This window comes from Semicossyphus pulcher, unplaced genomic scaffold (assembly GCF_022749685.1).
Source record: "Semicossyphus pulcher isolate SPU_LCO1_2020_fin unplaced genomic scaffold, fSemPul1.0.p SCAF_25, whole genome shotgun sequence".
Taxonomy (NCBI): Eukaryota; Metazoa; Chordata; class Actinopteri; order Labriformes; family Labridae; genus Semicossyphus; species Semicossyphus pulcher.
The window spans coordinates 4,748,339-4,869,070 of record NW_027211699.1 but is presented as its reverse complement, the minus strand read 5'-3'; the positions used below and the strand labels follow the sequence as shown (position 1 = coordinate 4,869,070).

The following is a 120,732-nucleotide window of genomic DNA, read 5'->3' as shown; positions in this document are numbered from 1 at the left end:
CCAGCGAGGCTTCCACACAAGGCGGTCTGCGCTTCACAGTTCACTTAACACGCAGGAGTGCGCGTGTGTGTGCACGCGGATGCACGAGTGTGTGTGCACGTTAGGCGTTCATGTCTGTGTTCACGTGACATTGTTGTGTTTAAGTGCGTGCACAGATGAACATGTGTAAGTGTCTTCGCGAGGTGTTTTGCGTGTGCGTGCGTGTGTGTGTGTGCCCCGCAGGCGGCTGAGCAGATCTGACTGTTTTAAAGCTCATTGTATTGCCTGTTTAAAGAGCAATGAATGGAAGCGTGCCTTCCTCACTGGAGACCAATACAAATGATTGTATGAGGGGGCTGCAGGGATGAATAAATGCATGCATCCCCCTCTCTAATCATTGTCTTGATATGTTTATTTACTGGTAGCTTTATACTTCTTTCTTCATTTGATGAGCAAACAAATAATCATTAATCAATGAGGATCAATGAGTGAGTGTTGGACACACCCACACCCATGTAAGGGTACAGGAAACACTTCCTCAGGTGCTTCTTTAAACAGTGATGTGTTGGTATTTTGAGGATCTGCAGCTTTATGGAATTAGCAGGGTTTAAATCTGGATTAATGCAGCGGCATAACTGCCTTACTGACTGATTCGCTGACTGACTATCAGGCTGCAAGTGGCTTAAAGATGGAGTGTGTGATGCGCTGATTGACAGAGCGGCGAGCTGTTTGAAATCGGTGGTTGTGGGACAAAATAAAGAGAGGAGGAATAAAAGTGATAAAAACAAAGAGAGGGGGAGAAAAGTAAAGAGAGAGGGGGGGAGAAGGATTACAGTTTATAATTAAATAATTGCATGAACAGATCAACAGAGAAAGCAGTGACAGGTCCTATCATCCTTCTCAGTTGCTCTGCCAGTGTGCGTGTGTGTGTGTGTGTGTGTGTGTGTCCGAGGCCTTTGCTGCCTGCGTTATCTCACAAGGAGACTCATTAACATAGAAATGACTTCAGGAAGAGAAGTACAGCGTTTCACCTCTGCTGAGAGACAGGAGGCAGGGAGGGAGGCTGGAGATGGGAGGGAGGCGGAGTGACAGCACAGGCGGAGAGGAGGGAGGAAGAAGAGAGGGGAGAGGTATAGAGTTTAGAGATAAGGAAGGAAAGGATGAGGAGTGGGAGAGACGGGGGAGAGGAAGGTGTTGATGGAGGCAACAAATTAAAAAAAGGTGGTGAAGAGGAGAAGGGTGAGTGGTGGGGGAAAGGATGGAGAGGAGTAAGAGGGAAGAGAGGCAGGGAAACCCTGTCTCCAAGAATTTTACATTTTAAGAGCACAAACGCGTCAAATAAAATCTGGATTATTTTCAAAGGCAACATTTACCAGTGAAGTTGGTTTTCTGTTTGTTGTCTCCATCTACTCTCATTGTACAAAAGTGAAGCCTAAATACCCCCGATGCAGGCGCTGCCATCTTGTGCTGGTGATGTCATTTGGAGCCAGAGGCTGCGCAGTAGAGATCGGTGGGTGCAGTCTCGGTAACGATGTCCCGCCCCCTCCGCTAACCAAAACACACACTTAACTCACCCAGAAAAATGGCAAAGACGCAAGTCAGCATGTTTAACAGCAGAACAGCTTCTTGTGTTGGTCTGAAGCAGACGTTCACAGGTATGGAAACTTCAATGACACTTGTAGTGTTAGCGTTAGCTACGTCTTCGTCTACTCTGCTAATCTGGAGCAAATCGGCTGCAGGAGGCGGATTTGTCAACAGAGCTGTCAATCATCCTTTTTACAGCATCAAATAACTAATTAAAAATAAACTTGTCAGAAAAATGAACACTTGGATGTAAATCAGCATGATAAGAACTAACTATAATGACAGAAACCATGTTTGAGAAACATTTATTTGGCGTGTATTTTGATTTTATAGTTTGACTCATGTCCCATCTGTTAACATGGAGGAGGCGGGCCTTATGGCCTATACTGCAGCCAGTCAGCAGGGGGTGCTAGAGAGGGTTTGGCTTCAGTTTTACGGAGCTGTTGTGTCGTCCATCTTTTTATACAGTCTATGGTCATTACTAAGTACCCCTCCGATATTGTTGCAAAAAAAATATTGACATATTGTTGATAAAAAAGGTTGCTGACATTTTGCAAGCTTTGACTAACATTACATAAGATGCATTGACTATCTTACATTCATGATACCGCATTATAGGCAGTATCGGAGGCCGGTATCGGAACAATGAAACCCTTCTTTGGTGTACAACCCCGATGTAACTACGCAGCAGTGAGGTCAGAGGCTCCTGTGCTGAAAAGCTACATGGGAAATGAAGTTTCAAGTCACTAAATCGTCTTGCGTTTGCCCTTTCTTTCTCTCTCGTTTCACAATTCTCACTGTCCTCTCTCTTCATCCTCTTTGGCTGTACAACAAGAGGATGAGGAGAGAGGGACAGGGTGGTTCTTGAAGAGAGGAGGAGGAGGAGGAGGACTGCAGGGCTTCTGCTCAGTGAGCTGGAACCTTCTCATGCCTCTGGCCAGTTCTCAGAGACTGTGGAGGAAGAGGAGGAGGAGAAGGAGGAGGGGAAAGCAAGAGAAGAGGAAGTAGTGAGAGGAAACCACATAGAAATTAGAGGGTGAAAGATGAACTGCTTGTAAGGAAGAGCAAAATGATTGACACGTACATGCTGCAGAGTGAGGGAGCTGGATACATTCACACATACAGAGACAAGTGTTTCTACCATTTAAATGCATGTGTGCATTTGTGAGGGTTACAGTATGTTTCTGTGTATGTATAAATGCCTTTGTGTGCGTCTGTGTTTATATTTGTTTCTGTTTTTGTGTGTTTTACCAGATGGGAATGTCTCCCGGGCAGAGAGAGGACATATGGTGATGAGGCATGAATCTGGCATGATGATAATATGTCAAAAATGTGATTTATAGCTTCAACGTCCTCAGATACAGCCCCGGGGTTTTCTCTATGAAAGACTGTGAGAGTTATTGGACGAGTGTGTTAAATCCTTTTGCAGCAGCAGGGCCGTGTCTAGGATTTTTCAACTGGGGGGGCCCAACTGGGGCATTGGGGGGGCATTAAGTATGTAAATATGTCTTATCATGCAGTCGTTACATTTCTGTGTTTAGTTTTTTTTATTTAAAAAGAGTGGCAACATATAAATCCTACTTGATTCTTTAAGGATTCTTAAAGAGGAAACGTCTCCAAAAGTCACATTAAGGGCCTGTGTCCACTTACGGTGTTTGTTGCGCTGGCAGCGCCCACAACCTCAAATTCAGAGCGCTTTGCACCGGCACTTACTGTTGCTAGGTTACAAAAGGTGTCTAGCAGCACTTCCGCTTCCCTTGGTGGTGACCCTTAAGTCTGTTTTAAATTGCTCTGTTTGCTTAATATTTGCGTTTTTTCAAGGAAATGTAACAAAGAAAACATAAAAACAATGGAAAGGAATCGTGTCCTCGCATTTGCAGCAGCTCTACACCTGGAAATTTGACCCTCAAAAAAATGAGAGGATTAGCTTCTCCCCCACCATTACTGTTAAAAGTTGATATTGTAAGACCCGCCCCTTCTTGATTTTGATTGGTCGGTGAGGGAGAGGTGACATTGACAAGCGCTGCGGTGTTCTAAAAGTTGAACTATTTTCAACAGAGAAAACATCTGACACCGAGGGTGTTTTTGCACTGAGGACGCTGAACTGCATTGATTTTGAATAAAATAGGCACTGCCAGTGCAAAAAACGCCGTTAGTGGACACAGGCCCTTAATAGTAAAAACAAAAGAAAAATGTGCTACATTGAAATGCCACAATAGCTGCTAGCAGCCTGCTGCAACAAAGCAAAATATTACAGTAAGTCCCGCATCTGACAGGGCAGATTACCAATCATAGGTTGTGGATTGGCACCTGGGTAGGCCAATCAAATATCAGGGGGTCCATGCCACCCCAGGCCACCCCCTGTAAACGCCCATATGCAGCAGAAAAAATAAGATTTCTAGCCACATTTAGATTCCAAAATTTCCAGTTTTTGAACAGTTAGTTGAAGTTAAAGAATCTGAAGGGAGGTAATAATGTGTTTGTGGGAGTGTAATGTGAATAAGAGAGGACACTTAAGTGTTTTGGGTTGGGCAAAGGCCTGACAGCTGGATTGATTAAGAGAGAGAGGAAGCAGAAAGTGAATGAAGGCGAGACACAGAGAAAGGAATGTATCTTAATTGTGAGGGCATATCTGTGATGGTGTGAAAGTGTGTCTAATATGTTTGCCTAATGAAAATGTGTGTAGGGCTGCATCAGAGAGAGAGAGAGGGAGAGAGAGAGGGAGATAGTGTGAAATAAATCCAATAAGCTCCTCCGTCATGCTCCCCTCTTTAGCGTTTTAAAGATCCACTGAATGAAATAAATAGGAGATTCTTTTGCTTTTGTCACTTTCTCCCTCTCCAGTGTGCTGCAGTGCCCTTCTGTCGTTCTCTTCAGCTCCCGCCGTCCCTTCATCTTTTTCTCTTCATCAGCAACAGCAAGCTAGCTTCTTTCTCTCGCAAGTTTACCACAGAATCAGAGCGGAGCCGCATAAACACGAAGACATAGATAACACGGCTAATTGACCGTTCACTTTAACCCGCCCCTGAGCGATAATTGTCCAATCAAAGCTGTGAAACAATGCCCAACGTTTAGCTCACTATCTTTGTCTCAGCACTTGAAATATAGTATTGCTTTTAAGGCCCCGGCGCATGTGTTACTAAATTATGTTCAGTTACATAAAAACCAAGTCCAGGATAATAATGGCTAGCTAGCTTCTGTGAAAAGGTGGACCAAAAATTATTATGTGAAGAAAATATGAACATTTGACTGAAATGAGACAATATGTGATCTTTCAGAATGATTTATTATTATACAATCAGAAACATCACAAATACACATTTTCTTATCGGTAAACTATCTCACAAGACACATTCTTACTCGTCTTTTGCAGTACGTTTTTGTTCTCTGCATGTAGAAACTCAAAACTATCTTCAGGTTATTGTTAAACTATTTGTTTTTAGCACAAAAGCCCAGCTGAAGTCAAAGCAGAAATAAGTTCAAGAGCGAAGCATCAAATATGAAGCACTAACAGCTCAACAGATTCAAGTTTAATGTCAAGTAGCCTTAACATGGCTACATATTGTTAGAGAGGAAGGCCTAAATGTTACCGGAAGCAGTGAGGGACAAATCAAGGACAATGATGAGGATTAGGACCAGCAGGTAGCAACAGAATGAAAACAAAGAGAAGGAAAATGGACCTTAAAGAGAAAAGAGAATAAACGCAGAAAGTGGTGGAGAGGATGGGTTGTGCTTACAGAGAGGGGTAAAGGTCAAGAGAAAAGAAAATGAGGTGAGAAAAAGACAATGAGGGAGCTGAATGAGAGAGGAGGGAGGGGAGGGAAAGGTCAGAGAACAAAATAAAATGACAGATGAAAAGGCGCGATCATAGAAAAGGTCGGAAGAAAGAAAGGAGTGAATGAAAGAGGACACCACTTAGTCAAACACTGTTTGAACCTGCAAAAAATGATTAATTCATATATCAGTCCTCAGATATTTTTTGACCCTTTTTGCATTTTTTCTATTGCACCCATATATTTATAATTTTACCCTTTAGCACATAAACTTGTCTGTGTATAAATGTCATATGGAAATGGAAGACTCACTTCTACAGACTGAAAAATATCTTATATGTACAAATGAAGCAAAACATTACGACGGAGTACCAGGGCCACGTTAGAGAAAAGATAAATCTGTGATTACGAGAAAAAAGTAATTTTGCAAGAAAAAAGTCGTAATTTTAAGCTATGGTTAGCCTATGTGTTATTTTGAAGGGAAATAACGGAAGAGCAGCCAGCCGAGTAAAGTACTTTTCTCGTAATAGTATTACGAGAATAAAGTTGTAAAAGTTACAACTTTCTTGTAATATTACAACTTTTACTTGTTATATTACGACTATATTCTTGTAACATAAATAATAATAATATAGCAACTTTTTTCTTGTAATATTATTACAGGAATAAAGTCGTAATATTACCACTTTCTTGTGATATTGCAACTTTTACTCGTTATATTACAACTTTCTTATATTCGTTATATTACGACTTTATTCTTGTAACATAAAGACTTTTTCTCGTAATAAAGCGACTTTATTCTCGTAAAATAGCAACTTTTTCTTGGAATATTATGACTTCATTCTTGTTAATATTGCAACATATTCTTGTAATATTACGACTTTATTCTTGTAATATGATGACTTTTTCTCGTAAAATAACGACTTTTTCGTCATAATATAATGACTTTGTTCTTGTAATATTAGGACTTTATTCTCGGAATATTATTACGAGAATAAAGTCTTAATATTACAACTTTCTTCTAAAATTACAACTTTTTCTCATTATATTACAACTTTATTCTTGTAATATAAAGACTGTTTTGTGGTAATATAGCGGCCTTTTCTCGTAATATTATGACTGTATTCTTGTAATATAGCAATTTTTTTCTTGTTTTATTACCACTTTATTCTCTTAATATAACAACTTTTTCATGTAATATTATGACTTTATTTTCATAAAATTACAACTTTATTCTCTGAATATTACGACTTTATTCTCTTACATCTTTTTTCTTGTAAAATTATGACTTTTTTCTCGTAATGTCCGATTTTTTTTCTTAAATGTAGCTCTAATACTCTGTTGTAGAACATGGCCCTCGTATAATATTTTATAAATAGCTACTTATGACGTGAGACATACTTTTATCATACATTAAGCAACATAAACTCTATTCATGTTTAGTAAAGTAATTATCACACACCAGTCCATCAATCAACACTTAATATAAGATAAATCCATATCATATGGAAGGAGATATGAAAGAGAGAGAGAGATCATCACATGCATGCATAGTAAAAATTCCTAATAGTCCTGATTTTGAACACCAAGCGTAACCATAAGGAGAAACTGGATGATGAGTATGTTATCGCAAAAACACACTTTTACTGTTATTGTAGACGTGAGGCTGTCGGAGATTTCATATAAGATTTAAAGAAAGACCTACATTAATTTGTACAAAAAATACATGTGAAGTTACACACTCATCCACACACACAGGTAGACTCTGCTGTTGTGTGCGTTTGAATGCCTCAGGGTCTACAATCCCCACAGCAGATGTTAAGAGTAGGCGTGATTAACATGAGGAGATATTTACACCCTTGACCTGAGCAATATACAGCTCTACGCTTAAAAAAAGGTGGACACATACACTTTATATTTTAGAGTTTACAACATCTATAAGAGAACGGTGACGGTGAAGGTGAACGACTTGGGAGGGATGTGTACTCATACATGTAAATATGTACAATGTATGCATATGGACTCTATACAGTATACATGTGGGTACTGTTTGTGCTGATTAAAGAAGGGGGGCCGGGACTATCGAGGCCTGTGTAATGGACCTACAGTATATGTCTTGTGTGCCTCCAGGAGCGAACATTTCACAGTCATTGTCCGCCTTGTTACGCTTCACCTCATAATTCCAACCCTCAGTCATGGATTGGACTGTATATGGCTGCATGTTGGTGTGTGTGTGTGTGTGCAAGTACATACACATAGCTTGTTGGCATTATAGCCTATAATGTGGTTTGAAGCTGGAAGGCAGATTTGCTGAATTTGAGCTGAATTTGAAATAATTGGCTTCATCCAGTGAAGCAAACCACACACACAAACACACAAACATGTTCACACATATATGATATAATATGGACATTTCTCAGAGCATGTACACAAACACAAACTGTAGAGGAAGGAATTTAAAATAAGTTATTGGGAAAAAAAGCAGCATTGCTATTTTTTATTATTGCTGTTTGGGAAATTGCTCACTTGGGGGTTGTCAAAGCAGCTCCTCATTCGCTGTGTGTGCATCTGCATGTGTTGTGTGTGCGCTCTGCTAGTGGCTGCCACATTGCCAACCCTGTGACATCACGTCCTGCTAGGCTCCCAGCAAGGCCTGTCAGAAGTACGGGTAGAAGCCAAAACAAGAGATAAATAGAGGGAGAGAGACACCAGGGGGGAGAGAGAGAGAGAGAAGGAAGGAGCCAAAGGAGGAAATGAAATAGGAAAAGGTTTGACAGGCTGTGAAGTTTGCTCATTAAGCATATTCCTCTGTGATCGCCGAGTGTGAAACGTTCAGTCTGAATGTGTGTCAGCAGTGTTACAGTGCTACTCATAAAAGTGTACACAGGCTGGCTGAAACAGGCAACAACGGTCAAAACGCACGTCAAAATGACACACAGCATTCTTCGATGGCTGCAGAAGATACTCCTCACTGTGTGGATGCAGTTTGTCAGCTTCAGAAAGTTTGACTTCTATACAGTTTTACAAAGAGTTTAGAGTAAAGGGATTAACATGTATAAAACAGCTAACATCATGATATGCTAACAAACAACATAGCATTTTTTAATTTGGTCCACTCGTGATCTAATAAAACATTAGCTAATCTAGAAGCAGCCAGGTACAATTCTTGTTTGTTTTGGTCCCATGTTTCCATGTCCTCTTGTTGAAACTTTACATCGTAGAAAAAGCAGCACACTTTCATTCCCAAGTTGTCATTTACAGACGCTTTGTCATGGCCCTTGGCTTTCATAAGGATGCACAAGGTATCCTTAAACATAAGCATAAGACACACAACGCTTTCAACTATCTCCAATGTAAACCAATCCACTGCAACTTTAGACGCTCAGAGGAGCTGCTGTTAGGGTGCGATCACACCTCACGGATTTGGTCCGAAGTTTCGGACTTTACTCGGAACGTCTGGTTTCTTTGGAAAGGTGAGTACAAGCATTTGAACTCTAGCACGGACCAAATCGCCAGACCATGGTCCGCCAGAAAAGATGGGACTCGGTCTGTTTCCAACTGAACCATGGTCATGGTTCTCAGAGTTGAGAACGCTCTTAAAGTCGGACTTAAAGTAGGACCAAGTTTAGGAAACGGTCCACTATTCTGTCCACTGGTAAAAGCTGCCGTGTGAACACAAACCAAACTCGAGTAACAATTTGGTCTTTGATTCGGATCAAACAAACGGACTTGAGGTGTGAAAGCACCCTTAGTGAAGCTATAGAAAGGCAGACAAATTCTGGTAGGGATGGTGGTCAGTGGTGATAGATGGGACAAACATCCCAGGACTTCAATCCCAGAGACTGCGGTTTGAGTCCTGTGTGACACCTAAAGTGAACATTGATACAATGGCTCAATCTGAGATTAAACAGACTTTGTACTGGGGGCTGGCAAGATAAAACCTCTTGCGTCAAGTTCGGACAATTGCTAACTCTAATGCAGTGAGAGTTCAGGAGGCAGGGCATTTGGAAAAGGGGCTTTAGACATGAAGAAGACACACCTTGTGCGTCCGTGGTGACAAAGGGGAGTGACAAAGCGTTGGTATTTGACAACCAGGAATAAGACCGCATGGAAAAAGCATTCTTTCAGGTATGACAGCAGACAAGACTCAAAATTCTGGTTGGAATGACCAAAAACAAAAAATGATTCCCCAATTCAAAGACAATGCTGCTTGTATCTATTCTGATTTGTGCTGTAAAATTACAAAATAGAGCTTTTTCAGCTGGCAAACAAGACCGGGGTCGTGTGGTTTGTATGGTGTCTGATCCGCCCATTTCCCTGTAAAACACTGTTAATGCAAATAATTAATTGAAGACTTTTGGAACTGGTATTTTCCCATAAATCCAGCATACCACCAATGCTTCTGTCCTGTATAAAAGCACATTCTGACACCCCTTTTGATACAATACTTCAAAATCTTTGGTATCCAGTCTAATGTGAAAGTTTAATGTGTGGTACCCTGTTTGTGTTAAACTGTTGGACAAACCTAAGTGTGGCCAAGAAAGCAGTGCAGACGTTAACTGAACAAACACAAAATAATTCCATTTTTAGTGCTAGTTTGCCCCTATCAGCTCTGAAACCTCGTTTTCTACTAGTCCATCAATGTGATAAAGTTTGGGTTAATTGGGAGCAACATATTCAGGGTTGGTGTAGGAGAATCCGAGGAAGTCATCCTGGTCCAGGTTCATGATGACCAGCTTGTCTGTCGGCGTCAAATCCGTTGCCATCTTGGTGAACTCCTTGTCAAAGTTACAGGTGTCGCGGCGGTTCCTCTGCAAATGGTGTTTATGAGATGGTGAAAGAGAAGGGTGAAAATGGTTGGAGGAGAATGGGATGAGAAAATGAGAAGACAAATCAATATTACTATTTAACTTTAAGTACAACATCATCTGCATAAAAGCGCATCTTCATCTTCATTCAACAAATGTTTACAGGAATAGTTCAACAACTGTGGAAAGCAACTTGTAATGAGACTAGAGAGCGATCATTTTCAAATATGTCTATTCAATATATAGCTGGAGCCAGTTGCTAATTAGCTTAGCTTGGCATAACGACTGGAAACAAGTGGAAATTGCTAGCCAAGCTTGGTCTGAAAGTAACTAAATCTACCTAGAAGCTTCTTTTGGCAAGCTGTTTTCCCTATTCCAATCTTGCTATGCTAAGCTAAACCAAGCTAAGCTAATCGGCAGCTTGTTGTGGCTGTACTGTAATGTAGGTATAAGTGTGGTATCGTTCTTGTCGTCTTCTCTCTGGAAATTTACCAAGAATGTTAAGTATTCAACTAAGACTACTGGCGTTTCAGCTTTTCTGATTTTGTTTGCACTCTTGTTGCATCGTAATTTCAGAAGAACCTCATCCTGGAAATCCATAAAGGCCCAAGCAGATCTCAGCAAACTTATTAACAAACGTAATAAACATAAAAGATTGATTAAAAAAGAAACTCTCAAAAGTAATTTGATGTAAAGGCAACCATTGAACTGTCAATACAGGAAGCTGTGTCCTGTGAACGCTACCACCCAGAATTTGTCACATTGAACACATTGCATACTTGATGAATTTAAAATGCTTTTGTGATTTCAAATGACGTTTATGTTGCTTCCTTCTCTTTCTTTTTTTTAACATTATCTCTATAAGACCAGGATACTTCTACAGCTCAACAACGAGCCTCCCCGTGTCTGCTTTGACAGGTACAAGACTGTAGAAGACATACTACACCTGACCTGACAAGAAAAGACGTTGCTACAGAAGCCTGGGTGTGCTAAAAATTTGAGTAGTGTATTCTTTCTGCTTTGCTGCTGCTGGTATGCGGGTTTACATAGAAATTAACAGGAACATGTTAGATGCGATAAGGAGCACTGGTATTAATGATTACAGATGAAAGGAAGATAAAAGTGGAGATAAAAAGATACTTGGATAAGGATAGGTTGGGAGAGATAGAGAAGTGCAGAGGAGAGTGAACACTGAGACAGAAGGATGGAAAAACAGATGCTAGGCCACAAGAATCAAGGAAAGAAGAGAGAGACACTTGAGTACAGGCAACAGCAACTGTGACTTTGTGTAGGAGGTGAGGGAAATCTCCAATATGTATGTGTGCGTTTGTGTGCGCGGTAGTGGAGGGTTTCTCCAGGGCAGGGCATTGTTAATGCACTGCTTGCCTCAGTGGGTGTATGGATGGAGGCAAGAAGAGAGCGAGAGCAGGGTGTTAAAGATTGAGGAGTGTATGTTTGTGAGGCAAGGGGGGTGGGGGGTGGGGGGAGGGGCATGTAAGATGCGGTAAAAGAGAGCGGCTGCCATTTGATTCACTGACACTGTAACACATGGTCGGGGATTTAATTCTTATTGAGGCTACCCATGCTATACGCTCTCATGGTTCTGTAAGGCTCTGTGTATAAGAGCAGAGAGAAGGAGAGGTCGTATCGCTGTATGCCATATATGGCCGACAGGATGTTCTCAGAGAGTGAGGTGAAGCATAGACTGTGTGGTAGTGTTGTCATGTGAATTTGCTGAGCCAGCACATACAGCTTTGTGATACCAGTCAATCAATTAAATGTGTGTGAAAAGAAGTAAGTATAACTTTATGGATATCATCCCCAACATGGTCAATGTTTACTTTATTGATCCTACTCAGAAGAGCAAATATAGCCCATAATGTTTAAGGGTGCGCTCAGGCCTGACAGCTTTGGTCCGGGCTTTCGGTGGTTCATTTGGACACACAGCTAGCAGGGAACATTCCCATAACATCGGCTAACATCACCTACGTTCTAATAACGTTAGAAAGAAGACGTTTTAATCTAATATTCAAAGAACGTTTTAAGGATGTTTATCATTTCAATTAAAGTTCTTGTAACAATAAAACTTAAACTAAGACAAAACGTTTTAACTGCAACATTCTGATGGTCTTTTCAGGATGTTAGTACGGCCTGAACCATCAGAACGTGATTTATGAAACGTTACTGAAATGTGATTTGAACATTCTCACTGCAACTTTCTGAGAGAACGTTCTCCTGCTATTAAAAGGAACATTCTGGGAACCAAGTAAAAACTTCCCGCTCAAAACATTACCAGAACATCGCACGTAACATTCCCAGAACGTTCTTAGAACAAAACATTTCCAGCTGGGCAGGTGAGAACACCCGTTCAAACTCTGGTGCGAACCAAACCACAGGACCATGGGCCACCAGAAAAGACGGGACTCGGCCTGTGTCCAAAAGCGCCACGGTCCGGTTCGATTCAGGTGAAAATGTAATCGGACTCAAGGTAGGACCTAACGGTGCGTTCCATTTGTACTCGGAAGTCGGAATTTCCGAGTTCTCAGTCGGAAATTTCAACTGGAACGCCCCCTGAGGTTGGATTTCCTACTCGGAAAGCTGGAGGAACCTCACCAACCTCATAATCAAAGATGGCTGCTCCGTGCATAGACAGTAAATAAAAGCTGCAGTATGAAAGCTGCAGTATTAACTGTTTAGAATCACTTCTGTCTTGTGTCTCATTAAATCAGTGGTACACACAGTACTGTCAAACTTCTATCTGTGGACATGTTGTGGACCTCATATTTGTTCTGTAGTTGTCCGTTCTCCGAGAGAGCAAACACAACAACTGTTTTACTGGAGGGGTCTATATCTTGGTTTTCCGACTTGTTGTACTGAAACGCGTTTAACTCGGATGTGACGTCATTCCCAGTTCTGAATTTCGACTTCCAAGCTAAATGGAACGCATAGTATTACAGGAAGCAAACCAGAAAACTGCCCTGTGGGTTGTTAACGGATGTTGTCACTTGCCGAGACAGCGAAGCAGCAAGATGAGTAGAGGACAAACGTGGGGGAGCGACGAGGTGAGGGCTCTGATAGAAATATGGGCAGACCAAACAATTTCACAAATGCTTGTTGAAACGCACAAGAACACGGAGGTGTTCAAACTGCTCAGTGAAAAACTACAGGATGAACTGATCGATCTGTGGAGCAATGTTGGTTAAAAGTAAAAAACAACAACAAAACATTAAAGTCTGCGAGGAGTGTGCTCTCTCTCTCTCTCTGTTCACTTCAGGGAGTTTTCCCACGTGAAAATTCTGACCAATCAGAGCAGTTTCCTCAGGCATCAAAATGCAGCAATTTAACAGTTTCAAACAAACAGACTTTAGGTGTGAAAGCACACTAATTCTGGCATAAGAGACCTATTTTTTTAGGTAGGTAGGTCGGGCGGGAGGGCAGCAGAGAGGGAGAGAAGGAAATGGGTCAAATAAAGGTTTTGCCACATAAATATTCACATCACTGAAAAAGCTGCAGTCACAGAGAAAACAACACAAGAGGATCTCAGAAAATCCACAACCATAAATACATAAAAATACATACACAAAGTCAAGAGTCTGAGTATCTGACACCATGTAAAAGAGTTAAACAGAGGAATAAAGGAGAGAAGAATCTTCAACACGTAAAGGTGGAAGGTCAACTCAAGCTTGTACATCACAACAATGTTCAGTTTCTACTGACTGACAAGAGAGAGGCAGAAGAAGGGGTCGGAAACAGCCACGAGAGACACAGAGAGGGACAGGAGAGCTTTCAAGGAACCAACCATGGTTGTGTCTCCTACCTTTATCTGCCAAATCCCCCATCGCCTGCAAGGAGATCCCTCCATCCACAGGGACACACACCTGCATCGCCGGCCCAGATCCACCTCACGTTTCCTGGGCATGATTTCCACTAGAGTGCCTCCTCGCAAGAGACATTGGGCACGACATTCATGTGGATGTGGTGAGGCTTACTTCCCAAATTAGACGTCAAAACTAACTGACGACATTTTAACTAAATTTGCCGTTTCCATACTGCTTTTCTCAAAATGCCCAACAGAGGATCCTTTGTTTTAAAAATGACTAATACAACCGGGAGCCGCCAATGTTATCAGTGTAAACAGCATATAGCTTAGTCTTTGTGGAATGGAATGTTCAACAGGTATAGCAACAGTTACTAAGGGGGGAGGGGCTTGGTCAGTTAAAAGTCGAGTATGCAGTCCCTCTCCATTGTTTTTTGTAATTTTTGTGATATTTTATATATTTTTGGGTCATTTCAGGATAATTTTGATGAGCAAAACGGTAAAAAAAAACTAAATTATACGCTCAAAACAATTAAGAAGTGTTACTATAGTTACATATAGTTAAAGAAGCTGCAATACATCGTTTTTACTGACGTTACCTGACATTTGCTGCTCTGCCCAAACCCTCTGTCATTAATGAACAGATTTAGTTGTTGTCGTTAGCTAGCTGACCAACTCTTTTCAACTGAAAAGACAATGGAAAGTGAGAATCGAGAGGGACATCGGGCCACGTTCCAAGTTAAACATCTTTGATAAACCATTAACTAACTTGAACAACAGCTAGCGTTAGCTTTAAATCACATCCTCGCTAATGTTTTCATTTGATAGTGTTACAGGATACCAAAGGAAAAGCATACATTTGTAGCAAACAGCAATTACAGCAAGTTTTTGTAAGCTAGCTAACACTTTAATGTTAGCTAGGAATTGAGCTCTGTTTTTCACTATCCCTCATGCAGATTTTGAGCTTCCCAACCGGAGCGTGACTTCAGAGGAAATGGCCACTGGGTGAATATGGTGACAACCGCCCCCCCGCCCCCCATTCTCTGTTTCAAAATAACTGTACTTAAAAAAAACTCTAAGCGCTCTGGCTGGTGTGGGACTTTAAACACAGGCCTAAATGTGATGTGTGGTATCTTTCAGTGCAGTTTCAATACAGCTGAACCAACATATGCTCATAATAATATTTTACCCCGAAGGACAATTTGATCATTTTGACTCGCCCGTGTCCATGCCCATGCGCTACTTCTAATTGATACGCTGTCAAACTAAATGCCACTCAGCTTATGACTCGCAGATAAGACTTTAAATTCAAAGACAAGCACAGAAATATGTGTGTTCATGTTGCAAAAACCGTGTAAATCCAGTATGCACACTGCAAACAGATATTAACCATCTAAAATACACATATAAACTCTATCTCACACACACTCATACACACAGCTGCCAGCCATGTAAGTCAGCTCATAATGTGTTCCATCTCAACACGCTTCAATTGCAGTCAATGCTGTGAGGCAGAGAGACAGAGATATGCAGGGAAAAAAGAGGGAGAGAGAGGCAGCAAAGGACAGGGAGGGAGATAAATATCAGTGGCCCTTGGTATAGATGTATAGATAGATTGCTTGGAATATAGGGTAGCATCACGCGATTGCTTTTCAAGCCACTGTGTTCCAGCGGCTGCGGTTTTAATAGAGAAACATGACTCTAAGTCTTTAATTTAGTCTTTGCCTCTTCACACCTCCCTTCCCCTTCCCTCTCTTCCTCTGCGTCACTCCCCTCTACCTCTTTCTCTCTCTTTCACCCCATCTCTTTTCAGTAACGAGAGGATTAGCGGGAGACGAGCCGATGTCAGCTGAGGATGTGGGGAGAGTGGGAGGCACAGAGGAAAGGGGAGGTGAAGAGGAGAGAAGGGTGAATGAAAGGCGGTATCGAACGCTGACCTGTTTTGGGCTGATAAGCGCAGGCGGCTTTGTGCTAAAGCCACTGGCTTTAATTTGGGGGCCGCAACATTTGGAATTAATTATCACACGCACTCCAGCACTGCTGCAGCTTACTGTGTACATGGCTATTACATCCACTCCAATACAAACTTTATACAGCTTATGAGCCAGAACTTACTGTTACACAGGAGTTTGTGTTGCTGTGGTGATACATTTGCATAAAATACATCTGCATGACAATATGTATATAGTCAACAAAGAGGAGGAGAGGAGAGTATGGACCATAAAGAAACAAAGACATAATTTTCAACAGAAAAATATAAAGAACACCAAGTTAAAAAGTAGCTACAAGTTGAGTTATCAGATATCATCTGACCTAATGTTGTATAGCTTGCAGGCTAATTAGCTGTGTTTGTGAATGAGTGCATAACCTTGGCGTTAAACAATAAATAGTTAGCCTATGTCTCTAATGAATAAAATTAATTTGATAGAAAAACAAACTTTCAGCCAATTTTAAAGTTTCCATAAAGACTGGGAATAGGGAGACAGCTACTTCACTTCCAGTCTTTATGCTTATTTAAGCTAGCTCCCCTTGCTTTAGCTTTATCAATTCAACCAACAGATATGTCAGTATTTTCCAACTTACTCTCAGCAAGACAGCAAATTAGAGCATGTTAAATGGTTGGCGTTAGCCTGTGTCTCTAATGAACCAAATTAATTTAATACAGAAACAAACTTTCAACAGTGTGAAATTATAGCTCAGTCTTTTAGCCAATTCTAAAGTTTCTATAAAGACTGGAAATAGGGAGACAGCTAGTTTCATTCTGTCTCTACAGGAAGTCTTCGACATGGATACAAACCACAAATGTTGCTTTTAGATTCCTGTAACCATATATAGCCTACTTATTAGTGAGCTTTAGCAGTGTTGGTATTCTCAAGCTAGCTGTTTCCCTTTAATTTCCCTTTATCTTACCAGCAGATATAATAATGATATTCTTTCCTATCTCTCAGCAAGTCAGTGAATTAGCATGTTTTTTAAGCATATTGCACGGTTAGTGTTTGCCTACGTTTCTGAATAGAATGAATTAGATACAAAAACAAACTTTCAAAGGAGGGGAGACAGCTAGCTTAATTCTGTCTCTACAGGAAGTCACTGATCTCGGCAAAGGTTACATGCACAAAACTCCTCGCTTAAAACACAAATGTTGCTCATAAATTCCTGTAGTGAGCTTTAGCAGTGTTGGTAGGTTGATTCTTGTTCTACCTTTGAACAAGCCAAGCTAGCTGTTTCCCGTTGTTTCCACTCTTAACGCTAATTTTAGCTAGCTCTCTTTACTTTAGCTTTATCTACTCAACAGGGAGACATAATGTTGACATTCTTACCGAACTCTCAGCTAGCTAGCTTAATTGTGTCTTTGCAAGTCGCTGACCTCGGCCAAGGATACATCCACAAAAATCCCTACAAAAAATACAAACGACGCTTATACATTCCTATTTGTCTTCTGCAGAAACACAAATTAGATATACTGAATTGTGAACTTTGGTGTAGTCTTGTTCTACCTTTGTACAAAACAAAGCTAGCTGTTTCCCCTCGTTTCCAGTCTATGCTAATTTGAGCTAGCCCCCCTTGCTTTAGCTTTTTCTATTCAACCGGCAGATATAATGATATTCTCACCTAACTCTCAGCAAGACAGCAAATTAGCATGTTTAATTTAGGCATGTTACATGGTTGGTGCAAACAACAAATTCATTAATGGGATAATTTGCTGAATTGTATTTTCTTTATTTAACACAGGGCTAAAGTCAAAATTTTCCTTAAAAGCTGTCTCAAAAAAATCAGATTTTCAGCCTGGTTGAAAGAGTGACTACCGAGTAACCTCGCAGCTAATCCTTCCAACAAGTGCTACAACCTTTTAAATAAGAATGTTTTGAAAGGTTGTATGTTCATATTGCACCTGTCCAGGGTCAATTTTATCCAGTTTTATAATTACATTCCCACGTTCAAATTCCTAGTAGAGTTTAGCAGATGCTTGTAGGCACACTATGCTCAGACAGTTCAGAACCCCGTACACCTAGTTTGCGTCCACGCTTGTAAACAGTGTTTTATAGTAGTGATAGTAAATGGTGCAAGATACAGTAACCCTTATTAAAAGTAAATGTGCAGCTAGTAAGAGCAGCAGCAGCTTGACTAAAGTGGATTGGGAGCAGCTTTCGAGGTGGCGTGAAGCAGCCGAGTGGCTCAGCAGGGCTGTGTGTATGTAGGCCGTGTTCTGCATGTTATTTCCTTGAAGTCATCAGACCTACGCTCCCCCATCAGGGAAAGGCTCTTATGATAAGTGGCAGCCATGAAATATGCACAGCCTGTCGTAGCCGCCTGCCTCGCTTCACAGAGCCTCCCTTTGCTTCCCACTGTCCCTTCTTACTACCTCTTCCTCTCGCCTCCCGTCATTGTTGGATTGCTCCCCTCTTCTTCCCCTTCATCCATTTTGCTCTTCTCTCTCCCGTTTACTCCCCGTATGTCACCCTCCATCACTCTAATCTCCCTTTCTCCTCCTTCTCCACTCTCCATTTTTTGAAGCGCTTAAAATGGTCCACAATGAAGATGATATGAAGACAATAAACATCCCCTAACACATCTTTTAAATCGTTTATTTTAGGTATGCCTGTTTTTCCTGGAAAACAAAAAAATATTTGGCACATGGAAAGCATTGTGAAAAGCATTTTTTCTGTTTTTTTTTCTTCAGATATATTTTTGTATTTTCACACATAGTAGCTTGGATCACACTTTTGGAGCACTGCTGACACATTAAACATGAATCATCCGAATATGTTATGTGTATATAAATTCTAACTAATAAAAAGCATTTTTCATGCAGAGTTCATTTTGCTTCTCCGTCAGCAAGAAGGAATCATAGAAACAAAAACACAAATCCTGGAGTAAGACTCCTTCACTCGTCCTTTGCAATACTGACAACATGGTGTATAATTATATATAAACATTTGACACAGTTATATATGTGTTTTTATAGGTATATATAGTTATTTGTTGTTGCAAAAATACAGGAGACACTGACTGTACCAGAATACAGACAATGAATGTATGACACAGGTAATGGACACAGATCTAGCTTTACATCGTCAAGTCATCATCACACATCAGTTTAATTGCTGACTCATAATCGTGGCTAAAAAGCGTTAAAGCTGCTCTCCTGTGCTGAACTCATCAGCAGCCTTTAACATTAGAGAAAACAGACAAGACCAACCTTATGCAGATGTTAGTTATGACATTTTCCCATCCATTAACCCAATCAAAATGGCAAATGTCTTGGCATAGCAGGTGTCGATGACACAAAAGAGCATCTTAAAGATGTTTCATTGAAGTGCATTAAGGGAGCTGATGAGGCGACTAAAGGGAAACTATAAATCCTCACTCCAACAGTCTGAATTTTTGTTATTCCCGAGGGGATCTGGCCTTTGCTCCTACAGCTTTCCTTTGACAGACTCAACCAATTACACCAAGGTCAGCCCAACCAGTCTCATGACAGTTCGTTAAATGCTCTCGCAATGTGATCTAAAGGATTTATGCACATGCACAGGAATTTTCAAGTTTTTCATGTCAGTCAGCACGACTTTCAGAGTAATGCGTTTCAAGTGGAAGAATGTTTCATGCCTTCAACATAGAAGTCAGGTCATGTATATAAAGAGCAACAAAGTCTTCTTAGTGTGGCTTTTAGGTGAATGGATGGGTTGAATGAACACGGGTCTAGCACCCTTAAGACCTTAAGTCATAGGTGAGCTATTTGAGTTGAATTTAGTTAAGTCAGCTACATAATAGGGGTGGGACAAAAAATTTATACCGCAATATATCGATAAAATAGATACTGATATTTTAATTTACAAATATATGTTGCTATAAACTGCAATTTTGACTCACTTCTTTCACCACTTCTGGCATGAATGAGGGTGACATGAACAGAAATTAATTGACCAAACAAGTTAATCAGGTATCGTGATGTATCCTTCTATGACTGTCTTGTTATATATCAATTATTGCAGAATCGCGATATTATTGTTATTATGGGCCACATATTGCGTATCGTATCGTGAATTACCTTGCGATTCCCACCCCTACTACATAACATGACTTGTATTTTTTATCTTAAAGTTCCTTACAAAACCGTATTTTAACCCAAACTTTTACCTTTTCCTCAACCTCATTGAACTACAACTGCTTGTTTGTGTTTGGAAAAGATCATGGTTTGGGCTGAAATAATACATCAGTGTTAATGGGACACAAACAGCGACCGCCTGGGTAAAAATACAAGGACTCCGACGGAGAGCCCTGAGGGATGCCAATATGTATTTCCTGCCACTAAAAATGTAACGCAGTCGTGCTGACTGACATGAAAAAGGGAAATTCGTGCTCACTTTCAAAAATTCCTCTAGATTACGTCTGATAACTATGTCACAAATTGCTGTGGGACTGGGTTGAGTCAGCATCACGCGGAGCAACCGTCGCTAGTATCTTGAAAGGCAATAAACTCTAATTGCATCTGACCCTTCCCACCATGTGTTGGAAAAGTTTTACGTCTAGAAGACAGAAACAAAAGTGTATCCATATCTTCTGCAAAAAAGTTGCAAGAAATGTTTTGGGAATGTAAATTGAAACTTTAATAAACACTTTGATCCTGCATTAATGTGGATGTTCCATTAAATCAGACATGATAATGTCCTATCACTCGTCATGCTATTTCAGAGTGACTTCCATGTCTGAATAACTTTTTGTTGAAATGACTTCACAACTTAAGCATTGTTCTTCTTCATGCTAGAATTCCTGATAAACACTGATGAACCTGATTGTGCCCCCTCTGCAGGCAAACCCCCCCTGATGTCCCCGTGTGATGAAGAGAAGTGTGATATTTGGAAGCACTTCAGCTGCTTCCACACAACATCAGCTGCGCCTAAGTGTATACAGTACAGCACTCTTTCTCTCTGCCGAGATAAATATGCCTACCAATAAGCCGCAGAACCTCACAGTCTTTTGCATGTTAATTAATCACATCCTAACCCGAGCCTTCTGAAGGTTGGTTCAGTACCTTCCTGTCAACAACATTATTGCTAGCTGGGGAAAACAAAAGATAAAACACACACACATACAGAATTTAGCCTTAGCCTTAACCTGTGCCCACATTTGCTTCTGCTAGGATGGAAATTCTTATTGCACAAGCAGATGGCTACTTCACCAATCACAGTGTATTTCTCCAACCCTTTAACTATAAAGTAGACCAGAGAAGTAGGGCTGCATGATATATTGGTCAGCTTATCTGTTGGAAATCCAGGCTGAGGCCTTCTAGCGAAGAAACTTCTCCCAGGCCAGGGAACTTTTTGAGATGCTGAGGTACTTAACCTGAATGTCCAAAGCAGGACACTGCTGCAGCTTTACATTTCAGGCCACAGATTCTAACCTGCGAAACATCCCTGGTATTGAGGTGGTGCTTTCCAGGAACTATCGAGGTGGAATTTGCGATACTGAACGTCAATACCGATCAGTTGTCTCTTTGCTGAAACCTCCTACAATGTGCTAGTCTGCTTATTTCAACTCAAATATCATGCATTCCTACAGGGAAACTGCTGTCTCCTTCTTCACTTCTGCCACTAGTGGAGCCGCTCATTGGAAGTAAAGTGGGTCATACCAATACTGATTGATATGATTAAAAAAATGTGAACACGAGGGGCCGGGAAGGCAGGTATACACACACGCAATTGTTCAGTTTCGTACACAGTACTCCTTCGCACACATATAAAACATACACGTGCACACACATACGTTGTAAACAAACGCCCAGGTATTGGTATCATGCACAGAAACTAACTACTACTCTCTTTCATTGCTTAAATACTAGATAACAGAGAATCAGAGTATAAGAAGTAGTTTTATCTATCTATTCAACTAACTCGAAGCTTAGATAAAGACTACGTTTCCCAGCAGCATTTTATCATCATGATGCCTCTTCTAAGGAGCACATAAGACGCATTGGAAAACCTGATATTTGTCTGATTTTCCACTGCCTCATTGGGGAGATTACATATCGTGCTTTTGTTTTATACATATTTGAAGAACAATGAAAAACAGCCACACAATGGCTGCACATGGCTGCGGAGATCACATGCTAACATGCTGCTGGGAGACGGAGTCCAGGGCTATTATTGATATAGAAACTCATGCACAAGTATGTGAAGCATTCCAGTTTTAGCTAAGATAAAGATAAAACATACAGACACTATTATTATTATTAAACACTGAATAAAAAGCACACCAGAAACACAGGCCGAACTCAGGATGCGCAGGAATAGTCGAGGAATGACTTAAAGGAAAGTTAATCACAAGTTCCACCAAAAAAAACTCATAACATTGAATGCTGTAGATATGTCGTATGCAGATGATGCAGCGGTGTATTTGTGTGTGCTGGGAAATGTCTATATTCTGTAGTTAGGTGCATTGGTGTTTCATTACTCGTCAATTTTGAATCCTAATTCTGACCATATCTGGTATTTATATATATTTTTATATATGGTATGTTCACACTGGGAGCAACACAAGTTGAAAACGATTGACCAGCCTGTGAATCACATTTCAAAATTTAGAGCATAAGTCATCGGGCTAATTTCTTGCTAACCAGTACAAATTTAAACGTAGTAGCGTGGCGAAATACTGAATTTTTTCCACTTCAATCCTAATTATCTGCTATTTTCAATGCTGCACTAGAGTGCTACATGCATTCAGGCCAACACATCATCAGCAGTGTGTACAACAAATGTGTTTAAAGCTGACTCGACATCTCTGTGAGTCACATTAAGTCATGGCTTCCTGTCGCATGTGACAGCACGAATCATCTCAAGGGAACTTAAAGTTGACATGTGGTTGTGTGTGTGTTCCAGGTTATGTAGGGTTGATTGTATGGGGAAATGGTAATGTATATGTTTGCGAGTGTGTGTGTGTGTGTGTCCATGTGTCCATGCATGAGCTGAAATCAAGCCTGCTCGGCGGCAGGGGTGGAAGCAGCAATTCCCGGGAACTCTGGGTTGATAAAGGAGAATCCCTGGAACTCGTCCTGGTCCAGGTTCTGAATCACTTCCTCATCGGGAGGGGTCAGCACCGGCGGGTGGCGTGTGAAAAAGCGGTCAAAGTTTTCTGCATCCCGTCCACACTGTTGAGGAGGGTGGGGAGGGATGGAGAAGAAGGGAGGGGTGGGGATGGAGAGGAATGGATGGATTCGGGGTGGGGTGGGAGGAGAAGGAGAGGAAAACAAAAGAAGGGGAATGGCGGGTTGAACCAGGGTGTGAGATGACATTACTTGAACATGGTTTCAAATATCAGTGCTTGGGGTGCGCTTGATTTATCCCTCACTGTAGGGAAAAATAATAATACCACTCCAAGGAGAGGACAAATCAAGCACACCTAAGGTTTCTTCTTTTGAATATTTGAAACATATTCAACTTCAATTTAAAATAGAACCACTTTACTGAAGTCTCAAACGTCCTGTGGCAGTGCACTACATCGGATTACTTTTAGGTGACAACCATTTCACTCGAGAACTTTCCCAACGTGGCAGGAAGTAAATAACTGAACACGTTTTCCATTTTGACCTTTATTTTTTTAAGTTTTAATATTGGATTTTATTGTAATTTCTGAATAGTTGTACAAGACGAGGCTCAAAGCGAAGAGATAATTATGGTGTAATTGGGGGTAATTGTGGGTTAATTACATGCTGCAGCTGTGGAGACCTGCTGAGATAACAAAACACTATCAAACAAACAAACCAGCTAGCGCGCTAATAGCTGTTGCAATAACTCGAAATCTTTTTGGATATTTGCTCAGAAGAAAAGAACTTTCGAGATATTTTGGATGAGGATTAAATGTGTTGGATTGAAGATGTATAAATTCAGCAGAAGAAGAAGACCATCTATCACTATCCAATCAAACTATTGGCCAACTTAAAATCTTAACAAGAAGTAACAGACAAAGAAGAAGTCAATCCACATTATCCCATTCGGACCACTGGGAGCCCAAAAAGAGCTCATATCCCTGTGAGATTAGCGTCCATCTAAGTACATAAAACAAGTTATTAACTTGAAAACTATATTTTCCCGACAGTACGTCTCACGGGCACTGTGGGCCGAGGTATTCCTCCCCCCCCCCCCGTCTCCATCACTGCACCGAGCTTTAATTAACACAACAAGGATTCAATGTCCTCTGACTACATTCCCCAGAGGAGAACTACAAACTCATTAAATTCCTGTTACTCTAAAAAAACCAAATGAAATTAAGGCGGACTGTTTATAGTTTGGGGAAATAAGTGGAATGAGAAACACACCAGGGTCGAGTCGTAGTATTTGCAGCTAATTACTTGCGTTTGTTTTAACCTGTTTGGAGAAGCCAGGTGGGAAGAGTTTGCACCTTTGGGACGTTAAATGAGTGACACAACACCTTAACTAAGAACTGTCACATACTCAAATCAAGGATTAAACGCTTTTTATACCAGGGGAGTAACTTTGTCTGGTTTGGATAAAATGCCCTTTGAAGGACATAAAAAGTTGATTTTAATTTTAGTTAAACTTTGAGTCTTGAAGGTTATAGGGCAAAAGAAAGGGTGAGATATCCTAAGAGATGTAGAGCTTTTTAGTAAGGTTTTAATGAATGCTTTATACTGTGAGGTTGTTTTTTAACAGTAGTGCACTGCAGAACAGGTTTAATTTGAGACTGAGCCCGAGAGCATGCAAACAAACAGAAATAAACATGAGAAAACTGTGAACACAGAGAAAAGAACAAATAAAAATGTGTTGAAGGGTGGACAGATGGGTTGATGAATGGGTGAACAGATGGATGTATTGGTGGAAGGATGGATGGATAGACGGATGGATGGAGTGTTTATGTGGAGGATGGATTGACAACAGATTTCTCGATGGACAGACGGATGAACAGTTATAACCGAAGACAAGGACTGTACATGAAAGTCCAAGGTGATGGCATAACCATTTTTTACCGGTCAGATGAATCATTTAAACCAACCGGTCAGCAGGGGAGGAACAGATTCACGGTTCCGATAGGATCACGGTTTGAGTCATGGATTAGATCATTTTTCACATCAGCAAAATAATAAAAAAGGAGCTATTTTCCTCTAACATCAAGCTCGTGTTATTTTGTAATATTGTTGTACTGCTGTTATCAAAGGTTTCAAATCATATTTGGGAATCTGACCAACTGGACACTGAAAATCCGGAGGGTCACTACCTACTGTTTGACGACAACCATTTCATAGTGTTACAAGATAACATGTGTAAAACCCTTGCTAATGATGTTTAGAGATAAAGGTTTCGTTAGCTAGAAATTGGTTCAACATTCAACATTAGCTGTTGTGACTTAGTTGTCCTAATGAGGTTACGCGTAGCCTATGTTGGTTTTAGCTAACGACAGCTAAGTCACAAAAGCTTACGTTAGCATTTAACCAATTGCTAGCTACCATTACTTTTATTAAGCTGAAATTAGGCGGTGAAATTATATAAATATCTGTGAGTGGGAAATTAGCTACTGTTTGACGACAGCTAACGTTAGCATTCAGCCACTTCTTCAGCTAACACAACCGTTTCATTGTGTTACAAGATAAAAGAGGAAATGTGTAAAATCCTAGCTAATGATGTTTAGAGCTACAGGTAATGTTATCTAAGAATTGGATGAATGCTACCATTAGCTGTTGTGACTTAGTTGTCCTAATGAGGTCACATGTATTTTGTTTTTAGCTAATTTTGGCTAGGTCACAAAAGCTTATGTTAGCATTCAACCAATTGCTAGCTACCATCACTTTTAATAAGCTATAATTATGCAGTGTAATTATATCAATTTCTCTGATTTTCTACATGATTTGAAACGTTGAACACATCAATACAACATTTTTACAGTGTTTGAGCATCTTGCACTTGTCATCAGAGGAAAATGGCCGCCACGCACCTTTTTATTTTACAGTGAAGCCAAAGAAGCTTCATACATAAAACAAAAGTTAACTTATAATGAGGAGATCTCCTCACTCAACACGAGACCAGCGTTGGTTGAGCGAAGTGAACATCAAATGTCAAGCATTATTTTCTGCCTGTTACACGCTGGTTACGTATTTTTGTGTGAATCCAGCTACCATCCGTTGTACCGCCACCAGTCAGTCAACCAGCCTTCTCGTACGTCAGTGAGACAATCACACATTCAAAAGCTCCTCTGATAAGCCATCAAACAGACTCTTCAAAGGCGTTCTGTGTGTGAAACCACAAGCCGACCATAATCACAAACAGTTAGGAAACTAAATCTTGACCAAAGAAAGGCTGCAACTTCAACCAGCCACACCGACTTTGAAAAACCCTTCATAAACAATCATCTGAACAAAAACATCATCACACACCACTCTGAAGAAAAACGGTTCGTGAGATACAGAGAGGCCCCCTCTTCAAAACAAAACACACTTTGCTTGAATAAGCACCAAAAAAGATCAAAGAGCCACCTTCAGATGCTCGACTGAGCCCTAAACTTTTATGCAGGGTAAACACACCGGCTCCTCTAAACATCTAAACACTTATTTGTTTTCAGAAGGAAGGAGAAGAAAGACAAAAAGAGAGAGATTGCAAACGACAGAGCAGGGAGGTGAAAGACAAAAGACGTCAGAGATCAAACAGAAAGAAGGGGGCGATGCAGAGGGAGAGAGGAGAGAAGGAGCGATCTGACAACATATGGTAGGAGTCACATCAGAGAAACACCTCGGTGGTTTAACACAGCAAACTCCCGATGGTGACCTCTATACCCACACATGGAAAATGTAGATATAGAGACCCAAGCATGCACGCAGATTGCAGCATTACTGATCCAGACACCAACACGTTTACTTTGGGCACCTTTTAACCCGAACAGCTCCCCTTTGCCCCAGTAAGAAACCCTTTAGGGGGCGCCATGCATTTAAGGATTACAACAATTCACTTGGACAGCTCCCAAACCTCATCCTGACCTCAAACTGCAAAAACAGAACCTTGAAGCCAAGAGCCAAAATGCTGTATTCAAGGAACTATACAGTCAGACACAAGAACTATTTAAAGGGTAATATCGGGGACAGCATGTCCCCAATTGGACATGCCGTCCCCAGTTAGCTGGTCTCAAGTCTGTGTCCCCTCAAGGAGGCATAGTTAAAAACTCTAACACACACACACACACACACACACAAAAACACAAAGCCCCAGTGGGCCAAGACAGCTGCAATAAAAAGCTCAGAAAAACTCCTCAGCAGCAGTTTGGCCTAAGGCTGTGCGAGTGTGTGTACGTAATTTGGTGTGTGTGTCTCAGTTTAAGATGAAATCATTCTGACTTGAGTTAGGATCAAACTAATTTTTGTTGTAGAAAAACAAAAACACAAACATACAGTTGTTTCAGGGCACTGTTACTGACATGTGCGTCTTAACCGGTCCAGAAACTCTAAAGATCATCAAGACAACGGGTCGTGTTTTTATTTCGCCAACATATCTTCATCATCAGTGTCTTTCTCTGTTCGTCATCGCCATCGCCAAAGTCTTTACCGCGCTGTCGTCTTCCTCATCTGACCCACAGCCATCGCTCCACCTTTCTCATCATTTTCACAATCGCAATTATCAACACCTCCTGTGTTATTATCATCACCACCACTGCCTTCATCATCCCCCATTCATCACCATCATCATCATTTCCTGACTTACCTGTTACATTGTCCCATACAGAGGAAGGGGAAAGAGACAGAAGCATCACAGTAGAAGTAAAAACAGAAACAGAGGAAATAGAGAGGTGTTGAAGCAAAATACGGGACAAAAACATCAGGAATTTAACCACCAACTGGGATTAAACTCCTGGTCTCCAATATGGTGGGCGACCAATTAGCGCCCTTGCACCACCCATGTCAATTCTTTTCAGGTTCAAGTCGGGTTCAGACTTACGGCTCTGGGTTTGAACGGCGGCTGCACCTCCTTGTTCTCCAGCTTCTCCCAGTCCATGTAGCGGAAGAAGCTGTGGTCCCTGATGTCTCGCTCCCCCTCCGGACCACAGCCCAGTCGTTTCGCTGGATGCTTCGTCATCAGCTGGACAGACAGGAAGAAGGAGTTACTGCAAGTTCCCGCCTTTTTTGTCACGACACATTTGACATACATTTTTATATCTTAGTCAATTATTTATTGTTGATCAACACTTTTTTTTAACTTCTCTTTCCACTATCTCCATTCTTTTCCCTTCACTTTGTCCTCCTTCTGTCCGGATCTGGAAGCTAATATGAATCCATCTTTCTATCTTTCCAACACTCTTTATACTGAAACAACACCATAAATGTGGATGAAAAGATAAAGCACAGTTCTGTAGGGCAGAAGAATGCAATTTGATTGGTTATTCAACCCAAACCCTGAGTAGTTTTGGTGCTTTAGCCTGACCTTACTGTAAATTGTAGTTCCTCGAGTGGCCACTTGAGGCTGACTCTAGATGCTGCTCAATCCCCATGAGACCAACATGGCGGTGGCCAAGAAGCCAAACTCAAGGCTTCAAAGAGGAGCTTGACAATCCAATGGGTGACGTCAAGGTGGCTACGTACATAATTTATACAGTCTATGGTTCGGGCGTTGAATTGCTTGGTTAGGTTAATGAATAGATTTTAGGACGGATTCTAAGCTTAATCCAAAAGGCAACTGGACTTGGTTGAACTTCTTGAAGACGTTTCACCTCTCATCCGAAAGGCTTCTTCAGTTCTAAACTGACTGGTGGACGGAGCTACAAATATAAGCCTCTGTAGGTCATTAGTATGGATGTGTAACCAAAGGAGAGTCGTTAACCAGGGCTGTTGGCCAAATAGCACAGAGTTGTTAGCGCCCTCTGGTGTTGGTGGGTGGTTCGTTCGTTCTCTGCCCAAACAGCTGAATCACACACTCAGGATCATGTGAGCCCAACGACCTTCAAGATCTTCAACCAAGTCCAGTCACCTTTTGAAATAAACTTAGTACTACCATGACCTGGATGACTGAGAACCTTCGCAGACATCTTAGGGCTTAAACGATAATGTTGATGACTACGACAACCAAGAGAGTTGCATGGTTTATTATCTTCTATCACAGAATAATAATGCTAAGCTAACAGATAAAAGGCTAATGTCCTTTAATTATTATAAGTCAATGATGTGTGTTGTTTTTACTTGTCACATTGACATTGACTAAGCTGTGCTACGAGACAGGTTTATATCTGACCTACACTCAACAGTGTGCTGCTGCAATGCGCCCTAAATTTCCCCTCTGGCATCATTAAACTTTCATCTATTTTTTCCCTGTCTCTTTTCCTCAGGATTCATTCTTTCATTCATCTCTGCTCAAAAATAAACATCACAACTATAATTATTATTTATTCACCACCTTTTTTCCTTTCCTTTTCTTTTCACCATCCATCAGTTCTACTATCTATCTATCTCAGATGCCTCCCCCCCGAGGACCAAATAAAAGCCACCAAACCTTCGCCTGAAGACGAATGAATAACTGTTGTTTTTTTCCCCTTTTTAACCACAGCGATTTTTTTTCTCAGGTGTCATTAAGGACCGTTAACGATGTCTGTGCACACAAAACCTTAAGAACAGCATCAAGGCTATGACGTCAGTGTGTGTGTGTGTGTGTGTGTGGATGGTGTGTGTCTCCCTCAGGAGCAGCAGTCATAACTCATTACATTAGAACTAAAATAACATTTTCCACGGGTCAGTCAACCTTACGCTGCACACACACACGCATACATGTGTGCACATAAACACACTGGCTGCGCAGAGATAAGTGCATGGACACACACACACATACCTTAATTACAGGAATGCAAAGAGTAAACGAATGTTATTGTTTGTTTGGAGTATTTTCCACAGAAGCAACTATAATGTCTCTCGCAACTTGAACCCCAATGTTGTTATCCGTGTTGATGTCTTCCTTTTATTTTTTCCGATTGAAATGTGCATGTACGACTGTTTCAAGGAGACCCAGTGGAGCAAACTTAAAGCAACAGCTGTGCTGCTACAGTAGATTAGACATCTTTTAGGACCCCTTTGGCAACTTTTTTTATTTTTTTTGACAAAGTCTGGCAACAAATCTGGGGGCTTTTTGAGCAGACGGTTCAGATACAGCTGCCACTTTCCTCACCGTGGCTCCCTTGGTTCATTGGACCACAAAGCTGTGAAATAGGTCACTGATTGCAGGAATTAATGGCATATGTGAAACAAAACATGGTTTAGTACTTCTCCTGGTCACTCAGTTCTAACAGGCCGCATTTACCATCTGGCAAAACTGGGCTCACCTAGTTTTTCACAATCATACTCGACTCTTTTTCTTTCTCCGCTGCTGGCGAGCAGCAGAGTAAAAACAGTATTACGTGATCATTTCAACAACAAGTACAACAAGTCACCTTTTTCAGAATTACCAGCCAAGCCCGGGTTAAAAGGAATGTTTTTCTTGCCATGAAGTATGTTTGTAGCTCCAAAGAAAGCTGCTTGGACCTTTTGACATAAAATAGCAATTGTGTGTTTTCTAAGAGGTATAGACAACCTTTTTGTGGCTTGTGTGCTTAGCAGTAAGGGCTTGTGTCCACTAACAGCGTTTTTTTGCACCTGTAGCGCCTGTTTCTATACAAAACCAATGCAGTTCAGCGTTTTCAGTGTCTTCGGCGCACAAACACCCCGTTTTTTGCCGCTGCGCTCTCAGTTGAAAATAGTTCAACTTTTGGAATACCACAGCGCTCATCAATGTCACTTCTCCCTCACCAACCAATCAAAATCAAGAAGGCGGGACTTCAGATATCAACTTTGTCAACAACAATGACGGAGGAGAAGCTGATCGTTTCATTAAATTTTCCAGGTGTAGAGCTGCTGCTAATGCAGGACAGGATTCCTCTCCATTGTTTTTATGTTTTCTTTGTTAAATTTCCACAAATAAATTCAAATATTTAGCATACAGAGCAATTTAAAACAGACTTCACGGTCACTACTAAGCGGAACTGCCGCAAGACAACTTTCTTGACTGAGTTAGCGCCGGTGAGAAGTGCTCTGAATTGAGGTTGTGGGCGCTGCCAGCGCAAAAACCGCCTTGAATGGACACTGGCCCTAATGGCTTGCTGATTGTAGAATGTATGCGGTCCTTTCCATTGAGTTATTTAAATACCTGAAGTTTGTGTTTGTCATAGTGTTTTTTAAATTTCGTAGTTATTCCAGTGGCATGGATCATCACTTTGTTTTTGTTTGAAAGTTGCGGAGATGTGTTGGGTGGGGGTGGTAACTAACTATCTGCAACCAATCCCTCCGTAGCGTTCTGTTTTTACAGTACACATATAGATACCTGGATTCAAACACCACTCTGCAAGCTGTTTCATGGGGACTTTAAGTTGAATTCAAATCATCATTGTGGAAAAAACTACTCTGCATGTGTCGCCTCCATTATGGTGTATGTGGTGCTCTGACTGAGCCATGCTTCTCGCCTTGCAGAATGCAACAGGGAATATGGAAACAGGAATAACAGGGGGAAAAGATTGTGTGTGTGTATGTGCGTCTTTGCGTGTGTGTAGGAACATATTTGCACAATTACTCTTTGCTGTAGAATCATTGGAAGTAGAAGACATCATGTACCTCACACTAACAGCGCTACAGAATATAGTAGAAGCTTAAGTGTTGGTGTGTGTATATGTGTGTGTGGCCCATTGCTAGCTATGAAATATGGATGGTGGTCAGGGTGGAAGCAGAGGAGTGGAAACGTCTCTGATCACTCCCTTTCCACACATGTACTCTCTCTCACACACACACACACACACACACACACACAAACCACAAGCCGACCCACAGTCTACATGAACTCATAGTGTACAGTACACTGGCAGGAATTAACTCTCTGTAATCCTAATTGGACTAAAGGCTATCTGCAACTAAAAATGCAGAAGACTGATGCAACATATTTACACAGCGGCCATTTTTCTGTGACATCAGGCGCAGGGTGGGAAGGTCAAATGCTGTTATAACGTCTTACTGCTGTGTTATAGGTCGCAAGTCATACATGTAAAGAATATGAAAACTTGTTATCATTTCACCACTTCCTGATTTCAGCTAAAAAAAAGACAGTCAAAGGAACATTAGGCCAAATATCATGGTAAAATAACATTTGATAACCCATCAGCTACCATTAGACAACTAAAATTCATGTTAATATTCAACATGTTAATCAACATGTTAATATTAAATGTTAGTATTCCACCACCTCTTGTGTAACTTCCTACTGATATTGTGTCTTTGTATGAGCTGGACAACAGGGAGTAAATGAAAAAGGAGAGGACCTAGCATAGAGCCTTGGGGCGCTCCAAAGCAAACACCTGTTGTAGCTGCCTGGCATTAACATTACCAATGTAGAAAGGCCTGTCAAACCTTTCATGATGCATTGCGTAATCTGAGTAGCATGACAGCTACACTGAACAAAGGCACACCAATTCACTGATACATTAAATTTGGTGTTTAAATAAAGATGGATGATGTCATCTTATGTGTGCCACAAGTGCCCCTCCCACCACAGGCCCTGTACATGGAGAGGACATCACACATTTTTGCGCAAAACAGAGTAAGCCATTTCCTTTCGTATTGAACAAAGCTATCGTTATTATCAAACGGTAATGTTAGCTTGGAAGTGGTTGAATGCTAACATTTGCTGTTGTCTAATGATAGCTAATGTTGTTTTACCCTGAAATATGGCCCTCTAGACTTTCACTATCTATTTTATTTTCAGTAGCTGTTCGTCAGGAAGCAATGAATATATGACAGTTTGATAGATTACCTATCTTCAGAGGACTTGAACCATGAAACACAGCGGTATAAAATAATAACAGCATTTTATCACCCCGAAAAACAGGAAAAATGGCCGCCATTGAATTTGGTTAATAGTGTTGAAAGTAAGTGTGACAGGGCAGAGACGCGGGGTCTCGAAATATGTGGGTGGAGATAATTCAGGATTTGATCCAGATACTTGTCAAATCATTACAAAATGTTCACTTCACTGCAAAAACTGTTAATGCTTTTCAAAGGTCAGCAGGCTATTCAAGCTAAAGCTAAAGCTAAAGCTAACCCATCATGTCCAGAGACCTCTCCGTATTCATTGCACTGAACGTAACAGGATGATTTTTTTATTTTTGAAAATGGAAATGTCTTGTAGCATTTGCAAAGGGAAGCTTCATGTTGTCTTTACATGTACAAACGCACACTCAAACACACGCATTCTTACACACACACACACACACACACACACACACACACACACACTGAGTTAACCCAGGCAGTGCTGGCAGGGCGCAGTGGGAGATGTGGGGGTGGACGGAGGCAGGCTTTCATGCTCCACTGAAGATCAACTGTTTTAGCTCTACAACCCAGTAATCATCACTAATACATAACGCAGGCTGTGTGTGTGCCTGTGTGTGCGTGTGTGTGTGTATCTCAGTGAACATATATATCATCAATGCCCCTTCTACTGTATGTCAGCCTTTATTTGTGTGTGTCTTAATTCAAGCTTGTTATCGCTGCATAGACCATGGTTCTAGATTAATACTTGATTCTGATTGGCTGCAGGGTGTCATTTATTTCCTGACAATTGGACACCAAGTACTTCAGTATGTTCACTGTGTTTACAATTCATGCAACTTGAAAACAAGCTAAAATGTTTATTGCAAAACGTTTGAAAACACAAATTAATGGTCTTATTTTTTTTTCTTAGCATGGTAGCCATGGTTTCTTAGCATAGTAACCATGGTATTAGCGTGATAATGCGTTCGTGTACACAACCGGCTGCATCATGAACGTAACTGTTCACATTATAACTCCAGAGGGCACACCAGAGCTCAGGCCGTATGCAACTACTGTATGTGCGGGATGTAAACAACAGACATGGCGACATACGAGGTTTGTTAATTCACTCGATTATGTTAATTCTGAGGCGACTGATGACCGTTGGACACAACACACCGTCGACACTGTCACCGCTCCGTTTCTCCAACATGTTCCTCCGCGCTCGGACGTAACGGTCCCGGACTTGTTTCCATTTAGTTCTGCAGGCTTCCACGTCGACCTCTACAATGGAGCTTATCTGTCTCCAGCTGTTTTGACAGTCATGTTTGTCGCTGTGCCGCGACAATGACACATCGTACAGATGTGGATAATTGCGGACTTATTCTATCAGCTTGTCTTCAGAACTTTCTGCCATTGTTGCCCCTTGCTGCTGTGTTGACCCTGTCACATCCTCTCTGCCGCTACACTGCCCCTTCCGCTCATGTGCATACTAGGGCTGTCACTCTTCCCAAAAATCAAGTTTGAACGAATTCAACGTGATATGAATTCCTTCTAATTATACTCGAACTAACATCAACAAACCCCCCTCATAAGTAGTGGTACATACAGTTCTTCTGAGGTGCGTCACTGTTGAGATGATTAGTTTTGTTGTCTTATATTACAAGCGTAACTCTGTTTTGGGAAGAGCAAAGTACTTGAGAGTGGGGTGGCACAGTGAGAACGGAAGAAAAGCAGAGAAAAGAGATGATCGGTAGCTGTTTAAACAACAGAACTAATGTAAAGTTTCGGTTTGCTGCTGGCATATTAAAGTGACGGGAGTTAGCCCCGAAGCTAGCTACAGCTTCGGCCCTGGAGCAGAACAACAAAAGGTCTCCCCTGTGCTTTCTGACTACGGTCGGGACGCTGAAGCAGGAAAGGTTAACAACGGCGTAGCGTTTATTTTTAAGGACGCGCACAGCCGACAGACGCAGAGAAAGCGTGGCAGCCGTCATGCGTAGTAAGAAGCAAGTATATCTCTAGCTTAAGTTGAGCAGTTCTGGGCTCAATGTCGCCCCTTAATTCATGATAACGGACACCACGTCAGGCGTTATGCTTATCAAGGAAACAACCAAGAGAGAGGCGTCTCTCTGTCTACCAACTCCTCCTTTTCAAAAACGAGAACTTTGCAAATGAATAAAATATTTGTTTAAAAATTACATTTTCAAGACAACTATCGTCTTGCACGCATGTGTGTGTGTGTGTGTGTGTGCATATGTAATATACACTAGATAAAGTACAGTACAAGGCTGATGCTGCACAGCTCTAAAGCAGAGAGAAATCACTGGACTGAATGTGTATCTAAACAATCCATACATCCTCGAGTGTGTGTGTGTGTGTGTAGTCTGTGATGGTAAGTGAAGCGTAGACGTAGGAGATGGGAGGCGGTAGTTTGATAGAGAGGATCCACTCTGTTTATAGCAGTAATATGCCCGAACCCACACACACACACACACACACGCACACAAACACACATACGCACACCGGCCAAGTCCAGTTGGGAAGTGTCAGAGCATCATCTGGTACTGGCCAGTCTTTTCTGAGGAGAGGAGTTTCCACAGTCAAGTGAGCGCACTGCACAAGCTTAGGCTATTAGAGCTGTGCAACGTGTGTGTGTGTGCGTGTGTGTGTGTGTGAAACAGAGAGAGAGAGAGCAAGACATACCGGGCGAATTTGTCCGTGTGCATGTCTGCGTGTGTGCGCGAGAGATAGAGAGAATGTAGAGTGAAAAAAAGGGAAACAGCAGCTTAACAATGAACACTGCAGAGAGGGAAGGACGGGAGAGTGAAGCGTTATGACAGAGAGGGAGAGAGATGGGAGCGGGACAGATAGCGAGAGCGGACAATGTTGTTTCACTCCAAATAAATGTTCCCCCACAATGGTTTTAATTATGCAGATAATTTTGATGTTCCTCCCTCTGCCTCCTTCCTCTGTTACCTCCTCCCTCTCTCCTGTTCCTGCATCCTTCCCTCAAATATATTTAATACCCTCCCAGTCCTCTCCTCTGTGTGTAGAAGAGAGGGAGCAAGACAGACGGAAAGAGAGGGATTTTGTGAGGAGCTTGCCAGACATACAAGGACTTGTATTGTACTGTGGAGTGTGTGTGTGTTGGAGTGTGTGTGTGTGTGTGTTTGTGTCGACTCACCCCTTTACAGATAGCGACAGCCTCCTTGGACATTGACTTGGGATAGGAGACGTGATGCTCCATGATGGACTGAAATAACTCATCCTCGTCCTCACCGTCAAATGGAGGCTGGAGAGGAAAGGAGATGAGGAAAGGAGAGGAGGAAAGGAGAAGAATATCCACTCCAAATGAGACATCCACCGTCTGAAAATGTCACATCTCCTCCAACAATTATTAATGCCACAAGAGAAACACTCATCAGGAGCTGTGGTTTAATAGCTAACCTTTCATTGCACAATGCCACTTTTTAAAGGCTACAATCACGAGTGTTTTCAAGTTCAGCCTTGAATACAAATTCTGTTGATTAGCAATCTGCTAACCTTTAACATGTTTGATTATTTCGGTTGTGCGAGTTATTACATTCATGCACTGACACACACACACACACACACACACTCAGACTTACCTGTCCAGCCAGCATCTCATAAAGCAACACCCCGAAGGCCCACCAGTCCACAGATTTCCCATAAGGCTGGTAGGCTATGATCTGAAATACAAGAGACTTGGTTTAGGGAAGCTGCAGTCAACACTTATATCATTAAGTCAAGGCAGTGTGTAAGGCGGGGTACACACGACAAGTCGAATTTGGGCCCGACTAAAGTAGGCAAAGTCCTGATTTTTTGATGGATCTTAAGATGATCTCTCCAGATGTTCCTGTGGTGTGAGGTTTGTTAAGAGTGCTTTTACTTCCCTTGATGTACTCGGAAGAATGTCGTGGCTGCAACGATTTCAGATTGTAAACATTGAACATGTTCAATATTTACGATCCGATATCCTGTTGTATGAGGGGAACCCCCGAGGATAGCCGATAGCCAATTGGGAAGCAAGCTGACTGAAGAAGGAAGCGCAACTCGCGCTGTTACATGTAAAGCCCATGTTCACGCCGTCTCCAAGAATTCGAGATGTTTGTTTACTATAAAGTCTCATTTGACCGTCCAGTTTTGAGAGTCGGACTCTGGTTATCGGTGAATGGAATCTGTTAGTGTGTGGTCTGTTAGAGTGGACCAGCCTAAAGACAGTCCCTACAGGAAAGTTGCCATGTTTTGAGGCATTTTTTTTCAAAGAAATTGTTGGAGCCTATGAAAATTGTAAAAATAGTTGTAACAGGCGCCGGTTTAGCTCAGCCATTAAATCGACGGCCATGCATGGAGGCTATAGTCCTAGATGCGGCGGCCCCGGGTTCAACTCCCGCCCTCGGCCCTTTGCCGCGTGTCATCCCCGCTCTCTTCCCCTGTTTCCAACACTATCCACTGTCCTCTCAATAAAGGCATGAAAGACCCAAAAACTAATCTTTAAAAAAAATAAACAGTTGCAACACTGCCTCTGGTTTGTGGAAAATCAGCCTATAATTGGTCGACATGTAAAAGTTGATTCATAATTACTAGAAGACATTCAGTATTGGATTTATTGTAATATATATTTACTGTTTAGAGTGTCCAAAGAAACATTGCAGTCTCTGACATGCAGCATTCCAAACATATTAAAGATACACAGTACAATTTTTTAATAAGTCTGGTGGCAAACGTGAGGACGCACATGGGGAGACTCGGCTTGTCAAAATTGAGGAAAAGTTGCAGTGATTCGCAAAATTACAAGGACGAGCAGAGAGCGCGGGGCTGGTTGTATTTGCGTTAACAACAGCGATCCCGACATCGCAACTTCCTTGACCGAGTGATAAAAATATATGTTGAATACCTGTAAGGATGTAATAGGAAAATAATTAAGGCTTAATGTGAAACTTTTCCACATTCAAACGCCTAAAAATGACTTAACCTGTGTTACATATCTTTTAAGTCGTATTCTGACGTTATTCCAAATGTTCCCACGATCTTCATACCTCAGGAGCTATGTAGTCAGGCGTTCCGCAGAAGGTCTTGGTTGTGATTCCATCGTTCATATTTTCTTTACACATTCCAAAATCTGCGATCTTAATGTGACCCTCACAGTCCAGCATCACATTGTCCAGCTTCAGGTCTCTACAGGAGGGAGAAGCAACGTTAAAAAAGGGGGAGCAACACATACAGCAATAATGATCGCGTCACTCATCATCTCAACATTTGCTTCTTTAGTTTCAAGTTTTATTCTTCTCTGCAACCTCCTGTATTCAGTTTAGTGAGAGATTTTTTGTTGTTGTTGAGCGACAGGGTCAAGTAAGTGAAAAAGGAGTGGGCCTAGCATAGAGCCTCGGGGCACTCCAAAGTAAACACCTGTTGCAGCTGCCAGGCATTTGCATCACCAATGTAGAAAGGCCTGTCAAACCTTCCACTGCTTAAACTGAAATCAGTGCTACAGCAACACCAAACTAAGGCACACCAATTAAGTGATATAAAATTAGTTTTTTAAAGAATCTTGATCAAGATGATGTCGTCTTATATGTACCACCATTGCCCCTTCCACTACAGGCCCTGTACATGGGGATGATATTACAAATTTTTGTGAAAAATAGAGCAAGCCTGGGGCTGAGAACGATCTTGGCTGTCTGTGGCTTTTGTGTCAATGTTTATGTTAGCATGTGTTTATTTAGCATGTGGTTGGAAGGAGCTTACCTGTAGATGATGCCCTTTAGATGTAGGAAGAACAGACCAATGGCTATCTCTGCCGCATAGAATCTAAACAAACACAAAGAGAAACAAAACAAGTAATTAGAAAGAGGCTGAGAGAAAGAAAGGACAAGAAGAATAATTTGTGTGTGTGTGTGTGTGTGTCTGCAGAAAGGTCAGTGCTGTCTCTTCAAGGCCAGAGAGCCGCTGATAAGATCAACAGGAGGAGTCTGCACACACTCAACACGCAGTCAACTATGTTAGCGTGTGTGTTTGTGTGGGCGTGCGCCACACAATCAGTGTCTGTTTGTAAAGCGCAGGAGGCATTTTTAGCCCATGGTGAGCAGAGTAGAATATAGAGAGCCTGTTTAAAACAAGCCGCAACCTCCAGGGCTGAGGAATGAAACGGACATGGAAGTGCCAAAAACTGCAGTTCCTCCAGTGACCACTTGAGGCTGGCTCCTAAAGCGAGTCGACCTCCATTTGGTCCCATACTAAACACCCAACATCAGAAATAAATATGTTAACAGCCTTGTGCAAAACAACTTTTTAGTCTCTATAGCTCATTTCTCTATTCATGACAACTATAGAGGGGTGAAGTTTATATAACTCAAGTTATTTAAAACTTAAGTTAAGGGGCGTGGTCTGCTAAAAATCTCCTAAGTCACTGAACTTCACTTTTTCGCCCTAGTTTATTGTATTGTACTTGATGTTCCACACGCTCTCTTAGCATCCTTACTCTGATATATAAGCAACTGCGGTCAGCCACCACCAAAAAAAGAAGCGCCTCTGTGAGAAACAAAAGGTTAAATTAGCTCGTACACCAGCTAGTGAATTAGCACAGACTTATGAGTTTTGATAACTTGCCATTTGCCAATTCCTTGCTGCTCACCAGCACCACCCTCTTGTCCAAATATGGTCACTTCTGGCTCCTGAAAACCAACATGGCTGCGGCCAAGATGCCGAACTCAGGGCTACAAAAAGGCAGTTGAAGAACTAATGGCTAACGTCACGGTAGCTACATATTTATACAGTCTATTGTATATAGTTTGGTGGATTTTTATCTGTGATCAGAGAGATGACAAGTACCGTAAAATCCAAAATATAAGTCGCCGCCTGGTCTTCTATAGCTATCTATTAATAACAAACTTATTTAAACACTATTTCAATTTATATTCATTTGACAAATTATAACCTGCCATCTGTTTTCCATGTCGTGCTAGCAACCCTGCTAGCTACCGGTGCGGTATTTGAGCTAAGCCTAAGGTAACGTTGATTGTTGTGAGTGTGGCGGCGTTAGCTCGATTATAGCGCCATCGTCTGGGTAAAAAACCGTAACACAATAAAATAATATTTTATACTGGTATATTGGTTGCATCGGTATATAGGATGCAGCCCACTTTTTAGATAAAAAATGAAAAGTGCGTCTAACACACCGAAGTGTCCCTGAAGCAGGTAGTTAGCATGGATGCTAAACTTACACACATAGGAGTAGAACATTCAGATTAAAGGTAAAGGCATCATTATCTTCCATGAAGCAGCGTGTCCTGACTGTTGTCTACATTAAACATGGAAGAAGAAGTTGATTGGAAGATAAATGAGTTCCTCTCCCTGCTCGACTTGCCCTTCAGCAGTCTGAACCTTCTGCTGGAGGGAAGAGACTCTAATTCCCTACATAGCGCATGAAGGGCAAACTGCAGCACGGCTCTCGCTTCCCTGACAGCCTTCTTGTCAAATATGTCAGCCCGCTTGTTTGACTCGACACCAGTGATCTCGCCCAGCCACCTTAATTATATTCTGCACTTTTTGGAGGTATTCTACCACACACCGGAAGACTCTTCGCATTCGCCGCTGGATTACTTTCATTTCTTTGAAGTTGTTCAGAGCAGCAGCGAGCATCAGGGCGAACAACATATTTCACCCCCGGGCTCTGCTAGGATTGCTCATCCATCACCTGAGCCCGTCAAACTGCTGATGGCTTATTTAAAAAAAAAAAGTAAGCTGTGAAACACCTTTAAGCATGGGATTAAGATTTTGTGTCATGATGGCATAAGACTGAATCTTAGCCTTTAGTCCATAAAAGCTGCTTTGTGTGCGTGTGTGCGTACTCACACAGCGTGGGGCTCTTTGAACTTTCCAACCTGCTGAATCTGATACATGAGGTCTCCTCCGTTTATGTACTCCATGACAAAATACAGGCGGTCCTGCGGAGACGGAGAGAGGCAGACAACGAGAAGAGAGCAGGGGGGGTTAAAGAGCAATAAGTGCACGTTCATAGAAGCAGGTGAGGGGTCGCAGAGAAATGGCGCCATGCTGTAGAGAGACAGTGATTGATGGAGGCAGACAGAGAGTGATGGGTCAAATGGGAGAAGATTGAAGCAGAGAAAAATGACGGAGGCAGTAAAAATGGAGGATTATAGAAAGAGAAAGAGGAAGAGGAGTGTGAGAAAGAGGTGATTGGGTTGTGAGGGAACACAGCGCCTTCAATTTAAGACCTAATTCTCCTCCATTATCTACAGAAATTGCCAATAAAGTACAGTATGTGAGCGAGCGGAGGGATTTGGAATGTGGCCGTGTGCGTGTTTGGAGGAAATATTGTGTGTGTTACGGCTTTAAATGCGTGTCCATGTGTGTGCGTAGTGTCCTGCGCCGCCTGGTAACTCTTCTGAGTTGTTTGTGTGTGTAGGTCAAGTTTATTTATCCAGCCTTTAACCAAAACCCTTAAACGTCTTCACGCGCTCATACATCAATAAATACTTGCACAAACACGTGTGTTACGTCACGTGAATTTCATGTCCTCGCAGTCAAATAGAGAGCAGCGAGCTATATTTACTCCTCTGTTGACTCATCTTTAGTGTAATATGGATTATACGTCACTAGATGAGCATGAATCAAGCGTGAATCCGGCGTGCGTATTCCAGCTGTGAGCTGGTGACGGCAGGCAGGGCGGCCGCTGTTAAACCACAGCGCTCACCAGCAGAGAGCTGTGTGCCCTTCAGCGGGGCTCCACGCTGTGACTCTCTCTTCATATCTGATACAATGTGAGGTAGTCGGGGGGGCCACCCAATGGTGTCAGCTCAGCTTTCAAGGAATTCATTCATTCATTGTGATGGAGTCTTTGTGCTAGGCTACGCTAACCTTTTGAGGTTGCGAGTGCATTTGCCAAAAGAATAAACGTACAAATCAAAATGTGAAAGTAATTCTTTCACAAAGACATCAAGTTAATTCTTATTGAAAAGAAAAGTGGTATTAAAATGCACCCGCCCACTCACCATGGTCTGGAAGGTGGAGTGCAGCTGTGTTAAGAACGGGGGCTTTCCAGCCAATGCTAACACTCTCTTCTCCACCATGGTGCATTCGACGTCATCATCCTGGATCACAACGTCCTTCTTCAGGATCTTTATAGCGTACAGGTCCTCCGTCCCTTTACGCTCTGCCAGCATCACCTACAGAGGGAAGATTAATTCATCAATATATTTATGGTACACAGCCCCTGTAACGGATTTAGATCACCTTGGAAGAATAAAGGTGCATGGAAATAAAGGGAAGGAAGAGGGTGAGGAGGGGAAGGTGACAGAGAAATGTTAGAGACAAGTGATGGAGTCAGAGGATGAACTGTAAACTGTCGTAATAATACTAAGCTCTTCATTGCAGTACATGGTGAATTAATTGAATTCAGCATGACATCATGTGTGTATCCAACAACTGCGTATTTTTAGGCCCCGTTAAAAAGTCAGTTGGAAACATTTTAAAGACAGCCTACTGAAATCTAGCTGTGCTTCTTTTGTCTGAAATCAAGGACCCGTGGTCAACAAATTTTCCATCCATCCATCATCTATACTGCTTATCCTGTTCAGGGTTGCAGGGGGCGAGAGGCTGGGTACACCCTGCACTGATCGCAGGCCAATCACAGAGCTGACACAGAGAGACAGACAACCTTTCACGCTCACATTCACACCTGCGGGTAATTTAGAGTCACCGGTAGAACTAACGAGTAGGGGTAGGTACCGAAACCTGCCATTAAACGAGCCCCGGGGCTGAATTATGAAATACCACAGTATTGATAAATTTATGATGTTATCAGTTCAGCTTTCGGTAATGGAGAAATGAAGAAAATAAATGTCCTTTTTATTATTGCTACAAAAATGTTATCTTGCACATTTAATGTCACCAACCGTTTCTAATTTGCAATAAGATTAAGACATTCGTCTTTGGTGCATATTTCCAATCCAGAAGAGACATCTCTCCTGTCCAAACATCTCTCTAAAGTGCGTCATATACAGGCAGAGACATGCGCCACACTTCTCACTGGACGCTGTCACCCAGCAAACTTAGTACACGTGACGAACCGGGTTAATTGATAAGCCCCGCCCACTACCAGCCGGCCAAAGTTCTTTTATATTTCCATCATCACAACACTGGAGTCTACAATGGTGATCTGTCCTAAACATTGCTGTTTCTTTTGCTGTGAATAATTGTTTATTTTACATTTCAGAATCTTAATTTCTTTAATTTTTTTCTCTTAAAAAAAATAACACAAAGAACCGATAAGAATACCTTTAAATACCGGATTGTTAAATGGTATCGACGAGAGGGTAACGATACCCTTCCCTACAAACAAGCATGTGTTTGGATCGTGGGCTGAAGCCGGAGTACCCGATGGGAACCCATGCAGGACATACAAAGTCCACACAGAAAGACCCCCTCCGTCTGAAACCAGGATTCGAACTAGGAACCTTCCAGCTGTGAGGCAACAGCGCTATGTGCTAATGTTTGACCGCAATCTGTGGTCTAAATTCTGGAAAGAAGGCCATCTTTGAACACCAAAGCTAAACAAATCAGATGGTGTACATTTCTCAAAGGACAATTTAATAACACAATTTTGCATGACCAGCCCTTTCCCTATAATCTTACTGCCCTACACATCTATACTGCAGGATTATTTAGGGCCTCTGTAAGATTTGTATACTGTTTGTCCTTCGTGAACATCAGGGAGGAGAAAACTGTGAGTAAGAAGAGAAAGAGGGAAGAGGGGTGGATTATTTCATTTTTCTAGGGGCCACAGTGTGGGGGCGAGTGGAGATAAAGGAAGGTGGACGGGTGAAGAGAGTGGGATTATAAAAGTTAGCAAAGATTTAAGGAGGAAGCAAAGGGCAGGAGGAAAAAGAGATTGGCAGCAGTCAAGCAACCCAGAATCCTCATTGTTTTAATTGTAAAGTCTGGAAGCACATCTGCTTGTAATTACAGCTGTGATTCCAGAGGTCGACCAGACAATTAAACCTCTATGAGAGAATCGGTGCCTCGTTGTGTGTTTGTCAGCACTTTAAATGTCCTGTAGCCAAGATCAGGAAATCCTCTCAAACAGACGCTCCCATCTAAACTTCCTTTCTCAATATCCTGTATTCTGCTTTACATCAACACTTCTTTCCTCTAGTTTCTCTGTTTCGCCACCTCCTACTTTCCTCTCCTGTTCTCATATATTGTTTCCTGAAGAATCCAGTAGCTGCTGTAAATAGCAGGAAAAATGTGGGTCAGGTCTCAGCTCGCAGGTCGCCCCATAAAAGTTTAAGCAGGCTTGTGACCAGGTAACAAAAGTTCAACTCCCCTGACGGTAATCTGTGTCTGTTTGAATCCTATGAACTGTTATAACTGTTGAAGGGCCTGTGCCCTTAACAAAGTGAGAAAGTAAAGTCTTGAAGTGATGCAGTTCAAGATTTTGGGAAATATATTTATTAGCTGTGGAGAAAAATAGACACCACTGTTATGTCTGTCTGTTCAATATAAGCTTATAGGACGGAAATGTTTAGCGTAGCTTAGCGCAAAGACTAGAGACGGGTAAACAACTAGCCCTACTCTTTCCAAGCACCACCTCTTAGGCTCGTTAATTAACAGGTTATATCTTGTATGTTAGGTAAAAAACTGAGTTTTGGTTCCTACAGTATTTGCCAAACTACTTCTTAGGAAGAGGCAGTAACTTTCTGATGTCTCAAATTGTAACAATGCCATTTGTAGTTATACTTTTGATGTATTTCAGGCGGACTTTGGACTAAGCCAGGCTAATTTACCCCCTTTTTAATGTTTTAAAGCCAAGTTAAGCTAACTTACAGGGGCTCTATCAATGTGTTAAATGAACAAATATGTGAGCAGTATAAATCTCTTCAACAATCTCTCGGCAACAAAGCTTATATTTTTGTTTATTTGATTTTACTAATATTACAAGCTAGCTTCCATGCTAGGTTCAAAGAGCCAGGCTGACTTTCTCCCTGCATGGTGTTTACGTTCTAACTAAAGTGGCTGTTTCATTGTGTTGAATGGAAAATTATAGAGCGTTTTAAATCATTTTATCAAACTTCCTTACAGTCCAGTTGTAACTAGTATTAAAAGCTAGCTTCCATGCTAGGTTGAAAGGGCCAGGCTAACTTTCTCCCTTGCGTTCATGTTTTTATGCTCTATCAATGTGTTAAACGGACAAATGTGAGAGTGGTTTAAATCTTTTTATCAAACTCTTGGCAAGAAAGTGTATTAGCATTGTCCCAAAATATTAAACAATGTTCTTACAGTTGATTTTGTAACTAGTATTACAAGCTAACTTCCGTGCTAGGTTGAAAGAGCCAGGCTAATTTAAGCTAACAGACAGTCGTATTACTGTTTTGAACGAACAAATATAAGAGTGGTATAAATGTTTTCATCTAACTTTTGGCAAATAAAGATGATAAGTGTACATCCCAAAATTTTACACTCGTCTTTACAGTTTACTTTGCAACTAGAATTACAAGCTAGCTTCAATGCTAGGTTCAAAGAGCCAGGCTAACTTTCCCCTCATGTTTTTACAGTCTTATGCTAAGTCATGCTAGCTTACAGTGGCTGTATAATTGTGATGAACGCACAAATATGAGAGTGGAGATTTCTTTTGTCCAACTCTTGGGACCAAAGATTTTTTTTTTAACAAATATTACAAGCTAGCTTCCATGCTAGGTTCAGAGAAGGCGCGTTGCATGCGTACAAAAACCAGCTTCGAAGTTAGAATAACGCTCAAAATTTTAAGACAATCACGTTTCAAGCCTGCTCTGAGAGTAAGCTAATAACAAAAACGTCCGTGCTTCAGCAGGAAAGTTGTAGCTTATCTGAATTATCAGCACAGATAAAGTCTCTTTTCCACTTGTGAGAATACTCTGCTGAAACTAGTACTCTGACAGCAAAGCCGTCCTCTTCATTCTAAAATTAATGAAAGTATTTTAACATTTTATCTTTAAACAAAGCAGACAGAGAGGAAGAAAAATGGCTGAGCTTTCATTACACGACAAGCATGGCGTGTTTGTAGTTGCCACGAGGCTAATTGAGTTTTCAAACCTCCACAAAGGATCTTTTATGTAATCGTATTTCATATTATTACCCTTTATTACATCTCTTATGTTAATTTGCATAAAACACAGGGTGAACCCACTGACTTGAATATTTTTGCAACTGCTCAGCTGCTCGAGTTAAGCTGAGTTTGATTGATTTATTGATGTGTTTAATGTCCTCTGGGGAAGCAAGATAGACCCGATCTTAGAAGGACCATTGTTTAAAGAAACACCACAGGCTTAATCTCATCAGTGAGTCGACATATTCTACGACTGCAAACCGACACATGTGACTAGAAACACCTTCGTATTAAGTTGCCGTAGGTAAATGTCAGCTTAATTATGTAAAATGAAACCATTTCAAACTCATTATTCAATAAATAGAGCAATAAGAGTGACCTTATGTCCACTTGATAATTATTTCCCCCAGAAGAGATCTAAAACTTTGCTGTTTATGCCTTATAAATATTCAGGCACGATAATGAAGGGGGGTTCACTGGGTTTGGGATACGACAGGGAGTGCAGCACAAATGGACACACACAGATACAGTCTACATATGTGTGTGCGTGTGCATGAGAGGGCAGCCACAGTTCAAGAACATGCATTCTAATCTTTCGCATTAAAGTTCAGATATCTGCTGAAGTCGGATTTATTGAAAAGCAGCTTTAAGTGTGAGAGAAAGTGTGTGTGTGTGTGTGTGTGTGTGTGTGTGTTTGTGTATGCGTGAGCTCGTCCCATATGGTGGCAGTGTGACTCTATGTAAATACAAACTCCGTAAAGTTGAAACAGAGAGGAAGGACACCATCTGGCCCAGAGCTCATTTTATGCAACCACAAAGGCAAGGACGAGAGCAAGAGCGAGAGAGCGAGAGAGAGAGGACATAAAACCACAGGGTTTCATCCGAAATCAAAAACGCCGCTGCAGACAAGACATGGGCCGGACACTGAGAAACAACCTTTCCGGTGTCATGATGCTACATTTAGGAAGATGTCCTTTTTAATAACACCTTTTTTATGTTTCGGGCAGGGCCTGATGCACAATCTCAGCGTCTCACTCAAGGTCACTCTGGTCACCGGTGTCATTAATAAACTCTGAACTGAAGCGTTTGTCACTATCAGCACCACCCTTTTTTATTCCAAGAAAGTTGTTCAGGGTCATCTGACAGAAAAACAGACCTCAGGATAATAACTGTCATGTGTCGTAAATGATGCCACTGTGTTTTCTCTGCTGACCTTGCACTGTGAATTTATTTACCCAGGGAAAACTAATGACAGCACACTCCGCTGCACTACACTGCTCTGCACGATACTGAAGTATGTTGTAATAAAGTGTCCTGCGTTGTATTATTGTAGTCTGTCATATATCATACACAGTAGTCCGTATAGTCTGATGACATCCAACGAGGCAAGTCCTGTCTTGCAGGCCCTATAGAAAATATTTAATGCGTTTATTCGTAAATTAAACAGGCTTTTATTATGTTTACATCCCGGCTACTGAATCGTATTTAAAGCTGCAAGCGGCTAAATATCTGATCACAATAACACAAGATACTTTGGCAATATCATATAGGGGAGGGAGCTTGTGGCCTTGTACCTACAACCGAATCACAGCAGTGCTGATATTCAGTATAACAGCACGACCTCGGGTGTGATATTGCTTTTATACAACAGTTATACAAGCGGCAAATAGAAGTAAACAGTAAAAATCAACAACAGATTATTATTTGCTCCATCAACTCAACTAGTTCCACAACTTAACTGACACTGGACTTTTGTTGCCGAGCAACCCAAACGTCCTCCTATACTCTGTGTCTACAGGTTACCACAGATCAGCTGTTTTTTATCATGTACATTAATCTACCATACAACCAGGGAAATAAGAGTCTGCTGTGTGATACACTCACTTTCTACTGTAATTAACAGTATTCAGAACACCAGCTGGCTGAGGCGGAGTGATACACGGAGTGAAAAGTCCCAGTGATGTTGTTCTCTATATCAGCACTCATGGAATGCCTCTTGTCCAATCAGATTACTTGGCCCGGAACTAACTGTTGAAGTTTGGGGCTGTGTCGCTGCCATGAGGCCATGTTGATTAAAGCCCCTGACAGGATGGCAGACATATTTATCCCTAACATTAAATGTTTCTAAATAAATCAAGTTGAATTAATTAAATAATACCCATGTTCTATGTCTCTACCTTTAAAAATAAACGATGTAGAATCAGACCCACTATATATACCTGTAAAACATCCTTACATATAGGCATATGTATGGTAGGGGGACTGTAGCTTGAGGAGCGCTGTCCATGGTGCTTAATATACGTGTGTCTAAGAGTGTGTTCCTGCAAGTAAGCTTGTGGTTAGTGTTTATGTGTGTGTAGATATGACATCACAGATCAGGCTGAAGTCTGCGCTTGCCTGCGTCTGCCCATGAGATACAAGTGTGTCCGTGTTAGCATCACACTGTAAGCATTTCCGTAGAGGGATGTTAGCAGCTGTATTGTGATGCAGATGTTCTCTGACACTGAGAGCAGCTCTGAAGGTACCAGCACTCATACACAAACACAGGAACTATTAAAACCATTCAAATAACACACATCACGTGAATGTGGTTACATGTGTGTGTTTCTCTGTCTGAACAACCTGTCCTGGTGTGTGTTCATGGAATACGCCTAAAAAAGGAGTGTGTACGTCTTGTGTGTGTTTCAGGACTCTGCGTGTGCATGCATGTGTGTGTCGGGTATTCCAGTAATGATCGCCCCTCGACTCAGCCTCTCCACATTGACGCATCGGTGTAGCTTTAAATGCCTGTTACCATGGAAACAGGCAGCCGGCATACAGGTCTGGTACACAGACAATGGCCTCTCTCTCTTTTTCTCTCTTTCTGTGACTTTCTCTCTCTCTCTCTCCCCACCCCTGCTGTTTACCCAATTTTCCATCTCGCCCCCCCTCTTTCTGTCTCTTCCCATTCTTTCTGTTTCGTGCCTTGATTTTCATTCATTCATGTCAGTCTTCCCTCCTCAAGCCCCCCCCCCTCCCTCCGCTCCTTTTCCACTCTTCCTCTCTTCATTCAGTCTGACGTTTTTACCTCTCTCTCAATTCATTCATGTCAACCTTGCCGCCATGCTCTCACATCTCTGTCTCTCTCCCCTTTCATCACTCTCTGCACTTGTCACGTCACAGTCTTCGCCTCTTTCCCTTCATCCATCTCTGTCTACCTGCGCTCCATCTCCTTTAACTCATTCCATCTCTATCTACTCTTCCTGTCTGTCTTTGCTTTTGCCGCGCGTGGATACAAAGCACACAAATGCTCAAAGAGGTATTCATCATAGCACGCAATTACAGTGCAGATATACTTTTCGTACGCATGATGCTACCCAACAATGATACGTTCCTTGGGTGCAGTGGGTGTGTTTAAAAATGAATGTGGTTACAGTCAAGCCCCTGAACAGTGGGGGCAGCATATCTCAATGTGAAGTAAGGGCAGCAGCAGACTCTTAAAGTCGAGGTGAAATAAAAATTGTCATTTTAATCCTTTTAGATCACATCCCCGGTAATATATAGCAAAAAAAAATACAGAAATTCCATTTCTTCGTATTCTTATATCAAAATCCGATAATATTTTCTTCCTGTAAAACAAAATATCACGTGTGCTTATGTAAGCTAGTACCAACCAATAATATCATGACATCCACCTGTCAATCAATCTGCAACATTTAGCGGCAGAGCGCCAAGAACGCTCGGCCAGTTAGCTAGCTACTGCGCTGTGGAGAACGTCTGTCTACGCCCACTTCTCAACGACCAAATCAAATCCCTCTAATGATATGTCCCGCCTGCACGTCCTGTTTCACTCGGAAATATGTCACGATACGGAAGCTAGATACTCTCGAAATGCCGTTTCATCTCGACTTTAAAAGACAACAATTCTGGCAATCACGAAAAGAAACACGAAATAAGTTCCCAAGTTTTAAACACAAAGGAAGCTAGATATTGTCGGATCCTTAAAGTGAATCGAAGAAAAAATATTGTGGTTTCAGTCAATTATGAGTCATCCTGCTTCTGCTGCTGATTCTGTGTTAATCCTCCAGGTGCACTGGTAATGGCAATAATGAGTCATATGCAGATACAGAGCATAATATGCACCTGTGATGCACACTGCTCAGGTGCATCTTCATACAAGGGAGGAGACAACAGCAATCCTAATAATTATCAGCCATTATCCAAACGTCTCTATCTGGCAAACATCCTAGAATCACTGGTAAATAACTATTTAAATATTCTGCTTTGAGCCCTCACCAGTCTGATTTCAGCTGTCACATCAGTTGTCAATAATAGTTTTCCAGTATGGACAAGAAGAAGCATTGTGCTGCTGTTTCCATTGACTTGTTAAAGCTTTTGATACAGTTGATTATTCTCATGATCAATGGGTTTGACTCACTGCTTTAAAATGATTTCAGAATTACCTTTTTGACATATTTCAGTGTGTCAAAGCTGGAAATAGTCAATCAGATATTTTACTACAACAAAAGGTGTTCCACAAGGAACAGTTCTGGGCCCGGTCTTATTTTCATTTATACAGCTCTGGGAAAAATAAGAGGCCGCTGCAAAAATATGTTTTTCCTTAGTTCCACTATTTATAGGTTTGTACATTTCTCCATACTTCCAAATCAAATATTCTCATTTAGGTCTTTTATTTGCAGAAAAAGACGACTGGTTCAGATAAACAAAAGATGCAAAAAAGAAAGATGTTTTTCAGACCTCAAATAATGCAAAGAAGACAAGTTCATGTTCATGTTTAAACAACAGAAGACTAATGTTTAATTTTTCAGATATCTGTATTTGGTGGAAAAAACCTGGTTTTTAATTACAGCTTTCATGCGTCTTGGCATGCTCTCCACCAGTCTTTTTCACTGCTGTCGGGTGACGTTAGCAGCTCGGCTTTGTTCGATGGCTTGTGACTATCCATCTTGCTCTTCATCACATTCAGGAGGTTTCAATGGGGTTCTGATCTGAATTGGGCTGACCATTACATGAAGAGAGAGATGCTGATTTAAGGAACATTTGGAGCAGTCTCTTAATATTTTCTGGAGCTGTATTAATAACATTGTCTCTTCGATAACCGACTGTAATATCCGTCTTTATGCAGATGACACTACTCTGTATTGTGTTGCTGACTGCTTTTCTGTATCGCAACATCATTGTAAATTAGGGCAGTATTAACGACTAATGATGCTTAGACAAAGGTTTGAAGAACTGAACTGAATGAATACAGAAGAGACAATGTGGCCTCACCTTGCCGAAGCTGCCCTTGCCCAGCACCATCAGGAAGTTAAAGTCCGACAGCTTCATGCGATCTTGGTTGCCATTGGAGTCGAAGCGGGACGCAGCGTTGGCCGACTTGCCTTCTGTGTTCTTGCTGGGACCAATCTTTGCCCTCTAGATGAGGATAAAGAGCATACACAGGACTTAGTTAGACACAAGCATGAGCATTAAAGAGGTGAGTTGGTTATGCACATTAACTTCATCCATCCATCCATTATCTGTAATGCTTCTGTTCAGGGTAGCGGGGGGAGCTGGAGCCAATCCCAGCTGTCATTGGGCGAGACACAGGGTACAACCTGTTCTGATCACCAGTCAATCAGAGGGCTGACACATAGACACAGACAACCTTTCACACTCACACTCACACTCACACCTGGACTTGAGTCAAACTATAGATCAATTAGATCATTATAGTTCGTTCTTATCATGCTGATTTACATCCAAGTGTGCTCTGTTGACAAATACGGCTCCTGCAGCCGATCTTTTCTGGATTAGCAGAGTAGAGGAGGAACCGCGAGAGGAGGCGTAACTAAAACAATCGCTACAGTCATTGAAGTTTCTGTATCTGTTAACGTCTGCTTCAGACCAACACAAGAAGCTGACCGGACATGCGGGTTCCTTGCTGTTTTTTTTCGGTAAGTTAAGTGTGTGTTTTGGTTAGCGGAGGTGGCTACGGCGGCTCCACCCGCTGATCTCTACTGCGCAGCACTGGCTCCAAATGACGTCACCAGCGCGGGATGGCAGCGCCTATCACGGGGGGCTGTTTTGGCTTCAATTTTGTACAATGAGAGCAGATGTGTCGTCCATCTTTATTTACTGTCATTGTATGAGAGGTTGGACTCTTTAGGCAGATACACCTCATTTCAATTTTAAGTTGACACAGCTGGACACCATTTCTGCACACCTCATTCTGAAAACTGTTGATCCAGTAAAATAAAACAAGGCCTCAAAGCTTTGAAAATGTCCCCTAAATGTTCTGGATTTGTCACATTTTAGTTTCATAGAAAACATTTTAGTCGCAGCATCAGGAGAGCAGAAGTGGTAAATATGTTAAAAGGGAAAGTTTGAACCTTTTTGTTCGTGAAATTTAAATTATTCTGCGCAGGCACTTTAAACTCCACTTCACACTTTCCATAACAGAAATGGCCTCCCTGTGAGTCTGCCACTTTATTCAATCACGCCTGTCACCACTTTGCCTTGTTTCTGTCCTTCAACCGCTCACTCTGAAAGTTCTGCTTCCATCCCTCTCTTCTCTCTCTCAAACTCATCTCTCCTTCATCTTTATAAATGCGCCCTTTGTCTCTGACTCTCCATTTATTCATGTCTGTCACCACTTCCCTGTCTCGCTCCTCCATTCACTCTCGGCTGAATCGTCCCTGCGTCGACCTTGTCATCGAAAACTATTAGAATCCTAAAATCTAATCTCGTTATAATCTCATTCTTTACTTTGTTAAGCCCTCCTTCATTTAAAGACGGTCTTAAAACACGAACAACTCTCGGAGCCGGAGGTGCGGGACGAGAACATCTTATCCTATCTTATCTTGAAATTGCTGATCCACATCGAGGCCCTCTGCACTTCTCCTGTCCTGTGCAGTAATTTCTCCTCTGCCTCGTCCTGAAAATTGTCAGAGTAAAGCTTTCAGGTACTCTGCTGCTGCTCCCTGCACTGTTTGTTGTGTGTGTGTGTGTGTGTGTGTGTGTGTGTGTGCGATTGGTGCAACCCGTACGGTTTCTCTGCTCATCAATGGATAAAAGGCTCTATCTGTCTCCATCTGTTCTCTCACACACACACACACACACACACACACACACAGAGGAGCAGTCGAGGTATTTGGGAGCAGCCGAGCATGCTGGAGTCAACACTCTGCGAGCCTTTATAGATTAATGCTGCTCTCTGTGTCTGTCTCTCTGACTGCAGCTATGTGTTCTGTACTTTAGTGCACATTACAGGCGGTTAAAGAAGGATGAATGGCGGCTGCAAAAACCTGGAAGATTTTCTCGAGAAGGACGAATCAATCTTATCATTAAATGTATGAATGTCGTCTCATGTGATTGACATATGAGAACTGCAGCAGTTCGACTATTAGAGAACCCTCACCCTGATTTCTCTCAGAAAATCTTCTTTTTGACTGTGACAGCAGCGTCTTCTGCCTTTAATAATATAGACAGCACCCGAGATATCAAGCGATACCACCACCTCCATGACACATAATGTATCGTATTAGTTTCGGGCCAGCTCGTGTGAATAAGGGTCATTCATGAAAACTAAAAAGGTAACAAATGTTTGCTTTTTTAAATAAGTCGTTAACATGAAATCTGTCTATACCTCTCTTTGTCTCAATGCTACTGTCCACCCTCTTCCCCCCCATGTCTCCCTCTCAATACCCTTTGAAAAAAAAAAAAAAAAGGAGGTAGAGAAAGGGACGGAAAAGGTAAACATGACAAAGGAAATGGAGAATCAAAAAGAGAACAAAAGTGGAGAAAGAGGAGGAGGAGGTGTGAGACAGGGAGGAAAGAATGCAAAGAAAGCGCAATAAATAATCTCAAAGATTTTAATGTAAATAAATGTCTGTTAAGTCACTATCTATAACTGAATGAGGTAACACAATGGTGATGAAAGCCTTTGCATTTCCAGTATATAGTATTATTACAGACTGGGTGTCTGTGGCGACATTTGTGGAAAAAAATCACAAGCGGCGCCCAGTTAGTGACGTGTTTACCATCAGCCAGCAGTGGTTGGTCTGCCAGAGAGGGTAGGCGGAGCTAAGCGGCTGCTTCTCCGGTCTCTGCAAGTGTTGCGAGTAAACAGTAATCTACTATGGCTGAACATACAAAGAAAAGATGGATGACTACAGATACAACTTCAACAATAAGTGAAAATCCAAAGAAAAAGAAACAAACTCGACGCTCAGATGAAGCAAACAGTCTAAAGAGGAAAGCGACCGTCAGCCAGGAAAATCAAGAGTTACAACCGTAACAAAGGGAACCTTAACGTTATACCTTCAGGTGCCGCCGAATAGAATAAAACTGAGAACTTCGAGATTCTATCTTTAATGCTATCCATAATTGCAAAGAAGAATCTCCGCGTTATTTGTTACATTTATGCTGCTGCAGTATAAATCAATGACAAAAGACGGGGGGATTACTATCTCACTGTGCAATGACTATTAGACATCAGGGATGATACAAACATCAAGTAAGCAATACAGTAAAAGATGCCCTCAGATGTTTACATAACACAGCAGACCTCAGGGGATGCATATTCTGAACATCAAAGAAGCGAGTTGGGTGACAAAAATGAGTTCACACGGGCAAGGAAATCTGATGTTGTGGCGATCGGTCGAATTTGCAGGAACGCAACTTGCAACTTCCTGGAGGGACTGATATGTATTAGTTACTTTACTGTAAGTGTGTCCAGAAAGTAAGTAATGTTGCATTAAACTTGAAATGAGTAGATAAAGAAATTGTGTGTGTGTGTGTGTGTGTGTGTGTGTGTGTGTGTGTGTGTGAGAGAGACTCTGGCTGGGTTGAATGGAGGCGTGCAGGTCATGTTACCAAAGTGAAATCTCTCTCTGTCTGTCTGTCTCTGTCTTCCTGACTCTCTCCATCAGCCTTCCTTCTTGTGTGTTTGTGTGTGTGTGTGTGCGCGCGCTCGTGCGATAGCTTCCTCCCCTGAGATTGTGTCTCAGTGAACGTCTGAGGACCCTGACCTTGAGGAGGAGGAGGGAGAGGAAAACAGATAAAGAGAGAGAAACACACAGGGGGGCAGTGAAGGTGACGGAGGACAAAACAGATAAGTGAAGGAGAGAAAGGGAGGAAAATGGAGACGGCGAGGAGACAATGGAGGCTCGAGAGGAGAACAAAACATCCAGACTCTTAACTGAACACACTATAAACAAAGAAAATAGTCTTATTTCTGGGCACTTCACTGAAAGTAGAAGCTGTTTAAAACATTTTGTATTCGGTAAAAAAAAGCAGAAAACTCCTGGACTGAGAAATGAGGCTAATGCAAATGTGCCAAAAACTGCAGTTCCTCGAGTGGCCACTTGAGGCTGGCTCCTAAGCGAGTCATTCCCCATTAGGCCCCATACTTAAAGTAGAGATAAGCATGTTTACAGCCTGGTACAAAACATGATTTTAGTCTCTATAGCTCACTTGTATATTTATGACAAGTGCGCAGGGGTTGAACTTTTGCACTGTTCATCTATTCATATTATATTAAGGCTTATAATTGTGAATGATTAGGGATGTTGTCATCTTGAATGACAGGTGGGCGCTAGCTGTCTGAAGACATCACCTGAGATAATTCAGACACTGAACTTCATCTCTCGGCCTTGTTCGTGATGTTGGAGCCTTTTAAAAGGTTTTATCTGGCGAATATTACGGCTTTCTAAGCTCCAGTTTTTCTAGTTTCTGGGCGCCACTTTAGCTCAGCGGCGCACCGCGTATAGAGGCACAGGCCTCGACGCAGCGGCCCCAGGGATTGATGACAAACTTCGGCCTTTTGCTGCATATCATCCCTACTCTCCCTTCGCTAATTTCTGATTATCCACCGTCCTTTACAATAAAGTGTAGTTTCACATTATTTAAATGTTAGCACTAATACGCAGATATCAGCATCTGCGCTCACCGCACCTGGCTTGTTAGCCTTCGTTTTTCTCACATACTGATTTATGTGTGCCATTTACCAGCCACTCGCTATTTCTATGGAGATGTGGTCGAGCAATCTGCAAGTTTGATACTTTCCACAAGCTCTCTCAGCAAAAACTCACAGCAACAGAGTCTTATTCTGTGGGACATATGATAAACTAGTTAACTGGCTCGTTTACGAGCTGTTCCGGCTCGTCTCTGGGAGCTCTTGATGTTCCCAACCTCAAACTCCTCCAAATATGACACAATAAGGAAAACTTTTTAAAGCACTTTGACCTCCAGGAATGTTTTTTTTCTACGTCAAAAGTTCAATAAATGTCTCTCTGGGTTAATATGTTAAAATCCCACCTACAGCCTACAGATGCTACTGATTAGCTAGTAAGAAACATTAGCATTTCCGCAGCGACTGAACAGTTTTTCCACTCAAACTTAGTTTGAAACATCCATCTCGTTTCACTCTTTTGAAATTTAACTGTGAAGAGAACTCGTAACCACCCCATTACGATATTAGTGAAGCAATAACCTGTAGTTTCTGTGCTAAGCTAAGCTAACCGTCTGCTTAAATTGGAGCTGAAACAGGGACAGGTGAGGAAACAAAAGCAAAACTAAGGCTAAGTGTCAGCAAGACAGAAGGAGAAGCGGAAAAGAGAAAAAAAAAGAGTAGTGGGGTTATCCTCCCTACTGCCAAATGTGTTAATGAGTGGGCCCTATTGGTCAGCCACACACACACACACACACACTAACACACACACCGAACACACACATGCACGTCTGGACCTGCAGTGTGCCAGACCGGATGGTACTCTAAGTGTGCCTGCCAACTGCTAACAGCTCTCCCAGAGAGGCTCTCACTCAGACACACACAGATGCAGACACAGCGCACACACACATTCACAAGCATTCACCACGCCGACACATTCACACGCATTCAGGCACACATTTGCCAACGGTTCCACATAAAAACACAAGTGGACTAAAAGGTACAAATGCACACACACACACACACCTCAAACTTCTGCCGCAGCTCCTCGTTGCCCTCCTCCCCCTCCGGAGCGACGGGAACATTGAAGTACTCGCCTTCTTCCTGGGAGAGCAGCTTAAACCTGAGCACAGAGAATACGTCGAGTCAAATCAATTCTCATTTAGTTTATACAATTTAAGCCTTTAAACTGGTGCAATTAGATGAAGCAGCTGACAGTCGGTGCACCGATTTACAGTCCCGAAGAATCATCGGATGATTATTTAGTAATTCTCTCTCCTTCATGGTGATGTAGCAAAGCCTGACAGGCAGAGGCCCAAAAACAGGCTGTAATTTAACCAAATCAATACAATATTATTTTCCATATTGGCCTCATTACAACTAAAGCCTCTCACCATCACCACTGTATTCACAGTAAATGTGTTTGCTTTAGTGACACAGGTTTCAGAAAACGTTTTTCAGTCTTCAGGCTTTATTGTTCTTAACCCAGCCAGGTGAGATTACTCTCTGTTCCCTGCATCAAGGCCCTGCCAAACACACTGTTCTTCTCAGGCTTCACTAGTGTATATATGGGGCACTTAGAGATGGGATAGGGTCAGAGAAAAGTACATTATCAAACATTACTGCTGCGTGTGTTAGAGGGGAGGCTTGCTGTGACGATCATGGCTGTCACAGCTGTTAGCTAGCTAACTAATATTATTGTTAGCTAGTTATTTATGTCTCTCCAATCATACCATGTAACACTACTCAACAGTAACGTTGGCTAGTAAGTTTTTTGAATGCTAACTTAAGCTGTTAGCTAAAGGTAGCTAACGGGTCATTAAATATGATGTTTAAACTTAAAATATGGCCGACTGTCTTTGAGAATCATTGCTGTCGTAGCTGTTAGCTGGCTAGCTAACTACTATCATAGTTAGCTTGTTGTTTATGTCTCTCCAATCATACTATGTAACACTATTAAACACTAATGTTAGCTAGGAAGTTTTTTGAATGCTAACTCAAGCTGTTACCTAAAGATAGCTAATGCATCATCAAATATGTTGTTTAAACTTCAGATATGGCCAACTGTCTGTGACAATCATGGCTGTCATAGCTGTTAGCTAGCTAGCTAACTAATATAAGCTAACTGGTTAACTAATCTTATTGTTGGCTAGTTATTTAAGTCTCTCTAATCATACCATGTAACACTATTAAACAGTAATGCTAGCTAGTAAGTTTTTTAAATGCCAATATAAGCTGTTTGCTAACGATAGCTAATGGGTCATTAAATATGCTGTTTAAACTTCAGATATGGCCGACTGTCTGTTTGTATTTTCACCACATATCATGTTTTCAGTTGCTGATCACCCAAAAAGTGCCTTAAGGGATAAAGATTGGTCAGATTCAGTAAGTTTGGATGATGTGTAAACCTGTGACAGGGCAGTGTGACATCATAACCGCATGTAAACTTCCCACCCTGAAAGTGACAACATGAGAAACAGAGAGAAATAACATGCTGAATTTTAACTCTAAAGCTCAGCTGTTATGTCCCTGTCCCTGTCACTCTGTTCTACCTGGATGTTGGTGCCGGCTGATGTGAAGCTTTGGAGCTGCACATTGAGGAAGAGGTGATGGACGCACACTCGCACAGGTTCTATCTGCTCTCAATGAATATATCAGGCTTTTAATGGCATCTCTCCACCTCCACCATCCACCTCAAACACTGGCATCTCATTAAAAACCCTGACACAGCACCGACAGTAAAAAGGGAGGAAGATGGAGAGATATAGAGACTGAGCACGAGAGAGAGAGGGAGAGGGAGGGAGGGAGAGGGAGGGAACCGGAGAGATAAAGAAGAAGAGATAAAGAGACGGGGAAGAGATGCTTTGGCGCTAAGAATCACCTGAATAAAAAAGAGGAGCTCGAACTTAAGTATTTCTCCAACAGTGCAGTAATAAACAAGGTCACCTTCACTCTCCCTCCCTCCTCTTCCTGTGCTACTCCGAACCCTTCTCCATCCATCCCTCCTTTCATCTCACCATCCATCCACTCCTTGTTTCTGGAGCTCCGAGATGCCAAAGGACAGCGACCCCATGAAGTCGTTGCGGCTGGTCAGGTCCCAGTCCCACACCTCGACGGACAGGCGGCGGTCCTTGTCGTACTCCTTCAGGTGGCTGGAGAGGAACAGAGACAGTCAACAGTTGGACGAGGGAGAAGATACCTGCAGGTCTTGTCTTGCCATAACAATTTGTGGCCTCTAAAGCGTTCGCACCAGAACACTTTTTTGGGATTGTTGCGACCTAAAATGTTAAAACAAAATCCGCCACACAAAATGATAAAAGTTTAGAGTGCAGAAAACCTTGCTAATTGTCAAATCTTGAGTTCAAAGGAGAATCTATGTTAATTTTATTTACACTGTTCTGCTCAGTATAAAATCATTGACAAGAGAAAGGGGGATTATTTTCTCACTGCACAATGACTCTAAAGCCGCTTTTACACTGCCAGTTCAAGGCGGGATTACTACACCTCGCCTTTAATATAGGCAGAGGTAGTATCAGAGGCTAAACGGCGTCAGTGTAAATGGGGGAGCGGGCAGGGCGGAACGGCGCCGTGTCCTGTGCGTATGCCGGAACGTTATGTACAAACACACACTGGGGCGGCGTTATGCTTGGTTCAATGTGAAATGGCAAAGGCGGCATAGCGGTGGAGCTTCGTTACGGCGCTGTGGCAGAACTGCAATGTAAAAAGGGGCGTCTGGTTGGTGGAAAGTCAGAAACGCAGCCACCGATTGGTCCACAAACGTGACGACTAAGAAGACGGCTTATTTTCAACAAAGAGAGCTGATAACTTATTATTATAAGACAAAGCGTATCGTATTTATCATCATGGATTTACGATAAAAAGGAAGGAAGTCTTTGGCCTGTAGCTTTCCAAAGATATTAAAGGGGCAGTAAACAATGCCCTCTGATGTTGGATGTATCATCGACCTAAAGGGGTTAATATCTTTAATAGCGAGGAAGTAAGTTTGGTGACATACATGACGACGCCCACAGGGGAATTTGGTTACATTTGGGAAAAGTTGTGTTGATTGGACAAAATTGGTCTCGTAGAATGTATGGGAATTGGTTGGCGATAGTGACATAGCGACTTTCTAGCGGGACTGTCTGAAAGGTGCTAATCAGAGTCAAAATAACAGGAATACAGAGCCTGTATGTTTGCTTCTATTCTCTCAGATTTTGCTGCAAAGGTAGAAAAAGTTCCTTTCAAACTGAACATCTGCACCCAGATGCCTGAAAATGCAAATCTCAGCCTCCCTCCATGCAAACTGTGATGTAGCTTATTAAGAATGTAATTAGAGCCAACTGCAGGAAACAACCCCAAAATCAGATTTCAAGAGTACGGGGAGCCAGATGTGGGTTGTTTTTATTCTGACGCCAGCGGTTACACATGCTTGGAAAGGCGAGCATAATGTGATGAAAACTCTGCACAGAGTGAGTGAGATGAAAGAGAAGAAAGAACTGGAGGAGAGATGCTGACGATACATAAGAGCAGCAACGTGGTGGCAGAAAGCCTTACAATTTAAAGGTCTCGTTCCAGGTGGGGTTGAGGCAGCACTTTATGGTCTTGGTCTTCTGTTTGCTCTCGCTGCGGGGGTCTGGGATCAGTTTAAGCTTCACGTAGGGGTCTGACAGACCGTTGGGGTCCATAGGAACCAGATTTCTGCCCTCTTTGACTGGAAAGAGAACAGGAGAGAAAGAGGAGAAGACAGACGGTCAGTTTGATTTCAGTAACATTCTGTGGACAGAAATCTTTAGTGCTGCAGTACCGGCTGGTTCGGACTCCATTTTCCTTGAAGCAATAACAGGAGCAGAATGACTAGGGAAATAATTATTAATAACCTCATGCTTGTATTCATATTCCTCTCTGCTGGAGCCTTTTACCCGTGGCGGGTGGCCTGCGCGGATAAAAAAGCCAGGTGGGTTCAAGAACACCATTACTGTACTTGCGCAGACATGTCCTGCTGAAATTGTACCAATTATTCATTTGTCATGATTCACGTTAACCGTATTTCTAGCAGGTGTTATTTCGAGCCTTGTTAGCACAGCACGTTTGGAAAATAGTTCCTGTTGAGTAGATTAGCAGCAAAACTCTCCTGAAACCAACATACATGTTAAACCTGAGAACAAAACAGAGTTGTATCGGGGGTTAACGCCTTGAGGTTGCCAGATTTGTTTGTAATGACCATGTAGGCCGATGAAGGTTGCCAGTTCCAACACTAATCCTTCTTTTTTGCCGCCTGTTATTGGGCTGTAATTGCATTCCAGTGGTGTAAAATCACCTGTGTGTGTGTGTGTGTGTGTGTCACATGAGATGAGGTCACATTTAATTACAAGGAGCCAAGCTAGTGCTAGTGTCCTATAGGCCGCACGCTAGGGAAGCACTCGTGTACATACCCAAGAACCTTCCCCACTCCCCATACAAACACAGGAAGTACTCAGCTGATGTAGCTCAAAAATGTTTTCTGTGGAGAATGACAGGACTTAGAACGGCAGAGGAAACTATGATAAGCTCACAGCATCTTATAGAAGGAGGGTAAAGAAGAATTTTAGTTTCTGATCCTTGAATGAAAAGGAGAAACCCTGCACGACTCCTGCGCGGGAGTTTGATTCACTGAAGTTCAAGCGAGTGCCTCTCAACTTCACTCAGCAGCTCAGGCTCCGGCCCGCTAGAGAGACGGCATTCCTTATTTATTACCTTTTAGGAACACTAAAAATTTGATCCGACCCTGTCCGCTGCACAATATCCGTCTAAAAACACGTCTCCTGGTATCTCAGCTTACTGGCTCAGTAACACCAAACATGTGGTCACACTCGTGGTTTACTTTCTGGTGAAAAAAAGGGGAAAGGTCGGGGGAGGATTGGCACTTTGGTTTAGTCGGTTTAGAGTTCTTTCCCACTAAAAACTAAGACTGACAGAGGCTGTTTACACCTTTACAGCTCTAAGAACATCAGGTCACACCTGGCATTAACAGATCTCCAAATACGTATAAGTGACAACTTGATCGGATCACACTACCCTGCTCAGTGTGCAAATAAACCATTAACCTAAAACACCTTTATAAGCTTATAAAATCATTAAATAAATAACAAAGTATGTGAGTGATCACATCTGAATCAGTCCCTCCAGGATTTTTGCGGGATTTTTCTGCGATTGTTGCTGCCAAATATTTTCTGTTGAACACAGTCACTGTGAGCGACTGGGACAAACGTTCCAATAAATCCATCCATTGCCCGAGCGAGCCGTTTGTCTTCTGAAATCACTTCCTGGTGGATTTCTGTGACAAGATGCCAAATCAAATATGTATAAACTGAATGACACGAACGTCAACAGCCATTAAATGCTCATTTCTCACTGCACGTGCGCTTTCAATGCCTGAGAACTGACACATTATTCATCATTATTATTATATGCTGTTCTACTCGTTATTTCGGCAGCTGTGGCAGCTTTAAACAAGGAGGCAGGAGGATTACTATCTTACTGATGCAATGACTATTTGAGATCAGCGCTGACACAAACATCAGTAACAGCCTCTGGTTGGTGGAAAGTTAGGAACTCCGATTGGTCAGTCGACTCAACTAAAGGCACCAGAAAGTGGCTAAGGACTGCTAAGTTTCAGCATGGACACATGGATAAATGATCACGTGAAGACGTCTAGTTCTGGATTTATTATCACAGATTCACTGTACAGAGTGTCCTCAAAGACACTGTGGTTCAAGGCCGGATTAACAAGCTCATGACAGAGAGACGATCACACCGATAAGCTGCTTCACAGCAAATACATATTTTGAAGAAGTGAGTTTGATGACGCTCCACGTGCAGATAATTGGTCAAATTTGCAGAAAAGTTGCACCCAATTGGATTGATAAGAGAAAGGGGGATTAGGTTCTCACTGCACAATGACTCTGAAGCTGCTTTTACACTGCCAGTTCAAGGCGGGATCATTACGCCTCGTCTTTAATGTAAAACACACAGTGGTGGAACGGTGGGGTGAAGTCGTTTCGCCACTCTGTGCTGGCATCGGAGGTCGTATCAGAGGCGTAACAGAGGTGAACGGGGGAGCGGGCAGGGCGGCACGGCGCTGTGTGTGTGTGTATTTGAAGCACACACTGTTTGTTTACACCTCGTGCACATTTTGCACATTTTGAGTTTGCAGCAACGCAACATCGCAACTTCCTGAAGGGAACTGCTCAATGCGTCCTTAACGTTTACACCTGTACTTAAGGCTGTCCTCTTGTGATCTCTCAGGACGCATGTTAACACCAGGTGTAAACAGCTCCATAAACATGCAGTAACTTTTCCATTAGAGCATTTTAAGTTATGAGATGTAAGAGGTCATCACTGAGACCTCACCAGGGTTCGTGTTGGGCTCAGTTCAGTGGGTGTAATCAGGTCGAACACACGATCGGAGCAGACTCCTGTCCTGCTGCCTGTTTTGGTCTGTTCTGGTGACAGCATTTTGAATCACCCTACTTGGGTCACTTTGAGTTCGTTCTTTCTGGGGTCTCTTATCTGATGATATTTTCTCCTGTAGAAGTTAGAGTCTGTGTTGATCTTAAAGGTTCGTGTTCGAACAGATCTCTACTTGTCACCCAGCACCATTGGCGAGCGAAATAAAGGTAATTATGGCGGCTGATTGCAAGTTAAACTGCACTTTGCTGAACTTAAACGCTTGATGTTGATTTTCTGGCAGCCTGAAGGAAAAAGAGTAAATGTAGAAAGTGCTGGATTTCACAATTAGACAAGGCTGCAAGTGGTGTTAATCACAGACAACAAAGAGCCGACTGCAATGATTAGAAGACAAATTATGATCATTACAAATGTCACATTTACAGTGAGTGTCACATATTACTGAAGTTTGTCCTTCTTGTAATGAAGTGCAGCTGAGTTCACCCTTAAGTAAGACTCTTTTCAGACTGTCGCTGCCTGACGGGATGAGAACCGAAGCACAGTCTTACCAATAAAAGTCAAAATGTTTCTTACAATTAACAATTGAGATGCAAAGCTCTCCGAGCTGCGGGGAACACACCGCATCCTTTCAAACCGCGAGTGAAAGGAGAGCCTCCCAGCGAGCTCGCAGCATGAGAACACCTTTAAGAAGTCAGAGAAATTAGGTTTTCATGCTGTTAAAGCGCTATGCTACGCTAAGCTTCGGGAGGTTAACCACAGCACAGACCGGCATTAAACCCTCAGCGGAGCAGGTCAATAAATATTAGATGATGCCTGTTAAAGTGACCATCAAATGCTGTTTGAGGGGAGCTATAAAGAGGGTAGCATGCCAAATAGTCTCGAAGGACACTTGGGGTAAATACACGAGGGTGTGTGTGTGTGTGTGTGTGTGCACAGGTGTGTATTCTACATGTGCCTGTATGCATGTGTGAATATCTTCTTGCATATAGTGTGTGCTAATTGCAAAGAGTACAGATGTGTGTGTGTGAGTGTGAGAGATAACGCATGTATTTGAGTCTACAGGGTGGGCGGGTGGAGATAAGAGTGCAGTAACAGCAGAATACTGTATGTGCAAAGCAGCGTGGGTGTTGGCAGTGCACTTTTTCCCACATGAGACGACCTCATCACCGTCTAAGTTAGCTTCTTGTGTTCTGCACAACTCGTCTGCATTTGTGCTGCACAATTCGTGTCTACAGGTTAGTTCCTTGTAGGGCTGCTAAGCACATTCATACGTTTGGTTTGTGTCAGCAAAGGGTAGGACTTTGCTATAGCAGCTTTCACTTGTTTTGCAAACATTGTCCTTACCTAACTGAACTCTCAGCTCACTGGCTTGCCCTTCACAAATGGCCGCCCTCAGTTCACTAGTTAGCGAGCTGAACTGAGCGTTGAGCCGTGTTTTAGTTCAGTGAGAGCGCTGTCGGACCTGTGCTCAATCCATAAGCCATTCTGTTAACAGATCGTTTGAGTGGACGGATTCTAATGATTCAGTTAAATGAAATGAACAGCTGTGCCCGTTAATACCAAAAATCAGCATCAAAAGGCCCCATGGAGAGATGTCCTTGTGTGAGTTTAACATAGATATCAATACCACCAACTAAGGGTGGGACAAGATATCGATACGGCAACATATCGTCGTCCTGACTCGTGCGATACAATTATCGATAACAGATTTTCCTGCCAATTTGACTCGCCTCATCGCCGCGTATTATTTGATCTCAGTTTGTTCCAAATTCTGTGAAACTGAAACCAAACTGCAGTGAATAATTACATTGTCTTGCAATATATCAATTATAGCAGAATCGCTGTATTGTGATATTATCGTTATTCTGGGCCACTTATCATGTATCATATCGTATCGCATCCCATCGTAATGCGTTGCTTCGTATCGTGTTGTATTGTGTCGAGTCGTGTCGCGTCAAATTGTATCGCATCGCGTCGCGTCGCATCGCATCGCGTCGCATCACATCGTATCACATCGTATCGTATCCTGTCATATCGCATTGTGTCGTATCGTATCGTATCGTATCGTATCGTATCGTATCGTATGGTGAGTTACCCTGCGATTCCCACCCCTGCCACGAACACCAAGTGTTTCAGTTATGGACATTTTGCTGTACATCAAATTAAATCAACTTATTTCTTACAATCTTTAGGTTTTTTTTGGACGCTTGATCTGTTTTAAACGTTGAACCTGAACTAGCCAACGGACAGACAGCCCGAGTCACCACTGGTGTGATAAGTGGAAAGTACACTACAACACAAGTAAGGACGGAGGAACCCCTTCCACTCCCTCTGTTCCCTCATACTTTGGCTGAATCCCACAACCCCACTAATGTATTTATTTAATATTCATTGCATCTCACCCCCATCTATTTCTTTTTCCAATGTGATCAGCCAACACATAGTACGAACTAGTTCTCTTAGACTCTCCTCCTGACATAAGGCAGAATGTGGCAAACCGAAGGAAGAGGGCATCTTCCAAGGCCCCGCTCCGACCTCCCCCTGCATGTCCCCTGCTGGAGCGTCCTTGAGCTACCAGCTGATTCTCCCTCTCTACGGGCACATGTTCTGCCACCGACCCTCAGCTCTAATCTCCCAGCGAAGAGGGGGGGGAGGTGACTCAAACGTGATCAATAAAGTGTCACTTTACACCCATGTCAATTGACTTTGATTAAATCCAAAACGAGTCTGCGGCAGGGACGCATTTCTCGGTGCAGCAGCCATTTCCACCAGCCCCGGCTACGTTAAGCCGTGGAATAATTCCTACTGGTTCTACAGTTCTGTCTCTGTGGTGGTGGGGTTTTTTCTGCACCTCACTGCAATGAGGAGGAAGCTACTGGTGGCTCCACACTGACCCCTGTAGGCAAAACTAAGTACTGCACCCATGTCTGCTTCTAGCTGTGCCTGTACATAAATTCTACAAGGGAAATAAGAGGAGAAAAATAAGAACGTAACAGAATATTTATGTATTTTCTGCACAAAAATGAGATAGATTGACAGAAACAATAATATCCGAACATTTTCTGTAATTTTTCCTCAGATTTTGAAAAATAAAGCTGTATTTTATTCTACCAACAGGCAGTGTGAGGTCGGGCCTTCATTGCTGTCATGGCAGTCTCGGCGTTCGCTCTGCTCTCTTATCACTTCCCAAAGTAAATCCCGGCTAATTACCAGTCTCTGAGCGTGGGAACCAGGAAGAGAGAGCAGGAGAGAGAGACGGAGAAAGAGGGATGGAACCCAGTAAACACCATGAAGGTAAAATAGGTAACATGCAGTATTCAGCACGTCCTGCGTATGCATTGTTCTTTAAGGACAGGACTATTTTAGAGGTACATAGTGGGGATGTTTATCTGTCTCAGATACTGAAAGTCAAATTTCCATTATACTACATTCAGTAGGTAGTATATATATATATAGATTAATTATTTTCTTTCCAGATCTGAAACACAGACTGTACGATAATGTATTTATGTGCACGTTTCAAAGCTTCAGATTCAAAGCACGTTCAAATGTGATCCATGCAGCCAATGCCTGGTTATCATTTCTTACCATACAGTCTGAGCAGATTTAGAAGAAGAAGAAGAAGAAGAAGATATACTTCATTGTTTCCACTCTATTATTACAAACGTGCTTCACACACAAAGGCCTGAAATACACACATGCACAAACAGGATTCTGTGGACGTGCACTAATGGAGAGATGTCAGAGTGAGGGGGCTGCACATGGACACGCGCCCCAAGCTGTGGGGGATTCAGTGCCTTGCTCAAGGGCACCTCAGCAGTGCTCAGGAAATGACACAGCACCTCTCCAGCTACCAGCCGGGACTTGAGCCGGCCACCCTCTGGTTCGCAAGACAAGTCCCTACGCACTGAGCTACCGTCAACCCCCTATTTATGTAAGCTGTGAGTAATCTACGGAAGCCCTAAGCAGACATTCATTCATATGTTTCCTCCGTTTTCCCGTAAAAACAGGTCATTTGTGGTTGTTGTTTTTTTATCAAGAGCTCCACTTATTTTTGTAGAGATATCAACGCTGGTTTTCGCATTTTAACGGATTAATTTATCTCATCATCCCGAGACAACAAAGCTTGTTTTTTGAGTGATAAGTTGAGCCTGTTTGTTTTGTGCTTTTGCAACTCTGGGGATTCGAGCTATGGCTATCTGGCGTTATGGTGCTACAGCGTTATCTCAAGGTCTCGAGGAAACAACCAGAAATGACTCGTTATCACGGGAAACAGAGTAAATAAAATGTATGGCTACATGTCCGCTTAGGGCTTCTGTAGCAATCCACCCAGATGTAGTAAAATGGAGTCACACTGAGGATATGAGATTAACTGTGAATGGATGTTAGATAAGTTTAGTTTTTTTATAGTTCTTGTCATAAAGGATTGATCTCATTTCAGCAAAAAAGGTTAATCAAAAACATCAAAGTTTTTAATGGCACAGCTGTAACTGTAACAAAGTTAATGTGAACCTGTGCTGACATCTGCAGGTGAGACACGGTACTACACGTACACATTTCTCTACTATTATCCGTTTATCAGCTGAATAAAACATGGAGATCAGGAAACCCTCTCACGGAGAGAGGTGAGCCTACAGTTGACCTCTCTCTTGAGACTTTTAGATTCATTTCACTCTGACACAAGAGAAACGGTTCAATGCCCTGACATTTCATGGTCTTAAAACCGAAATATTTAGAGTTAAGTTATATTTTCCTGCTAGATTTAAACATTAAACTAGATTAGGCATTGGGTCCCAAAGTTAAAAACACAATCACAATTATTCTAGTAGCTGATTGTGGAGAACATAGACGTGTATTTATAATCACTGTTTCTAGTGAAGACAAAGCCTGAAGGTTTAAATAAAGAATCCAACATTAACGCTGTTTTTCTTTGACAAACTTCCTCTATGATAATTTAATAATAATAATAATAATACATTTTATTTGATGGCGCCTTTCAGGTCACCCAAGGTCACCTTACAGGAAATAAAAGCATACAATAAAACATCAAACATTATTAAAACCAGACATCAGCTTAAAACAAATGTAGTGCACAGTGTCAGAGTGAATATGCCAGTTTGAACAGGTGGGTTTTGAGTTTGGATTTGAATGTTGTGATGGAGTCTGACTGTCTTATGTGTGGGGGGAGGGAGTTCCATAGTCTGGGTGCCGAGCAGCTGAAAGCTCGGGCACCCATCGTGCTGAGGTGTGATGTGGGGATGGTTAATAGTCCAGCAGAGGCTGAGCGGAGCGTGCGGGAGGGGCTGTGATCTTGGAGGAGGTCGCCGAGGTAAGAAGGGGCTAGGTGGTGGAGAGCTTTGTATGTGAGGAGGAGGTTTTTGTATTGGATGCGGTATTGTACTGGGAGCCAGTGAAGTTGGATGAGAATAGGGGTGATGTGGTCTGACGATTTGGTGCGGGTGATGATCCGGGCGGCCGAGTTCTGAATAATTTGTATTTGTTTTTCTACTGATTCTCGTCAAACGAAGATGACGATGCCTCAAGAAATAATTTTAGACTCTTCAAGAGAAAACTAATCCATTAGTTAATTTCAACAACCAACATACAGGCAGGAGAAACAGACACATAGCTAACACTTACGATTCTGCATCATACACTTGAAGCCATCCTGCTTTGAAACGAACCTGCCCAGTAGTAAAGCAGTAAGTAAGGCCAGTCATACGGAGGTCAGGGGTGTCTGTGACAATGACACTAACGGCTGTTTGTTTTACTCACTGATGCCTCTTCTCTGTCATCTCCCCAACAGCAAAACACTAATGTTTCAGTGGGTGCGTGTGTGTGTGACACACTGTGTAAGTGGAAGATAAGACCGCTGTTTTTTCTTGCTGGTTGGACGCAGCTCCTTCAGAGAAAACCATGAGAATAATCACATTTGCAGGATTACACTTCATATTTCTAGCGTCAGGTGTTCCAGTTTGTGTCTTATCTTATATTACTTAGATGTATCTAGGCTGGGCTGGCACATTTGTAACTACAGTATGTGTCTAAAAGCATGAGACAGATACAAAGCAGTCAAGTAGACATCCTAATAAATTCCTGGTAATGGCCACAGGTTGAACTTTACTTTTATTAACACTGATCTCGTTATTTTCATCCCTCACCTCCACAGGTTTACCACTAGAGGGAGACACATCACTGGCATCATTGAACGTTAATACTCAAGATGTGTGTCTCAGTAGCTGAGGACTCTATGAGCGTGTGTGCTGTACCTGTATGTGTGGCAGTGTGTGTGTGCGAGTGACACATACTTACTGGTAACAGTGAGTACGTTAGTCTTGACCTCAGCGGTGATCATGAGGCGACCTCTCCTCTCAGTGTGGTCTGTCCCACACAGGCTCGGCACGTTGGCCACGCAGCGCTTATGGATGTTCATCATACAGTCTGGAAAACACACACACGCACACACACACACACACACACACACACACACACACACACACACACACACACAACAAACTTAGTCGTAATATATTCAATGAAAATCAAGGAACAGGTTAGACATGCACTGTTATTGCCAGAAGATGTAGCCTTCCTGATATAAAGATGCAGAATGTACGGTATGTATAGAAATGATTGAACAGTCCGCATTTAGAATCCATTGTTGTCTGCTCTTGTGCTGCTGGGTTTAAGTGCAGCTTTTGATACGGTTGACCACGAATATTATGATTTAGAGGCTGCAGCACTGGGGGGGTATATCTAGGACGGGTCTTAAGGGTTTCTGTTCCTTTTTGACAACTGGGATTTTTTTGTTTCTATTTGTGACCATGTTTCCCATCACTCATGGGTAAATTGTGGAGTCCCTCAGGGGTCAATGCTGGGGCCAAATTATTTCTGTCTTTATGCTCTGAATTTCTTTTGATTCTATTTGTGACCATGTTTCCCCTCAATCATTTGTTAATTGTGGAGTCCCCCAGGGGTCAATACTGGAGCCAAATTATTTCTGTCTTTATGCTCTGAATTTTTTTTGTTTCTATTCGTGACCATGTTTCCCCTCAATCATTTGTTAATTGTGGAGTCCCCCAGGGGTAAATACTGGGGCCAAATTATTTTCTCTCTTTATGCTCCAAATGATTTGTTTCCATTGATGACCTTGTTTCCCTTCACTCTTTAGGTCATTGTGGAGTCCGTAAGGGGTTGATACTGGAGCGAAATTATTTTCTCTCATAACGCTCAGAATTTTTTTTGCTTGTATTTGTGACCATGTCTCCCCTCAATCATTAGTTAATTGTGGAGTCCCTCAGGGGTCAATACTGGGGCTAAATAATTTTCCCTCTTTATGCTCTGAATTTTTGTTTCTATTTGTGACCATGATCCCCTCACTCTTTTGTTAATTGTGGAGTTCCTCAGGGGCTGATACTTGGGCCAACGTTTTTTCTCTTTATATGCCCACGCTTGGCCACATTATACAAAGACATACTTAAATTCCACTGCCGCGCTGATGATACACAGCTGTATCTCCCAGTACAACGTACGCCATTCTTCTCCAGTCTTACTTGCCTTACTTCCTTGGGTTTTCTATGTTCCGTAAAGCACTTTGTTATGCTGGTTTTCCCAGTTTCTTCCTGTAAAACCTACCATCATTCAAAACCTCTCAAGTCCAACTGGCCATACTTACTTAGGTACATACTTTACATGTTTGGTAAAGCACTTTGTTACACTGGTTTTGATAAGTGCTATACAAACCAAAAACTTAACCAGCTAACTAGACCATAAAATGAAACTATATGTGTAAGTATTAATTGCAACATAATCCATCCCAAACTCAAGAGTTGATGTGTGTATTGTAGAGTACGTACGGTCACATCTCATGCCCTGGTGTAAGAGGCCGTAGAGCAGAGAGCCGCAGTGGTCGCAGAAGGTCGGGCTGGAGTAGGTGTGGATCTTAAACTTGTGCTTCGACCTCGGGTCCTGGAAAGAGAAAGAATGAGTCATCAAAATCTATATTCAGTCGCTCTTTCTGTTATCTGTTATAGCATTGTCGGGGTATAACAACTACAGAGTTTCAATAAAATTATTCAATTATTCAACAATAATTAGTTTCCATGCTCTTCCATGTTCTGGGCGTTATTACTTTCATCACCATTTCTACCTCTTTACCTCTCCCTTTTATTCTCCACTATCCAACTCTTTGCACGTTCTGTATGCAGACAATTAAGTATGTATTATTCAGCTGTATGCCTTAACTTGTGTCTTTACATTGGCATGTGCATTGTAATCTGATCAAGATAGGGTTCATCTGAATGTCTTTGTTCACGTCAGTTAAGGAAAGAGAGCTCTGCATGCAGTCACCCTTGCATGAAGCCTGCTGAAGCCCCATTGAATTTAAACAGGAACAGATACAGTGCTGAAGGTAGGCAAGAGTTCAAATCAATCTACCACACACAAACAAACTCCCACACACACACTATGTTATGTAGCCTTGTTGATTGATCTTAAAGTTCAAGGTCACAAGTCAAGGCCTCCTTTCCTGCTTACTGTAAATATTCCCCAGATATGTGCTACAGACAACCAAGAAAATATCCGAATTTTAATCATATTTGGATTACGTAAGCAAAACACAAGCACCAGTTCCTCTTTTATGAACATCTGCCACGAAGGCGTAACAAGGTCAGAAACAGGCTATTTCTGTCTCATGTGTGAGCTCCTTCATGTGTGTGTGTGACACCTGCAACCATGCCTCAGCGAGCACACACACCTGCACGCCAGCACTGCAGTTTCAGTGGTCCACACACACACCTTCAATCCATGGATGGAACTGATGGCCACTTAGGGAGCGCTTATTCACACACACAAAAACGTTGCCACGTGAACCCACGGACGAGCAGAACATCCAATCCGCCGCTCGAGAGGGAGCTGGTGTACTTCAATGTAGGAGTTCAAATACTTCTGCCAGGGATCCGAGAAAGTTACCAAACATGTAGCTGCGGTATTAAATATGGATTTACAAATGATGTGATTCGCCGAAGTGAGCCAGAAAAAACTGCTGATTGATTTCTTCTTTTTTTCTTTGTACCTGTCCTGGAAAATACAGTTTAATTTAGCCTGCCGCTGCTTGAATTATCCCCAGCTTCCCCAAGGTGTCTTCAGAAGTGTGTGTCTGAGTGGTTGTGCTGTTGCCATGTGTGTGGGTTTCTGTGTTTTGCATTCGTTTGGTGCATCTGCGTGTGTTTGTTTCTCTGCCGATTCTTCTCAAGGACAAGACGAACTTCTGCTTGTTTTTTTTGTTCCTCTGAAAAAACAAGGGAACATTGTGCTGCTGAGGCTGCAGTGATGAGCAACAGCAGACTGGGATTGGTACGAGGGCTGATGATGGAGGGTGCCAGGTTTTTTTTTACGAACACTAATGAATACATGCACCTTGAGACTGATCAGAGAACTAAAAAGGAGGAAAGAAAATAGTGAAAATTCAAGCCTCGTCTTTCTTTATAAGCTTCTGATGGCTCATTAGTGAAATATGAGAGTGTATAAGAAACACTGTGTTGCCAATACATCGGTCAGTTTTACATGTTACATCATTGAAATCCCTTTAACGGAGAGGGTAAATGTTCTTTATGGGCTTGATATGGGTACCTGTGAGCCTGCTGTTAAAAGATTTTGGCCTCAGTGGGGAAACTGGCTGAAGATAGGACGGACTGGTTAGCGCTACTGCCTCACTGCTAGAAGGTTCCTGGTTCGAATCAGACACAGGGAGCCTTTCTATGTGGAGTTTGCATGTTCTCCCTGTGTATGCGTGGGTTCCCTCCAGGTACTCCTTCTTCCTCCCACAGTCCAAAGACATGCTCGTTAGGTTCACTGGTGACTCTAAAGTTGCCTGTAGGTGTGAGCGTGAAAGGTTGTCCTGCCCTGACAGGCGATCAGTCCAGGGTTTACCCCGCCTCTCACCTGATGACACCTGGCATAGGCTCCAGCCCCCCACAACCCTGAACACAGTACCTGCATGAGGTTCTGTGTCTAGAAACAAGAAAATAGAAAGTGGATTTGTGCCTGAGAATTAAAAGACAGAAAACTTGATTTTAAAATAAACAGATTCACATCGGAACCAGTACAAATATTTTCACATAAGGACTAAAGTCAAAGGAACTTTTTAAGAAGGAGGTGTTTTGAGATCATCAGACCCTTCCGATTTATCTCTGTGTGGCCCTGGGGTGTCATGTATGATTGTCGAAAAGTGAGAAGGTGGTGTGATTCATTAACTAGCAAACACTGAAAGCTAAAGCAATGCAGTAAGCTCTTAAGCCCACAGCCTTGCTAGCAACTCTGGGAGGCAATACTTTGGAATTGTGGTGTTTTGAGCTACATGCTAACATCAGCATGCTAACAGGCCTCTTAATAGCCCCTTTTACACTTCCAGTTAAAGGAAGGATTATTTCCGCCTCGTCCTCTATGTCAAACTCATGGAGGCAGAATGTTGAGGTGAGGTGGATTAGCAATGAAAAAAAAGGGCTAATGACAATGCTAACATGCTGATGTTTAGCAGGCCACCTTCCTTTATTCAAATAAAAGTCTTATAAATGGAAATAAAAGTGTATTATTGTGCAGGCTAACTGGTCAAATGCTGGCATCAAAAGTACAGTTGGTAAGTGTTCACCATCTTAGCCTAGCGTGTTAGCATACTAATATTAGCTTATTTGCACTTAGCAGAAAGTTCAGCCGTGGCTAAAGGGTAATGGTATTAGACATTAGATATTTAGTCATAGTTGGTCAAATATTGGAGTATTTAAAATGTCGGTCGGTGGTTGTCTGGTAAATAGAGCATAGAGCTATGATGCTAGCATGGCTAATAAAAACACAGTCACAGATGAAGACGAATAAAATGCTATCAAAAAAAACTTAAAGCATTAACAAGGCATGATAAATAAAGACACAGACCAGGCAAGGTACGGTTGCCCAAATTACCTTCCGGATAATTCCATGTGATGTTTTTCAGGTCGCACATGAACAGACTTTATTTACCTAAAAGATGTGTCTGTTGTTTCACACTACAGTTGGGTACACTTGACTCGTTCTTCTCCCTGCCTACATGTTGCCAAACTTTCCCAAACACTAACATCCTTTTGTTTCACTTTGTTCTCCTCGGAGACCCCACTAGTTACACGCAGATGGTGCAGCGTGGTGCTCCTGGACTAATGAGTGTATTGCATGGCGTATGTTGTTTACTTGGTCCGCTCATAACATCAGCACACAATGCCAGCACAGTGACTACCCATTAGTCAGAGCGAACACGCAGTGTTTTGACTGCTTTTATGTCATTGTGCTTCTCTCTCTCTCTGATTTCTCTTTTGTTTTGGTTTAATATGGTGATGTCCATTATTTCCCCTGCCAACATCATCAGTCAACCCCCCCACACACTGAGACACACATAAATAAAACACATATCCTGTCATGTCATTCATGATGTCGTGTGACAGGCAGGTTGACAGGAGATAAACACAGAGAGTCCTGGATTACTGACATAAAAAGTACTTTTTTTTCTTTATTGATTTTCTCTTCAGTCCGCTCACTCTTCTCAAGTTAAAGCCCACTGACTGTCTGATGTCTATTATGGAGCAGACATCACATACTTCACTGTGTAAGTGTCTCACTTATTCTTTAGACATTCACCTGGGGCGGAGGGTCTGTAACACAAGAGGTGTTCAATTATCCAGATCTTTTTAAGATGGATAAGTCATTCTAATTTGACGTATTCTTTTTTTTTTTTAGATCATTTACAGGACAGCTGAAGGAAATATTAGCAGGAGAGAGTGGGGGGAGTCGAGCCTGCAGCCTCTGTACATGGGACAGCTGCTCTTCCGACAGAGCTGCACCAGCGCCCCACACGTCCTTTTACATCGTCTGTCAGATTCGAAACCTCCCATGTGTCAAGAGTATGTAAAACAATACGAAAAACCACAAATAGTTCCCAGAAGTGAACAGGAAAATGCTTAATCTACTGGAGCTTAGGGCACCAGCTGGGCGTACGCCTGATCGTCACCTAATGTCCGACTTAGAGCTGAAAGTTACGACGGACTGTTGCTGCCGGGTGAATCTTTTACGCCTAGGATGGAGCAGGTGGAAGTTTAGAAAGTCAGACTTAAATCCACAGTAGAACAAAAGTAGCTAACAGTCACAAAACCTTAAAGACAAACACAGTTGCAGCGCGTCTTGTTGTTTTAGAGGATAAATAAAAGGACAGAAACGCGGCGCTGTCCCCGCCCTGCAGGTGCTGAGCTCAGATTTTGTGCCAGTGTAGGGCCTTTCGGAACACACAGAGGGAGACATGATAAATGTACATCGGACAACGGCATGCTTGATTAATCATGTTTCCTCATTACGCTACACTTTACTTGTTTTGTTATCCAGATCTTCTGGCGATCACTTGATGAGAGAAGTTAGCGAGTGGAGACGTGCGTTGCTTGGTGACAGTCACCGCTTTTCGAGTGCTCATGTGGAAGTGCATCAAGGGGCCGGGCGCAGCGACGACAGGTGTCAGTTCGGCTTGCTGCACTCAGAGTAAAGTCGGATGTAAGAGATAAGACAGATTTTTTTACGCCCAGCTGGTGCACTTGCCTGAGTGATAAAAGAATTTCTCATCCTGTTGAACTTTGGTATTCTGAATCTGGATGGAGAGCCTGTGGAGGACACTGTATGATGTCTCGAGCCTCAGATGTTGCTCTCTCAGAAGACTCAAGTTTCTGCCCATGAGGGTAATTCATAAGTCTCTTAACTTTTGGAATATCCAGCTCTGATTGTCCACGTTTTATACTTTATACTTTAGTGAAACAATCAGCACAGTTGGGTTTTTTTATGTCTGTATTTTTGTTTTGCGTAGATAGGTCTGGACTTTTTTTCACACTTTCACACAGAACAAATGATTTATAATTGTACCTAAATTATTAGAAAATATAGCCTTTTGAAAACAACTACTTGTGTGGTACAGTGTGTGTTTAGTTTGCTTACTGTGTGAGGAACTACCTTAGCTCAAAAAACACATCTGCAGACAACATAACTGATGCAGAAAAAAAAAGGTTTTCCATTTTGCCGTGTGAAGTTTATCAAAAAGTGTATTGTCACATGAAAATAAACTGAACAAACAAGTATTTTCTCCCGCTGTGATTCAACAATACGAACGGCTACAAGAAGAAGAAAGCTTCACGTGATATCACAGAAGCTGCCTCTTCTGTCCTGATCAATAAAACTAATGCATTGTGTGTTTTCCCCCGCAGGCTTGTAATTCTTCCTCTGGGAATGTTGAAGTGTTTCTCTGTGAGAGACTGTTGAAAGGATTTCTTGGGAAGAAGAACAATCACAACTGGAAAAAGAGGACTAACATCATCACGAGTTCAGAGAGGAGTGAATGAATGAATTCTCACACCCTGACTGTGACTCCTCTCCTCCGTCCTCCCTCCATATGCTAATCTCCATCACTTTGTCAGCCCTCCTCCTCTCTAAGGCTCCCTCAGTATGTTGTTACACCATCTGGTTGCACGAACTGTTAAATACATTATTGTATCTGGATATGCAAGTTTTACTCATAATTATGTTACATGAAAAATGACACTTTCTACGGAAGCCCTGAGCCGACATGCATCCATGTATTTTATTTACTCAGTTTTTCCTTGTTAACGAGTAATTTTCAGTTGTTTTCTCGAGTTATTAACTTATTTATTAATTACTTAACTTAATTTATCTCGTTATCTCAAGATAAAGCTGGTTTTCCCATTATAACAAATTAATTAATCTCATTATCTAGAGATAACAAAGCTTGTTTTCCTGTGATAATGAGTTATTCCGGCTGTTCAGTTGTGAGAGAGGCTGAGACGTAAGGATATATACACACTGACAGCACCGCTACAAACCAGCGTTGCTGTCCCGAGATAAGGAGAAGAATAAGTTGAGATCTCAAGAGAACTGAAAATAAGCTGTCACGGAAAAACCAGCTTTGTTATCTCATGATAATGAGGTGAATAATTCAAGAAAACAGCCGGAATGACTCATTATCACAGGAAAACAAGCTTTGCTATCTCGAGATAATGAGATTCATTAATTAGTTTTAATGGGAAAACCAGCATTTCTATCTCAAGATAACGACATAAATAAGTTAAGATCTCTCGTCAAAATCTTGAATTATTCACCTCACTATCATGAGATACCAAAGCTGGTTTTTCCGTGATAACAAGTCATTTTAGGTTGTTTTCTCTAGATAGATTTATTTATGTCGTTATCTTGAGATAACAAAGCTGATTTTCCCATGATAATGGATTAATTAATCTCATTATCATGAGATAAAGCTGTGAGTTTTTTTCGGTTGTCCTCTCGAGATCTTGACTTATTTATCTCATTATCTCGAGATAACAAAGCTTTGTTTTCCTGTGATAACGAGTTAGTCCGGTTGTTTTCTCAAAATCTTGAATTATTCACCTCATTATCATGAGATACCAAAGCTGGTTTTTCCGTGATAACAAGTCATTTTAGGTTGTTTTCTCTAGATATCGACTTATTTATGTCGTTATCGCCTTGAGATAACAAAGCTGATATTCCCATTATAATGGATTAATTAATCTCATTATCATGAGATAAAGCTGTAAGTTATCTTCGGTTGTCCTCTCGAGATCTTGACTTATTTATCTCATTATTTTGAGATAACAAAGCTTTGTTTTCCTGTGATAACGAGTTCTTTTCAGTTGTTTTCTTGAGATCTCGACTTATTTATGTCATTATCTCGAGACAACAAAGCTTTGTTTTCCTGTGATAACGAGTTATTTTCGGTTGTCCTCTCGAGATCTCGACTTATTTATCTCATTATCTCGAGACAACAAAGCTTGTTTTCCTGTGATAACGAGTTAGTCCGGTTGTTTTCTCAAAATCTTGAATTATTCACCTCATTATCATGAGATAACAAAGCTGGCCTTTCCGTGGCAACTTATTTTCAGTTCTCTTGAGATCTCAACTTATTCTTCTCGTTATCTCGGGAATACAACGCTGGTTTGTAGCAGTCCTGTCAATGTGCATATATCCTTACGTCTCAGCCTCTCTCTCACACACTGTACACACACTTTGAGTTCTATACCATCAGCGGACTGTGGGCTTGAAATGTAGGTTTCATTAGACGCTCTCATCCCTCGACCTCTCCCACAGGGAACCCATTCTATTAACCCAGATCTATAATTGACTTCTTCTTTTAAACATACATAGCTGACAGAGAGGAGGAGAGAGAGAGGGAGGGAGGGAAGATGGGAGTGATGGGCTGATTGTGGCAGATAATATGAAATATTCCTCTGATGCAGCATCTATCTGCTGTCCTTCAACAACATCTCCGGCTGAGATGTTCCCCTCATGTTGGTGACTCACAGAGAACTCACTCAGCACTTGGAGCTTCAAGGACGCAGAGAAAGGCTCGGGATTGGCCGAGGCCGGAGGAGTCCTTTTATTCTGATGGAGATGAATCCTGTTATAACTCTGACATAGGCCTGCATCACATTTTAATCACTGTCTCAGCGGCCTGTTATTGTCTCAATTAATCTGTTAGTTGGCCTATAGACAGTCAGAAATAAAACCGTCAAATCCAAACTTCCCAGCACACCGTTTGTTTTTCCTTTTTACACGTTACTATGCTAGAGGGCAAATAAGATTGAAAAAAAAAATGTTAAGAAGCTGCAACAACACAATTTAAAAAGGTTCCAAGGGTTTGTACAGAGCTAGGAAAAAAACCTTTCTCCTACTTTGCTGCCTGGAAAATCTAGTCCCCTTGGAACAATGTAAAGCCATGTTAAAAATCCATGTTTCTGAAAAATGTAACTACTTCATTTGAGCTGGTCTTAGTCTTTTCCTTGTGTATTTGATGATTGTTATTGTTTTATCTTTATTGGAACTGTAACTGGTATGCTGTCTTGGCCCGGTCTCCCTCGAAAAAGAGATTTGATCTCAAAGGACTTCCGGGTTAAATAAAGGTTAAAAAAAAAATGGTACAAACTTTTCTTTCCATACGTCTGCCAAGAATGTTATATTGTCAGTATGTCGTCAAGACTGCAGACAAAATACACGTCCGATTTTCATGAAACGTGGTGGAAAGTTGTGACATGATTCAACGAAGAAGCCTTTAAAATTTCGGAGCAGAACATTATCATTATCATTATCATTATCATTATCATTCTCATGATCATTTTGAGCAATATCTTTAACATTAGCAATCATATTGTATTCTATATTGTTATTAGTGTAATTATTGTTAAAATTATGATTATTATAATGATTATAAAATGTCTTTCATTTTTTGTTGTATTTTTTGTCTTATTTTTATTTATTTATCATTTATTTATTTAATGAATTCCCCCCCCATTCCCTTCCCACCCATCCATCTGCCCCCTAGACTTCACCTCAAGAGATCCACTCAGAACACCCACACACACATGATACCCACACAACAGACACTCAGTAGCCTTGTGTTGTTTGAAAGATTGCTATTAACTGGCCTGTACTCATTGCAATACTCTTTTCTGTGTCCTGTCTTGTTGTCTAATCGTTTTCTCTTTTGTCCTGCAATAAAGAAAAACAAAACAAATTTCCATCCAAATTCAAAGCACATTTGGCTCACAGATTTGCATATCTGGATGTGCAGAAATGTGTATGAGAACGATCGAAAAGTACTCTGTGAGCGCATGTGCGTGCTTGTGAACAGGAAGAAAATTAAATCAGGTGTTGTAGCATTTCCCTCTGAAAGATGGACAACTCACTGCACAGAGAAGAGTAAGTGAGGTGGCTTATATCTCTCCAAAAGTAACAAAATCCACCTGGCAGCATGTTTCATTTTATCTTCCAATGAACGTACGATATTTCTCCACCAGCCTGATTTACATGAGACTTGGTCCAAGAAAGAATTAATTAAATTTTGGAGCAAATTTGACTCCTGGAAAAGCAACAATAGCTCATGCATACATACTGATTGTGCTTATAGATTTGCATATGTGGACTATTGGCTACACAACGAGTGCTTTTCCATCCATCCATTATCTATATCCTGTTCAGGGTCACAGGGGGCGGAGACTATCCCAGCTGTCACTGAGGTCGAGATCTGGACTGATCGATCAATCACAGGACACACAGAGACAGACAACCATTCACGCTCACATTCACACCTACAGGGAATTTCAGAGTCACCAATGAACCAAACGAGCATGTGTTTGGACTGTGGGAGGAAGCTGGAGTAACTGAAGGGAACCCACGCATGCAGGAGGAGAATATGCAAACTCTGGATTCAAACCAGGAACTTTCTAGCTGTGAGGCGACAGCGCTGACCACTGCACCACCGTGCAGCCCCTCGAGTGCTCCAAAATGTATTTAATTCTGTTGATCCTTTTAGCTCCTTACTAACTTCTGCCTCCAGAACTGGGGCGGCTGTGGAGTCGGTCGTCTCTCAATCAGAAGGTTGGCGGTTTGATTCCTGACCGTAGTGTGCGTAGATCTTGCTTGGAGATTAGCCTAGCAGCCTTTGCCATCAGTGTGTGAAAGGGTGAATGTGAGTGCAGCTGATTTACCATTTAAATGTATTAGCTTAGCATTACTCCTGACATTTTTAAATTCAGTGGAGTGAAAATGTTTTATTCATGAAGAATCTTCCTCTTTTATAATTTGTATAATCACAGCCGTATATTCTCTTAGAGATAAAAGGAAGATTTCCATGATCCGGAGAGAAAGCACACAACAGAAGGAGAAAAACGTGGGTTTATTTTCCTTTTGGCCACATGGCAAAGCTGAATTTTAAACAGTGTGACTCATCGTTACCATTCATTGTTGTAATTAACTATTTGACAGATAAAACTGTCGAGGACGCATAAATATGCAGCTGGATCAGGCTGAAATATAACTGAAATATAGCTGCTTGTAAGCGCTGTAAGTGAATTGTTCTCGGGGTTCAAACAGACATTTCTGTGCAGGTGTGCGTGGGTGAGATGTGACACCATTATTAGAAAATCTCCTCCATAATGTTCCATGACAAAAACTCTCCAGAAGTCCTTTTGTCTTCATCTGTCTACATTACAAAACTTCCACATGTATTGTCTCTCAGCTCGTTGGAGCAGAGATTCCCGACGTCCCCACTGCGCAGCAACGAGGTCCGAAGGCTGTGAACTCATTAAAGAAATGACAAGGTGGGGATGGCGAGGCCCCGTAATTAAGAGCAGGGGCCCCCTGAGTGGAGTGGCATTTAAATAGAGGATGTAGAGCTGGATGAAAAAACAGGGAGGGATGGTGGAGAAAGATTCAGGGAGTTCAGCGTGCGCCAAATATAGAAACGTAAGCGCCACAAAAGGAGGGGGGGAGTTAATAGAGAGAGGAGAGGAAAGATGCTTCAGGTGAGTAATGAAACAGGTTAGCCAAGGAGAAGGATTTAAAGCTGCTGTGAGGAACTTTGGGTGTGTGTTGATTTTGGTGCCCCCTGTAGACAAAGCTGTACCTCTACCTGATTTTGTCCTGTACACGCTTAAGTGGTGGTTTTTAACAAAAAAATCTCACTCACTTTAAATATTTGCCCTGGAAAATGTAAACAAATGCAGCGTGCAGTTAATCTCTTCGCCTGACACCTACCCCCCCACCAGCGGTTTCAGGCATTAAAAATAACTATATAAAAATAATCAATCGTGTCGCTGATGGTCTGGTTTGCTTTTGTAGCTCATAAAGAGTCATCAGAATTCATTTCTGTCTGTTTCATAACCAGAGAAAAGCTCCTCACAGGAGCTTTAAATGACTGATGCAAAAAGAAATCCAGGTATTTTTTAACTCGGCATATCTCCCATGAATGTTTCAGTCCGTAGCATTATGCGAACTTTGCACAGGCTACATGAAGAGATGCAGAAAAGACAAAGACTTATATCGTCGTCCCGACTTGTGTGACACAATTATTGTATCATTGGCGCCGAATATCTTTATTTGGATAGAAGAAACATACATCGCTCTAAATAGGCCGCCCTACCAATTTGAGTCACGCATCATCCTTTGTCTCAATTTGTGTCAAAATCTGTGAAATTGACACCTAATTGCAGTGAATGATACATTAATTCTGCACCTTTTTAGGGGCATTTGTATTCTTTAATCAGATATCGTGATATGATTGTCTTGCAATATATCAATCATTGCAGAATCGCTGTCGTGGAGCACGTATCGTATCGTGAATTACCCTGCGACTCCCACCCCTACTGCATATCTCAGTAGGCTGCACAAGCCTCTCACAGCTTTCCAAATAAACTGAATTGTTGCTCGAATCATTTCAAATGTTTGACACTGAATCTGAACCACGACTGGAAATGTATTCGTTATGTTTATTAGGCCTGAATGACACTTGAAATCTTAGCAAGAAACACTTAATCTAAATACAATTTATTCAGCCAGAACTACTCACGGCCGCGGACCATTTGTTGGAGTGGTTAGATTTGGTGGGAAAGGCTCTTTGAGGAACAAATCCCCCTTACGGTAAAATTAATACAATTTGAACGACCTGGTGTGTGAATGCATTTTGTGCCAAAGCAATAAAGAAGTCACCACAGCTACGATTTGCCATGTCTTTGTGTTGTAGATGTTGATTGTGAAAGAGTTGATAGTGTTGGTGAAGAAAACAGGCTTTGTTGCGTCGGTTGATAAGAATGGAGCATAAATCAATGGTGTCTGCTAAACAATCAAAGCGGCGCCTTTCAAGAAGTTGGCCACTAATTTGGAATCCAATTTGTCACTTTCTCGCCCAAAAAGACAAATAAATACTCAACAAAGTGAATTGTAACAGTCCACCAGCAGCTTTCTGCCTCTCTGACAGCCATTACTTTCATGTGCTTGTGTTTCTCTGTGGTTAAAATACTTTCAAGCACTGATTTTAAAAAGGATTGATGACTTGTTGGCCTGATGGTGGAACTAGTTTTTGATTGACAGAGGATTGGCAAAATTAAAAATGACTGACAGTTACCCCAGCCTTTGTTGGGCGTATTAGCAGACAAATGGGGATACATATCAGGTTGTAATGAACTAAAAATACGCTCCATCCTAAATCTCAGCTCCATCAATACTTAATAAGAACATGTAGATATTGAAGGAAGAATCAAACAGGTGTATAAGAGAATCTTTCGCATATCGAGGTAGCCGGCTCGGGTAAATTATGGCCCTGACAGGAGAAGATAATACAGAAGAAGCCAAGCAGAGACGACACCAGCGTTTCCTCTGGAGGCGGCTCACTAAGTGTACTTCTCAGTCTGACAAAGGGCACTCCAGAGGGAGTTAAGGACACGGACGAGGAACTTAAAGACCCCGGAGGGTTTGTGAGAGCAGGAGTCGGCAATCCTGAGAGAGCTCTCAGGAGAAGTATGGCGACTAATGCTGTCGTCTTAATAGAACGGATGAGAGAATGGGCATTTAAAGAAAGACAGACACTACATCTCAGCTCCTTGTTAGAGCGGACGAGTGAAGTGCCACTTTAAGTTATAGCAGATGAGACGGTGAAGAGAATGTGTAAAGAGGATTAATTAAGAGAGGTCATGATGTACATCACAACCTCAGGTGTGATATCACTTTTATACAACAAGCAGAAAATAGTAGAAAAAGTAACAGATTACTTTTTGCTCCAACTCAACTAGGTCCACTTCTGTTGCCAAGCAACCCATTCTCCTGCACTCTGTGTCGACAGGTCACCACAGATCAGCTGTTTTTATCATGTACATTTATCTTAGTTTTAATTGATCATCAACCAGTGAAATAAGCTCGATCAATGTACACATACACGTACTACACCACCTCAACTGGAGTAGCAGCTCTACTCCCAAACTCACTTCAGCCGCTTGTATCCGCAACCGAATGTTGTGGTTTGTTGGGTGTACATTGGACAGACTTTCCACGACCCCTCCAAACCTGGCTGGACGTGTCAACTCCGTCCAACAAACACAGACTGCCGGCGCACACTGACCCAACAGTTGCTGTTGGTTGGAGCTGGTCGGCGTTCGTCTGGGCAGTGTGCGGCCACCTTAAAGCTCATGACCACAGGACAGGGTTGGAATGTAGCTCGAAATTGAGCGGTCCACCTTAAGGTGGTGATACACGTATCAACTTTTACATCAACATCAACAGTCAGTGTTGAGTGTACACTTTTATATTGACAAAGGTCAACCTCCTCTGATCTGGAAATGCCAGATCAGCAGCGACCTCTTGTGGTCAACACACAGAATAACATCATAAATGCTCCAATCACAGCCCAGATTTTCGGTCATGTGTGAAACATTTTCATCCTAGTGCGGTGGAGTTGGACAGTGCACATTTGAGATGGTTTATTGTCGTGGAATTTGTCAGTGAGCAGATCGTTTGAGCTAGCTTAAATTGCGGTCGTACTATGGGTTGCTATGGTAACACCCTATTTGTGACTGGAACGGAGGAGTACAGAGAGCCTTGTTGCCCACAGGTCTGTTGCCCTGTGTCTCACCATGTTGCTTGTTGATGTGGATGTAAAAGTTGATACGTGTAACACCACTCCTTCTTCACCGTGGCGGTCCGGGAAAATACCCACAATGCTGCTGACGCTGCACCAACCGTCAATCTCACCATCCAGTTTACCCTCACTGATGAAGACGACCCACAGACGCTTTAACTTGTCTGCTTGGGGCAGCCCCTCTCTCCCCACCCAAAAATAGCAAGCCACAGTTTTTTCCAGCTAAATTAAGTACAACATTTACTTTAACTTGCACTTCTTCTTTAGCTTGATGGATTCTTTTCTGCTTTAATTGAGACCTACTTTCATAGTTTTCTAAATATATCAGGCTGCACTTGATCTTGGTTCCACTTGTTGAGGTTTGGGTGGGCTCTCTCTTTGTGCTTGGTCATTCTTTGGATTACAAGTATATAACATAATCTCTTGCTCTTCTTCAAACGCAGCCTGTTTGAAATGATGAACGTGTCTGTACTCACATCTGAATCCGGTCCTTTATCAGCGCCCGGACAGGAGAAGGTGACGAACTCATGGCAGCGTTTGTGAACCACGAAACAACACACTGTGGAGAGAAGAAGAAACAACTATTAGCCACAATTTAATCAACTTGTTTTAGACATGTATTCATTGTAGCTCCTGCTACAGTACTATTGATTATTATATAAGTTAACTTCAAGCTTAACAAGAGCAGCGTGAGTTATTGTTCTGTCGCAGAGTGGTTGAAGCAGCACGTATTTAACCTCTGAGTAGCTTCAGTGGTGATACATGTACAGAGGGACGCTGCGCTCGTGTCTTCACACCCACATTGTCGCTCCTGACTCATTGTCTCTGCATTAGAGCTCCATCTACATTAACTACAATGTAATGTAAAATGTAACCTCATATTTATGTTACTGTATAAACCAATGACTCCTTATTAACAGAGTTTCCTATGTTTATGTTTATGCCGGGTTTTTTCTCCCTGGGCACAGATTTGTAGGAAAACACACACATGAAAGGTGAAAGAGCAGCTGTGAGATGAGGATCTAAACGAGATGGAAAGCGGAACACGGCCGCACTTTTCAGGTCTGTAACGATCAGCAGTGCAGAAACACGCAAAAGCGCTTTGACGCATAGCGAGCCTGTCGTCTCCGCCCTGATCAGTGTCAGCTCAACTGACAGGCAAGACGAACAGGAGGGCTAAAAATAGCTCTCACACACACACATGCACAGACACTGTGTATGAGTGACAAATACAGATTGTGATGATAGCAGCGGCAACAACAGGTTATAGAGCGACCGCAAATATGATAAGAGCGCGTTTGAATCTCGCTCTGCTGCTGCTGCTTGAAAATCAGCTTTTCAAAAGAACAATTTATTAGCAGCTACTTTGAACACATCACACGGCTCCAGCTTCTCATGTGATCTGCTGCTTTTGTCTTATGTGACAGAAAACTTTGCAAACAAAATAAGCAACTTAAAGACGTCATCTCAGACTTAAAGTAATTGCAAAGTGCATTTTTAACTATTTTAAAGGCCAAATAAGATGAAACAGATAATAAAATAACCGAAGGTTGCAGACGTATATAAGAAGTGATAACAGCACATTAAGCTTCTGACAGGAAACGTTAAAAAACCCCCGCAGAAAACCAGAGAGGACTTCATTTCATCAAAGCTAAATAACAAAATGACTGATATTGATTTTAAACCGGAAATGTCAAATGTCAGTGCCAACTGACTTTCTGACATGTCCTGTAAATACTTACATTCACTTTGAAATAAAAGCGCTAAGTCTTAAACATTGAGACAAAACGGTGCCTCTCTTTTCACGCCGGTGTTCTTTGTTGTTGCCAACAAACGTTCAGCTCAAGCTCAGTTCTTAACGACAACTTAAGGTTATTTTTAAGAACTGTGCTGCTTTATAATGAAACCACATTGCGCTTGATGAAGTACTTTTCTTAAAGTTAGATTTTGAATGCAGTGATGACGTATCTTAACATTGTATTAATGCTTCTTTATTAAGTAAAAAGTCTGATTTCTTCCACCAGTGTCTCAGGTCTTTAAAGGGATAGTTCGTTTTTAAATGGTCAATGGACTGTACTTATATAGCGCTTTTCTAGTCTTTGCGACCACTCAAAGCTGCTTTTACACTTCATATCACATTCACCCATTCACGCACACATTCATACACTGATGGCAGAGGCTGCTACGTAAAGTAAGTGCCCAACTGTCAATCAGATATCACATTCATACCCGTTGGCTATGCCACCACCGGGAGCAATTTGGGGTTTATTGTCTTGCCCAAGGACACTTCGACATGTAGCCTGAGGGAGCTGGGGATCGAACCTCCGACCTTCCGATTGAAAGACGACCGACTCTACCACTGAGCCACAGATAACAGTCAGCGCAGCCCCTCTTAGGAGAAGCACCGCCACGACGGGGTCACGAATACCACGTGCTTTAGCCACCTAAAAGAGTCATACACACAGTATAAACAAATATTTCAGTTTAAGTGTACGCTGTATTTGTTGTTTTTGATCAGACAGCGCTTTCCCTTGGCACTAGGGGTGGGAATCGCAGGGTAACTCACGATACGATACGTGGCCCACGATAACGATAATATCACGGTACAGCGGTTCTGCGATAATTGATATATTGCAAGACCATCATAGAATGATACTGCGTCTTCAGCCAATTAATTTCCGTTCACGTTACCCTCAGTCATGTCATAGGCGCCACCATGAGGAGTCATGACGTAATGACGCGATGAGTCAAAATCGAAGGGAAATCTATTAAGAGAGTCATTTGTTTGAAAATCGATATTTGGCACCTATAATTATATCGCACGAGTCAGGATGCCGATAAGCACCTCAATCAAGCCCATCTGTACTATCCCTTTAAATGGATCCTTGGCTTCTGGATTCAGCTTGATGATTAACAGGATGGAGTGCAAACCCATTATGTATGTTTGTATGTTTAATAGTCTGATATCTTCCAAAGCTGCTGCAATACAGCCAGATAATATGCGTCACGCCAGCTTTATATTTTAGAAACAGGGGAAGCGATTAAAGGCGGTGTCTTTACAATCTCACGATCAGGCCAATTCAACATGAAGGAATTCGGGAGTGTGGATATTTTTCTCAGCACTGTTAGTTTCATCATCAGATCAGTGGTCTCCACTGTCTCATTTACATATTTGGAGAAGAGTCATTTTAACACATTCGATCTAATTCTGTTCCACTTTTCTATTGTCAAACCTGCAGCGATCACAGAGGTTATAATTAATACAAAGACACATGCACACGCACAAATCATGTGCACCTCAATGGTACTTCACTCCCACGCAATATCCTCTCTTTGGTCACACCACCCACGCCCTGCGATGATATCACACACACACACACACACGCGCACACACAGACCACCCACTCATTCCAATGATATTGCAGATTGAATACACAGCGTGAGGGTGGAGGGATGGAGGTAGAGATAGAGATGGTGAGAGCCGTGTGCACATATTGCTTCAAGGCAGCTGCTCCTTTGGAGAATTGTAACTGCCAAATCCCTCACCAAAACACACACACACACACACACACATATCTATTATGGAAATAGAACCGTATGCTATCCAGGCCTCGGGTGTACCTTTGGGCCTTACAAAATAATACACCTGTACAAAAATAAACTACGCCAGGAAAGAAGAGGATGTCACAGAGTCAGACCGACATGTCAAGCTCACACACTCAGGGCTGTGAGGGCTGTGAGGGCTGAGAGGGGAGGTGTAAAAACAGAGATAGTTTCATTGATGTTTCACTGGTTGCCAGTTTGAAAAGCTCGGCCTGCTTTCTCTCCGAGTAGGAAACAGTTTGTCTCTAAAATTTCTCCAGTTATGAGAAGGAGGAATCTTACAAGTCACACTAGTCAAACTACATGAGGAGCAGTTACAAGAGCGCGCAGCCAGAGATGGGCTCATAAACAACACTGCACTTTTAGGGAAATGTTGCATTTCATTTCCACATTTCAAGTGTCTCAAAGTCATTCAAGGTCTTTGCCTTTTATGTGTTTTGGACCTGAAGGACAGGTCAAGATCACATGACCTGTTAGCTGACCTTCATTGTCGTGGTAACAATAATCAGGTGACCTTCATCATAATTACATTAGTAAATGTGGTTAATGTAGCAAAAATCCAGACAACTCGTTAAGGTAAATGAAAAGTCCTCGATGCGGCGGCCCTGGGTTCAACCCCCGCCCTCCTCCCTTTGCCGCATGTCAAGGCATAAAAGCCGAAAAATACAAATAAAATGAGTATATTAGTTAGATTTTAAGGGCCTGTGTCCACTTGTGATGTTTTATGCCTGGCTCAGTGGTAGAGTTGGTCATCACTCGATCGGAAGGTTAGGGGTTTGACCCCTGACTGCTGCAGTCACATGTCAAAGTGTCCTTGGGCAAGACACTGAACCCCAAATTGCTCCCGGTGGCATAACCGTCGGGTATGAATGCACAGATCCTGATTGGAAATTGGCACTTAGGTCATTCCCATCAGTATGTGAACGGGTGAATGTGACATGGAGAGCATTCCATTTATTTTAATTCAGCGTTTTCAGTGCTGCTCTCAGCAATCTCAGTTGAAAATAATTCAACTTTTGGAACACTGCCACGCTCATCAATGTCACTTCTCCCTTGCCGACCAATCAAAATCAAGAAGGGGCGGGATTTGCGATATCAACTTTGTCAACAACAATGGCGGAGGAGAAGCTAATCCTTTCATTTTTTCGAGGGTACAATTTCCTGTCTAGAGCTGCTGCTAATGCCAGGACACCATTTCATTGTTTTTATGTTTTCTTTGTTAGATGAATAAAAGCAAATATTAAGCTTACAGGGCAATTTAAAACAGACGCCACAGACAACCAGTCTGTAATACTGCAAATGCAAAGGCTTTCATCAGTGGGCCTTGAACTGAATCAGCATTGTGTTACCTCATTCAGCGATACATAGTGACTTAACAGACATTTATTTACATGAAAATCTTCCAGATTATCACTTTAAGCATACAGAGCAATTTAAAACAGACTTCATGGTCCCTACCATTGGAAGCTCAAGTGCCCCCTGAGAACTTTCGTAACCTAGCAACAATAAGCGCCGGGGAGAAGTTGAGGTTGTTGCTGCTGCCAATGCAAAAAAAGTGGACACAGGCCCTAGCCTGCGTATGCAAGATAAAATATGTTACATTCATGAAGTTAGTGAAATATTAAGTTGAAATAACTCAACAACAACTTAACAGTGACTTTCGGCCGTATTTAAAGACCTGCGCACGTTATGTAATGACTATTTGCTGCAACCAGGCTGCAAAAACTCTGTGGATGCTCTCAAAAGCTTCTGTTGTGCAACACATCTACATATTTTTGTTTCGATTCAGATCGTGTGCTCTAATGCCACAATTCAATCTGTGACGACCCCTCCACCTAGCCACTGGGGTGTCTCTGTCTGGTGCCGTTTTTGTGTTGTGTTGGGGAGGCGGTGTCCTGGTTCTCTCGCTCTCTCTCTCTCTCTGGTTCTCTGATGGGGCCGGCAAGAAGACAACGGGATTCGTCTTCTGGAGTTCTGTTTCGCGTTATTTACATTGACACGCATCCGCACATGCTCTACATTATATCTACAGTATCTACAAACCACTATGTCAAGTTTCCTTATATTTTTGTCTATAAAACTCTCACCTGCCAGAACGTGTTGTCTCCCGAAATTTTGACAGTCTTGCGTTAAAAATGTTACTTAAAGTTAAATATATGTTATATAATAAAAGCAAAAGTAGTTATTAAGTAGCAATGTAGCACCTGGTCGAGATGGAGCTACTTTTATACACATTTAAATGTGTACTTTTACTTTCACTTTGCGCTACATTCAACACTTCGAAGCATGTTTTCCGGATGTTGCACATTTTGTTTACACACTTTTCAAAGCAGCAGTACAATGAGCTCTCAGGGCCACTGTCTGGTTTTGTATAGAGAGACAATGTTGAGCTGTCTTTGTGCAGCTTCTCTTCCACCTGACAGTTCAGGAGCAGGACCACACCTCAGACACTCCTCCTGCTGAACGTCTGTGAGCACCTGCGTGCCTGTTGTTCTCGTTCTCTTTGCCCCACCCTCCCTCTCTCTCTCTCTTTCTCTCCTGTATTGTATCTCATACGGTTCCCAAGATAAGGCAGATCTCTCCAAAAGCATTACCACAATAAAAGCACGTTGCATTTTGTGTGCCAAATAATAACTGTAACTAAAGTCAGGCTCTGCTGTCTCGCTCTGAAGGTTGCATGAATCAAACGTTCCACTTAGTGGAGATGCTCCCTGCCTGGATCTCTCACAGTCCTGCTCCTCCTCCTCCTCCTCAGCTCCCCTCTGCCCTGCTGCTGCCCTCCGTGCACTTTTCTCTCAGTCTGACTCTGGTGTAGCTGGCACCCTGCCTGTGCGCCTTTATTATTCATAGTACACATTAAATATCCATGGAAAACAAACGCACACACAACAGTCTGATATACGTCAAACGGGCACGCTACAATCTTCGCCTTACATTCCCTTTTTTCTGAGTCGACCTGCTTCTTTCTCTTTTATTGACTCTCTTAGCAGTGTATGTGTTACAACACTGCAGCTGTGACCTGAGCTTATATTACTGCAGCTGTAAGCAGGCATGCAGTGTACCTGTGGAGTCTACCTGTAACACTGGCAGGGTGTTAAATTACAGCACAGTTAGCACTTGAGGAATCCTTCCCCCGCCAACACGGAGCTTCTCTTTCTCCAGCCAACAGTTAGGATCAGTTAGACTGCTGTAAAAATAACATCTAATACAGTTAAAACCGGCCTCACCGTTATGTCACTGGAGCGTTCCCATGATAATCCCGCTCCTCTGTGGTTTTGGGACTTGTATCACAGCCATGCAAGTGTTGACATGTCCATCTGGTGGCTCAAAAGCAATAATTTCACATGTTTTCCCCCCAGACAGAGCATGTCCACGCATGCAAAGTATGCATGTTGCTCTCCTTAACATCTAAAGGTCCCTGCATGTACAACGGCAGCTCTTTAAAGTGCCTCAATCCCTCCCCAACATTGCATCATTATGAAACGACTGGCTGTCAATCAACCTCACACGTAGTCCTCCCATCAGGCTCTCTGTGTATTGATATTGTATGATGCTGGGTGCTCAGAAAAACACTATCTACCTTTTCCGGTAAACATCATCACAGTCTGGGAGACAAATCTTTTGTTTACCTTTGAAATCAAACCAGTTGATATTTTCTTTAAACATCCTCTTCGAGTCAACATTTACGCCTCTGTTTGCTTTGACTTTTCTCTAAAGGTAATGGTTCACTTTGAATTTTAAAGTATGAAATTGCAAGCAACTTAAAATTATCTTTATTTACTTTCTGTTCTCCCCTTTCCCTCTTGTCCTCTCCTCTCCTCTGTGTAGTGCTACTCTACTTTACATTATTCTATGCTATGCTACTCTAAGCTATGCAGCGTTACTCTACGCTACTCTACAATTCTCTAAGCTACTATGCAATGTTACTCTACGCTACGCTACTCTAAGCCATACTGCGGTACTCTTCTCCCTACTCTACCGTATGCTACACGCTTCTACTCTTCTCCAGTCTACGTTACTCTCACTACGCAACTCTGCTCTAAGCTATGCAATGTTACTCAAAGCTACACTACTCTTCTCCTTACTCTACAGTACACTAGCATACGCTGCTCTATGCTATGCTACTCTTCTCAAGTCTACATTACTCTATGCAATGTTACTCTCACTACGCATCTCTATTCTACGTAGCTACTCTACTCTCTGCTACGCTAAGCTGTGCTAAGCTAGGCAATGTTACTTTAAGGTACGCTAGTCTTCACTTTAGTCCACATTACTCTATGCTACACAATGCTATTCTTCACTATGCTACAATGCTCTACTTTAATCTATGCAATGTTACGCTACAGTACTCTTCTCTACAATATTCTAAGCTACTCTACATTACTACACGCTACTCCATGGCAAGCTACTCTTAGCTATGCAATGTAACTTCACGTTATGCTTCTCTAAGCTACACAAGGTCATGCCATGTACTCTTGTCCCTATCTGGAACTGTATGCTACGCTACCACATGTTACTCTACTCTTCTCTTTACTACACTATGCTACTCTTCTTTAGTCCACATTACTCTACGCTAAGCAACTCTTCTGTTGTATACTCTACGCTACAAAATGCTATTCTTTACTATGCTACCATACTTTGCTTTAAGCTATGCAATGTTACTCACACTATGCACAACTACTCTATGCTACTCTTGGCTATCCACTGTTACTCTACACTACAGTAGTCTTAAGCACAATACTCTAAGCTACTCCACTCTACATTACTATACGCTAGTCCATGGCAAGCTACTCAAAGCTATGCAATGTTACTCTACGCTACGCTACTCTAAGCTACGCTTCTCTACTCTTTTCTATGCTACGCTATGCTACTTTTTTCTAGTCTACATCACTCTGTGAAATGTTACTCTCATACGCATCTCTACGCTAAGCTACGCCACTATGTAATGTTTCTTTACGCTGTGCTTCTCTAAGCTACGCTGAGTCACTCCACGCTTCGGTACTTTACGCTACCATATGCTACTCTGCTCTTTTCTTTACTACCCTATGTAACTCTTCTTTTCTGTACTCTACGCTACACGATGCTATTCTTCACTCTACGCTACGCTTCCCAAGGGTAAGCTACGTTACTCCACGCTAGTCTAAGCTACGATATGCTACGCTATACGCCACGCGACCCTAATTTACTCGCGTTTCTCAGAGTATCAGTGTTTCTGTTCATGAAATGTTGGCAGAAAGCTGACGATGTACATATCTGTTTCCCTCTAATGAGTTTTCAGCGCGTGTGTGAGTGTGTGTTTGAGGGTATGTGTGACAGACACGCTGTATGGTGATGTCCCAGATTTAGATGCTGTCAGTTTCAGAGGCCAGGATCAATGCTGCGGCACACAGTGTGATGTAGCTCTCGTTAGTCATATTTATTCAGCTATAGCTGTGGTAGTACGTCATCTATAGTATCACTTATACAAACACAAAATATACCTGCTTTTTACTGACATGATAAGCTGTTTTCTTGCTAACTAAAACAACAGATGACAATTTGATTTCCACATAGACCGGTGCATCGACTGGCTGGCTGACTGACTGGGTTCACCGAGTTGACTACAGAAACGTCTCCATCAGATCTTCGCCCTGACAGCGGCCTGGCAGAGGAGCTGGCACAGTGTCTAAACAGCGCGGTGCGAGGTCTGACAGGGCCAGACTGCTGCTTCAGTCTCCGTTTCTTGCTCTTCCTACGGTCTCGAAGAACAGGAAACATCCAGATGAGTGAGGTGAAAGACTCAAAGAAGGAGCTGATGCAACAGGAGGAAGGAGAGCTTGATGATAAGGCAGAGAAAGCAAGAGGAAGAAAGTCAATAATCTGAACAAAACATGCCATTCACCTTGGGCACCCCCCCTTCTGTGTGTGTGTGCGTGTGTTTGTGTGTATAAGGGCTTATATAAGGGGGCCGAACATCCTACGCTGATGTATAAATACCCACGATGCTGCTGGTGAAGCAGGGAGAAGGGTCAGAGTGAGTCAGCACACCCATATCACTCCTCCTCTTTCTCTCTCTCTTCCATCACTCAATCCTCTCTTCTTCTTCTTCTTCTCTATTCTCCTCCTCCAGCTCTACATCTCTATTTTTTCAGGCTTGTCTTTTCATGGAATAAACACAGAGGATTTCACTTGGCAGGCAAACTGTGACCTCCGGTTGGCGCTGATCGTAGGACATGTAAGAGGCAGTGTAAACAAAACAAACCGATCAATTACACTTCCACAAAAAGCCTTTAAAATTAGATGTCAAAAGATCTGTCATGTTGAATTACTGTGCGTCTGAGAGTCACAAATCTGTTCGTCATCGTGTTTAATTCATTTTTTCTAATTGAGTTTTGTGGTGGAGAACAGAGTCCATCTGTTCTTAAAGTGGCCCCGCTTAGCCATTTCGTTTCACTCCTCTCGGGGTCACACTCTGCGAGTGTTTGTTACACACGACTGTTCGCTCACACTGACAGCTCACATGCAGTATGCTCGCTGCTGGTTTGTAGCAGAGTTATCTAAGCATGGATGATTAGTCCGATTTTATTTCAGAACTTCAGTGGCAAAAATATTGCTGCCTTGCAAATTCCATTTATATCCTCGAGTTTTGCTTTTTCCTCTTTTTTACTTTGAAAGAACAAGAAGTAAGAAGAAACAAGAAGTGTTGGCGTCTTCTCTCAGACTCTCCATAAATGGCTGGTTCCTTCATAAATCTATCATCCTTATTGTTTAATCCTGTCATTAGCACCAGGACTACTTAACATTTATAATATTATTGTCTATCTATATGTCTATCGCTGTGTATCTTTATCTCTCTCTATCTCCATGTATTTCTTTCTATGTATCTCTATCTCTACGTATATCTACCTGTTTGTCTATCTCTATAGCCGCTTTCCCACTGGTCAAAAAAACCTGCTAACACCTGGCTTTTTTGCTTAATGGGAAAGGTTACCATCGCGATCAGACCCGGGCAAAATGACTCTGGGTAATTATCCCCTCAGCTGTGTTCGGCATTGATAGGAACACAAAACCTGTGTCGACAAGCTAATCTCCGCCCCCTTTCCGGCGCGATGCTATGCTCCGTCTGTAACTTCTGCGACTCCTTGTCATCTTAGCAACAAATTCCGCCGTCAGCAGCGCTTGAACATTGCTCCAAATTTGTTGTGCCGAGTTCAATAAACAAACTGAATGAGTAATAGATACAATAAAGACCGTAACATCTTCACTGTTTACTAACCCTGTCTCGGGTGCGTTTCTGATGTCAGACGGTGACGCAGCAGAAAAGAGACCGACAGGAGTGTACTTCACTGGCAATGGGAAAGAGGACAATCGGCATCTATAAGCGGGTCTTCCTGGGTCTAAAAAACCTGTGTTAACGCGCTAAATTTAGGTGGGTATATGTATCTATGTATCTCTACGTATCTCTTTGTCTATCTCTCAATTCATCTCTATCTATCTCTTTATCCATCCATCTACTGTTTACTGACTGATTGCGATGTAAAAGTGAGTCTGCTTACAGGCATATTTTATAGCTAGTGAGCCAAACAGTTAACTGACATCCCACTCTGTCATTGATTTGAAAGTACGGACATAACTTACTAGCTTTGTAGCTTAGCTAGCTAGCTAATCCATGTAGCCTTTAAAGAGACCATGCTGGAGCAGAGGTCAGTGACTAGTTTAAACGAATGCTATCACTAAATGAACACGGTTGTTTCTGACATGAGAGGTCCACTCTAAAGCTGCCCACAACTATCAATCCAGTTTATAGAAGCAAAGGAGAGATGTGAGGTAGCAAAAGCCACAAGTTACATTGAAAGAGGAAGGAAGAAGAGAGGAAACAGTGTCAAGTGAAAAGAGGTAAAAGTGGCCAGTGTGCAACGTTCAAAGCTGCAGAGGGGACCGAGCTCTATCTATATTGTGCTTCAAGGAAGCATTAGATAACTTTTGTTGGGATTTATTGTGATTGATTGGTGATGGGCGTTTTGCGTGTGATGATGACAGGTTCAGTGAGGGCCGGGAAGATGGAGGAAGATGACCAATGCTGTTGAAGGTGCCAGGAGTGTTCCAGACAAAGATCGAGCGTGCAGTTAAAATATCAGAACACCTGCGAGAAGAACACACAGTACCTTCTAATGATGGACCCGAGAGTGTCAGCTACAGTATGTTACCCCCTGTCAATAGTGTACTGTGTTACATTCAATTAAAAAAAAAAACAGGAGACACTACGTCTGGCTGGCTTCACGCTCCGTTCGATTTCAGTTTCAGCTCCGTGCCAGCTCTGTGAAAGAAATCTGGCACGAGACGATTTTACATGGTCCAGCTCACACCTCCACCCTTATCCTCTCTCCCATTCACTCCATCTCCCTCTCATTCACTGTCTTTCATTCACTCCATCCACTTATCTAGATATCTGTCCATCACAGCCCATCCGTCTGTCTCTTGGTCTTTTTCCTTCCATCCCACTCTCTCCGTCTGATTCACTCAGCTGTCTCTTCTCTGTCACTTTTAATTCCCTTTCCTTTCCGTCTCTATCACTTCCTGTCGCCGTCGTACTCTCCGTTTGTCACTCTGCTCGATTCCACTGCCTTCATGATTTTTGTCAGCATTGCCTTGTTCACACTCATACAGCTGCCCAGATAAGGTACAGTCTACAAGTGACCCACTGCTTGTTCAGTGCCTCTCTTAATGGCAGCTTTATAGAGCTTTTTGAAAGAAGCTGCGAGTCTCCAGGCCCCTTTTGCAGGTTAAAGAGAGTAAAAACTGGACCTAAAGTAAAGCTCATTGTGCAAAAGCCTCTTTATTAACCATAGGTGTGTCTTTGGACGTAACCAAGAGAGTGTCATCCCCCATTCCCTTTAAAAGTCAGGTAGGCCACAACATGGTGCACTGCTTTTTATATGCTATCAAACAGAAGCAGCCTGTAGTTGGATCATAGCTTGGCCGTAGTCTCTACTGCAAGCGTAATGGACATTGGACGGTCGGAATTCATATGAGATACTGTTGGTGCCACCGGTTAGATATCTGAATTTAACGGCACTGAAAACACCCTTTATTCCAGCAACAGCTGTGCTGAGTGTAAGAAAGGAACAACATCTGTTTCCTCCGAATGTTTCAACCACTTTTAGGATGTTTAAGTACACACTGAGAAATACAAATACAATTTTGGGTTTCTAAAAAAGAAAAATTTGAAAGCCAATTCTCAAATCTTGACTATCCAAAAACAAGCAGCTTTAGAGGAAGTATTGTAGAAAATTGGCAAAAGAAAGCCTTTGAATCTGACTAGATATTCAATTCATTATTGGTGACAATTATCCATCCATCATCTGTACCGCTTGTCCCGTCCAGGGTCGCGGCGAGGCTGGAGCCGATCCCAGCTGTCATTGGGCGAGAGGCGGGGTACGCCCTCGATTGGTCGCCAGCCAATCACAGGCTGACACATAGAGACAGACAACCTCAAGATGTTAGGCAACATCGTGCAGTCCTGATTACAATTGTTTTGTTTTTAATTGATCAATTTATTGTTCACTCTACCCAGGCGATTATCAATAGTTGTGCTCTGGGCTCTTTTTATAGCCACAGCGATGCCTTGAGCTAAATGCTAATATGAGCTTGCTAAGACACACACAGTGCTGATATGCAGTCAATACAACAGTTCCTACCAAGTAATCTGATTGGACAAGAGGCATTCCATGAGTGCTGATATAGATTACAACATCACTGGGACTTTTCACTCTGTGCATCACTCCGCCTCAGCCAGGTGTTCTGAATACTGTTAATTAACATCACAGCACACCGTGTGTGTCTACATTGATCAAGCTGGTACCTCTGAATCACACAGCAGACTCTTATTTCACTGGTGGATGATAAATTAAAACAGATAAATGTACGTGATTAAAACAGCTGATCTGTGGTAACCTGTAGACACAGAGTGCAGGAGAGTGTTGCTCGGCAACAAAAGTCCAGTTTCAGCTAAGTCATGGAACTAGTTGAGTTGATGGAGCAAAATATAATAATCTGTTGTTGTTTGTGACTTTTTACTACAATGTGCCGCTTGTATAACTGTTGTATTAAAACAATATCACACTAAAGGTTGTGACGTTATCCTGAATATCAGCACAGCTGTGATTCTGTCACAGGCCCATGTGATATTACTTCATTAGCAGTTATAATTAGCTGTGCAGCTATTTGGACAGTACGATTTTGAAATGATTTTGGAGCTAGCTTAGAGAATATACAAAGTGATTTATCACCTGGGTACCTTGAATGTTTTTTACAGATACAACGGTGACGTTTGGTGATCTTTCAGACCCCAAAGCAGTCCACTCATTGATGGTTATGATCCTATCCTACATTAGGTCCATCACTTAGCACAAAACTAGAGGCCTTGTATTGATTTTCTGTTGTTGGTATTTTCAATTAATTTATTTAAGCTCAGGTGCTGAGTTTAAACTGGTGAGAATTTTTTATTCTCTGTACCACAGACACGTTTAGTGGTGTACCCAAAAAAAACCACAGAGGTTAAATTTCAAGTATGACTTCGATGGAGTATAAATCATTTCGAAGAGAAAGAATATGGAGTTTGGTAAGCAGCATTGATTAAGAAAAATAAAGACATCTGCAGTGGTAATCTTTGCACCAACAACGTCTGTCTCTTCCATTTCGCCGTCTGTTTTTGTGTGTGCGATTTGTGCGTATGTGTGTGGAGGGCACTTAATTTCCTCTCGTAGCAGAAGTACATCTACCTCCACAATATGACCTGAACATGTCCAGCAAAAATACACACATACAAACACACACACACACACACAACCCTGTAATCTCCTGTACAGTACATCAACTTTCCTCCTCTCTCCTGCCCTCCTCCCTCACTCCCTCCACCCTTCACCACCACTTTCTCGCTCTCTTAACTCCCCCGCAAACACTACCTGCTGTTTTGGTCCAGACAGCAAGAAAAATAACCGAGGGTAGGAAAGAAGAAGTTGGAGAAGTAGAAAAGCTTAAGTGCATAAGTTATATATGACTGTTCGCTGTATTTAATTTGCTGAAGGGTGCTCATTATCCTCAACGTGCAGTTTTATCTCATCGACTTATTCACTCGCTAATTCAGAGAGAGATTTGGTATGAAGAGGATGAAAGAGAGAGTGGGAGAGAGAGGACAGAGGGTGAGAGTGAAGAGCTGCACGCATTAAAAAGAGGGACTAACAAGTTTGAATACCAATGAACTCAACATAATATGTTGATATATTAGCGTCCATTATTTGACAATGACGAACAAATGCACGTAAAATACCACCAGTCTGATTTGATTGTGTGACATATCTAGGGCTGTACCTGACTCATAGTTTTGTAAGTTGAATTAGATTGGGATGAATACAAAGGTGTGACTATTTGTTCCTTGTTTTTTTAAACTGGATATAGGATTTGTTGTTAGCTAGCGAGCTAACGTTAGCAGCAGCTGACTGAAGCCCCACAGAAGAGCATATGACCTGCTTTATTCCAAGTTTTAATTACTTGTACTGTTTACTTCTTATAAAAGGAGACCTCTGTGGTTTATTCTGCCACTGGTAAAAATCTTGTAAACAATAAAAACTGAAGAAATCCGAAGCTAAAAACAAGCTAGCAGCAGCAGCTTGGCCAGCAGTCCCGCCTGATGTCCTGTGTTGAAGAAGAGCATCTAAGAAACACTGCTTTACAACACTAAAACTGCTTTGTTCAGTGTTTTACCAGATCACATGTTTGTTCTGAAGAGAAGGAGACCTCTGTGGTCAATTCTGTCCCTGGTAAAAACCTCAACAAAGAGCACTGATGGAATCCTAACCGCAAAACAAGCTAGCATCTACAAACAAGCTAGCAGCAGCTCAGCTTGCAGCTCCTTCTGAAACACATATTTCTACCGTGAAACAGCTTAATTTAGTGACTCTTGTTAATCAACAGGTTAGTTTATATTTAGTTAATTCTGTCCCTGTAGCTCATAAACAATCAACATAAAAGGACATCCAAGTTAAAAACAAGTTAGGCACAAGTACAAGCAGCTAGCCAGCTAGCATAACCCTGCCTTGTTTGATATACTGGATAGCTCAGACTCATTCTCAAGTCCCTGTGGATAGTCATGTGTTTCAAAGTGTGGAAATAGGACAAACTTCGAAAGTCAACAAAATTAGTTGTGTGTTGCCACATTTTCATGTTTGTTTTTTTTAAACCCAACACTAGGAGCACTTTTAACGGCTGCAGCCACGATTTTGATCATGATGGAAGTGTTTTAGCAGTTTCTGGGTTTCCACACTTTATCATTAGCTCAGTATGAAGGCGACTTGGTGTAGTTAGCAGTATCACAGTCACTATAAAAGAATAATATGTAACAACAGCTTAAAACCTACATTAGTATTATTAAGATAAACAACTTTTCACAGCAATGTTTGTAACTGTTGGCTAACTAACAAGTAGGAGGCAGTTTGTGCTTTGTGTTTGTATGTGTGTGCTGATTCTGAATATGGGATTGGGTTAGCAGAGGGCATAAACAAAGACCACAGGAGCTTGTTTGTGTGTGTGTGTGTGTGTGTGTGTGTGTGTGTGTGTGTTTTCCAGGGCAAGGCAAGACAACAACAACTCGCTCAATGCTTGGCAACAGACCAGCGCTGCCTGGCGGCCTCTTTACTTGTATAGACACTCAGACACAAAAACACACTCAAGCAAACCATACACACAGTATACCTGCTGTATACACAAAATACAACCACATTTGGACAATATACAACTTTCTTTCTTGTTTAGTTTTGATCCATCTGTCCTGGTGTCTTTCTGTTTGGTCAAATGTAAGTTGGTAATATATCTATACCACCATTGGCCACAAAGTGCTTTACATCAACATCAAAATAAGAATACCAAAAACAAAGGGCCTCAAAGAGCAAAACAATTAAGTATACAGAAAGCAGTCACGACCCAGAGCAACCAAGCATCAAGTTAAAGGAACACCAACCCCAGGGGCGGATCCAGACTGCCCAACTGGGGCACTGACTTATGAAGGGATGGCATGCAGTATGTGTCCACACACACACTCACGCAAATGAATAGCATTTAATTAACCCTTCCTTCTAAGCTTAACTCTTTAAGGACTCAAACAGAAGATGTGTGGTCAGAGTGACAATTTAAAGTACGAAAGGAAATGCACCACACTGAAATGGAAAGAAAGCTACTAGCAGCCTGTTGCAACACAGCCCAAATAGTTGATTTTAACACATTTCCCACCTCCGACAAGACAAATAGCCAATCCTAGTTTAGGATTTTGGGGTGGCACTTGGGGTGGCCAATCAGATTTCAAGGGGGGCCTCTGGATCCGCCCCTGGCCAACCAGAGGAAACAGGTTTTAAAATGTTTTTGAAACAGTCCCTATGGTTTTACATTTATGCGATATTGTCAAGAGGTTAAAGTTGGATGTCCTATGTGGTTGCTCAGTGGTGATAGGGCTTGAAACGTTGGCAGGAAATAAGCCAAAAAGTGCCTTATAGGTGATTAAAAGAGTCTTAGAATCAATCCTTAACCGGCAGCCAATGCAGCAAGGCTAAAATAGGAGTGATACAGCCCGTTCTATAAAGAATGTTCTGCATTTTGTAGAAGCTGAAGACATGCCAGGGCGGCTTGGCAAGTGAAAAGGTCATTGGAGAAGTCGAGACGAGTAAAAAAATAAAGGCGCGAAAGACACCTTCTAGATCAAAAAAACACATCAAAGCAATGTTTCTCTGTTTAACAATAAAGTCATTTATGGACATGGTGTTTAAATTTTACACAGATTGATAATGGTGTGTATACGGCCTTCAACAGTACAACAAAAAAACATCACGATTTTCTAAGTTCAACTGCAAAGAGGAGCAAAAGATAATAATGTCAAATTGGACATCATGGGTGTGGGTGGATGGTAGTTAAACAATGCATTCTCTCCTACTTGCTTTAGTAATAGAGCACATAAAGTCCCAAAACATGTTATATTCACTAACTTCCAAAGAAACAGGACAGGAAAGAATAAATAGAAACTAATAAAGGCTGAGCAAGGGAGGGCGACAGACAGCCTGCTGGAGTTTAAGTGGAGAAGAAACGAAGCAGGTGAAGGGACAGATGACGGATGAGAGAGAAAAAGCAAAAGAAGAGATGGGAGAGTCACAAACGCAGAAAGTCAAATAAAGAAAGAGACGTACAGATGGAGGGGGAGACAGAAAAAGAGGTCTGGGATCACTGCACTCCTGTCAGCTCGTGTCCCTGTTGCTAGGTTACCATCCATAGATGAATGGGTTAAAGCATCTCAGGAGCAACAGTGACATAGTTAGCTGGTCTCCATCAGACAACACACACACACAGAAATAGAGCAACTCTGCGAACTGTATGATTTAGACTTTAGCATTGGTATAAGAGGATGTATGCACAAACAGACACATAATACAAAGTCAAACACATCACAGATGCGGAGCCCAAGCATGGATTGAGGCCTCCTTCCTGCATTAATTCTGGAAACATTCAAGTTTAGAAATGAACGGTTCTTATGGCCAGGAACGCATGTAGGTTAAAAACGTCATGAACTAACTAAGGAGCACGGTCTAATCACCAGAAACACTCCAACACATTCTGGTTACACGGCAGCTTGCCCGATGCTTCTAAGGGTCAAAGTAAGACAATTTAATTACACCTGTAGCGTCTCCGTGGCACATGCTGGGCTCTGGTCAAGTGAGCAATGATAAATATGCAACATTCAGACTTTAGAATAAAGCAGTCAAGCAAGCTATAATAAATAAGCAGGATGATACCGATACCAGTACCGATATCGGCCTCCGATACTGCATAAAATGTGCTATCTGGTATCGGCAAGTACACGAGTCAGTCAACCTGATATTAGTGGTGGGAAATCGCAGGGTAACTCACGATACGATACGCGGTATGTGGCCCACGATAACGACAATATCATGATGCAGTGATTCTGCAATAATTGATATATCGCATGCCGATACATGATTAACTGAAGACTACAAAGTGGAGGATTAATGTATTTATTCACTGCAGTTTGGTGTCAGACACAAGTAGTGACGTGCGGAGACAAAATTCGTTTAGGGCGCCATATATTCGTAAATGAAAATATTTGGATTGTATTGCACGAGTCAGGACAACGATATATTGCTGCATCGATATTTTGTCCCACCCCTTACTGATATCATTACCTCCTTTTAGGTCAATTATTATGTGACATAACAACAACACAGCACAGCTAGTGGAGAGTGCTGTGTTGGTCAGAATTAGCAAATATCAGGAATCAATGTTTTTCGACCAATTCAAAAGTATCAGAATTGGTATCCAAAATAATCCAAAATAAGATTTTCAAAATAAAGCTTGGCGACAAATATTTGACATTTTTTGACTTTTGGACATGCAACAATTAGCATACGGCTAACATCGTGGTATGGTTGCAGTTTGGGTATATCGGCACCAAAACTACTAAGTTATTTTCAGGCACCAAAACCAAAACAACTTAAATTTAGGAAGACCCTGGTTTGGTATTTGACATAAAGATGTATGTACCTAACGCACCAAACATCCTTCACACAGGAATCCAACCCTGGTCTCTGTGATGAGTCCTTTGATTATTTGACCCATCCATTGGCCCTGACCCACACCCAAAATGGACTTCATACTACGTCAACAGGCCTCGAGGGTGCACAACAAATCAATAAGTTAGAGGACAGCATGAAATGAGGCACCTAGAGCGTCATCTTCTGACAAGTTTGGCCACCGACAAAGCTGCAGAATTTGAGAACTCAGGAGAGAGAAGGGGCTGTTTAAACCACTGCTGATATTATAACTGTATATCTATTCCAGTGGAAAGAGATTCAACATCAGTTTCCAGTCTGTGAAATTTCGTCCACCCATAAACTGAATGACCTTTTGTCCTAGAAATTATATCATAGTACATTTTACAAAGCCACCACTGCAGCACAGCAGCATCTCTCCCCCAGCAGTTAGTAATCCAGGTGGGCCATCCCACCCACAGGACATGATTCACGTTTTACAGTAGATATTTAGCTCGTCGAGTCATCCAGTCAAACTGCCCCGAGTGCAACTGATCAGGTTCAACTCATAGATCACCTACACTACGAACAACAAATTCAGAGTGTCAGAAAGGTGCTGCGGCGGCGATCACGTAGGAGACAAGTGTTGGGGAAGCGAGTGATTAACAGAAGGACGAGCAGAGGGGAGTATGGTGTTACTGTGGTGAGAGTACTGTGGGTGGAACCTTTGGCATCTTCACTGAGGCTGCAGTGGATTCACACAGACCTGGCCTCACATGCATTCTTTTTTTTTTAGGGTTTGCCCTCTTAAAATGACATTGACTGCATTAACAGTATCATATTGTGCTTACTTACAGCCATGCTTCAACATGATCAAGACTGCTGGTCACAAAGAAACTTCATTGATTGATTGACTAAACCTGGGTTACCCGGGTTTCCCAGAAACTGTCAGATCCTGCTCGGCTTAAATCGATGTTGGGTAACCTGCCAGAGTGGCTGGTGGTGGCCACCAATACAGCAGCCACAGGCACAATGAACCATTTCCTCTGTGAGGGAGGCAGCTATTGACAGAGTTAAGTATAGGCGATGGGACTCTCTGGGACTGACACAGTTTCACAATGAGTTAGCACCTATTAATGTGTTACAACTGTGCAAAAATGTCAACAGCCAACGAGACATTGGTTTAATGAGCTGACATTTTGTAATACCAACACCTCTGGAATAATAAGGAGAATTCTTACTTCTATCTAACAATACGTATACTGTAAAACAGAAGACTGTTGCTTACAGTCAGTAGTAAACTGAAGGCTGGGCGTTTTCTGATCTATGGCCCATCTGTTCAGGGTACTGTTACTTTTAGGTTCAAAAGCTGCCGGTTTACAGTCAAGGAGAGATTACTGTCAAGGGAAACAGAAGCCTTGGAGAAACAGGACAGAGCTCTGCTGTGGCTGTTTTGTCAGGTCCTTGGCCACTAGGGCTGGAATGTATCTGTGACTTGTGTTTCAAACCATCTTGTGAAAACTCACAATTATGGAGGCAACAAAACTAATAAGGAAACGTACTTAAGTGGCTCATAAGGTGTGTTCAGACCAAAAGCGAATTGATTTTTTTGCGCAAGTTGATGGTAAGACGCGGAAATGCGCCAGACGACGCAGATTTTAAATGGGTGACGCAACTGAAGTTGCAGCATCAATCCAGCAACACCATCGTTACAAGAGCTTTCCTTGTAAAAGAGTTGAACTGCATGAAGAATTAATTAATCTATACGTAGTCGTGCCACCGTTTCTCACCACAAAGTGTTATTAGCTTAAAGATGCTAAAGGAAACAACACACAAACATGTTGAGATTAACCAAAACCTTGACGAGTGAAATGAGTGAAAAATTCAGATAATTATCTCAAAGAGAGAAGCAGGAAGTGTCCCTGTTTAAAAGGCTGAGACAAGAATTATCTGGCGATGCGAAGTTGAAACAGGCGACGCAAGTATTCACTGGAGCTTGACGTGTCATGAAAGCCAATGAAAGCCATTCAGCATTTTGAATATTCACTTTTGGCGGGAACACACCTAAATGATCCAGTGGAAAATTTTGAATTAGAATTTGGTCTGAACACATCTGAACAAGGTCCATAGAAACAATAAAAAGCTGATTCGAAGGATTTTCCCCTCCAGAAAACGAACATGTGCACAGCCAAAATGTCCAGCGTCAAGGCTCTAAAAATGCAGTCAGCAAACCAATGATTTACATCACGGTGGCTTTGTCTATATAGTCTATGGGTTTGACTATGGAAATTAAGTCATGCAGACAAGTTACTTCCCTTCTGAAACTATATCTGAGTTTCATTTCCATGAACTCACCATAATCATTTTGGTTGTCCATTTACGTTCCACTTTAGAGTCAAAATTTTAATTTGATCAGTACTTTGTGCCCAAATAAGATCAAACTAAAGACGGCTAAACTTTTTGATTTGCGCGAAATAGCTGATGTCACTGTGAAACATGTGAAACAAAGACAACGTAGCATGTTAGCATGTTACCTCAAAACACCACTGTGCCTAAGTACAGCCTCACAAAGACTCAGACACTACGTTAGACTCCTACTGTACCCTTCTGTGTGTCTGCTCTTTTTTTTATTAATGTGTGTTTGTAGGCCGTGATGTCAAACAAGCTTGATCCACATTGGCCGTCTGAGCCGTCCCAACACGTCTCCAAGGTGTCACCATCGCAACGGGTGTACTATTGCCGCAAATGTCAGCGGCAAGGACAACCGAGCCCTAAAGGAGATAGTCTGTCAATCTGCACACACACACACACAACACACACAAACAAACACACTCACAGTGATCAGTCTTCAGATGTGTGAAAGTAGATCAGTGCAAAAGGAGCTGGTCCCCACTGACAAGTAAAATTAGACTTTGTCGCGCGCGCACACACACACAGACACACACACCTGTGGAATAACAAGCACACACACAAATGCATCAAATAGCCACCACTGATGGCTGAAACAGAACAGAAAGAGTGAGGACTCTCACTGGCTAGCAAAATATCAAATCAATCAAATGGTCTCTTGACACTTGACACATAAAGACCGTCTAGGCCATACTCCTATTAATAACATAGACCCAACATGAGATATGAACAATCTCTTAGATTAGACCTACACTCAGACGCTTTGACACACTGACAAACACACAAACATGCACACGACAGCTCTTTTACACCCTTCATGCTAAACTGAGAAGAGGAAGCAGTTATGGGAGGAAACACGCTGGGTGTTGCTGTACAATGACTGTCAGAAAAACTATGACTGTAAACAAAGAGTGTCAGTTTACGCGCATGAAAATCGACTCGACAAAAAGGTCAACCTGCTCGATCTTCAGCAAAATTATTTTAATTAATATTTGTGCATCACCTCCCTGTCTATTTAAATTGAAATGATTTTGACTCCAAGCTTGCACTCATCAAGTCAATTTACTTTATAACTCCTCTGTCTGATTTATTGTACATCATGCATCACTCATCTCCTGCTCTAATCTGGAGCTTCGGATGGATCCAGCAGCAGCAGAACAAAATCCATTTGAATAAAACCTACACAGCAGCGTCTCCTCCGCTAGTAATAATCAGAGCGAGTCTTCCCACCTAAGACGTGTGATTCATATTATGTTGCTGCGTGCCATGAGCACGAGCAGTTTAGGATGGAAGTTTGTTGTGTCTGAAAAACACCACAGAAATGTAGGAAGAATCAATACACTATAATGCTGCAACATCAATAGGCTAAGCCAGCAGAGGCAAGCTATCAGAGTTGTTATAAGCAGTGCAGGGGTGGTGCATGAACAGGTGAACAATAGTGTTATATAACACGAAAATGCTGTAAAATAAAGTTTCTAACAAATGACTTTCCGGTCAGCCTCAGCTGCACTTTGCTAACATGCTAACATACTAAAAAAGATCTTCAAAATGGTAAACATTGTACCTGCTAGCTTGCCAGCAGTGCTCTGCTATAGCATTTAGCTCAAAGCTCGCTGTGCCACAGTACAGACACTTTGTCGCTATCATAGCTTTATTAATACTTTAAAAGTAGCCTCAGCTCTTCTTTGTTTTGAGTCCTTTTTAGCGGGCTAACATAATAAACAACATGTGAAAGCACTATATTTGCTAGCACGCTGACACAAGCTAACATAAGCTTTTGGCTCTAAGCTAGCTGTGCCTCAGTACAGCCTCAGAGCAGCTAGCATGTCTTATTTAACTACTTTTTAAAGTGAAAATATGACCAAGGCTAAAAATAAAGTCCTTAATAAATGACATCCACATAAGCTTCAGCTGTATTTTGTGTTAAGTGCTATTTAGCATGCTTACATGCTAAACAAGATGTTGAAAAGGTTCAACGGTACCTGCTAGCTTGCTGGCAGCATGCTGACATTAGCATTTAGCTCAAACTCGCTGTGCCGCGGTACAGAGCTCTACACAGGGCGGCTTTCATGGCTTTTATCTCTGTCCTTTCTCCGTTTTAAAGTGAAAATATGAGCATTTACTGTTTCTTGAGAGAATTCCGAAAAGAAAGAAGACGAAGAAAGAAGCCTCAGCTGTACTTTGTGTTAAGTACGCATGCTAACATACTGAGAAAGAGTATGCCTGCTAGCATGCTGGCAGCTTGCTAATAGAAGCATTTGCCTCATTAGAGCCTCATTAGAGCCACATAAAGCCACGTTACGTTTGAGAAAAAATATGAGGTTTTACATTTTCTTGAAAGATTTCAGTTTGTAAATTTGGAGAAGCCTCTGTAACCAAAGCAAGACCATGTGGCAATAAAAACTTTGAATTTACTTAATGTTTTGGCACAGGTGAAACTGAACTGCAGTACAAAGTTCCACGCATCAAAGGGAGGATCTCTAGTGCAGATATATTTCAGCTATGTTTTTAACCCTTCTGCCTCTTGAACTGCCATCCTTTGTGAGGGTCCAGGAATCATAACCGTACAGTTTCCCATCTTTATCCTCCGATCGATGCTTTCTGTTATCTCAATAAACACATCTGTCGCTTTTAAATCGCTTCCCTTTTTTTCTGCTGCTTTTCAATGTTCTCCCTTCACACCTACACACTCATCTCTCCCTCCCTCCCTCCCCTTTCCATCCCCCTCTGCACTCCCCCAACCATCCAGCCATCCATCCATCCCATTTGGTGCTACTCTCAGTGGAACACTTGGGCTATTTATAAAAGCATCAAAGCCCACAGCTTCCAACACAGCCACGAGAGAGAAAGAGGGGGAGATGGAGAGAGAAAGGTGGAGGGAGAAGTGGGGAGCTGGAGAAATGGTGGAGGAAGACGAAAAGGAGTGAAGGAGAAATATTGAGAAAGGCCGAACAATTAAGGGGAAAAACAGAGAAATGGAAAATATTGAGGCAAAGAAATAAAGGCTTTATTTACGCCCCTTGTATCTTATACAGTCTCTAATTGCTGTCCTTTGCTGCCAGAAATCCTTGGAACTATATGCCCCGTCAGAGGCGGGACTTAAGGTCAAACCAACTTCGGCTTTGGTGCCACAGGTTCAAGCATTTATTCTGATTATATGATTGATATTATTATTACAGAAATGGTAAAAAAAAAAATGCTGTTAAAATCAAATAAAACTACGACCACCCCTGCACAAGCCAGTGCCACAGTTGGGCCACCCCAGTAGTAAAATCTAGATACGCCCCTGTTGACAAGGCCTTAAAATTTGACGACTTGGGAGTGAAAAAAAAGATCTACAAAGAATAGCAGCTGGCCAAAAAGATAAGGCGAGGAAGAGAAGGAGAATAAAAGAAGAAGCAGGGAGTAAGATAGAAAGGAAAGAGCAGAAGGTGAAAAGAAATCTGGGAATCAAAGAGTACAAAGGATTTGGAAAAACAAAAGGCTGGAGTCAGAAATGTTTTCATCTCTCTCCCTTTGCTTCAGGATCTCAATGATGCACCTCGACATGTGTGTGTGCATGCATGCGTACGTACGTGCATGTGTGTGTGTGTGTGAGTGTGTGCGTTCGAGTGTGTGCGTAGGAGGATGGTTTCGGATCCGTAGACCTCCCACCCACACGCAGGTTAAGGCTGCAGAAGCACCTGAGCTGCGTTCGGCAGCGCCAACAGACACAGATGTTTGCAAACGTTCACCAGCTCGTTTGAACCCGAATCGGCTCATGAAAAGGCAGAAACCGTGTTATGAGAATCCAGGGGAGCTGCGGGCGCCGTGCCCAACAGCAGCTTTGACGGTTCGCTGGTGAAAGCGAGAGGCGGCCGATTAAACCGCAACACAAAACATGGCATCAGTCAAAGGCGAGCTTGAATATAGCTTTATAAACGCATATATTTCTCCTTTTAAAGTGTGCTAATAGCTGCAGAAAACAACACCTTTATGGGCTTGTTTTAGGTGCAAACTACACTCCATTCCTGCACTGTTATATCTCTCGCGCGCCTCTTTTCTACCTCTCCCCGAGTCCATTATCTCCTCTGCATGGCAAAAAAAAAATCTCACCCACCACCTCTCTGCTGGAGTGCCATTCTAGCATACATTTCTCATTCATTTTCAACCATCTGCCTCGTTTTATTTATACTAATTTTTTTTGGGAGAATATGCGTTCTTGTCCGCTGCCTGCAGGAGCAAACCGCTTGGTTTTTGTGCAGCGTTTGAGCTCTTTTAAAATGCAAAATATGTGCCATGATGTGTTGATGGCATCATCAGCCAGAGCACAGCATGTTACTGTTTGCACTCTAAAAATATACACTATAAAAGGATGCTGGGTAGAACGGTAGATTGAATACATTATGGAGAACTTGCAGATGCGGGTGCATCTCATTTCTCTGCCCTGAATTCTCCTTCCCTCATCTCTCCTTTCCTTTCTTTTCGTATGTTCTCTTTACAGTGAGTTTCATATGACATCATGTTACATTAAAATACCACAGAGAAACAAAGCACTTCTGACTCTGGTCTCGAAGGACACGTCTCTCACTTGTTTTTCCTGCTCTTGCTATGAGCTTGTTTGAACTTACAAGGAAATCGCGTGTAATCCTCTTCTTCCTACGCCCTTCCCACTCACTTTCTCCCCCTTTTGTCTCTTCCCTCTATGAATTCCACCCCCGATTTTTCTCTCATCTCACCATTCTCCTTTTCTGTTTTTTCATACATTTCATTTTTTATTCTTCCATCTTTCCCCCCCTCCTTATCCCCTCTATTTTTCATGTCTCTCAAACTTCCTGCCACTCGGCCCGGCTCTCCGTCGCTCTCAAGCTCTCTAAAAGGATAATTTGTCCATTAAGTCCGAGAGGAGGACACTTGACGGCCTGTTACACGCTGAAACCCGACTCATTATTAACACATTCATTTAGAAACGTGTGCATAAAAAAACGCACAAAAATCCAATCACGTGGACGTGCATTAGAGCTCACATGGTCGGGCACAAATGCCATTAACGACAATAAGTGCTCACCAGCTCAAAGAGGATGAAGCACGTGCACACAAAGAAGCATGAAATATTTCCAAAAGTCACACACGCTTTTTTAGAAACACCACGTTACATAATACAAGCTGTGCCTTTGAGTCCTCCTCCTTTTTAAGTGTATGGAAATGTGAACTGCAGAATCCCACTAACGCAATACAGTTAAATGTTTACAGCTACAACAACACAAACCGTGAGCTGCTCCGACGAGGTATACAGAGTTACACAATATGCGAAATCCAGCAACACTCCTTGTGAAGATACACGCGTAAGTTATTGTAAGTCTTGCGATTTTCCGGTCAAATTTTCTGTCCAACAACTAAAACACAAAAAAATGGAGTATCTCAAAATCACCCGATCAGACAGAGCACGTCCCGCAGGCTGTAAAACGCGAGGCGCACCGCACTGTCTTTTGTTGAAGCCTACGGTTAAAAAAAAGAGCAGCTCACTGCGCCTTTTTTTCTACTGTTGTTAAGGCAACCACCGAATCATAACTGTCATTAAACTAACCGTTACATTGTCTACTGACGGAAGGCCCGCCTCTCCTTTCACCCGATTGGAAAATGAGAAAAAACACGCTCGGAGTGCTTCCTCAATAATGCGAGGCGCACAGAGTGGAAAAATGCGAGGCGCTCTGCAGCGCAAAAGCAGCGCGCAAAAACAGCTGCTAAAACGCGCTCTGTCTGATCGGGCCCTTAGCCTGCTGATGCGGCTGCAGTCCTGTTATACATAAAGAATTGTAGCTGAGGTCAGGTTAGAACTACAACAATGGATTAAGTGACAATAGATGTGACAGATAATGATAAACAAACATTTGTGTCAGTTTAGGCGGGAATTGTAACACTTTCTTGCCTTCCTGTGTCAACAAAAAGCCACTGCATCATCTGTATGAATGCACAAATACGACTGTATCAGGCAAAATACTCAACTTCCTTTTTTCCGCATGACAAGGCAGAATAAAGACCAAGAGGAACAAGTGTCACAATGCAATGAACAAGTAAGTATTTTAAGGAACAATATTCATGTTTGGATTTAAAATCAGCAGCGTAGTGTTTCATACGACCTCAAACATAATGTGAAACGGTCTGTTTAGTTCGGTTTAAACACAGTTTGATTTTGTTCGTCTTACATTTTAGGGTTAAGAAACTTTTACTTTTGGTTTCCTACCAGACTCAAACCCTGGTTTCCTGCGTGAAGTTTGGTTTACACTTAAGGCCCTGTTTACACCTGGTACAAACATGCATCCTTAATATGCGATGGGGTCACAAGTGCTGGTGTAAACACACAAGAAGCATTGAGGACGCATTGAGACCCGATTACTCAGACAACATTTAAAGGGTGGTTTGTGATGCATTTGTCCATATTCATTTGGCAGTGTGTACGCACATGTGTCCTGGCCAGCTCTGTGGGACCACCTATTCTCCATATCTAGGGGAAATTATCAAGTTGTCACATGTGACTCTTCTGGCTTTATTACATGTCATTCTGGGGCATGGAAAGACAGTTCATGCCCTGGATTGATTCAGTGAGGGACAATACGATCCCTGACAAAGAAAGAGGGAGGGAAGGCAAATAAACATGGCTGACAGATGTGACAAGTTCATCATAGTTTATATTATTACACTGCTGTGATAAATACTTGATTCTGATTGGTTAATTACTGCATTCTGAGGTCTGCTATTTCTCCATAACAGACCGTTGCTATGAAGAACAGACGTTGCTAGGGATTCGGCTCTAATTGCATAGTCCAGAGGACTAACTGTGATCATATCAATCCGCCGAAAGGAGTCCGGTAAATTTGACATCGGTCTGTTAACGAGGGCAAAAAAAGAAAAGAGACGAAAACAGCGGAAAGGAAGCAATAAAGGTTAAAAAAAAAAGCACCCTTTCCACTCCGCTATAACAACCTGCTCACTATACATTACCCCTTACATAATTCAGGGCAGGGACAGACATGTTATTGAGGAGACGAGCACATAAAACACTAATTCATCTGACTTGTTGTCACTGTTAACAGAGACTCCTGTCTGCAGGGAAGTTGCACACCACTGATAAACCACACGACTGTAAAGGCTTTGTAATCAAACAAAGATCTTATAAAACGTCGTCACTTCTGTCTTGTTCACATGAGCGGTCGCTGGAGATGCATGTTGACAGGCAGGTGAAAAAAAAGCCTTTCTTAAAGCTGTTCACGTGTGATTGGATCCCCCAGGACGCATGTTAATACCAGGTGAAAACAGGCCCGAAGAGTAGCGTCTCTGAGCGTGTAAGAGCGCAGTGGAAGGGAAACTCACAGGGCTGTGACAAAGTGTCGCTTCTTGGGAACGAGAGCAGGCCGTATTAACACCGTGTAAGATAGTAACTGGTGATTTGTCTTAAATTAATGACACACTCACGACAGACAGATAAGCTGTAGTACTAACAGACCCCCAGCTTATATTAATAGTTTTCAGTGTAAACACACAGGCCATAAACACAATCTGTCGCACATTCTGTTTCGTACAATAAAGATTAATTTCTGTTTATAACTATCATATTAAATTATCCAACCACACACTTCATTACATCATGCTACGCACACATACACCTTCCATCCCTCCATCTAGTTCTGTGAGGCCTGTGTGACTGAGTGTGTGTGAGTGTAGGTGTGTGTTTGACCTTGAAGAGGAACTCCCTTTCTCCCTGAGCTTTAGGCAAGCGATACCTTTGCTCCAGACGGACCAACATGTTGTAGTTCAACTCAGGTCACACACACACACACACACACACACACACACACTCTCAAGTGGAAGAAGGTAAGTACAAACTGTTGCTTACTGCACAGTCACTGGCTCACGCACACACACACATACGTTATTTTGGGCACCAGCTGGAGTGAGAGCTGAAAATTTTGGATGTGAAATCCTTTCACCTTCCCACTTCCTCCCTCAATCTATCAGTGCCCTATCCAAGCCCTGCTGTTAAGAGTCCATAGGTACCTAACACCTTCCACCGCACAGCTTCCTCTCCTGAGGCACCGAGGGTCCCTACAGAGCAGCGGATGTCTCCCCCAAAGGACACTATTGACTCGTTACATATACACAAGGGCTAATTATCAGCTAACCCACTGCTGTGCTGAACAGCACCTCTTCCATCCTACAGCATATAGACAGTTGCGTCTGAATATTCCACTGTTGCTAGGAGACGTGAAAATCCTTCATATTCTGTTAGCTGTTAATACAAGAGGATAAGACAGACTTGAAGCAAATTGATACAAAAAAAAAAACACAAAGCCCAAAACTGCACAGCGTTTTCACCACTCGGACATGTTACTCTGATAGATTCTGTCGTTTCACGTTGCAACTCAAAAGCCGAGGCTGAATCTGTCTCTGTGGTACAGACTGAACAACACAAAAGCAAAGCAGATCAAGTTTGCTTCATCTTCCGACGGCTTGTCAAAAAAACACCAAGTAGACAAGCCTGTTTTATATTGTGAGAATGTAACCAGTGAGAGCTACAAAAAATGCACAATATGTTTGAGCCAACTGACCATACTCACATTGCGGCCCTCTGACGTCGGGCTAAGGGTGGTTAGCTCACATGCTGCTGTTATGTTGTGCTGCTGTGTTCCAGGAGGCACATTGTATAAATGAAGGGAAGCTAACTAATTGTTTTCACGGTTGATTCACAACTGAAAAACTTTATACAGTGTAAATCTGCAGAGACTGACAACAAATTAGCTACCGTCAAACAACAGCTATCATTAGCATTCAACAACTTCCTAGCTAATGTTACTATTTGATAGTGTTAACCAAAAGAGATAGGAAGGGTAATTCTGTAATATCAATGCACATTTTGAACGCCCAGAAGTGAAACACACTGGACATTATACAATCAAAGTTCAAAGTTAGCTTGAAAGCTGTTAAATGCTAACATTAGCTCTTGTCCAACGGTAGCCAATGCGTTGTCAAATATGGCCTGATGTCCCTCCAGATTTTTGCTATAAATTCTCTTTTTAGTTGCTAATCAGTCATGAGGCAGTGACATGATTGAACAGATTCTCTACGTTTGAACATCTTTAAACCAGCAGTGCAATATTATTACAGCATTTTAGCTTCCCACACTGAGCTTTACATCAGAAGAAAATGGCCGCCGTGTGAATATGCTGGATGCCTTCGTCTATCTTCAACTTACATCATTTTTAAATGTTTAAATCACCCTATCTTCCCCATCCCAACCCAATCCACACCAGGCTTCTGTTCCTTTATAAATCTGGTTCAGTTTATCAGCCTACATGAGTAGAGATGTTCGAATACCTTTTTTCGATTCTCACACCTACACTTGAGTATTGGTCGATATTGAGTACTACTCCGCGAGCCTCTCCCTGACCTGCCAAGGGACCGCGGATGAAAATTAGCTTTGGGCTTACTCTGGTACAATGTATTAATTTCCAATATTGCACTTGGTCCTAAAAAATAAAATAAAAATATTTTAAAAATATTGGTGGGATAACAATGATTGTTAGGATTTTTCTAGCTTTGATTTACATTAAACTCTCCACTAGTGCTGCACTGATTACGTTTGCTTTATCAGACGATAATTTACATGAAACCTGTAGATCTTGGGGGGTCATTGACTATGGTATTGGATTGGTGCATTGACTGGCATATTAACTATACCCGATAGCCAATACCCGATACCGCTTTTTAGATAGTATCAGCGGCCGATACCGATACTGGTAGCTGTATCAGGAGGACAACTCTATAAATTAGTCTTTTTTGTGACCCATGTTTAACAGTCAAGAAGTAAAAGTGTGAGTCCTGCTTTTATTCATTTATTCCTAGTGCATCATGATGTCTCAAACTACGGAGGCCCTAAGTGGACATGCATTCATACATTTCTTTTTACTCCTTATTCTTGCTGTTTTCTAAAGATCTCGAATTATTTATCTCGTTATCTTTAGATAACAAAGCTGGTTTTTCCATTAAACTAGATTAATTTATATCATTATCTTGAGATAACAAAGCCTTTCATGTGATAACGGGATAATTTCCTGGTGATCTAGAAAACAAAATAACAGGCTGGTCACTGATATTACAGACCACGACATGCCATGCTGCCATCGCCCACACTAATGGGGTAAGTTCAGCTTACTCGTTATTACTAGGAAATGTATGAATGCATGTCTGCTTAGGGCTTCTGTATCAGACAGCAGCACAGGAGGTTGTAACTTATCAGCCAACAAACTACAGCTCCCTGTCCTCCATTTCTACAACCCTTCCGGGCTTCCATAGAAGTTAGTTTTCCGGTTCGTGGTCATTTTAAGACTCACTTTGCAAAGTTTACAACTTACAACTCACTTTACTTTTGACATATCTTTACATAAATTCAGCGTTGACTGAACGGCTGGAAGTGTTTCATGCTGAGTCACTTCCTTCCACATCCTGGTTCACCTTCCTTCCATCAATAACTGAGAACGACACCTACAGCATGCTTCAGTAAGAATCAAGCACCAAAGTCCTGCCTCCGCTTCCAGACTTGTCTCTGTTGCATTATGTGTTTTCCCACAGAGACTTTTCCCACTCGTTTTAAATGGCTCTATTCATATGAGGAGCCAAATCCACAAGTGCACTGACCCACAAAACTTCAGCTGTCCGTTAAAAGTACGGACTCTCTCTATATGCATGTATCCCATGATGTCGTAAAGCACTTTTTGTCTTTCCATCCGTCTTAATTTAACTCTTTATGGGGTAAGAGGTTCACATCGTTTAAATGAGTAGTACAGGGGAAGCTGTCGGCCATGTTTGTGTGCATTTGAATGAGGAACAAGAGCGCAGAATCTTGAGAGCAAGGGAAGAAAATAAGAAGAGCGATTAACAAGAGAGGATAAAGGGAAGTAAAAGGAAAGGGATGGGGAGTCAGGAGCAGAAAGAGGAAAGAAGGAGGTAGTGGGAGGAAGAGGAGAGATGAGGAGGAGAAGAGAGGAGTTTAAGTGTGAGGTTTGACGGGTGAACTAAAAAGACAAAGAGACATCATTAGATGAAATGAAGAGAATGTTGAGGCGTCAAAATTGACATGGATCATTTGGCAATGAAGCACCACCAAATATTGTGCGTGTGCGTGTGCGTGTGTGTGTGTGTGTGTGTGTGTCATAGTTTATCCACCTACCTTGACACTGGAAACCCTGCTTGCCAAAACCCCTGTAGAGAAAACATACACAGAAAACAGGTTGAACATTGTACAAGCACAGACATGTATACACGTACACTGTCCTCTCTCACACACACACACAGAAACAACTTAAAGGAGGAATTCTGAAACCTTTTCTGTTCGCCTCAGGACATTTGCGTACAGACAAGCGCTAAATACCATCTGCAGCTTGCATTAGGCGCTAAAGCTTTTGCATTCGAAAGAGCACAAATTACACGCACCCACCCACAGCAGTGTGCAGGTGGCACGGACCTTAGATTAATCCATGACCGGCACAGTGCATATGCTGAGGTCAACTTAGATCCACACACTCCGGAGTCACTCACACTCACGCATGCTGCTCTGTCAGGCAGGGCGGCAGCTGCCCTGGGGCAGAATGGTCAACCACACCTAGTCAATGGTATGGGGAATGCTGGGGTGCCTGCAGGTTCATGCACACACACACACACACACACGTGAACTCACCCTGAGCCATGCCCATTTTCATATTCTGGCTGCAAGTACATAATCTGCAGGGGTGTTAAATCATGCAGCGCTGTGATTGCTCTCGTTTATTATGCGTTTGAACTACATAGACAGATAAGATAGACAGATAGTCTAAACAGGTCAAGCGCTTACACAGGGTGCACACTGTTCCTCTATTTAGAGGTATTTACAACCAGTGAGACCATCCCATTATATTCCCACAGTCTTCTAGGTCAAACCATTTAGCCATTCACAAATTAAAAAGCCCATCACAGGACTTAAATAATGGCTGTTTTGGGAATAGTGCACGGTGCAGATAATAATAAACGGGACAAATTAGGCCAAACCCAGAGCCGGAAACTCATTTAATAACCCGAGCGCAGTCACCGTCTAGTAAAGCCTGGTGGGCTGCATGGTGGCTCGTCTGCAGAGGTATAACTGCGAGGAGAAAACGAAGAGAGAAGGAGGACCGAGCAGCCGGAGGAGGAAGGCAGTGTCAGTGTTTGACCCGTGTAAAACACATTTTTGTTGCCCGCTCAAGTTATTCCTGCTGGCAGCAATTCACTGCTTTTCACTGCTTTTTTGGACGCGTTTCATTTTTTTTTATCTCAACCTCTCTCAGTTCCTCTGCCTACTAATACCATCAAACAAAGGTCTGCAGCTATTCCTTCTTTTATTGATACAGCCCACATATCTCTGCGTCTTCCCTCCCTTCTACCTGACATATATAGCATCAACAAGTGCAGGAATGAGGCTGAAATCAATGTTTATTCTGAGGGAACCGTGCAACCGGTGCAACCTTCCCACTTTCTTTATTCCTGCAATAATTTAATGATGTAATACAATCAAACACTACAGAGGCATTTTGTCTTATTCATACTGATAGGCTTCATGTCTTCCTCTCTTCACTTTTCTCATGTAAATTCTCATTAAATCATGAGCTAAACTTGTCCTCTCATTTACCCCCTAGTTGACCCACTAATGTCTACAGTAAAATATGATGATTTTTTAGCAATTAATCAAATAAAATGTGTTTTCTCCTTAAATTATTGGCAAAAAAAAGCACCAAACATAAAACAGGATAATTTTTAACCCTCCCTGTGTCTGCTCCTCACCAGATGAAGTCGGTGCAGTGGCTGCAGAAGGTGGGCTGCTTGAAGAAGCGCGCGATGAACTTGTGGTCCTTCACCTCGTGCACGTTCTTCTGACGGAGGGCTCCCTGGCGCGCGAAGCCCCGCATGGGCTCGCGGGGTCCGTCCTCCCCGTCGCTGTTGGTCGCCGCCGAGTCTGCCATTCTCCGACTACCTGTGCGGGTGTCTTTACCTCTACTTTACCGAACCAACGCGAGTTGTTGGCGCCTCGAAGCCTTTTTCTGCCGCCGCAAAAGTCGTCTCTTGTGGTTGTTCCGAGTCGAGGAGTTTAAAATTGTTGTTGCTGATGGTTAGCTTTCGGTTGTTTGATTGTTTGTAGTTATCTTGTCCGCAGCGCTGCCTGCTGTCTCTCCGCTTCCTCCTTTTCGTCTCAGCGCTCAGAGAGTCTGACTACCAGAGAGAGAGAGAGAGAGGAGAGAGGGAGAGAGAGAGAGGGAGGGAGGGAGGGAGGGAGAGAGAGTGAGCGAGAGAGGAGCTTCAGCTTCCTTACTTTTCCTTGACATTTAAGGTAAGTGTCATTTTGAGATTCTAAACTGTAAAAGCCCATTTATCTCTCTACGGGGTGAAACTTTCTACCTATAACCACAATTGAATTAGTTCTTTAAATGTTTCTTAAAATGCTGCTTTGAAATGCCAAGTGTTAAAGCAGGTTGGCTGCTTCTGCCTGTAAAATGTTTCAACCTGTTTTATGGTAGGCCTATTGTCACATTTTTATCCTATCAATTTCCCAAAGGTGATGTTAAATTTCAGTCTTGTTGCAAGGGAGTTTTGTTTATATTTTATCAGTTCGTTCCAATAAAGTAATCTGATTGGCCAAGAAGCATTCCATGAGTGCTGATATAAAAGATAACTGCACAGGGACTTTCAACTATGTGCCCCAGGTGTTCTGAACACAGTTAGGTAGCATGACAGCAGACAGTCTTTGTCTAGATTGATCAAGCTGTTCCCTCTAAATCCCCCAAGCAACTGTCAAGCGACTCTTAATTAACTGGTTGCATAATAAATGAAAAAAATAAACACATCATCCAAAGAGCTGTGTAGGCAAAGACAAGTTAATGATTATGTTAACAAACATCGTCTCTTATCATTTTCACAACTACATGTTGCTTGTAGAACTGTTAAAGCTATATCATATTGATGTCATGCTGCTATACTGATTATTAGCACAGTGCCAAAGGCAAAGTGCCTGACGGAATCAGCTATCAACTGCTGATATTCAGTTTAACAGCACTCCCTCTCGAATGATATAGCTTAAATAACCAGACATCATAATTACATGGCTGACGTATCAGTTCATCAAACTGGTCTTATACTCCCAGAGATACTCAAGCAATGTGAATGTTAATGGTATGGCAAAATCTATGAAGGCTGAATCATCCAACTCTACTGTCAAATAAAACGTAAAGTAAAAAGTAAATCCTTAAAGGTGACATATTTTAGCTACACAATCAATTTTCTATTATTCTTATGTGTTTTTGAATCACGTTGGTAAAGTTTGTTTCCTTTTCGGAGCCTCTCCTTCCTCCTGAAACAACCA

At 42.1% G+C, this 120,732-nt stretch overlaps 1 protein-coding gene across 2 annotated transcripts; it reads right to left on the bottom strand.

Annotated features, from left to right (window-relative positions):
* Positions 1-9,013: 9,013 nt before the first annotated feature.
* On the bottom strand, positions 9,014-119,562 carry LOC138604128 (protein kinase C beta type-like). 2 transcript variants are annotated; one of them, XM_069675983.1, is made up of 17 exons: positions 119,160-119,562; positions 117,538-117,569; positions 85,236-85,318; positions 71,126-71,237; positions 69,582-69,710; positions 60,378-60,534; positions 58,841-58,975; positions 56,850-56,946; positions 51,164-51,307; positions 41,802-41,975; positions 40,642-40,733; positions 38,536-38,598; positions 37,827-37,965; positions 36,396-36,476; positions 35,951-36,058; positions 27,893-28,033; positions 9,014-10,147 (listed from the first exon to the last, which is right to left on the bottom strand). In XM_069675983.1, the coding sequence occupies exons 1-17, from the start codon at positions 119,336-119,338 to the stop codon at positions 9,995-9,997; spliced, it is 2,019 nt and encodes a 672-aa protein (XP_069532084.1). In that variant the 5' UTR covers positions 119,339-119,562; the 3' UTR covers positions 9,014-9,994. The 2 variants fall into 2 exon arrangements, with proteins under 2 accessions (XP_069532084.1, XP_069532083.1); XM_069675982.1 differs by lacking the exon at positions 9,014-10,147 and adding an exon at positions 18,532-23,106.
* Between the last annotated feature and the right edge of the window lie 1,170 nt (positions 119,563-120,732).

Coding starts and splice junctions, on each gene's coding strand:
- LOC138604128 (XM_069675982.1), bottom strand. CDS start 119,338: ATGGCAGACTCGGCGGCGACCAACAGCGACGGGGAGGACGGACCCCGC. Junction 71,238..85,235: donor ATAAAGGACCGGATTCAGAT/GTGAGTACAGAC, acceptor TTCTCTTTCCAG/GACCCGAGGTCGAAGCACAA. Junction 51,308..56,849: donor AGCTGCGGCAGAAGTTTGAG/GTGTGTGTGTGT, acceptor ATCCTCATCTAG/AGGGCAAAGATTGGTCCCAG.